Genomic DNA, 144,179 nt, shown 5'->3' on the forward strand with positions numbered 1-144,179 from the left:
CAATTTATGTTGCTTTATTCTCAACATTAGTGCTACTCCTTCTTGCATCTTCTGTAATTCTCTGATCTCCCTCCTTTTCTCCCACGACGATGGACCAGAGCTTTTACATTGCCTTTCAAAGTAATCCAACCCAAAGGTCAGTCTAAATAAATATAAAACATCAGTGGACTACTCTTGGAGACAGAAAAGATAAACTGATAAAGATGGTGCTTCTCTCAGATCTGAGGGGTAAGATACAAGTTTGCAATTCAGTGATTGTAGGTTTTAACTAATGGTACTGATCTGAGGCAAACAGTAACATGAACTGTTTATCTTATATACATGAATATGACCTGGCTTTTCACTCCAATAAAAGAAATGTTCTATCTTCTGACTGACTCCTACAGGGAATAGTAGACAGAAAGCAATTTTTGGAGTCAAATCTCACATCTGGTAATTTCCACCTATATGATCTTGGATACATAATTTAACTTCTTCTGGCCTCAGCTTCCTAATTTGTAAAATGAGTGGGATGGATCAGCCCTCTAAAAGTTTTATCTAACACTAAATCTCTGATCCATTGATTTTTAATTTCATTAAAAGTAAACACTGAACAATTATTATTTATTTTGCTCATATTTGGATTGGGAAGTAGAGTCACACTGTTAGATTATTTTAATGATTTTGGGGAATTATTAACCTTTTTGATATCACTTACAGTAAAGGGTAAGAAATGGATATGTTTAGAGTTAGGTAGTGAGTACTAGGATGGATAAGAAACAAAGCATCCTCCTGAATTGCTTCTTTTTGGCATACCTAGAACTGATTTATTTATGCAGGATTCAATTTAAAGTTGGTTTCTTCAGTTCCCTCTACTATTCTCATGATTCCTGACAGCATGGAACTGAACCTGAATTTTTTAGTAATACCTCAACCTGAACCCTAGCCTATCCTACCAAACTAGAATATATCATCAAATCACAGATTTGTGGGGGAAATAATCTAAGTGACCAACTAGTCTAATCCTCCCATTTTACAAATGGGGAAATTTATGTCAGAGAGGTTAAGTAACTTTGAAAAGATCACACAATCAAAAAGTGTCTGTAGCAGGATCTGAACACAGATTTTCCTAACTACAAGTCCAGTGCTCTAGTCATTGTGTTGTCTAGCTTGGTACAATTCTCTAAGATGATTAATAGTATTAATTACTAATAAGAATATTTTTAATTTTATTTAATTAGTTAATTTAGAATATTTTTCCATGGTTACAAGTTTCATGTCCTTTCTCTCCACTCACACTAATCTCCTCCCCTAACTGACATTCAATTCCACTGGGTTTTACATATGTCATTGATCAAGACCTATTTCCATATTATTTATATTTGAATGAGGGTGATCTTTTAGAGTCTACATCCCCATTCAGATCCCCATCAACCCATGTAATCAAGCAGTTGTTTTACTTCTGTGTTATATTCACATAGTTCTTCCTCTGAATGGGAATAGTGTTCTTTCTCGTACGTCTCTCAGAATTGTCCTGGATCATTGCATTGTTGTTAGTAGAGAAGTTCATTATGTTCGATTGTGCCACAGTGTATCCTTCTCTGTGTATAATGTTCTCCTGGGTCTGTTCCTTTCACTCTGCATCAATTCCTAGAGGTCATTCCAGTTCACATGGAATTCCTCCAGTTTATTATTTCTTTGAGCAAAATAGTATTCCATAATGAACATATACCACAATTTGTTTAGCAATTCCCTAATTGGAGGGCATCCCCTCATTTTCCAATTTTTTGCGCAGCTATGAATATTCTTGCACAAGTCTTTTTGTCCATTATCTCTTTGGGGTACAGACCCAGCAGTGCTATGGCTGGATCAAAGGGTAGATATTCTTTTGTTGCCCTTTGGGCCTAGTTCCAAATTGCCCTCCAGAATGGCTGGATCAATTCACAACTCCACCAGCAATGAATTAGTGTCCCCACTTTACCACATCCCTTCCAGCATTCATTACTTTTCCTTGCTGTCATGTTAGCTAATCTGCTAGTTGTGAGGTGATACCTCAGAGTTGTTTTGATTTGCATCTCTCTGATTCTAGATTTGATTTCTTTATCTGAAAATTGCCTATTCATGTCCTTTGCCCATTTGTCAATTGGGGAATGGCTTGATTTTTTTGTACAATTGATTTAGCTCATTGTAAATTTGAATGATTAGACCTTTGTCAGAGGTTTTGTTATAAAGATTTTTTCCCCAATTTATTGTTTCCCTTCTAAATTTGGTTGCATTGGTTCTGTTTGTATTTAATATAATCAAAATTATTCATTTTACCTTTTGTAATTTTTTCTAACTCTTTCTTGGTCTTAAAATCTTTTCTTTCCCAAAGATTGGACATGTATATTATTCTATATTCACCTAATTTACTTAGAGTTTCATTCTTTATATTCAAGTCATTCACCCATTTTGAGTTTATCTTGGTGTAGGATATGAGATGTTGATCTAAACCTAATCTCTCCCATACTGTCTTCCAATTTTCCCAGCAGTTTATGTAAAATAGTGGATTTTTCCCCCCAAAAGCTGGGGTCTTTGGGCTTTTCATAGACTGTCTTGTTGAGGTCACTTCCCCAAGTCTATTCCACTGATCCTCCTTTTTGTCTCTTAGCCAGTACTGCTTTATAGTATAGTTTGAGATCTGGGACTGCAAGGCCACCTTCCTTTGTATTTTGTTTTCATTATTTCCCTGGATATCCTTGATCCTTTGTTCTTCCAAATGAACTTTGTTATGTTTTATTTTTAATTCAATAAAAAAAGTTTCTTGGTCATTTGATGAGTTTCACACTAAATAAGTAAAATAGTTTGAGTAGGATTGTCATTTTTATCATGTTAGCTTGTCCTACCCATGAGCAATTATTGTTTTTCTTGTTTTAATTTTGTGGAAAGTGGTTTGTAGTTATGTTCATATAGTTCCTATGATTCTCTTGGCAGATAGATTCCTAAATATTTTATATTGTCTAGGGTGGTTTTGAATAGAATTTCTCTTTCTAACTCTTGCTGCTGAGATGTGTTGGAAAAATATAGAAAAGCTGATGATATATGTGAATTTATTTTGTATACTGCAACTTTGCTAAAGTTGTTGATTATTTCCACTAGATATTTAGTTGATTATCTAGGATTCTTTAAGTAGACCATTATGTCATCTGCAAAGAGTGATAGTTGGTCTCCTCTTTACCTGTTTTAATACCTTCAATTTCTTTTTCTCCTCTAATTGCTACTGCTACTGTTTCTAGTAAAATGTTAAATAATAGAGGTGATAATGGGGAATCCTTGTTTCACTCATGATCTTATCGGGAAGGCTTTTAATTTATCCCCATTGTAGACAATGCTTGCTGATGGTTTTAGATATATAGTGTTTATTATTTTTAGGAAAGGTCCTTCTATTCCTATACTTTCTGGTGTTTTCAATAGGAATGAAAGTTATATTTTGTCAAAGGCTTTTTCTGCATCTACTGAGATAATCATGTGATTTTTGTTGGTTTGCTTATTGATATGGTCAATTAGCGGATGGTTTTCCTAATATGGAATCATCCTTGCATTACTGGTATAAATCCCACCTGATCATAATGAATAACCCTCATGATCACTTGCTGGAGTCTTTTTGCTAGTATTCTATTTAAGATTTTTACATTTATGCTCATTAAGGAGATTGGTCTATAGTTTTCTTTTTCTCTTTTTGACTTGCCTGGCTTTGGAATTATTACCATATTTGTGTCATAAAGGAATTTGGTAGAATTCCTTCTTTGCTTATTCTGTCAAATAGTTTGTATAGTATTGGAATTAGTGGTTCTTTGGATGTTTGATAGAATTCATTTGTGAATCTATCAGGTGCTGGGAATTTTTTCTTAGGGAGTTCTTTGATGGCTTTTTTGATTTCTTTTTATGATATTGGATTATTTAAATATCCTATTTCTTCTTCTGTTAATCTAGAGAATTTATATTTTTTGTAAATATTCATCCATATCACCTAGATTGCCCTACTGATTGCCATATAATCAGGCAAAATTGTTTTTAATGATTACTTTAACTTCCTATTAATTAAAGGTGATGTCTCCCTTTTCATCTTGGATACAGTTAATTTCCTTTTTTATTAGATTGACCAGTACTTTGTCTATTTTATTATTTTTTAACACTAGCTTCTAGTCTTATTTATTAATTCAAAAGTTTTTTTTTTCTTTTACTTTCAATTTTATTAATTTCTCCTTTAATTTTTAGGACCTCTAATTTAGTTTTCATCTGGGGCTTTTTAATTTGTTTATTTTCAAGTTTTTTTTTTAATTTGCATTCCCAGTTCATTGACCTCTGTCCTCCCTAATTTGTTAATATATGAACTCAAAGATATAAATTTCCCCCTGAGTCTTTCTTTTGCTGAATCCCATAGATTTTGAAAGTATGTCTCATCATTGGCATTTTTTCAATGAAATTTTTAATGTTTCTATGATTTGTTCTTTAACTAATCAGTTTGGGAGAATCATATTATTTAATGTTCAATTAATTTTTTATTTTCCTCTCCATGTATCCTTATTAATTATTATTTTCTTTGCATTATGATTTGAAAAGTTTGAATGTATTATTTCTGCTTTTTTGAACTTGTTTGCCATGTTTTTTATGCCCTATTACATTATCAATCTTTGTGAATGTACCATGTGTTTTTGAGAAGGTGTATTATTTTTTCTCCCTATTTATTTTTCTCCACATATCTATGAACTGTAATTTTTCTAAAAATTCATTTACATCTCTTACCTCTATCTTATTTATTTTTTGTTTTGAATTATCTAGATATGATAAAGAAAGTTTCATGTCTCCCACTAGTATAGTTTTACAATTTATTTTTCCTTCAACTCCACGAGTTTCTACTTTAGAAATTTGGATGCTATACAGTTTGGTGCAGATATGTTGGTTACTGATATTTCCTCATTATCTATACTGCTTTTTATCAGGATGTAATTATCTTTCCTATCTAATAAGACTATTGCAGAAATGGTGCTAACATGTATTGATAGAGTGAATTTTTCATCAAGAGCTTCCATCAATGCAACCACAGGTCTTATCCTTATCTCCTACCCTTCTTGATATCATCATTCATGATCTTTAGATATTCACTACTACCCCATTTCTTTTTGTTTTTAATAATAAAGTTTAAGATTTTTTGTAGGGCAGCTAGATGGCACAATTGATATAACACCATTTTCCTAGTTCAAATCTGCCCTCAAAATTTTACTAATTGTTTGGCATAGGCATGTAACTTAATCCTATTTGCCTCAGTTTCCTCATATGCAAAATGAGATGAAGAAAGAAATGGCAAACCACTCTAGTATCTTTGCCAAGAAAACCCAAAAAATGGAGTCACAGTTCCAGACCTTACTAAAAACAATCGAACAAGATTTTTCCCTGCCCTTTATTGTTTCCCCCTCATTCAGATTTTATGAAAATCAATATATTGATGCCTCTGTCTTTTTGAGGCTCCTCTAGTATGAACCTCCTCTTACTTTATAGGATCCAATTGCTTTTTCTTATTTTGTTCTTTTCTAAAACCAAAGACTGTGATGTTAGATTTCAAAAATTTTTTTCTTAAAAATCTTCTGTCTGAGACTTCCGGTTAAGATGGCGGCTTAGAGAAAGCTGAAGTTCAGATCTCCGGAAAACCCTTCCCGACCGATCTCAAACTAGAAGCTCCTAAGGCGCCGAAATTCAAAACGATCAACAGCACAGACCCTGGGAACCCTCCTCCTGGACCTGGACCCGGTTCAAAAGGTACGGCTCCCCTTAAAAGCCAGAACCCGAGATCCCTCGGACCTCAGGGGTAGGAGCGCAGAGTCCAAGGCTCCCAGAAGCGGCAGCGGCGCCGGGCTCAGAGAGCAGGGTCTGAGGAACAACAACCCTCAGGGTCTTCTACCCAAGTCCCAGTCCGGGTGAAAGTTACTGCCTGGGGCCTCCGCTGCAGAGAGCTGGTCAAAACAACAGCAACCCTCAGGGCGGGCAAGACAGCCTCAGGGGCTGGATCCTGCTATCCAAGTCTCAGTGAAAGTCTATGCTCTCGGAGCTTGGGGAAGTGGCAGCCCATCCCCCCGCAGGCCGACGAAACAGACTCACGGCCAGGGATTCTGAAGGCAACTTCCGGAAATCGAGCCAGGGGGAGAGTGTGGCCTCGTGGTCCGACCCTTCCATTCCAGTTCCAGTGAGGCATATTCAGTTTAACCCAGGGAACGCTCATAGAACCAACATCTGCCCAGGAGTAAAGCCTCTGATCACCAGACAAAGACAAGAAAAGCCAATCCTCCACGTTCAGAGATGACAAACTCCACAGAAGCACAGAAGCCCCAAAATACCAAGAAAAATAAGAAGAAAGGGGCGACTCTGGACACATTCTATGGAGCCAAAATACAAAATACAGAGCAGATAGAAGAAGATATACAAGAAAATTCTCCAAAATCTTCCAAAGGAAATAGAAACTCTCCACAAACCCATGAAGAATTTGAATCAGAAAGGACCAAAAAGATGGAAGCCCTCTGGGAGGAAAAGTGGGAAATGATGCAAAAGAAATTCACGCATCTACAAAACCAGTTTGACCAAACTGTAAAAGAAAACCAGGCTTTAAAGCAAGAACTAATAAAGCAAAGCCAAAACACCAAGAAATTAGAAGAGAACATAAAATATCTCACCGACAAGGTGATAGATCTGGAAAACAGGGGGAGAAGAGAAAATTTAAGAATAATTGGACTCCCAGAAAAGCCAGAAATAAACACCAAACTGGACATGGTGATACAAGATATAATCAAAGAAAATTGCCCAGAGATTCTAGAACAAGGGGGCAATACATCCACTGACAGAGCTCACAGAACACCTTCTACACTAAACCCCAAAAAGACAACTCCCAGGAATGTAATTGCCAAATTCCAAAGCTATCAAACAAAAGAAAAAATCCTACAGGAAGCCAGAAAAAGACAATTTAGATATAAAGGAATGCCAATCAGGGTCACACAAGACCTTGCAAGTTCTACGCTGAATGATCGTAAGGCATGGAACATGATCTTCAGAAAGGCAAGAGAGCTGGGTCTCCAACCAAGAATCAGCTACCCAGCAAAACTGACTATATACTTCCAAGGGAAAGTATGGGCATTCAACAAAATAGAAGACTTCCAACTTTTTGCAAAGAAAAGACCAGAGCTCTGTGGAAAGTTTGATACCGAAAATCAAAGAGCAAGGAATACCTGAAAAGGTAAATATTAAGGAAAGGGGAAAAATGTTATCTTCTTTTACTCAAACTCTCTTCTATAAGGACTACATTTATATCAACCTATGTATACTAATATGTGGGGAAAATGTAATGTATAAATAGGGGGTAAAGAAAGACCAAATAGAATAATGGTTCTCACACAAAGATTCACAGGGGAAGGGGAGGGGAAGAAAACTCCTATAAGAAGGAGAGGAAGAGGGGGGGGGGTTTACTTAAACCTCAATCTCAGGGAAATCAACTCTGAGAGGGAAAAACATCCAGATCCATTGGGATCTTGAATTCTATCTTACCCAACAAGGGTAAGGAGAAGGGAAAACCAAGGGGGGGAGGGGGAGAGGGAGAACAAAAAGGGAGGGAAAGAGAGGGGGGAGGGGGAGGGAACAAAAAGGGAGGGACTAAAAAGGGAAACATCAAGGGAGGGGACAAGGGGGACTGATTCAAAGTAAATCACTGGACTAAAAGGTAGAGCCGAAGAAGAAAAGGTTAGAATTAGGGAAGGCAATCAAAATGCCAGGGAGTCCACAAATGACAATCATAACTTTGAACGTGAATGGGATGAACTCACCCATAAAACGTAGACGAATAGCTGAATGGATTAGAATCCAAAACCCTACCATATGTTGTCTTCAAGAAACACACATGAGGCGGGTTGACACCCACAAGGTCAGAATTAAAGGATGGAGTAAGACCTTCTGGGCCTCAACTGATAGAAAGAAGGCAGGAGTGGTAATCATGATATCTGATAAAGCCAATGCAAAAATAGACCTGATCAAAAGGGATAGGGAAGGTAATTATATTTTGTTAAAAGGGACTCTAGACAATGAGGAAATATCATTAATCAACATGTATGCACCAAATAATATAGCACCCAAATTTCTAATGGAGAAACTAGGAGAATTGAAGGAAGAAATAGACAATAAAACCATACTAGTGGGAGACTTAAACCAACCATTATCAAATTTAGATAAATCAAATCAAAAAATAAATAAGAAAGAGGTAAAAGAAGTGAATGAAATCTTAGAAAAATTAGAATTAATAGACATATGGAGAAAAATAAATAGGGATAAAAAGGAATACACCTTCTTCTCAGCACCACATGGCACATTCACAAAAATTGACCATACATTAGGTCACAGAAACATAGCACACAAATGCAAAAAAGCAGAAATAATGAATGCAGCCTTCTCAGATCACAAGGCAATAAAAATAATGATTAGTAATGGTACATGGAAAACCAAATCTAAAACCAATTGGAAATTAAACAATATGATACTCCAAAACCGTTTAGCTAAAGAAGAAATCATAGAAACAATTAATAATTTCATCAAGGAAAATGACAATGGCGAAACATCCTTTCAAACCTTTTGGGATGCAGCCAAAGCGGTAATCAGAGGCAAATTCATATCCCTGAAAGCTCATATTAACAAACAAGGGAGAGCAGAGATCAATCAATTGGAAATGCAATTGAAAAAACTCGAAAGCGATCAAATTAAAAACCCCCAGCAGAAAACCAAATTAGAAATCCTAAAAATTAAGGGAGAAATTAATAAAATCGAAAGTGATAGAACTATTGATTTAATAAATAAGACAAGAAGCTGGTACTTCGAAAAAACAAACAAAATAGACAAAGTACTGGTCAATCTAATTAAAAAAAGGAAGGAAGAAAAGCAAATTCACAGCATTAAAGATGAAAAGGGGGACAGCACCTCCAATGAGGAGGAAATTAAGGCAATCATTAGAAATTACTTTGCCCAATTATATGGCAATAAATACACCAATTTAGGAGAAATGGATGAATATATACAAAAATACAAACTGCCTAGACTAACAGAAGAGGAAATAGAATTCTTAAATAATCCCATATCAGAAATTGAAATCCATCAAGCCATCAAAGAACTTCCTAAGAAAAAATCCCCAGGGCCTGATGGATTCACCTGTGAATTCTATCAAACATTCAGAGAACAGTTAACCCCAATACTATACAAACTATTTGACATAATAAGCAAAGAGGGAGTTCTACCAAACTCCTTTTACGACACAAACATGGTACTGATTCCAAAACCAGGCAGGTCAAAAACAGAGAAAGAAAACTATAGACCAATCTCCCTAATGAATATAGATGCAAAAATTTTAAATAGGATACTAGCAAAAAGACTCCAGCAAGTGATCAGAAGGATCATTCACCATGATCAAGTAGGATTCATACCAGGGATGCAGGGCTGGTTCAACATTAGGAAAACCATCCACATAATTGACCACATCAACAAGCAAACTAGCAAGAACCACATGATTATCTCAATAGATGCAGAAAAAGCCTTTGATAAAATACAACACCCATTCCTATTAAAAATACTAGAAAGCATAGGAATAGAAGGGTCATTCCTAAAAATAATAAACAGTATATATCTAAAACCAACAGCTAATATCATCTGCAATGGGGATAAACTAGATGCATTCCCAATAAGATCAGGAGTGAAACAAGGATGCCCATTATCACCTCTACTATTTGACATTGTACTAGAAACACTAGCAGTAGCAATTAGAGAAGATAAAGAAATTGAAGGCATCAGAATAGGCAAGGAGGAGACCAAGTTATCACTCTTTGCGGATGACATGATGGTCTACTTAAAGAATCCTAGAGATTCAACCAAAAAGCTAATTGAAATAATCAACAACTTTAGCAAAGTTGCAGGATACAAAATAAACCCACATAAATCATCAGCTTTTCTATATATCTCCAACACAGCTCAGCAGCAAGAACTAGAAAGAGAAATCCCATTCAAAATCACCTTAGACAAAATAAAATACCTAGGAATCTATCTCCCAAGACAAACACAGGAACTATATGAACACAACTACAAAACACTCGCCACACAACTAAAACTAGACTTGAACAATTGGAAAAACATTAACTGCTCATGGATAGGACGAGCCAATATAATAAAAATGACCATCCTACCCAAACTTATTTATCTATTTAGTGCCATACCCATTGAACTACCAAAATACTTCTTCACTGATTTAGAAAAAACCATAACAAAGTTCATTTGGAAGAACAAAAGATCAAGGATATCCAGGGAAATAATGAAAAAAAACACATATGATGGGGGCCTTGCAGTCCCAGACCTCAAACTATATTACAAAGCAGCAGTCATCAAAACAATTTGGTACTGGCTAAGAAACAGAAAGGAAGATCAGTGGAATAGACTGGGGGAAAACGACTTCAGCAAGACAGTATACGATAAACCCAAAGATCCCAGCTTTTGGGACAAAAATCCACTATTCGATAAAAACTGCTGGGAAAATTGGAAGACAGTGTGGGAGAGACTAGGAATAGATCAACACCTCACACCCTACACCAAGATAAATTCAAAATGGATGAGTGACTTAAACATAAAGAAGGAAACCATAAGTAAATTGGGTAAACACAGAATAGTATACATGTCAGACCTTTGGGAGGGGAAAGGCTTTAAAACCAAGCAAGATATAGAAAGAATCACAAAATGTAAAATAAATAATTTTGACTACATCAAACTAAAAAGCTTTTGTACAAACAAAACCAATATAACTAAAATCAGAAGGGAAACAACAAATTGGGAAAAAATCTTCATAGAAACCTCTGACAAAGGTTTAATTACTCATATTTATAATGAGCTAAATCAATTGTACAAAAAATCAAGCCATTCTCCAATTGATAAATGGGCAAGGGACATGGATAGGCAGTTCTCAGATAAAGAAATCAAAACTATTAACAAGCACATGAAGAAGTGTTCTACATCTCTTATAATCAGAGAGATGCAAATCAAAACAACTCTGAGGTATCACCTCACACCTAGCAGATTGGCTAACATAACAGCAAAGGAAAGTAATGAATGCTGGAGGGGATGTGGCAAAGTAGGGACATTAATTCATTGCTGGTGGAGTTGTGAACTGATCCAACCATTCTGGAGGGCAATTTGGAACTATGCCCAAAGGGCGACAAAAGAATATCTACCCTTTGACCCAGCCATAGCACTGCTGGGTCTGTACCCCAAAGAGATAATGGACACAAAGACTTGTACAAAAATATTCATAGCTGCGCTCTTTGTGGTGGCCCAAAACTGGAAAACGAGGGGATGCCCATCAATTGGGGAATGGCTGAACAAACTGTGGTATATGTTGGTGATGGAATACTATTGTGCTCAAAGGAATAATAAAGTGGAGAAGTTCCATGGAGACTGGAACAACCTCCGGGAAGTGATGCAGAGCGAGAGGAGCAGAACCAGGAGAACATTGTACACAGAGACTAATACACTGTGGTATAATCGAACGTAATGGACTTCTACATTAGGGGCGGTGTAATGTCCCTGAACAACTTTCAGGGATCCAGGAGAAAAAAAACACCATTCATAAGCAAAGGATAAACTATGGGAGTGGAAACACCGAGAAAAAGCAACTGCCTGAATACAGAGGTTGAGGGGACATGACAGAGGATAGACTTTAAATGAACACTCTAATGCAAAGACTATCAACAAAGCAATGGGTTCAAATCAAGAAAACATCTAATGCCCAGTGGACTTACGCGTCGGCTATGGGGGGTGGGGGGGAGGAAAAGAAAATGATCTATGTCTTTAACGAATAATGCTTGGAAATGATCAAATAAAATATATTTAAAAAAAAAATCTTCTGTCTATGTCTTGCTGCCTTTCGAATTACTGCCTTGACATATTTGAATTTCTCCCCTTCAGCCTAGCCCAGTTTTTGGTGTACAGCTGCTCTAAATAAATATTGAAAGAATGAATTAATTATTGCCAAAATCTACCAACTTCCCCAAAGATCTAGGAATGAAAATCTGAGTCACTAGAAGATCTACAGGGTATAGTTCTTTATAATATTCAGGTAGATTTTTCCTTTCATATATTATATAGTAAGTTCAGCTGTCTTTGTACTTTTCGATTTTAAAATGATTATGCTAAAGGAGGTCATTCAGCCATATGGGGAGAATGAGACAAAAAGATAGACAATCAATATGAGTTGTGAAGAGATGTGATTTTTTCCTTCTTTTCATATTAACCTTTCTACCTATTAGATCATTCTTTTTATCCCTTCTTCAAAAGACCCATAGAACCATAGATTATTAAAAAGACAATAGGAATGTAGTTTAAAAGGTGTAGAGGGATAAATTCTCACATACAGTTATCCTTTGCAATTTTTAAATTATTTAACAACTGACATTGTTACTTTTTAGTTATTTAGAATTGGAATAAGATAGGTATGGGTATGAGTATGTGTATAGGCAGAGGAGATGCGCAGGTCCATAATACCTTAGTTTTCCCTCCAGATTTCATCTAGAATAACAGGTTTCAGGAAAGAATGATTCCCAATAGTTCAAGTTAACCAGATAGAATAGTTACTTCTTGTTCTTAGAAGGTCAGAGACTTCCTTGATTCGAAACTGCCTCAATTCTTGGAGAAGGGGGTCACACCTGTACTTATTAGGGCAAAACTTGGAATGGAGAAGATAATAATACCTCCACTTCTCAATAAAGTAGTTTTTTTAATTTATTTTTTTAATTTTTATTTGGTCATTTCCAAACACTATTCATTGGAAACAAAGATCATTTTCTTTTCTTCCCTCCCCCCTCCCACCACCTCTCCCATAGCCCATGCACAATTCCATTGGGTATCACATGTGTTCTTGATTCAAACCCATTTCCATGTTGTTGGTATTTGCATTAGTGTTCATTTAGAGTCACTCCTCAGTCATATCACCTCCACCCCTGTAGTCAAGCAGTTGCTTTTCATTGGTGTTTTTACTCCCACAGTTTATCCTCTGCTTGTGGATAGTGTTTTTTAGATCCCTGCAGATTGTTCAGGGACATTGCATCACCACTAATGGAGAAGTCCATTACCTTTGATTGTACCATAGTGTATCAGTCTCGGTGTACAATGTTTTCCTGGTTCTGCTCCTTTCGCTCTGCATCACTTCCTGGAGGTTGTTCCAGTCTCTATGGAATACCTCCACTTTATTATTCCTTTTAGCACAATAGTATTCCATCACCAACATATACCACAATTTGTTCAGCCATTCCCCAATTGAAGGGCATCCCCTCATTTTCCAATTTATGGCCACCACAAAGAGGGCAGCTATGAATATTCTTGTACAAGTCTTTTTCCTTATTATCTCTTTGGGGTACAAGCCCAGCAGTGCTATGGCTGGATCAAAGGGCAGACATTCTTTTATCACCCTTTGGGCATAATGCCAAATTGCCCTCCAGAATGGTTGGATCAATTCACAACTACACCAGCAATGAATTAGTGTCCCCACTTCGCCACATCACCTACAGCATTCATTACTTTCCATAGCTGTCATGTTAGCCACTCTGCTAGGTGTGAGGTGATACCTCAGAGTTGTTTTGATTTGCATCTCTCTGATTATAAGAGATGTAGAACACTTTTTCATGTGCTTATTAATAGTTTTGATTTCTTTGGTTGAGAACTGCCTGTTCATGTCCCTTGCCCATTTATCAATTTGAGAATGGCTTGATTTTTTTGTACAATTGATTTAGCTCTTTGTAAATTTGAATAATTAAACTGTTGTCAGAGGTTTTTATGAAGATTGTTTACCAATTTGTTGCTTCCCTTCTGATTTTAGTTACATTGGTTTTGTTTGTACAAAAGCTTTTTAATTTGATGTAGTCAAAATTATTTATTTTACATTTTGTGACTCTTTCTAAGTCTTGCTTGGTTTTAAAATCTTTCCCTTCCCAAAGGTCTGACATGTATACTATTCTGTGCTCATCTAATTTACTTATAGTTTCCTTCTTTATGTTCAAGTCATTCACCCATTCTGAATTTATCTTGGTGTAGGGTGTGAGGTGTTGATCCAAACCTAATCTCTCCCACACTGTCTTCCAATTTTCTCAGCAGTTTTTATCAAATAATGGATTTTTGTCCCAAAAGCTGGGGTCTTTGGGTTTGTCATAAACTGTCTTGCTGAGATCATTTACGCCAAGTCTATTCCACTGATCCTCCTTTCTGTCTCTTAGCCAGTACCAAATTGTTTGGATAACCACCTCTTTATAGTATAGTTTGAGATCTGGGACTGCAAGTCCTCCCCTTCCTTTGCATTCTTTTTCATGATTTCCCTGGATATCCCTAATCTTTTGTTCTTCCAAATGAACTTTGTTATGTTTTTTTCTAATTCAGTAAAGAAGTTTTTTGGTAGTTCAATGGGTATGGCACTAAATAAGTAAATTAATTTGGGTAGGATTGTCATTTTTATTATGTCAGCTCATCCTACCCATGAGCAATCAATGTTTTTCCAATTGTTCAGATCTAGTTTTAGCTGTGTGGAAAGTGTTTTGTAGTTGTGTTCATATAGTTCTTGTGTTTGTCTCGGCAGATAGATTCCTAAGATTCCTATATTGTCTAGGGTGATTTTAAATGGAATTTCTCTCTCTATTTCTTGCTGCTGAGATGTGTTGGAAATATATAGAAATGCTGATGACTAGTGAGGGTTTATTTTGTATCCTGCAACTTTGCTAAAGTTGTTGATTATTTTGAGTAACTTTTTGGTTGATTCTCTAGGATTCCTTAAGTAAACCATCATATCATCTGCAAAGAGTGATAGCTTGGTCTCCTCATTGTCAATTTTAATACCTTCAATTTCTTTTTCTGCTCTAATTTCTACTGCTTGTGTTTCTTGTACAATATTAAATAATAGAGGTGATAATGGGCATTCTTGTTTTACTCCTGATCTTATTGGGAATGCATCTAGTTTATCCCCATTGCAGATGATGTTTGCTGATGGTTTTAGATATATACTGTTTGTTATTTTTAGGAAAGGCCCTTCTTTTCCTATACTTTCTAGTGTTTTCAATAGGAATGGGTGTTGTATTTTATCAAAGGCTTTTTCTGCATCTATTGAGATAATCATGTGATTTTTGTCAGTTTGCTTGTTAATATGGTCAATTATGTGGATGGTTTTCCTAATATTGAACCATCCTTGCATTCCTGTATGAATCCTGCCTGGTCATAGTGGATGACCCTTGTGATAACTTGCTGGAATCTTTTTGCTAGTATCCTATTTAAGATTTTTGCATCTATATTCATTAGGGAGATTGGTCTATAGTTTTCTTTCTCTGTTTTTGACCTGCCTGGCTTTGGGATCAGTACCATGTTTGTGTCATAGAATGAATTTGGTAGAACTCCTTCTTGGCCTATTCTGTCAAATAGTTTGTTTAATATTGGGATTAGTTGTTCTTTGAATGTTTGATAGAATTCATTTGTGAATCCATCTGGACCTGGGGATTTTTTCTTAGGGAGTTCTTTGATGGCTTGTTCAATTTATTTTTCTGAAATGGGGTTGTTAAGATAATTTATTTCTTCCTCTTTTAGTCTAGGCAATTTATATTTTTGTAAGTATTCATCCATATCAGCTAGATTGCCATATTTGTTGCCATATAATTGGGCAGAGTAGTTTTTAATGATTGCCTGAATTTCCTCTTCATTAGAGGTGAGGTCTCCTTTTTCATCTTGGATACTGTCAATTTGGTTTATTTCTTTCCTTTTTTTAATTAGACTGACTAGTACTTTGTCTATTTTATTTGTTTTTTCAAAGTACCAGCTTCTAGTCTTATTTATTAAATCAATAGTTCTTTGACTTTCAATTTTATTAATTTCTCCTTTGAGTTTTAGGATCTCTAATTTAGTCTTCATCTGAGGATTTTTAATTTGTTCACTTTCTAATTTTTTAATTTGCATGCCCAATTCATTGATCTCTGCCCTTCTTAATTTGTTAATATATGAACTCAAGGATATAAATTTCCCCCTGACTACAGCTTTGGCTGCATCCCATAGGTTTTGAAAGGATGTCTCATCATTGTCATTTTCTTCAATGAAGTTATTAATCGTTTCTATGATTTGTTCTTTAACTAACTGGTTTTGGAGAATCATATTGTTTAATTTCCAATTAATTTTCGATTTACCTCTCCATGTTCCCTTACTAATTATTATTTTCATTGCATTGTGATCTGAGAAAGTTGCATTTATTATTTCTGCTCTTTTGCACTTGTTTGCAATGTTTTTATGCCCTAATACGTGGTCAATTTTTGTGAATGTGCCATGTGCTGCAGAAAAGAAGGTATATTCCTTTTTGTCCCTATTTATTTTTCTCCACATGTCTACTAACTCTAATTTTTCTAAGATTTCATTCACTTCTCTTACTTCTTTCTTATTTATTTTTTGGTTTGACTTATCTACTTTGGATAGAGGAAGGTTCAGATCTTCCACTAGTATAGTTTTTCTATCTATTTCGTCCTTGAGTTCCTCTAGTTTCTCCTTTAGAAATTTGGATGCTATGCCATTTGGTGTATACATGTTGAGTACAGAGATTTCCTCACTGTCTATACTGCCTTTTATCAGGATGTAATTACCTTCCCTATCTCTTTTAACTAGATTTATTTTTACTTTGACTTTGTCGGATATCATGATGGCGACTCCTGCCTTCTTTTTGTCAGTTGATGCCCAATAGATTTGGCTCCACCCTCTTACTTTCACCCTATGTGTGTCTACCTTTCTCATATGTGGTTCTTGTAGACAGCATATGGTAGGGTTTTGGACTCTAATCCACTCTGCTATTTGCTTGCGTTTTATGGGTGAGTTCATTACATTCACATTCAGAGTTATGATTACTAGCTGTGTATTTCCCAGCATTTTGATTTCTGCTCCTTTTCCTACCTTTTGTTCTTTCACTATTTCCTTCTACACCAATGTTTGCTTTTGAACAGTCCCCCTTGTTCCCACCCTTATTTTACTTCCCTTTCTACCCCCCTCCCTATTTATGCCCCCACTTATTTTCCCTATGGTCTAAAATTAACCCCCTGCTCCTTCCCTCTCTTGTACTGCTTCCCTCCCCACCAGACCATTTGTTACCCTTCTACTCCCCTATAGGGTGCAAATCTATTCTCTGCCCTCAGTGTATTGGATTGTTTTTCCCTCTTTGAGTCACTTTCAAATCACGTAAAAGTTGAGTATTTCCTGTCTCCGACCTATTTACTCTTCCAGTGTATTGATGTTCTCCCCCCTCCCACCATGAGCTTCTTTATGACATACAAATTTACCCCCATTTGTTTCTTTTCCCATTTCTTTTAATATTAACCTATTTTTAAGCTCTAGTTATATATATATATATGCATACTTATGCATATATATTTTTGCATGCGTATGTCTATATACCTATTTATGTTTTGTCCTTTCATCCTATACAGCTTGTTGCTGTTCCCTCTAAGTATACTTCTTTTTGCTGCCCAGGTAATAACAACAGTTTTTTAAGAGTTACCAATGACCTCTTTTCTTATAGGGATACATATCATTTTAACTTATTGAGTCTCTTAAAAATTTTTTTTGTTTTTCTTTTTTCTTCTCTTTTTTAATTACCTTTTGATGATTCTCTTGAGTTCTGTGCTTGGACATCAAATTTTCTGTTCAGGTCTGGTCTTTTCTTTATGAATTCTTGGAATTCTTCTATTTTGTTGAATGACCATACTTTCCCCTGTAAGAATATAGTCAGTTTTGCTGGGTAGTGGATTCTTGGTTGTAGACCTAGTTCCCTTGCTTTCCGGAATATCATATTCCATGCCTTTCTCTTTTTCAGTGTAGATGCAGCCAGATCCTGAGTTATCCTCACTGTGGTTCCTTGGTATCTGAATGACTTCTTCTTGGCAGCTTGTAATATCTTTTCTTTGGTCTGATAGTTCTTGAATTTTGCTATAACATTCCTGGGTGTTGTCAGTTGGGGATTAAATACAGGAGGTGATCTGTGGATTCTATCAATCTCCACTTTTCCCTCTTGTTCAAGGATTTCGGGGCAGTTTTCTTTAATAATTTCCTGTAATATAATGTCCAGGCTTTTTCTTTTGTCATGGTCTTCTGGTAGGCCAATAATTCTTAAATTGTCTCTCCTTGAACGATTTTCTAAATCCTCTGTTTTGTGAATGAGATGCTTCATATTTTCCTCAATTTTTTCATTCTTTTGGTTTTGTTTTATAGAGTTGCTCGATTCTAATTGTTGTATTCTGGTTCTTAAAGACTGGATTTCATCCTTAGTTTTTTGGTCGTCCTTTTCCTTCTGGTCGGATTTTCTTTGGAGGTCATCTTTCATCTTCTTCACCTCATCTTTCATCTGCTTTGCCTCATCTTTCATCTCCTTTGCCTCATTTTCAAGCTGGTTGATTTTGGCTTTCAAGACACTATTTTCTGTTTCTAGATGACTTATCTTAGTTTTTAAGTTCTTTTCCCAATTGTCTTCAGCATCTCTTAATTGTGTTTTGAATTGCATTTTGAGTTCTTCCAAAGCCTGTATCCAATTCGCTGGGATTTCTGATTTTTCCTTTGCTGATCCCTCCCCCTCTGTTTCATTCGCTCTTTGCTCATTACCTGTGCAGAAGCTGTCTATTGTAATTTCTTTCCTCTTTTTCTGTTGTTTGCTCGAGTTTATCCCTTCTTTGCTCCCTGCATTTGGCTGTGCTCTTGCTCTTCTCATTTTGTTTTGCTTTTGGGGTTGTCAGTCTCCCCTCTTGGAGCTTTGTCAGATCTCTTGGTACAGTCTCTGGGGAAGGAATGTTAGTTAGTTCCCTGTCCTCTGGAGGCTTTTGATAGGATTGAGTTCAACTGGGTTGGGCTGTATGTGGTATGAAGCTCTGAGGCTCTGAAGACTCCTGGAAGGCTGGGCTGCCCAGGCTCTCTCCAGTTCTCTCCAACTGCTTCTCCACTGTCCCCAAGTGCCTTTGCCCGCCTCCCTAAACTCTGAGGAGTTCTGATGGGATTAATTCAACTGGATTGGTCTGGTTGTGCCCCGAGGCAAAGGTGAGGCTGCAGCCCTATGGAGGGACCCAGCCATGGCCCTTCTCTCCCTGGCTTCCTCCCCACTGTCCAAGCTGGATGCTCTGAGCCCGGCACCCCGCTGCTCACAAGGTAGACCCTCCAAACCAGCACCTTTGCCTGCTCAGAGGTTCCCGCTGCTGCCAGGGGCTCAGTGCTCTGGGGTGTGGGGGAGGGGTCCCGGGATCTACCCTCTGCCTTGCCCTTAGCCCTGAGTATTCTTGGATTCTGGCTTTTGGGGGGCGTACCTTTTGATTTGAGTCCAGAAGGAGGGTTCCCCGCTTCTGTCCTGTTGTTCAGCTTGGATTTCAGTGCCCTAGGAGCATTCAGTCTGTATCGGTAAGGAAGGGTCTTCCACGAGGTCTGAACTTTTGCTGCTTGCTAAGCCACCATCTTGACTCCACCCTCAATAAAGTAGTTTTAAGAAGACTCTCATAAGAAACATGATCAGGAACAGATGTCCTGGCTGCAATGAAAATCTAAACTGGGTGCCCAGAGCAGGTTTTCTGGAATCTTTCTTTTGACTTTACATTTTCCTTTCTTAAAACAGAAGAGCAAAAGGCTGTCTCTGCTGTTTGCTCCTTCTCTTCTCTACTCTGATGACAAAATAATGGGCAGCCTCTCTGTATCTCTTCTGCCTTGCCTTTTCTCCTTAAGGAAAACAAACTAAAAAGTTTCATGGAAATTCTCTAGAAAGCATAGGTCACTCTTCTCATAACAAAGGAGAGACCAGCAGCATTCTTCTTACTTTTTAAAAAATTCTCTATTCTTTCCTTTCCATGCAAGGATTTGGAAAGTTCACAAGTCCTCAATGGGAGCCAGGTTCAACTGTGACTAAAAGAGTTTTCTATTGTCATCCTCCTTTCAGAAATTAGTGTGTACCTCCTATTTAATTGGGATTACACTCTTATTATAAAGAAGTTATTTTTAAAATTTATATTTATGTATTTATTTATAGCATTAAAATACATAAAAATGTCTCTCCATTAGAAAAGGTATCATTTGACAAAAAAGATATTTATCTTTATATATGTTTATTTTCTTTATTTTTCTTCATCACTTCTTTCTGTGGAGATGTATATACACAAGTCATTCTTCAAACAATATTTTTGTTGCTATATATAATATTCTCTTGGTTCCACTCATTTCATTCTTCATAATTTCATGTAGGTCTTTCCAAGTCTTTTTTTTTACATTAACATGTTCATCATTTCTCATAGTTCAGTAATATTCTATTACAAATATGTGCCAACTTGTTTTGCCATTTCTCAATTAATGGGAATCTCTACAATTTCCAGTTCTTTGCTACCACAAATAGAGCTGTTATAAAGATAACAGGATACATGGGTTATTTTCCTGGGTCAATAGGTGTGTGTATATATATATATATATATATATATATATATATATATATATATATATATATATATATTATAACTATTTGGGTAAAATTCCAGATTGTCCTCCAAAATGACTCATAGGAGTCATTTTTAATAGACTTTAATTTTTCAATCAATCAATTAACAGGTGTTTGTTATGGACTATATGTGTTAGGCACTGTATTAAGTACTATAAAAATGGTAAAAATACAAAGAAATGTAAAACAGGGATTTTCCTCCAACAGATCAATGTGCTTAACAGTTTGCATTATCAAGGGATCATAGAGTTAATAGTTAGAAGAAACCTCAGAGGTCATATAATTCAACCCGTTTACAGATGGGGAAAGTGAGTTACAGAGAGTATGAATAACATGTTCATGGTGAAAATATTTCCCTCTCTCTAAAGAAAATTTGGTTTTTATTATTTAGTGGGCTACAGATGAGCAGGAGTTCTAGTGTCCATAGTTGGCAAAGATTCCAAAGTAAAAAGAATATTGGGTAATGCTTCATGAGTAGTCCCGAGACATTTAAGGGAAAAATAGCAGGCCACTAACAAGTTAGATATAGGTATTTTATGTAGAATGTGTAAAAAAAGACATGGTCAAGTTATTATGTAGAATAAAAAGGTAAAAAAAAGATTATAATCTATCTGAGTGTATTGAATATAAATCATACTATAAATCATGCAGAAAATGTCAAAATATCAAATATTTTGAATTCATGATCTTTTGATTATTTAGTTGTTTGTTACTCTGAAAATTAAAATTATTTTCTGATATTGAATTCCTTTTCAAAACTTATTGATTTGCAAGTAAAATTTTATTATGTTAGATCCAAAGTTTTTTTCCTCCTCTGTGTGACACATTTCCCATTTTTTTAAAGGATTTAGAGCTAGAAGGAAAATTACAGAGTTAAAATCAATTCATTCACTTTCCAAATGGAAAAAAAAAAGAGCCTAGAGATGTTAAGTGAATTGCTCAGGGTCAACCAGGTAGCCAGTAGCAGAAAGATACTTTGAATTCAAGACTCATGACATGAAATCTAGTGGTCTTGTCACTTTGTAAGAGAAGCATTTGTCAGTAGTTATTCATATAAAGGATAAAACAAACAAAAAAAGCTTTTCCTTTAACTTTTCAGGAATAGTTCTATTTTAAAGGATTTAGAGCAAAAACACGCATTAATTTGTGCTCTAAGGCAGAATAATAGAATTTACTTTTTTGCTCAAACATGATTTAGTTTGGGGCCAGACAGAAGTTTGAATCTGGAAGCACTTACATTACTCCTTTCCAGGGACAACAGGATACCTCATGCATAGTCTTTTAATGAAATAGGAGGCTGATTCTAACAGAGAACTCATTTAATCATCCATAGGTTTCTTTGATCATTAGAACTCCACAGAAACAGCATGGCCCTTTGGGCTCCCGCAGATACTGCTCACCTGGGCCTTTCTCTTCTCCTCTTTCCTTCCAAATCCCAGAGGGATTTTGAAAAAGAGGGTATTTTATGGCTTGACAATTTGACCATGCGGGCCATCCATCTAATGAGTATCCTCTCCAACAGGATATAAGCCCCAAACTTGAAATTCAGAGCCAGAGTCTGAGTGAACCTTGCCTCCATTACCTACCGTTCCTTTTAACAAAAAATGGCAGGACAAAACCCTGGGTAATGAGGTTCTGGATTGCCATTACTCCCTAAGTATAAAGGACACGGTCATTGTCGTTCAGCAGCAGTGTGTTAAATATGTGCTAAGAATTGATAAGACCTAAATACGAAACCAGCTGCCAGGACGAATTGAATGAGAACAATCAGACACAAGGCAGGGAAGAGAAATGGTTTAAGAATACGTGGTTGCACAATTTAGACCAAGGTGACCTGAACATCAATAATGGGGAAAATCAGAGGGCCAGCACTGGAGGCTCACAATGCAATCAGACCCGAGAGGGCTCATTTGGAGTCAAAACTCTGCTCCAGATGAGGCGAAGATGCAGAGACTAAACAGTAAAAGCTTCAGAAATTGAGAGTGCCCAGAATGAGTAGCTCTTGGGTAAAGGGGAAAAAATAAACCTTATCATTAGAGAGAACCGTTGGAACTGCAGAAGACAAGGTTTCTGGGTGTGTGATTTTTTTTTTTTTGTAAACTTCACAACACCCCAGGGAGCAAGATAAGTATAATTTTACAGATGGATAAACTCAAACTCAGCTGTATAAACTAACCATCTTAATGCTTAGGGTGAGTCACTGGTAGAATTGAGGATAAAACTCTGGGCAGAGAGCTGAGAGCTCATTTACACTTTGCAGCTTCATCTGCCAAGCAGTGGTCCTCTTCTTCCTCTGATTGCCCCAGATTTCAAATAGGGAGGCATTTTCTGAGAAGATTAGAGATCCAGGAAAAATCTCTCTAATCTTGCTTCGAGGTTGTGTTCATAGACCTTTTCCTGATAAAAGAGGGACACTGTGAAATTGTCCCACTTGTCCCTGAGGTCAAATATTATTCTGTAATCCTTCTTCATCCATTTTTTGAGCCTAAGTTTTTTAGAAGGATTAGGCCTGTTGTTCTATTACTCTCCCTATCGTGACATCTGAATTGGGATTTGTTAATCCCTTTAAATGAATTTGTCATATTCTCTTTTTTGTCTTCTGAAACCTCTAATGCAGTTATTGATGTTTATTCGTTTCCAGTGTAAATGCTATATCCCTAAGGTAAAAAGCCCCTTAGCAAATAAGAGCCAGAACACACAGTAGTAAACCAAAGAGCAGATTTTTACCCATTTTTCAGTTTTCTCTTCTAGCAGAGCTAGTTTCACACCAGCTAGGGACAGATCTTACTATTCCTACATGAAATGGACCTGTGATTTTATCAATAGAGAGACTATCTAAACAAACTTCCTCTACTGATATTAGTCAGCATTTCTCTATAATTATAGACTTAGAGAGTGGCCTATAGCTCAGAGAGGTTATATCACTTGCCCAGGATCACTCAGACAGTATGTGTTAGAAGTGAGCCTTGAATACAGATTTTTTTTTTTAATCTCAGTTGTGACCCTGAGCAAGTCACTTAAACACCGCTTTAATCTACTAGAGAAGGAAATGGCAAAACCATTCCAGTATCTTTGCCAGGAAACCCCCATAATGAAGTCACAAAGAGTCAGACACAACTGAACAACAACAAATATTTATTATATAAATATACACTAATTTAGTATGTGTGCATATGTGCATAGTGTATAGACACATGTTTATATTATGTACATAAATATTATATAAGTATTATGTACATATGTAATTGTATGTATATTATATTATATACTATACTGTTACATCATGTTATATATTCCATTATTATATGTTACTTATGATTTTGTGAGTTCATCAGTGCTAGTAACTCTTTCCACCAGTATAGATCAGCAAAAATCTATAAATATGTGAAGATGGGATTGACTCTCCCCTTGCTTACTTTCAAATTTAATCAAACAAAAGCATAGACACCCCTACTTAACACAAAGTAGGGGAGGTTCATTAGTACGTACTAAAGTGGGTAACTACTCAGAAACGACTGACCACGCCCTGAGCAGGGCTAAGCAAATTTAAAGACTGTAATTGATCACCGTAAAGTGGAGGAAGGGACAGGAAGGAATATAAAAATATGACTATAAAAGATGATGAACTTCCTGTCCAAGAGGTCTTTGTCCTGAATTTTTGGGTTGAAGGAGCTTGGACTGGGACTATAGTTCTTGGAATGATTGTGGTAAGACTGTTCCTGGATCTTCTCCCTTTGGATCTTCTGCTGGTGAGTGAAAAGCTGACCTTCCTTTCCTGGCTTCCAGAAAGATTAGTTCCAGAAAGGCCTTCCCTTCTTGGAGGAGGCCATATGGGTTGAACCCTTGCTTAATTCACCACCAAGTCATCTGGCTGAGGGATTAATGAACCCTGTGTGGGATGAGCGCAGGACCATAGCAACATTTAGGGTCATAAGCTAGACTTCTTACTCTACCTTCTTTTATATTTCTCTATTTTCACTCTCTCTACCTCTTTGTAAATAAAATTATTGCAAGTCATTTGGGGCTATATTAATTTTAAAATTGGCAACCACAGTATTATCTTAAATTTATCATATATTTAGTCCAACCATAAAATTTAATTCCTTACAACTAGTAGTTTAAGATAGTTCTGTGGGGGCACCAAAAATGGAAATAGTCTTTCTTTTGGACACAGAGCTAATATGTGTCAGAGGCAGGACATGAACTCTTCTCTTCCTAACCCCAACACAAGACTCCATCTACTATATTACATTGTCTTGCTAGTTTCCCTCTCAAGTTATTTTTATTACTCCAAGAGTTATTTAAAGTCACTTTTAGGGATTTGTTTTTGAATGACATTTTTTTCATAGCATTGAAGATGGAATTTGAAGATGGATGGTCTAATTGGCCTGTAATTCTTGCCCTTTATAATCCCTTCCAGGTCTACCATCTTTCTCATTCAAACAGAAAAAAAAGTGTCCTTATTTGAGTATTGTCCATCATTTTCATGCTTATTTTTAAAACAGATAAACAAAGGAAACTTTATTTTAACCCATGATTTAAATGAATGATTCAATTACTTAAGCAACTAGACATTCAAATTTCAGAAATGGAGGTTAAAATAGATTAGTTTAGTATTTAAATATGCAGATCACTGGTCTGGAAATAACACCCACTACATTTTAGAAAGCTATGGTTAAATGCCCAATAAACATTTTAAATGTCCAAGAACTGAAATAATAGACCCAAACACATTTATTAGAAGCCAAGTTGCTGTTAGGTTGCTTAAATCACTACAGACGGAAATGTCTTTGTGTATTTGTTCCTTTATTATTTGATTTTATAAACACTTATTAATCACCTACTATGTAGGCAGCACTATTTTGATTGCTGGAGATACATGAATATTACTCTGAAGTAAATGAGGAAATTTATTTTAATACCATATCATTTGAATTCTAATATTAATCAGTAATACTACTTTTGTGTCCAAACCTCCCCTCACTCTAACCAAACTCAGAAAGAATTTTCCATGACAACCTAGGAATGTCCTTGCATTTCTTGCCCAAAAACATTTTCTAAAAACAAAAAACTTCTAAATTCTACTCAAATTAAGAATTAGAGTTTTGTTTTCTCTGACCTGAGCCACATACTCCTTGAGTACAATGGGATTATGTCCTTGGTCCCCCCAATTGAAATAGGGAGCCTTTGCTGTAGCATGGTGAAAGATTAACCAGAGCAAATTCCATCTTCCTGCTTAGGTCTTCAAGGCTACTAAAATCTCATTATCATACCTTCTTCCTCATATGAATCTTCCCACTACCATGAAGTAATTGGGGAGGAGTTAGAGAATATTAGTCTACTTCCTCATCAGGTGTAAATTAGACGTTGAAGAATGGAAAGAAATCCATGATTTTTTTTTTTTTAGTGTAAGCAATATGTCTTATTTCACATCCTGATGAACTTAGAGAATATGCATTACATGATAACATATACAATCCTATATCATGTTAACTGCCTTCTTGGGAAAAAGGGAGGGATGGGAAAAGGGGAGGGATGGGAAGAAAGAACATGGATTGTAAAATGACAGGAAATAATTATTTGAAATTGAATTGATACATATTTTTTAAAATAAAAAGACTTTAATAGACTAATGAGAAAATAATGTATTTTAGGCAAAGGCGATAATCTGCACAAATGCATCAATATAGAAGGCCAAAGAAAGCAGAACCAAGTTGCAGAATAGCTAGTTAAACAGTCTAATTTGGCTGAAATGTGGTATTGGAAAAGGAAAAATATAAAATAAGACCTGAAAGGCAGATGGGAAACAGACTAAAAAAATGCTTAAATGGCAAGCTAAGTCAAATGTATTTGATCTTTTTATAAAAAGGGGGGAGGAAAGAGGTTCTGGAGTTTTGTGGGGGTGGCATGTATTCATGCATGCATATATTGTGTCAGAAGGGCAGGAACATGAGCTTTGTAATTATATTGGCAATTATGCAAAAGACAGAATAGAGACAAATGAAGCTAGAGGTGGAAAACTCACTTATGAGACACTTAAAATAGTTTAGGCACATTATCTGTTGATAATGAGAACCTGTGCTGGAACGCAAACAATGCTAGTGAAGAAGAAGGGATATAGGAATAGGAATTTCCTAGATATAGGAAATGTGCCCATGTAGGGGAAATGGAATTTCAAAATTAATTGGATGTGGAGGGAAATGGATAGAAGAGTCAAAGATGACCAAAATTTCAAAATTGGGTGACTGGGAGGACAAATAACATTTGTGGAAGAGATAAATTCTGTTTGAGATAGACTTTTCTCCATCTCAGCAGATGACCTTATCTCATTATTTACTGGAAAAAAATGAGGCAATGTATTATGAGTTCCTTCTTTTCCCCAGCTGTATAACTAGAATCTTCTCAACATCTTCACTTTCTATTTTAGCACCTTTAGCTCCAAGCTCAGAAGAAATAACCTTATTCCTCACAAAGATTAAACCTTCTACTTCTTTTTATCTGATTTCCTCTTCTATTAAATGGGAATTTTCTCTTTAGATTATCCCTTCTCTCCCAACTTTTAAATTTCTCTTTACCAAGTAGGCCTTTCACTGGCTAACAAACATGTCCAGATCTCTTTGAAACTAAAAAACAAACAAACAGAAAAACCTCACATGGTTCCATCATCCCCTTAAGCTATCATCCAAGGAGGAGGGGATGTTTTTTTTTTTAATATCCATTGATTTGAAAACAGATATTTAATAAATTCTTGTTGAATTACATACAGAGTTCAGCCTCCTGGTGGGATATGCATAAGATGCTATAAAACAAATAGGAAAAAGGAGGAACTAGAATTCCTAAGAAGAGATCAGAACTCAATATAAGCTGGTTGGGTCATTTACATAGAATAATATAAAACTGAGGCAGATAAGTGGCTCAGTGGTTAGAATGCTGGGTCTGGAGTCAGGAAGATTCAACTTCTTGATTTTAAATCTGGCCTCAAATACTTAATTAGCTGTATGACCCTGGAGTTAAATTCATTTAACTCTATGAACCTAAGTTTCTTCAACTGTAAAGTGAGTTAGAGAAGAAAATAATGAACCACTCCAGTATCTTTGCCATGAAAACTCCAAATGGGGTCACAGAGAGTTAGACAGACTAAAATAACTAAACAACTACAACAGAATTATTGATTGAGTGATTTAATGAAGACAGCAAATATCTGGTATATATTTTCATTGTAATAGGCATTGTGTTAAAGCAAAAAAAAAAAAGATAATTCAGGCTTCTCAAGTAGATAAGATTATTCCTCCACTCCCCAAAAAGGTATAAGGAGATGAAACAAAAAGCAATATGTCTGAAATTATTTTGGCCACTGTGCAGGTATGGATGAGAGACAAGTGAAACTAGAGGTGGAGAGCTCACTTATGAGACTGTTTTTCTAAATCTGACTATTCCACCATTCCCAATCTAATTAGTTTCCAAGTGCCCACCTACATGGGGATATCTATTCCCTCTTCTTCACTAGCACTGCTACCACTCCTGTCTATGGAAGATCAGTTGACTTAATAAGGATAGTCCCTAAGAGGAAGATGAATGAGAGTGGGACTGTGAGTTCAGATATTATGAAGCAATTTGCATAAAACAATGGTCACTGATTATTATTATTAATAATATGTCAAGGTCATAGGCATAAAAAACACAAAAGTATAATATAAACAATAAAAGAAAATAAAGAATTTTGAACCCCTGGCTGGCATGTCCTTAGAGTTCTTGTCTTCTTTTATGCCAGCTCATCCCTGTGACAAAATTCCTTAGTAAATAGTGTTTCCAGCTAACAAAGACTTTGGTTGCTAGGTGAATGCTGCTTTTTGAAGTTTTGCCATGGCTTTATGTGTATGTCTAATAACCTTTCCAACATGATTTAAACTCCAAGAACAAGCAGGAAGAGAAATTGATAAGTTGTTTTCTGGTATATGAATAAGAGCCAAGAATTCCCCCTTAAAAAGACTTTAAATGGTAACTTCTATTTATAGTCCATATCTGTAGTGATGCCACATTTTATAGGCTGGCCACAAAAATTAATTTCCTTGAGTAAGTTAACCTGAATCCAAGTGAAGTGAGGTAAACTAAATCATTGACCAGGAAAATCTGTTTTTCCCTGAGAAAGTAGAATTCAGAAATGAGCTTTCCTGTGAAGGTCAGTCAGCTCAGAATAGTTAGAATCCATGAGAAAATAACTCCCTTAGTGCCGGCAGCTGGGAGAAGATATACAAGGAATGCCTTGTACCCCACACCACTGACCAATTTAGCTTCTAGACAATAAGGCTGCTCGCTCCATCAAGGTTATGTCTCATAATGAACAATCCTTCCTTTGTATCTTGCACCCTCTAAAAACTGCATTGTAATTTCAGTGCAGTGCAACTTTAACTAGGAAGATTGCCTTGGCCGATTGATATTATTAATCAAGAGATTAATAAATGAATATTGGTTCCATTAATTGAACTTCTGGGTGTCTGGATTCCCTTTATGAAGTACATCACTTCAGATGGAGGCCCCAGCAAGATCTCAAGGCCCAGGACTGGGAGGTATAAACCCCAGAGAGGGCTTCTGTAAGAGTGTGAGAGTGTGTGTGTGTGTGTGTGTGTGCGCGCACTTGCGCAAGTGTTGAGTAGGGAGAGATCTCTAGGCTCACGGCATAAGGCTAAACAGCTGGGGTTGTAACCCAAATCATACCTGGGCATCTTTTGCTAAGGCGGAGCCTGTGAAGGAGTCTCTAGCCCTTATCCCTTTTGGGGGTATTTCTGAGTGCCGACTTGGAGAGTTTGCATTTTCCAACTCCCAAGAGGGATTGGATCAAAAAATCCAAGGACGCGATCTGTGCCTTCTCTGTGTCCCGCCCCTGGTTCTGATATTTGAGATCCCAGACAAATTGTGATAGGTATTAAAACCATCTGTTCTGGTAATTTGTCATGTTCAAGAGTTATGGTCTGGTTTACTTTAAAGTTCAGTTAATCTGGAGTGCTGGTATTGCCCTAAGAGATCTGTTTTCGCTTCAGTGGTCTGTTCTATTCTGGAAATCTTGATCCAATCAAGGCTGGTGGGCCACCAGACGTGGCATTAAGCCCATAGCCTGGTTTCAAGTTGAGATATCACTTGGAACTTCAGGTCATCGTCAGGCTCAGGTGTATAAGTGTGAAATTAAATGTGTGTCTCGTGGATTTCTGTGTAGTATGTTAAAATGGGTCAGTCCTCATCATTGAACTCTCAGACCCCACTAGCATGCATTCTTAAGAATTTTCAGCTGTTTTAGAAGGTAGCACTTGATTATGGAATTTGAGTTTCCCCTGCTACACTCTGCACCTTGTGTCAGTTGGAGTGGCCCACATTCAAGGTTAAATAACCTCCAGAGGGGACTGCAAATCTCTCCATGGCCTACATGGTCCGGAGAAAGGTATATGGAACACCAGGCCACTCTGATCAGATCCCCTACATAGATGCTTGGATTGATTTGCTTACTGACCCCTGCCCCCCACCAAAGAAATTAAAAAGTTGCCTTTTGGGGCCAAATTACTCTGTTAAAACAGAGACTTCTCTGCTAGCAAACCTCTCCAATGGAGATAAAAGCAGGCCTCCCTAAGGAGAAAAAAGCAAGCCTCTTCTTCCTGTACTCCAAGAAGACCCTAAGGACCTCCCCCCATGTCAATAGGAAACCCATACCCCTGCACTCTCTCCACCTTTCCCTGCACACTTCCCAGCCTCCTCATCATCTTCTCCACTGTCTTCACCATTGGTGCCTCCATCAAGTCCTCTGTACCCCATTCTCCCAACAGGGGCCCCTCCCACAACTAGACCCCTTATCATTATACTCAGGATTTAAGTCAGGCTGAAGGAAAAATAGCCATGACCTCCCAACTGCCCTTATGTAAGGCAGGGCCTGAATGGGTGAGGATTTACAGCCACTCCTGGTCTATGCCCCTTTTTTCTTCCATAGACCTTTATAATTGGAAATATTAGAATCCCTTGTTGTTTTTGTGTGTCTAGCTGTAAGATTATATGGAAGGTGCGAAAAGAGTTTAAGATGCAGTTTCACAAAGAGGAATTTCTTCATAGTGGCAGTTGGCCATTCCCTCCACCTACATTCCAAACCTTCCAAACTCCAGTATGGAAGACTACATGGGGGAAGCTGTGCCTGCGCCATCAGCAAGCTTCCAAGCAATACCTGTTCAATTATTTTTTCCTCTTTCTTCCTTGGATGGGCCCCCAAGGGAGAAAAAAGGAGAAAAAAAAATCCAGAGCAGAAAAGGGAAATTTTACTCCAGAATTTGAGGTAATTTTTCACTTAATTATTTTTTAAATTAAGGGTTGATGTATGCAACATGCTAATGATTTTGAACTGGTTGTCAGTTAAATGTGAAATGTTAGCCGTATTTTATTGAGCACAAAAACTCATGATTAGAGGTTGGTTTTGTTAAACTTGCAATGCATAATGGTTTCATTGAATTTGAGAATTGTCTAAAGGTGATTAATAGCCAGCCTGATATAGAGAGGGAATGTACTGGCTATCTTGTAGATGCAAAAGTCATTCAGAAAAAGTTGTAATATTGTTGAGAACTTACTCTAGAATTAAACTTGGGATTTTTCAAATGAGATGTTATTTTTAATGTATGTACTGTCAGAACAAGCAACAAGTGCTCATATAGCACACAAGAAGTTTTTAAAGTGGTTAATCTGTGCATGAGATTTTATATAGGTACTAAGAATTTGATATATTGCAAAAGAAGGGATTTTTTTTAAACACTTGTATTTGACTAAGAATATCTGAAGGAATTCGTGATCTAGAGATCAACATGTATTCAGACACATTTTGCTAGGAAGTAATGATGAGTGAATACAAAACATGTATGAATTTATACTATAAAGTGAATTATTACGTTTTCCACCTGAATAGGTTAAGGTTATATGGTATGCAAACTGTCTGCCCTTAACAAGGAAAATTTGACCAGCCATGAAATTAAGAAGTTTTTTTAAAGTATGGGACCTTTCCTCTCCTTGCAATTTCAGTAAAGATGAGAAGCCAGAAGACATAAGAGTAATTGATAAAGACATACTAGGTGTGGATTCTAGTGTGAAACATACAATAAAAGGAAAATAGAAATAATGTTGTTGGAATTTAACCAGGTATGTAGCAATGTTTTGAGGTAAAAGGAAACTAAATTGGAGATTTTATTCTGCTTTAAACAGAGGGTTGAAAGGAGTCAGTATAAATACTTTGGACTTCAGTTTGTTTAACTAATGAAAGATTGCTAAAGGACTTAATCAAAGTTATTTGGAAATGTGGAGTTCAAACTAAACTCCACTGAGAGTAAATTATTATGGAGGGTTTGACACATTCAAAATTTTAAATTGAGGTAAACCCATTTGTTAATGAGGAATAAGTAACAAGGTTGTTAAGTAACAATTGAGTTACCACAATTAAAGTTTGGATTTTGTCCTTGGAAAAGAAATAACCCAAACCTTTCTGGATTTCTTCAGGATCTAAGGTAAAGAAATTCATCTTTGAAATCAGGTGGTTATCCCTGCTATGTAAATGTGGGTTTTGCAAAGGAATACTCTTTAACAAGAACACACATCAATTCTGCAAATGAAACTTAGGAATCAGCTCCTGTCAGAAGATGTTTTCTAGAGATGAAGTCTGTTGGCTACGATACCTAAATGTTAATGTTTAATATCAATTTCTATCAAACAAATGAGTGCAGGCAAGGCACCCGGTAAAGACGGGATCCCAACCAAGGTGTACAGGCCTTAAATGGAAAGGCTCTCCAGGCATTCCACATAGTGCTGACCAGCATATGGGAAGAGGAAGATATGCCCCCAGAACTCAGAGATGCCTCCTTCGTAGCCCTATACAAGAACAAAGGCTCACGAGCAGCCTGTGACAACTACAGAGGCATCTCACTACTCTCCACTGCTGGAAAGATCCTCGCCCGTGTTATACTCAACAGACTCCTGTCATCTGTTTCAGAGCAGAACCTGTCTGAATCACAATGTGGCTTCCAACCAGATCGCAGCACCATCAACATGGTCTTCACGGTGAGGCAAATGCAGGAAAAATGCCTTGAGCAGAACCTGAGTCTCTACATTGTCTTCATAGACCTGACAAAGGTGTTCAACACAGTGAACAGGGACACATTGTGGGTGATCCTTAGCAAGCTCAGTTGCCCAGTAAAATTCATCAAACTGATCCAGCTCTTTCATGTCAACATGACAGGGGAAGTCCTATCTGGTGGAGAGACTTCTGATTGCTTCAACATCTCCAATGGCGTGAAACAAGGCTGTGTCCTCGCTCCAGTACTATTCAATCTATTTTTCACCCAAGTATTACGACATGCTGTGATGAATCTAGACCTAGGCGTCTACATCAAATACCAACTGGATGGCTCACTATTCGACCTTCTCCATGTGACTGCAAAAACAAAGACAACAGAGAGACTCATCCTGGAAGCTCTCTTTGCAGATGACTGTGCTCTCATGGCCTACCAAGAAAATCATCTCCAAACCATTGTGGACAGGTTCTCCACCGCAACAAAACTGTTTGGCCTGACCATCAGCCTCAGCAAAACAGAGGTGCTGTTCCAACCTGCACCAGGGAGGCCAACGAACCAGCCATGCATTACAATCGACGGCACGCAGCTTTCTAAGGTCAACACTTTCAAGTACCTGGGCAGCACCATCGCCAACGACGGGTCCCTAGACCACGAGATTAATGCCAGGATCCAAAAGGCCAGCCAGGCAATCGGGCAGCTGCTCTCCAAAGTCCTCCAACACAGAGGTGTAAGCACTGCGACGAAGCTCAAAGTGTACAACGCAGTGGTCCTCAGCTCGCTCCTGTACGGTTGTGAGACATGGACACTGTACCGGAAGCCCATGAAACAGCTGGAGCAATTCCACCAACGCTCCCTCTGGTCAATCATGAGGATCCGATGGCAGGACCTAATCACCAACCAGGAAGTCCTCGACAGAGCCAACTCCACCAGCATTGAAGTCATGGTCCTCAGAACCCAGCTATGATGGTCTGGACACGTCATCCGCATGGACCCTCAGCGAATACCAAGATGGGTATTCTATGGTGAACTGTCAGCTGGACTCAGAAAACAAGGCCGACCAAAGAGAAGATTCAAGGATCAGCTAAAGTCCAACTTGAAGTGGGCTGGCATGACACCAAAGCAACTAGAACTCACTGCCTCTGTCAGAAGCAGCTGGTGAACCCACATTAACCATGCCGCCAACACCTTTGAAGATGAGCGACGTCGATGTCTTGCCGCTGCGTGTGAATGCCGACACCAGGCCATAGCCGCACCTCCTGTAACAACTGGCGTCCCAGGCCCCATGTGCCACAGACTCTGCGCCTCAGTCTTTGGACTCCAAAGCCACATGAGGGTACACCGTAGATGATAATGCACAAAGACAATAGTCATTCTCGATCACCCAAAGACTACTATATATATATATATATATATATATATATATATATATAATATATATATATATATATATTGTACTAATTCTCTCTGTCTATATCTGTTGCTTTGGGTCAGATCCTGGTTTCTATAGGTCTGCTTTTAGGGACTGACTCTCCCCCTCATGAGCTGTCTGCCGGTCAAGGGTATCAATCACTTGCATGCATCCTTCAGGTCTCCAAGCCTTCAGGACCTGAGCACTCGCTGCAGACACGCCCCTGGAGACCCTGTGCCCCTCCCCCCTCCTCCCAGGGATTCTATGCCCCTTATCAGCTCCGAAGAACCTACGGAAGACTGGAACCCTCGCCCCTGTTCCCTTAGATATTTGGAGGAGGACAGCATGAGACATTGTATCCCCAGAGTGTAGAAGTTTTTCAGGCAGATGCTCTCACTATATACCCTTACCTGCCACCGAGTCAAAGGTTTGACCCCATTACCAGTAGAGGGGGAATGAGACAATGAAGCCTCCTGGAATGCGTGGGAGGATCCTGCAGGCTCAGCTCTTAAGGGGTCTGGGTGGGGAACTGATGTTGGTTAAAGATCACGTATATGTTTGTCTATCAGCAGGACCCACTCCCTGCAACGTGCCTGGTAACTCACTGTATAGCCTGGGGATGGGAGACCCCTGCCCTGTGGAGCCAGACAATCCCCGAGGTCACGCTGCAGAGAAGGGGGGCCGGAGGCTTCCCTCATAGACCTCTCAGTGGCTCATGAAGTCCAGGGAATGGCATACGGGAAACCAGGGCACCCTGATGAAGCTTGTTTTACAGGACAAAACTGCTTGGCCTCAAAGAGGGCTGCATTGGCAGCGCAGCTACTGCTCCAAGCTTCTCCCCCTTGCCCTGCGCTCACGATCTCCCGCGGATCCCCCAGAGGCCTGGTATTGGCTCATGCTTAATTGCCTCATGCCCTATGTCCATTGGCACCTAGAGGCAGTCAAACATTTGGCCTTGTGGTCTCACCACCTCCACCGAAAATGAGTCAAGGGTTTAACTCACACACACACACAAGAAAAGGAAGGATTAAAGTGAGGTAAACTAAATCATTGACCAGAAAATTCTGTTTTTCCCTGGGAAAGTAGAATTCAGAAATGAGCTTTCCTGTGAAGGTTAGTCAGCTCAGAATAATTAGAATCCATGAGAAAATAACTCCCTTAGTGCCAGCAGCTGGGATTAGATACAAGGAATGCCCTGTACCCCACACCACTGACCAATTTAGCTTCTAGACTTTGATAAGGCTGCTCACTCCATCAATGTTATGTCTCATAATGAACAATCCTTGCTTTGTATCTGCATCCTATAAAAACTGCATTGTAATTTCAGTCTGGTGCAATTTTCACTAGGAAGGTTGCCCTGGCCAGTTAGGTATGTATTATTAATCAAGAGATTAATAAATGAATATTGGTTCCATTAATTGAACATCTAGGTGTCTGGACTCACTTTATGAAGTACCCCACTTCACTACAGAATCAAAGACATGATATAAGTTTGTGGGAACTGGTCTCTGACTAAATCTAATAGAGATAAAACAGCAAAACTTGAAAAACTATCTAAAATAAGGCCATTAATGAGAGTGACCCCTCAAACAATGGAATTCATTCTCAGAAAATGTTTTACCTCGTTCATTCTCAGCTCCTCAGAGAAAGAGAATCTTTGCTTGTCCCATAATTTTCCAGCTACATTTTTTCACTTTTCACTTTTTTCTTTTGTTAGGAACTTTGTTATTATGAACATGATTTTCAATATACAAAGAACAGGAAACAAGATTGTATGAAATGTTGAACTTTTGTTGCAAACATCTTTTTAAAATGTAAATTAAATTTAATACTATGAGAAAACTACCCTGCTTATCTTTCCCCTTGTGAACAAGAAAGGGCTCTAGTTATTATTCTGATAAAGAGGAACATTTTACACAGTGTATTTATGTGTAGTTTGACCTTTTTTCTAAGTAAACTCATATTCAAAAGTTGACATTACAACATTATTAAGTATAAATATATAAATTTGTTATCCTTTACTTCATCATCAAAGTGATAGGTTTCACTGGTTTTAATACCAATTTGCCTGAAGTGCCAATTAAAAACAAGCTTAAGAATTCTTTTTTTTTTAAAGCAGATGGAATATTTCCAAATATAATGTTAGAGGAATAATGACACTTTCAAATATAGTTAGAGTATAGATTCAACTGAACACCATCTTAACAACATCTAAATTTTTCAGCAATTTTAAGAGATAGGGGAAAGATGTCTTTTTTCCCACATAGAAGCCCATCAGCTCCTTTTTAAATCTAGTATTTAAATTTTTGGTTTACAATCACCTTTAAAAATAAACTATCTCTTGACCTATTCATGGATGCTTGAAATTATCAAGACAACCACTTTCCATCCAACTTCATATCAAAAGTCTTTAATAATAATTATACTATCCTCAGGTTGCCTTCAGTATTCTTACCTAATGCAAGGAATGAAAAAATATAATACCCAACTAATTATTCTTTTATAGAAGTGAAAGAAGGGAAAAAATAAAGCTTGAAGCAAACTCTAAATTAGAGGCAATTTGGAATTTAAAAAATTCATCATAAAATGTATCAAAAGATAAAAGACAAAAAAATTCACAACCAAGAATAACTTACCCTGAGTAATTGTATTACAGGGGAGGGAAAAAATCTACTTTTTAATAAGACAGAAGACTTTCAAACATCTTTGATGAAAAGAAGAACTGGATAGAATGTCTGAAATTTAAACACAAGAGAAGAGAAACCTAGAAATGCAAATCCATTTGAGCAATTCGAAGGGGCTATGTAATGAAGTGCTTAACTTTTAATAAAAGCAAAAGCAAAACATAGCTGTCTCTTCAGAATCCTCTTTGGCTTTAGGGTCATAAAGGGAATAAAGAAAGACAAACAGAACCTATAGATTCCAAACAGCACTCCTCATATTATGGGGGGTTTTGTCTGTTTTTCAGAAGAAAATATAAAACTAAAAGAGAATACATTCAGTTGCTGCTAAGTGAATGAAAAAGGATAAAAGAAGTAGACTAGGGAAAAAATTAAGACGAGAGAGGGACTTATTTTTTTCCTTACCATTATTGGAATCCATTGCAGTAAGAGTACAAAACATGAAAGATTTTGCAATGTAGGCACTCATAACCCTTGCTCTTATGAACAAGCAAGAAGACTGAGTTTATACACTTGAAAAGTCTGGTGGAGAATATATTAAATTCAACAGGTAAATGGGCAAGTTTAGTAGATATCTGGCTGCTGAGTTTGTGAAGCCAATTAGAATTATAATGCTCATTTCAATCACATGTCAATCTTCCAGTAGCCTGAGACAAAATAAGGCTAAGGTAGATCACTTCCACCTTAGCCATTCCCAAGTCCAGCTTTTATTTAATAGTGCAATAAAAATATCAAATGTTTTGGCATGCCATTATTATTTAACAATAGCTATCCCTTGTCTCATCTGGATATAGACGATCCTGGGTCCTTCAAGGATGGACCACTAGAGCATGAACATCGTAGGTCTCGCCTGGACAGAAAATCTTCAAGTGTAAATCCAGAAAGGGATTCTGTTGTTATGTTTGAGGGCCAATTCTGGTAAGGTCAGAAAAGACCTTACCAGACCTGGATTGAATAAAGCCATCAATTTTTTTAAAAAGCAATATCTTGTGGAATGGAAGTAACATGTTATTGTCATCATTTCTCTTATCCTATTTGGGTTACTAAGGAGAAAACAATGAAAAAGTGGAACAAAAAATAATGCCAACTTTAATAATTTTGATATTCTCATTCAACATTTAACATCTATATTAGCTAGCTTTTATATAGCATTTACAAACACTTGGTGAAGCATTTTCCAGTTTTTATCTCCTATGAGCTTCACAACAACTCTGGAAGGTAGGTACTCTTATGATCCCCATTTTAGAGATGAAGAAACTAAGGTAGGCAGCTTTTTAGTGACTTGCCTAAGGTCAAGTAGTTAGGAAGTATCTGAGTCCAGCCTTACATTCAGGTCTTCCTGACTGTATGCCTAGTGCTCTATTTATTGCACCACATTTGAAGTTTATCCACATATATTTAGAATGACTTGGTAGTTTCTTAGAATGAACTTCACTTGTTGAGTTATTTCTGGAGGTTAATTGGAAGGAGAACTTTCCAATTGATTTGGTCTAATGGAAAAAGAAATGCTGGAGGAAGTTCAATTTTTAAATGATTGAAAAAGAAATAATGCTAAGAAACAAACAAATAATACCCAGTTTTAAGACAAGGTTGATCTGGTGGGCAGGAAAAAGGATAAACTGAGGTAAAATATAACTAATATAAATGTGAACAAAAATTTAATTATACTATTAAGATGGAAGATAAATGTTTATGGAAAAAACGAACTCAGAACATGATTGTTGAGTGGTTGCTTGAGTAACTGAAATATGTGAAAGTTAATGAGAAATCAATGTGTGTAATTCTTGACAAGACTTTTGGAGGGGAAATGAAAACAGTGCTCTAGTCTTTTGGGGATTTTTAGTTACAATTCTTCACTTCAGCAGAAGTATAAACTGAAAGATTCTTTTCCTATGATCAAATTCCCCACTTCATCCTCCTCCCCCCCTCCCCAGCTTTTACTCATAGTAAAGAAAACAGAACATTTTATCTCTGGAGTAGGAAAAAAGAATCTGATTCCAGTAACTGTGAAAAGAGTACAAACTCTCTTCCTTACTGAAAATATCTATAGTTAATCAATAAATTCAGAGCTCACCTCTGCTTTTGAAATGATGTTTTTGAACTATCCTTGAGTTCAGAACTAAACTAAACTAACATAAAACTAATTGTGTTACCATGGAAAAATTAAAGGAGAAAGAGAATCAAATGGGATGTCTATGTGGCAAAGCAGGACTGTTCTGTGGAATCTTCCTGACCTTGGTTAGGAAGGCTCTTTTCTCTTTATGTATGTGTTTCTTTATGTTATCTATTTCCCTGGTGAGTCTTGGGTAGTGATGACACTATCTCTAGTTTAGCAGTGGACTCTCTCCTTGAAAACACAATCTGTGGGGGCAGCTGGGTAGCCCAGTGGATTGAGAGCCAGGCCTAGAGATGGGAGGTCCTAGGTTCAAATATGGCCTCAGACACTTCCCAGCTGTGTGACCCTGGGCAAGTCACTTGACCCCTATTGCCTAGCCCTTACCTCTCTTCTGCCTTGGAACCAATACCCAGTATTGATTCCAAGATGGAAGGTAAGGGTTAAAAAAAAAAAGAAAAGACCATCTGCATCCTTTCTTAGTCTCTAGAAAATACTTAAGTTAGAGAATCTTAGGTCAAAGAATCCTCACAATTTTCATCAATCCTTCTCTCCCTTCATCTTATAAAATCTCATAAGCTTGATGAGGAAAAAGAATATGTTCAAGGATGAGAAAGACGTGGTTGGCCCTATTCCAGTTTTATGGATTTTTCATTATCTCTCTAAATATTGACAGGATTCTGAAAGGTTCAAAATGACCCATAACTCTGCTCAGGATCATGTGATGAGTAGGTACTATCACACTGGCATACTAATACAATATTTTTCATCTTTGACCTCTGTACATAATGAATAGATAGAATATAAGGTCTTAATAGAAAATGCATGTGAGAGAATGATAGAAATCAAACTACATAACTTTTGTTAACCATGTTAACTATGACTCTAAACACCTATCTGTGACTGAAGTGAAATATAATATTCTGAATTCATAGTCCCTGTAGAGAACAGTTAATTTAATACACAGGGTAATGGATTTTGTGTTTAGCTCATTGTTTTAAAATTCTAATTCTGCCACTTATCACCTGTGCAAGGATGGGCAACTGATTTGCCTTGATGATTTCATCTGAAAAATGAGAGGGTTGAACTGAATGACTTCCAAGGTCCTTTCCTTCTCTAAATCTATCATAAATATTTAATTCTGAATTATATAATAATAATAGTATAGCATGTATATTATGAAGCATCGTATTAGAGCCAAATACCATTACTCATTAGAGAATGCTCTAAAAAGTCAAGGAATCTGATATTGTGTTCACTGTCCATGAAGTGTGGCATCTGATAGACCAGTTCAACAAATAATTACACAGGGAAGTGGTAATGTCTAATTGCTAGGTTTGTTTTCAAAAGATGAATTTTGCTTTTCATAACTGTAGGGGAAAAATAATAGAACTCATTCCTTGATTTGTTTTTGTTTTTTTTTTCATTCCATTTGTCAAACCTGATTGGCTTAATTAGAACATTCCTAATTATACACATCAACATCTGTCTACCTTTCCCCTTTCCCCAGTTTCCCATGCCAGTTTAAAAGACTACATAAGTAAGGATTAATTAGGCTAGGGATTGATTAGATTTTGGATGAAGTACATTTGTTGCTTAATGATGATGAGAAAGTAATGAGGCATCAAAAAAAAAAAAACAACAAGGGAGTCCACACAGATCATTTGGTGTTTATTATCATGGAACATTTGTGGTAGTTTTGATTCATTTTCCAGTAAAGCCTAGCCTTTGGAATAGTATGGCTTTTCCTTTGTTCTTGATAAGTTCTCAAAGTTAGAAAAATTTACATTAGAAGATCAGTGAGCCAATCAAAGTTCATAATACTCTTAATCTAATTTATTTCAACAAACAATTATAATGCTAAATCATCCGTATAAGCACCATTGTTAAGCATTAAACCATCATACAAATATATTGCAGCCTAGACCTGACCAATATACTTCTGTTCAGCACTGTGTACCCAGAATACTGCTTCTGATTAGAGTCAATTTGTAGAATTCTAGATTTTGAACTGGAATGCCATCTACTACATGCCCTTCATTTTACACAGGAGGAACCTGAATCCTGTGATAAAAAGTGCCTCCAAAGTCACACAAATAGTGTAAAGGTAGGATTTGAACCCAGGCCTTCTGATTCTAAACCCAGTGTTGTTTCCACTGTACTGGATAGCCTCTACTTCAATTGAACCAAACCTGGGCTATAGCTTTACACCAAAAACTACATCCTAGAGCAAAGGTGTTAAACTCAAGGGAGGCTATAAGCTTATGAACTAAAGTGGAATTGAGAAATACATAACAAAAAACTTGAAAATATAATACAACAATGTTAATTTTACATTTTATTAGTTTATAGGCAGCTACAGGGATTTTTTCTATTTGATCTGAACTTGATGCCACTGCCTTAGAGGAATCAACTCTTTCAGTTCTAGACTTCTGGACCTGGAACCCACAATGTCCAAATCAGTGAATTCCTCAAGAGCTCCCTTCTATCTGAGCATCTTCCGCCATGTTTTACTCTGCTACTCATTCACAGTCTCTCCTACCACTTTGCCACATCCCCCATTCATTCTCAAAACCCTATTTTCACTTCTTGAAGCTTAATCACATTAGTACACCTAGGGCTTTTCAAGTACTATTAGAAAAGATATATGAATATGTTTCCTTTGGCTCTACACACTATCATTGGAAATTACCAAACCAAAATCCTTCTCATCTGCCACTATTCCCTTACTACACATTTCTCACTTTAGAGCATAAGGTCATTGGAGTAAGAGGCTGTCTCTGCTTTTGTATTTGTACCCTGTGTTCCTTAGCATATAGACTAGTATATAATAAACATTTGTTATTTTTTCATTCACTCATGTTCTGTACAAGGCACTCTGCAAGAACTGGGGTTACAAAGACAAAAATCAAATAGGCTCTGCCTTCAAGGAGCTTATAGTGTACCTTATTTCCTTGATAAAAATGCATTTCCTGATAGACCTTTAGCAGGACAAGAATGTGAGATTATTTCCCTAGCAGCTTTGATCTCTATTTGTGAGTCACTTCCTCTTGTCACCCCTTAAAGACTAAATTATAATTCTTGTTTAGGGTTATAATAACATCTGATATCCTTTCTAACTCAGATTTTGAGCTTCTCTAATATTCCAGGAAAACCCCAAATGTGGTCAGGGATAGTCAGATGCAATGAAAACATTAAATAAAAATACAGTAAGGCAGAGACCAAGGCAAGGGTAAGCATTTGGAAAATATGGAGCAAGACTAAAAAAGCAGATTTTCTTTACTGCTTATAAAAGTATATACCTATCAAGACTGAATGTAATTTTTAAGTGCTTTGAATATAAACTGTTTTGTTGTTTATGAAATATTCATTGATTAAACTTTCTTTATAATTCTCTGCTATGTTTATAATCTTTTCTTTATTACTCCAAAAACTATAATTAAAAGTAGCTCAGAGTAAACCAGCAAAGATTTTCTTTTAGTTTACTCAGAACCATAGTATCTATAAAGACAATCTCTAAAGCCTAGGAATCATTTGGGGGAACTGCTGACATTCCTTTTGAGTTCTAGAAAACATCTTATTGGTTATTCCAAATGAGCAAAAATGGGGAATGAAAATTCCATACTTGAAGAATTTCTTACATTATCACTTCACTCCCTGCTCCTAAATTTCATATATCAGATTTTAAAAGCAGTTTTCTTTATTTACTGGGCTAGAATTAAATAACCTACCCTACTACCTTTACCTTTCTGATGAGTAAAGTCAACAGGTATTTACCAAGTGCCTTCAAATCATTAGACTATGCAAAGAGTGAGAGATAGATAAAAAGGAAAAAGAAAATAATCTTTGTACATAACAATTTTTAATTTAATACTGTATCTATTGCACTGTAGTTGTCACATTCAGTTCAAATGACCTCTGATGCCAAGTATGATTTTTAGTTTCCAGAGTTTCTGAATAATCCCAAGATCTTGCATTATAACTTTGTGGGTTCTAGTCCTTTATCTTTGTGGAGATATAGATAATAACATGAGATGTGATGGACATCACACATATATGATTACATCAAGATGTAGAGCAACAATATTTTGCAAATGGGAAATATTGTGGTACACAATGGAGAGAGTACTAGTTTTGGAGTCAGAGGTTCTAGGTTCAAATTCTACTTCTTGTGCTTATGTTAATTTACAGATCAGAAGCCTCAGTTTCTTTACCTGTATAATAAAAAGAATTGGACTAGATGGCCTCTGAGTTTTTTCTAGCTTTTAGATTTGTAATCCAAATTTTTAAAATGGACTTTTTAAAGAGACTATTCCATATATTTCATTGATAAAAGTATACTTTATTTTCTTGAAGTCAGTACCACCCTGAAGAATGAAAGGATTTCTATGCCCCAAATGCTTTGCCATTACCTTTTCATTATTTTATCTGTTCAATTAGCCTTGGAAATATTAAAACTATCAGCACTATCAAGAGCCAAGGAATGTTGGACTATGTTGGAAAGGTCCTCAGTGGCTATTTAAAAAAAAAAAACACTTTCTTATAAAATACCATATAAGACTAGGAGGGAAGGGAGGACCATTATCTCCTGCTGAGACAGCCAACTGAACTTTTGTATAGAATTAAGAAGCATCAAGAACTTGTTTTGATGTGTTTTTCTGTGTGTGTATGTGTTTTCTTGTGAAATCAAGCTAGAATTTGTTTCTTTTCAATTTCAAATAATTGTTTCTAGTTGTCCTCTTTGGGGTCAAACAAAATGATACTAATATCTCTTTTGAATTATGACTCTTCAATTGGAAAATGAGGTGATGTCTTCTATTAGGGAATGGCTAAACAAATTGTGGTATCTGTTGGTGATGGAATAGTATTGTGCTCAAAGGAACAGTGAACTGGAGGTATTCCATGGAGACTGAAACAACCTCCAGGAATTGATGCAGAGTGAGAGGAGCAGAACCAGGAAAACATTGTACACAGAAACTGATACACTGTGGTACAATCGAATGTAATGGACTTCTCTACTAGCAGCAATGCAATGATCCAGGACAGTTCAGAGGGATATATGAGAAAGAACACCATACACATTCAGAGGAAGAAACTTTTTGATCACATGGGTCAATGGGGATATGATTGGGGATGTACACTCTAATTGATCACCCTAGTGCAAACATCAATAATATGGAAATAGGTCTTGATCAATGACACATGTAAAACCTAGTGGAATTGTGTCTCAGCTATGGGAAGGGGTAGAAGGAGGGGAGAGAAAGAACATGAATCATGTAACCAGGCAAATTTTTTCTTAATTAATCAAATAAAAATTTTAAAATAAATAAATAAAAATGGTCCTTCAAATATTTGAAGACAGCTATTATGTGTCTCCCAAGCCGTCTCCTTCAACCAGTCACTCTAAATAATGAAGTCAAACTCCTTCTTGGTCACACAATCTACTCTGTAACTCTGTCACACAAGCTTATCAATGTCCTAAAATAAATATTAAGAGTGGGGACCCCAATAATGTGGCCATGCAAATATATACAAGTATATTCATTCATTCATTCATTCATTCATTCATTCATTCATTCATTCATTTTCTCTCACAAACATGCACACACACCCTTTGATAGATGTCATCTCATGAAAAGCATTAATCCTTCCAATAGTGAAAAAAGATAACCCAGGCTCATTTTCTCATACTATGTGACTCATTTGTATTTATGAATTTATATATGTGTCTATAAATACAAATATATATATATATACATATATATATATTATAATACATACATTCTGGGGCAGTTAAGTGCATAGTGAATAGAGTACTAGTCAGGAGACCTGAATTCAAACTGGGCCTCAGATATGTATTGATTGTATGACTCTGGCAAAGTCACTCAACCTTGTTGACCTCAATTGATGCTTCTGTAAAGTGAGGTGATGAAGGAAATGGTAAACCATTCCAGTTTCTTTACCAAGAAAACTCCAAATGAGATCATGAAGAATTGGACATGATGAAAATACCTGAAAAAGAAAAACAGAATATATAGCCTCTATAGATTATTTACCCAAACAGGATGAGATTTACCCTTTAGATCATAGATTTAGAACAGGAGAAAATGTCAGTGGCCTCAGGAATTTAAGGAAGTTAAGTAACTTGCATAGGTAGTAAAATAAGTAGAAAAAGTTTAACCTATCTTCTGACACCAGTATTGCTCCTTCCAATGCATTGAGTTCATCTTAACCTTGCGCATAAAATAGAGGAATTGTTCTCAATAAGTGACTATTCTGGACTGGTGTCACATCTTTCTGATAATATCTCTTATGATACTTTTCCAGCAAAGTTCATTGTTGGTTATATGTTTCAGACCCATGAATGCTCAACATAAGCCTTCATAAAGCATTATAGAAAAACTATTGATATTTTGTTAGAATCAGAAAAAAATTTCTCTAACAGTCCTTCTTACTATCTTCCTTATATTCAATCATCATCATAGCCAGCACTTTGAGAGGGCTTTGTAGTTTACAAAGAGCTCTATCTCTCTCTGTCTGTCTATCTGTCTTACTATATGTATATATGTTTATATATACATATATGCATATATAATATTTATGTTTATACATTTATATTTAATGATATTTATTACATATTAATATATATCTTATTTGAATATCACAAAAACTCTGTGAGGTAGATGGTGTTTTATTGCCATTTCATAGAGAAGGAAACTGAATCACAGAGAAGTAAAGAGACTTGCCCAGGTTTATACAGCTAGTGAATAAAAGAGGCAGGATATGAACTATTTTCCAGACTAAAAATCCAGAATCTTGCATTCTAACCACTGTACTTAATAGCTGCAATATTTATCCAATTATGCACGCTTATGGACCCCAATAAAATAATAAAGGACCAAAACCATAGGTTGTCCATCTCAATGCAGAGCATAATCTGAATAATAAGCATCCCTCAACTAATTGGCTTTTCTTATGTTGATACTTAAATCAAAATCTTGAGTAATTATAGACCTCATTTAAAAATCTTCATAGTATTTTAGAGCTTGATCTAGTTATCACAGGGTTACCAACAAACAGTAGAATCTGGAAGGCCTCTTCATTTAGAATCCCTCTCCCATTTAGACTCATATCAAACATCCTCCGTAACAGTAGCAAACTCTTTTACCCAGTATATATTTCTTCATTTGGTTCCCATCTCACTGTGATGAAGTTTCCAATACTGAAAAGTAGAAGAGAACTAGTAACGTAAAGATGAAAACAGCAGGATGAATACATTGAGGCTATTACCATCATTTTTTACTTTGAAGATTTTATATTATCTTTATGTCTGTTCTTTTTTATTTCTTTCATTTTTCAACTTTATGAATAACAGTTCCATGCAATTATATGCTAAACCTCTGATTCAATTTTTCCTTGCTTCTAACTGTGCATCTCCTCATTTTTAAGACTTGTAGAGATGGTGGGAAATATTCAAAAGAAAAAATTAAGAAATAACTTCCCCATAGCAGAAAGATATTCATTCTTCCATAACTGCTAAATGCAGTATAAGATGGTTTGGGCAGGACTTGTGTCTTTTAATGGAGACATTTTCTGAAATTTTATCGTGGGCAGGCTGAAAATGCCACTATATTCAATTTAACAACTTTGACTTTTTCCGTATATTAATTTTAATTGTCACAGTTTCATAGGAAAGATGTACTTTTGTATTAAATGTTTTTTAAGTACCTAGAAAATTCTTTAAATAAGATCTGTATTATGATGTGGAGAAAGTCAAACTGTCTTTCAAAAACATAAATGAATTTTCCTTTTAAAAACATTCATATCTTTCTTAAATGTTAAATAGTATTACTGAAATTTTTACTTAAAAGTTCACTGATATATGTACATTTACATGTATATTTTGATGACCTAACTTGTAAAATACAACTAGGAAATTTTATAAGAGAAGATGAACTGCTAAAGGAAGTGGGGCCAGGTGGAGAGTATTTTCAATAGCATCAAAACAATGGCATAATGTTATTAAGACTGTAATCTTACATAACAAGAGTTTTCTCCTCACAACCATAGTTTAGCCTTCTTATCAACTCCCCCCTCCTTCTTTGATAGCATTTCACCCCACAATTGCCTTTTTTGGAAAAGCAATAAACATACCCTTTCCAACTTCCTTCACTCCACCTGATGGACTATCTGAGGACACATATAATAATTGTTCTGATCATGAACAATACTCCTTGGATCTCTACTGGCTCCTCACCCAGCTCTGTTGTTGTGGCTAGTAGAAGACTGTGCTATAGACACTGGCTGAGAGACCTCCAGGAGCTATTCCTATTATTTTGAAGCTCATAGAGTAGAAACCTGATCTGATCAATCTCTGATCTTCATTTCTCTCAGATATGGAAAAAGAAATACCACAAGGAAAGAGGAAACATGGCTGCCATGTGTTCACAGCAATATGGCACCCCAGGTGGGCAGATAAGGCAAGCAGCAGCTACTATTATCTTTCTCCCTACCCAGAGGCTTAGAGAAATTTTTCTTCTTCATTTGAGAGAAACCAGAGAACAGAAAGATTCCAACCTTTCTTACCTATTATATGTACATTTAGTTCTGACTTGGAAGAAAATTAAAAAGTCCTTTATCACCACCTAGTAAGCTGAGTGGAAAGTTAATGAAGGTTGGTACATACTCTGAAGGGGGAAGAAAAAGCTCCTTTCCCTTATCATACACTTACAGAGAAGCAGGTTTGCCAAACATCTATATGGTTTGGTACCAAGTAGAACATATTATGTATTTTCTTTAGTCTGGTCCTCATTAGTCCAACTCTTTAGTACATTTTTTATGTATAAGTACAGCTTTATGGATTCATTCACAAACTTTATTTTTCATTCCTGATGGTCTATTAAATATGATTAACATGTGAATAGTCAACTGTGAAATCTGCTGTTGCTGGTTAGATAAAAGACAATATTATAGACATACCTGATGAATGAAATGTGAACTCTACTTTTGGGATAGCTACATTATTTGTGTGGAGATAGTCAAATAGAGATTAGTTTTGATTTATGCACATATTATTTTACAGATGAATGACAATTGGACCCTGAATCATACATAACTCACAACTTTTCATAAAATCACTTTTGGTTGACTTCCTAAATGGAGTATGAATCTGAAAAGATGTTCTGGAGATTTCATTCATATTACATTGATGCTATAGATGGCTTAGATGAATGTCACAATGAATAATGTTAAGAGTTGAAGAGAGCAAAAAATAAATTGGGGAAATTCATGTGTTTTAATGTATTCTTTATTAAGCAAAAGGAACTGTTTTGATAAAAAGCATTAAAATTATTTCAGCCTCGGGGCATATCAAAGGGAAAAGTTTTCTTTCTCTTAAAAAAATTGAGCTTATATTAATTACTTTCATGGGTTGCCTAAATTAGTTTTCAAAGAGACATTCTACTGTGTTGTTACAAATACTGCTATTAACAGTCTTTATGTGGTCTACTCTAATCTCATAAATTACCAGCAACATAATGATATAATAAAAACAGTGTATAATTGCTTTCTCAACCTTTATAGCTGAAATCCAAGCAATTATAATTATATGATAATATAATTTAAATTGAATGATTGACTAGTGAACAACACTGTTAATTCTCTCCACCAGCTCACAATCATTCAATTGAAGTGTCATTATTCAATCATAGAACTGATAATTATCTCAATGTCTTTGTACGGTCTGTGCCCCAAACTGGAATATATCCCCTCCTCACATTTCTCTCTTGAAATCTATAGTATCCTTCCAAATCTACTTTAAGCGTCAACTTCTACACTATGATCACCACTATCTCTATCTCTGAATACTGACATCTTCCTTCTCTTCCCACCAAATTATCTTGTATTTATTATTACATTTGTAAAATTTTGTATTTATTATAGTATTTATATGTACTTATATACACATCATCTAACCAGATAGAATGGAAACACTTTTTATAGTCTGTACCTTGTGTATTTTCTGATAAATAACAGGTGTTTAATAATTTTTTTTATGAATTGATGGTTGAAAACTATAAAGGATTTGTTTTCCTCTGTCCATTCAGACAATACCAGATAAATACCAGACAATACAAGACGAATATTAGAAAATAAAATTCTAAAGAAATTATTCTCCTAAGCTCTGTTTAGAATTGGCCATAACCTTTCTTGACAACTAGTTCCAATGTTGAACAACTCTTACAATTAGGAAATATTTTTTATATCAAAATGATTTCCCCTAGGCAACAGATTATCTTTCTTTAATATTTCCATTTAAAATGTATACTCACTGGCCATCATGCCTAATGTTGAATATACTTTCCATGCTTGAGGAACACTATTATTAATATATTTGTATGTGATATTTTCTTGACTAATAAATATCCTTTCCTTTACCTTTTCTTAATTCCCAATGTATATGCCTAGTGCTAAATTGGGTACCCCTTCTATTTCCCTTTCCCAGAAGTCATTAGGAAACATACAAGTGTATATTCTGTGAGTGTGTGTGTGTGTGTGTGTGTGTCTAGTAATTAAGACTGAAGGACACAAGAGCAGTAATTAAGACTGAAGGACACAAGAGAAAAGAGCCTGGGTAGAGAAATAACAGAGAGAAGAATCAATGATATTCTATCTTGGCCCAAGGAGGTTCTAAATAGATCAAAAAACAAAGATTTGATAACCATACTACAGAGCCATGAAAAACAATAGGGAGAAGGGAAAACTAACAACAGCCACCTTCCTACTATGAGTAGAAAAGAGCAGCCTGTGAGCAGAGGCCAAATCAGAGACTGTGAGGAAGTCTTTGTTAGAGGAGTATTCATTGTGATCTAGAAGTGATAGATAGATAGATAGATAGATAGATAGATAGATAGATAGATAGATAGTGTGAAGATTGAATTTAGCTCTCCCCTGATTGTAACAATGAAGGTACTTAGCTTTTCCTTGATTGTGAAGACTAAATTGTAATCCTCTGTCTATTTGTTGATTTAATCCCCAGAAATGTAAGCACAGTACTTGAAGTTGAGTGGGAAGATCTGCCCATGTTAGATCTGATCACAAAGGGTGTAAATTCCCCACTTAATCATGAAGTGGGAGGTCTGTGACCCACATGTGCCATAGTGGTTAACAAATTAGAATCAACTAATTGCCTTCTAGGCAGTCTTAGAGCAGAGCATCTGCTGTGATTGTGAAATTTGGGGAAGGTGACACAAGAGAAAAAGATCTTTAAAAAGAGGACCAGAGGCCAGAAGAAGATATAGATACTCAATTCAGATTGGATATAAGAACTCTTACTCGGAGTTGGACTGGAGGACAGACACTTGAGGAGAGACTGGAAGAGGAACTCAACCCTGGAGGAGCTCCTGCAGGAGACCTCAGACTGCTTTCCTTTTAGACAGTCACCATTGGTGAGGGAAAGGCTGTCTTAATGACTCTGCCTTTCTGGAGGCATGAAGCCTCCAGGAAAGGCCCATAGTCTTGAGACTCTTTTCCCCTGGCTAAGAATTTCTAACTGGTAAGAGGAAGTCAGATATCTCTCTCTCTCTCTCTCTCTCTCTCTCTCTCTCTCTCTCTCTCTCTCTCTCTCTCTCTCTCTCTCTCTCTCTCTCCCTGTCTCTCTCTGTGTGTCTGTCTGTGTCTCTCTGTGTCTGTCTCTGTCTCTCTCTGTGTGTCTGTCTCTCTCTGTTTCTGTCTGTCTCTCTCTGTCTCTCTCTCTCTCTCCTTTTCTCTTTTCTTTCATATCATCCCTCTCTGTATTTTAAATAAACTACCACAAATTCCATTTACTTTAGTAATTCATTTTGGGATTTAGAAATTAAATCCCTGGTGACCACCAAATTAAATATTCAGAATCCAACCACAATTAAATTTAACATTAGATAAATAATATCTTGAGACTACTGGCTGCTCATTTTATGTATAATGGGCCAAATTCAGGTCTAGTACTCTTTCAAAGCAGCCTCACCAGAAGAGCAAAAAGTTAGATAGGACATGTAGCTTTTATTTATTTATTTTTTAATAAACCCTTACCTTCCATCTTGGAATCAATACTGTGTATTGGTTCCAAGGCAGAAGAGTTGTAAGGGCTAGGCAATGGAAGTCAAGTGACTTGCTCAGGGTCACATAGCTGGGAAGTATCTGAGGCCATATTTGAATCTAGGACCTCCCATCTCTAGGCTTGGCTCTCAATCCACTGAGCTACCCAGCTGCACCCAGGACAAGTAGCTTTTATTATTGGTGTATAGACCTGAACTTAAATTCAATTTTATATTTTTTTAATAAACAAGCATTTATTTAATTTCCTCCTCTCCTGATCCTCCTCACCATGAAAATAAAGAGAGCAAAACCTCTACAACAAAGGAAGGAAGGAAGCTTATATTTACTTTCAGATATATCAGTTCATGCAAGTCTTCCCATGATTCTCTGAAGCTAACCCCTTCATTATTTCTTATGGTATAATTGTTTTTCATTACACTATTATACCATAATTTCTTCAGCTAATATCCAAATATTGGACTTCCCTCAGTAGCTAGTTATTTGCTACCACAAAAAAAGCTGCCATTTTTTAATGTATAGGGCTCCCTCCCCCCCTTTTCTTTGTTTTCTTTGGACTATAGGCCTCCTAATTATTTTTCTAAGTCAGTATTTAAACATTTTATTACTCAAAATTGTGAACTTATATAGACATTCTAGAAGGCAATTTAGAATTATGCCATGCTGATTTTCAATATTCAACATTTACTTAGGTAAAAAGATTGTTTAAGAAAATATGACACTTCCGGGTAATCATGGCTATAATCTAGACGCCACATGCTTCCTCTCCCCAGCACGGAACGAAATACACTACATCAAAGGAGCATAAAAATCACCTTTGGAGGAACAGAAGGACGCCCCAGTACTCCCCAGTACCCCACAGAGGCGAAGGTATGTGGGGTACTATTTTCACACTATAATAAGAAGGAGGAAAAGCTTGCACAGAAATGTGAACTGAGCTGCCCTTCCCCCACACACACACCTCCCCCACCAAACCAGAGTGAGCTACCTGAGCACTCACTGGGACAGCGAGTGAGTGTGGAACATCTCTGTCGGGGGGGGGGGCACTCCAGGGTCCTTGGGATCTGGGGACTGCCAGGAAAAAACATCTCAGGGTGGTTTCACGGGAGAATCCTGTGCTGAGCACAGGGTGCCCAGGGAGTGGTACTTGGGGAGGTTGCTCTGAGCATCTGGGAGGAGCTAAACACCAGGGGCGGACCACGTGCTGATTATCTGGGTGAAGCTGAACACCTGGGCAGTTTGGCTGTGATCAGGAGCCCAGCTCTCTAAGAAACCTCGGAGGCTGGGAAGAACTAGTCTGAGGCAACCTAAATTCACAGAAAACCCGCCCATATCACCCAGACCCCAGACCAAAAAGGAAAGGGGAACAAAACCACCAAAGGGATGGCTCACATGGCCCAAAATCAAGCCTCGAGGAAGAAAGGGAAAAAGGTGACTATTGAAAACTTTTATGGTGGAAGTACCCAAGGAAAAGAAGAGAATGAGGAGGAAATCAAAAAAAAAAAAATCAGAACATGCCTCCCAAAATGGAAACTATCAACAAGCTCTGGAAGATATCAAACGGGAACTTACCCAAAAGATGGAAACCTGGAAAGAAAAAAATGGGAGAAAGAGATCAGCAGTTTGACAGATAAGACTGCTCAATTGGAAAAAGAGCTCAAAGAATCCAATAGAAGGGCAGACAAAGCTGAAAAGCAAAACCAGTCCCTAATGACCAGAATTAAGCAATTCAAAGAAAGTGAGATCATAAAACAGCAAGAATCAATAAAGCAAAGCCAAAAAATTAATGAATTAGAAGAAAACATAAACTATCTCACTGAAAAGGTCACAGACTTGGAAAACAGGAAGAAGAGACAACTTCCAAATTATCGGCCTCCCAGAAAAACCAGAGATAAACAATAAACTCGATGTTATTCTACAGGAGATTATAAAAGAAAATTGCCCACACATTCTGGAGCAAGGGGCAAAATAGAAATAGAACACCCTCTATACTAAATCCCCAAAAGACAACCCCTAGGAATGTAATTGCCAAATTCAAGAGCTTCCAAGAAAAGGAGAAAATCCTACAAGAATCCAAGAACAGGAGCTTCAGATATAGAGGGGCTCCCATAATCATCACAAATGACTTAGCAGCTACACACTAAGAGACTGCAAAGCATGGAACACGATATTTAGAAAGGCAAGAGAGCTGGGACTCCAAACAAGAATCAACTACCCAGCTAAGCTGACTATATACTTCCAAAGGAAAGTATGGGCATTCAACAAAATAGAAGATTTCCAAGCATTTGAACTGAATAATATCCTAGTTGGTTTTATACCAATTACAGATGTGTGTGTTTGTGTGTGTGTGTGTCAGTGTGTGTAACACAAAGTAACTATTCTGTTGGAGTGAGATATCCTGGATATAGAGGTAGAGAAAGAAAAGAAAGATAGTGAAAGTACTAAGTAAGTAATATTTATAAAGCACTCTAAGATCTAAAAAACTTTTTCATGCATTATTTCACAATAATCCTGTGAGGTAGACATGATTATTATCTGCTACCTAACTTTTGATCTCATCATTCAACTCACATAAGCTCTCTGAAGTTACCAATGATATCTTTATTAACAGATCTAATAACCACTTCTCAGTTCATGTCCTTCTTAACCTCTCTATAATATGACAATAATTATTACTTTCCCTTCCTGAATACTCTCCCATCTTTGGTTTTTATTGACTCTGAACTCTTGGTTCTCCTCCCCATCTAACCTCTCTTTGTATCATTTGTTACTTCGTCTGTGTTACTGCAAACAACTGGGTTTCCCACAAAGTTCTATCCAGGTCTGTCTTCTCTTTTGAAAATATACTTCATCACTCTATTATCTCATTAGCTTCCATAGGTTTGAATATCCTCTCTATACAGATCATTCCCAGATATTTATGTCTAGCCCTAACCTCTCTCCAGAGCTCCACACACACTGCCTGTTGAACATTTCAAACTAGATATTGTATTAGTGTCTTAAAGTCAACAGATCCTTTTCTTTCTCTCCCCACTATCTCTTTTTCTGAACTTGCTTATAATCAAAGGAATAATCATCTTTCCAATAACCTAATTTTTCAGGTTCATTGTCATGTCCTATCACTCTCTTGCTCATCCCACATAAGGACTCAGTTGTAAAATCTTTTCATTTTTGTCTCTATAAAATCTCTCATATATATTCCCCTTTTTCTATTCATAGGATCAACACCCACCTTCAATCCTTAATCATCTATTTTTTGGACTTCTGCCAATTCTTTTTAATTAATCTCCCTGTCTCAAAGTTTCTCCCCACTAATCTATTCTCCAACTGATTGCTAAAGTGATTGTCCTTCTAATCCCTGACTTAATAAATCCTAGTGGCTTCCTATTGCTTCCAGAAACAGTCTTTTGTTTGGCACCTAAAGCTCTTTAATATCTGACACCTTCTTACTTTTCTAATCTTCTTACATTCTACTCCCTTCTATACAATTTTGACATATTGGTATATTTGTTGTTCTTTTAAGGTAATATTTCACCTAAATACAGTTCTCTTCACTAGCTGTTTTCAGTGACTAGAATACTTTCTCTCCCAACTTCTAACTCATATAATCCATAGCTTATTTTAATAGTAGCCTCAAGAGCAACCTCCACCAGGAATACTAATACATTGAACTTCTCATGCCATCACTTATAAATTACTTTCTCTATATTCAGTATTTTTCTCATATGTTGTCTCACCTATAAGAATAAGAACCACCTGAGAACAGGGACTGTTTTATAATCTTTCCTCTTTATTCCCATACCTAAGACAATTCTTGACATGTAGAAATTGCATAATGAATATTTATTTATTATTATTTCTATTTTACATATGGAGAAACTGAGTCATAGTGTCATAGTGAGTCATAGTTAAGTGTCTTGCCCAGAATCATATGGTTAATAAGTTTTGGGGGCAGAATTTGAATTTAGGTCTTTTTAATGCAGAGTCTAATACTCTATTTTAAAAAAAAAACCACACTTATTTACCTAAGAAACTATTTGTTTTTATCTGCCATAAATAGCTATCATGGAGCTGGGCACAAAGGACTAAAAGTGATAAATTTAGGGGTTTTTGAAGGAAATATAAATTTAGTTGGTCGCCAGGGATTAATTCAAATCCCAATGAAAATACTCAAGTCAGTTTGGGAATTTTATGGTGATTTAATTAATATAGAGGGAAGGAATTAAGAAGAAGAGAGAGGGAAAAGGGTATATGGTTTCTCTGGCCTAGCCTGAGCCAAGGGGAGTTCAGAGACCTTCCAGCCACAAGGCCTCCTCCGAGATGAGGGGCCTCCTAGGAGGATGGTATTTTTAGGTAAGGTAAAGGAAAAAAAAAGGAATCAGCCTAAACTCTGAGAGAGCTCAGGGAAGACACCTCACCTGAACAACGCTACTAAGCTTCTCCCAGTATTGTATCAAGGATGCTCACCTCCAAACCCGGACAATAGCTGTAGCCACGCCAAGATGCCAAGATGCCCAGCACCACTGCCACCAGCCACCTCTCCACCAAATTAGACCTGAAAGAGGAAGTGACATGAAATATATAGACCTTTTTTTATATCACTTCCTGAGTCTCACATGTACCAATGGTAGCTTAAGCTTGACTTAAGATAGTCCAGGGGTCTGTCAGTTGTTTCTGATTTATCATTTGCTAGCACATGTCTTTCATAGACCATCCTTCTCAACACTTAATCCTTAGGTAGGGTGTAGACATTCGTGTTTTGTTAGACTAGCAGGGTGGAGTAAATCTAAAGTTCATAGTACTCAGTAAAGAATTATAGTTTTCAGAGTGGTAAAGAATATTAATGAATACTAAATACATAGCATTATGTTGAAAATATTCTGATATTGCAAAAAATGGTCATGTTTTAAAAGGTGATTCATATTTACAAAATTTATAGATTAATTTACTCCAATGGTTTTAAAGCATCAAAAGATTCTCTTAAATAGCAGCTCCCCTCCTTTATTTTAAATGATCCAATAATTCAATGGTAAAAGAATTCCATATGTTGACAAGAATAATAGTTTCTCGGTGCCTTTTATTCTTTATAGCTTTTATTCATCTTTTATACTAGATTCTCTATGGAGGGTCTAACATGCTGACTCATGACTCCTTTTGCTTGTTTTTTTTTTAATATATATCTCAAAGGTAGTCATAAAACATATAGATTGTCTACATATAATCTTTCATTTTTTTTACTATAAGCATAGTTTATCTCATTTCCAGTCACAGATGTCATCTAAGAAGTTCCTAATCTTGAATTCAAGTTTTCCTTGATACCACGCTGCATACAGACAATTTTGTTTACATGCCACCTTCTTTTGACTCTGAAAGATCTGGGATTATAATGGAAATGTAACACAATATATTTCAATCACAGAATCTCAGAGTTATGAGAGAAGAAATCAGAGATCATCTTGTCTAAACTATATGTCAACAAATTTCCACTCTATAACATACCTGGGAAAATGTCATTCATCTTTTGCTTGATGATTTCAAGTGGGGAGAAACCCACCATTGATCAAGACAGTCCATTTTCCCTTCAGACAGTTCACTTAGGAAGTTTACATTACTCCAAGCAAAAATTTGTCAGATGTCCACGCTTTGCTCCTAGTTCTGCTCTCTAAATGGAAACAGAAAAACCCAACCCTTCTTCCATATATTTGAAGATAATTCTCATGATTCCTTACCACCATTCTCTTCTGCAGGCACAAGAATGTTCAAATTCCTTCAATATGTTATCTTGTGTTATGATTTATATTATATGATATGTTATGTCTGTAGTCAATCACCATTGAGTAGAGTCTCCAGTTCCTATATGCCCTTTTGAAAATATGGCACCAAAAATGTATACATTATTCCAGATGTTGGGCCAGGTCAGAGAATAATAGTACTATTGCCTTAATACCAAACACTATTTTTTAATATACCTTAACAACATATTACCTTTCTCAGCTACCAAGTCAAACTGTTGACTCTTATTAATTTCACTAGTCACTAAAATGTCCAGATCATTTTCAGCCAAGCAGTTGTCTATGGGAAAGCATTATCCCCAGCTTCTAATAGCTGACAGATCTTCTGATTATCATTACACTATCAAATCTGTCTTAGAATCTGTATGACCTACTAAGAAACTATTTTATATTAGATTTGGTGTTTTTTTCCCCCCTGGGTTTAATTTTTTTTTTCTTATTTTGAAGGACAAGTTTTTTTTTTAATCTTGTAATTGATAAATTAATGAGATAATTCTGCCATGCCTCATTCTTTGTGGAGCCATTTTTTATTCCAGTATTTTATACCACTTCCTTTTTCTAGATTTTCACTAACTATCCCTTTAATAATGTGTTCCAGAATACGAAGTCAAAGTGAAGTTCCTGGTCCCTAGTGTGCTAACTCTTTTATCTTCTCTTTTTTGAAAATGAGGAGTATATTTATTCTTCTCTATTAATTCTGAGCTAACTCTTCAGACTTCTATGACTTTTCGGAATTCATTGACAGTGTTGAAGTTATCATAGCATGGCATTTTTTTCAGTACCCTAGGATGCATTTTGTCTATGTGTCTCTGTACTTTAAATAATCAAGAACAACTGGTTGTTCCCTTACTTATTCTTTCCTTAACTTGGGTATCAACTCCCTACTTATTATTTTATTCTGTTTTTCTTGCCTAAAGATTATACTTTTTGACAAAGAAAATAAAAACAGATATTAAGAAGCCGACTTCTCTTCTACAAGTATTAATATTTTCCCATACATCCAAGCAGTGGGTGGTACAGAAAATAAGATTGTAAATGTGGAGTCAGAATTATGTGAGTTCAAATTTAGCCTCAGATATTTAGTAGCTGTGAAACCTTAGGAAAGCCACTTATCTTTTGTCTGTCTCAGTTTCATCTGTAAGATGGAAATAAAAAAATCTACCTCCCATAAGATTGTTGTGAAAATAAATGAGATATTTGCAAACAATTTTGCAATCTTAAGGAACTTCAAAAATGTTAGTTATTTTTATCTTTGATCCTCCTCTATTCACTGATAATACTAATCAAAACTAAGTCTTTTTGGTAATATGTTGCTTTTCTTATCAGCCTCTGGGCATTAGCATTCCTGACACAATTCTTATAGGACTATCACATGCTTGTTTTCATTTTCTAGTCCCTGCCTTTCTATTTTCTATAGCCAGCTTTTTTTTTTTATTTATGTCAAAGAGCTCCCTACGTGTTCACATCCAACTATTTGTTCAATGCTCCCTAGTCCTTTTAGATAAAATAATTCTTCTTTGTGATTTCATATGTTCTTTCTTTCTTTGCCACCTCTCCGGAGTTAACATTCTACTGCAGAATTTTAGGCCATGGAAACCTATGTATCCAAAGTTCTGAAATCTTTCTCCAAATAAAAAATAAATATTAGACAATTCCTTGCTTTCTTCTCTTCCATTATGAATTCTATATGGAGCATTTTTTCCCCTCCAAAGTTCTTGACAGATATCAGGATTCCTTTCTGCCATCTTCAATTCATCTTCCTTCTTTTTTTTCAAAATAAAACCAATCTTCCTCCAGTAACCAAAGCTGGGGGTAAAGTGAAATATTTCATTTAAAATATTCAATTTACACAACTTTCATGATGCTTACCAATTCAATTCATATCTATAAAGATAGAATTTCCCTCAAATGTTACAGATTAACCTTAAACAAAATATTCCATATACCCAAGGATTCTATTTCTCCTATAGAAATATATAAATGTCAGTCATCTATAAGAAGCAACTTTTTATTTTTCTAATACAAACACTAATCACTTGAAACTTGTTTTTCCTCATGATATCAAAAATACAATTTTCTTACAATAACCTTGTTTCTGTTTTAATTTATGTTATTGTTAATCAACAGAATTAGGTCATCTATGGTTGTCCTCTCAGTCATTCTATGAATTGGTGAATCAACTCATTACAAGATTATATCTAGTTTTATGATATAATATATAATGATTTCTATAATGTAGTGGACTGACGATGTATTTATTATGTGTTGAATTTCACTATCTTTTTTAGCAAGAATAAATTTGGCAGTTCTTTTGGATATATGTTTCAATAATTTTTCTCATTTTTTTCTTGATATTTCAGTGAAATCCTCTTTTAGGGAAAGGAAACAAAGCCAGTTAGGAAAACTTAGATTAAGATAGCTTATTCCCTACTTCAACCTCTATTTTCTGGATCTTCTTCTTTAGGAAATCTTCTACTTAAATTCTATGACTACGCCCTTCATTGCATTTCCCTTTAGATGCCTGAATCTGAAATATCTATATGCCTCATGTTAATTTTGGTTAATTACTCTCTTTTCTTAATACCCCAGGGCTTATGAATTTAGGTGGCAAATCTTTGAAAGTCAGGAATCATTTTTTCCTCCTATTTCAAACAAATTACATATAATTTGCTGACTTCAGAAAGATCAATCAATGATAACATTGGTAATTAAAAATATGATTGCAGGGTATAACTGATGGTCAATGTTTCAAATATATGTTAATATGTTATTAGTATACAATACTAATACAAATAGTACAGATGTTATTATATAACCATTTGACATTTGTCTTAAGGCTTTGACCTGAAATTGAGTAATAATTTTTTTTTTTAAATTGAAAGAACTGGGAATATTTTGCCTGAAAAAGGAGAAAAGTAGAGAGGATCCTGTGAGCTATTCTTAAGTATCTGAAGGAATGACATATGGGAGAAGCAATACATATATTTTGTTTGATTCTACATGGTAATACTGGGGATAATGGAAAGATGTTGAAGTAAGGTATATTTTGGTTCAATGAAAACAAAAACTACCAACATTTAGAGTTTCTAAAAGGAAAATAATTTGGGAAAGTGGTGGATATTCTCTCACTGGAAGTCTTCCAATGTACGCTTAATGACCACTTTATAGGGAAGACAGAAAAAGGGATTCTTTTTCAATTATGGATTGGACTAGACAAATTCTGAGATCTCTTCCTGATCTGTGTTTCTTTTAACTGATCCCTTCTCCTAGATTTCTTTTCCTCCATATAAATCAATATAAATATTCTGTCAGTTTATCTAACAAGAATTTTGTAGAATTATACCTTTTCATTCCTGTTGCTTAATACTTCGTTCAAGAAGTAGATAGTTCAAGCCTGATAAATATCTTGATGTCCTTCAGTATTCCTCATTTATCCATCTTATCAAGTATAAACCGCAACCTCTTGATTATTTCAGCAGCAACCATTCCAATCTTCTAAATCTCAGGGATATCAATGATGCTAGCTTTGCTACTTTGTCTTAAAACTTCAAATATTTCAAGGACTGGCATTTGGATATTGCATAGATTTTTTCTGAGTAACTCTGGAGAACACAAAAACGTAAAATTCCAAGAAAATAAATATTGATTCAATGTAGAAATGAAATGTGCAATCTCATAGATAAATTCACATCCTTAGAATAAAGTATTTAGCCACTTGTCATGCGTGATAATTATGAATTAGATAATTTGCCTTAAAAACCCTTCAAAAGGGGGCAGCTGGGTAGCTCAGTGGATTGAGAACCAGTCCTAGGGATGGGAGGTCCTAGGTTCAAATCTGGCTTCAGCGACTTTCCAGCTGTGTGACCCTGGGCAAGTCACTTGACCCCCATTGCCTAGCCCTTACCACTCTTCTGCCTTGGAGCCAATACACAGTATTGACTCCAAGACGGAAGGTAAGGGTTTAAAAAAAAAAAAAACCTTCAAAATCCATTCAAATGCTAAAATTCTGACTTCCAATTACTTACTGCCTCAGTATATACAAAATCCTACATTCTCATTATCTTTTCACAATAGGCAGTATTTTGTCTTTACTTTACTGGGCTCTGATAGATGAGCTTACACACTGTATCTTGCCTGGAGCCAGGGATCTGCATCACCTCTTGGTCACTTTTAAATCAGATTGTTGTATAAGCACATACACCATCTTCTTCTCCATCCTTATATGCTATTTCACCTTTAGATGCTATTTGAGGATGGGGGTTGTTTGGCTTGCTCTAATTTGTATTCCTGGTACTTAATATAATGCTGTGCAAATTAGTGTTTAATTTTTTTTTCCATTCATTCATCTCCTGCTATATATGTCCACACTCACAGCTTTTCTTTTCCAGACTGCTAAACTTATTTCTTGTCCTCAAAGGGGAAGTAGGGAAAAGAATAAGCACTTACATAGTGCCTTCTATGGCACTAAGCTAAATACTTGACAAATATTATTCTAAGTACCATCCTTCCATCTTGTTGTACTTTGATCTGAAAGTACATCTTGGACTTTCTATTTAGCACTTAACGTTCTGTCTCTTCCCCTCAAACTGATTTTACTTCCTACCTAATTTGTGCCCCTCAATTTTTTTTTCTTGCTATCACTCCACTCTAAAAATTCCCTCTACAAATCCTTCCCAAATTAATCTAGCTTTATTAAATCCTTTCACTTTTGTAGAATGCTGTTGTTATATGAGCACCTCATCAGAGAAAACTGTTTTCCATCTTTTCTTGTTATCCTCATTGTCTGTCACATGGAAAATGTCTAACAAATGGTTGATGAATTATTGATAAAGAGGTAGAAACTACAACAGAGTTAAAAACAAGGTAATTCCTTTGCAAGAGAAGCATATAGTTGGGAAAAGGAAACTCAAAGGCATTGAATAGTATAAGGACATTAATAATATAATCACAAAATATGAAATTATATATAAATGAATTTTAAATGTAGGTCTCAAAGGAAAGAGTTTTTTTTTATTTTTAATACATTTTCTGTTGATTAATAAGCAATTAAACAATAAACATTTATTAAAAGTCTACTGTATGCCAGACACTGTGCTAAGTGCTATGGACAGAAAAAGAATAAAAGTTAGTCTGTTCTGCAGGAGTTTATAATCTATAGAGTAGACAATAAGTAAAAAAGTATTCACAAAGAAACTTTTATATAGAATAAATAGGAGACCAGTGACAGAAGGAAGAGGAAGGTGTGACTCAGTGGTTATGAGTCCTGGACCTGGAATCAGGAAGATCTGAATTCAAATCCAGCCTCAGATACTTCCCAGCTATATAACATTGGGGAAGTCATTTAACCTCTGATTATCTGATGAAAACATCCATTGGATTCAATGGGGAGGAAATGGCAAACTACTAAAGTACCCTTGCCAAAACAAAAACAACAACAAAAGCAAAAACATGGATAGTTCTATTTCTTCGGGTCATGAAAAGTCAGACACGACAATGACTGAACAACAAAACACATAGGGAAGGCACTGGCATTAATAGATGAGCCATACTTCATGTAAGGTTTTAGTTGAGACTTAAGGACACCAGGGAGATCACTACTCAGAGAAGAGGAGAGAGAACATTTCAGACATGGAGTACAGAAAGAGAAAATGATTGGAGCTGAAATGTCTTGTTAATAGAACAGCTAGTAGTCAAGAGCCACAAGTTCTCATCTGTTATCAGCCTTATCTCTTTATATATAATATATTTGGTTGAAACTTAGACTTTTTGAATTCACCCAAAAAACATCAGACTTTTAATCTCTGATATGTAATAATGATATATCACCAAGCAACCCCAATTTGTAGTTTTCTAAGCAATCACTTCATTTTGTTTTTTGTAACTGATAATTTCCATTTAGGAAAGCACTTGATTGGGGTTGCTCTGGGACCACGAATGTGACAAGTGTCCAAACCATTTCCTCTTTTCTGATTAACACCTAATAATAACCACATCCTTATCTTGAGTCCTTCCATGGAAAATTCTACTTGAAAATTTAACACAATTGCTTATGAAAATATTTCCTGAGGTTCCTAGAGTTGGAATGTCAATTCTACAAAGGAAAGTGGCTTAGAAAACAGGCACATGTCCAAAAGTTTTCATAAGGAAGTGGTACCTCCTTTTTTTCATTGCTAAAGGAAATTCAAGTGATTCTTTCCAGTGAAATCCCAAAGCAATATAATATTATGTATTTCTTTCTTAGGGGGATATAGACTGTCATTTATGCTTCTGGTTAGAAAACTGTCAGTGTGGTAGACATCCTGATTCCTGAGCTCTAAAAACAGTTCCTTTGAGTGAAGAGAAACACCTGAGTGTGTGGAAAATCGTGCAGCTATTCTTTTACTTACTACACCAAATCTGTTTGTTTGATGTCATGTAAATCAGTGACAAACATCTTCCTATTGTTAAAATTTACCTTTTAGTTTGTTTCAAAGGCTTCATATAGAGATCACATCTTAGAAATTCTACAAAGGAGAAAACTATCCTAAAAGAAATTTAAACCATAGTTGTAAATGCCTTTTTGTCATGGCTTGGACCCAGATTAATTAAAATGTTGTGAAGGATCTCTATGGAGGGTGTACCCTCCATGAGACTCTTCAGAAAAGACTAGGGTTGATTTCAGTAATTAACATCTTTTGGGTTCTACCTCCTTGGCTAGCACTGGAGTGTCAAAGTCAAAATGAAATGGGGACCACCAATCCTTATACAAACATTCCTGCAAGCTGCATGTTGGTTTAGTTTTAAAATAGAATAATATCCATATTTTATTGTATTTCCATATATTTGAGGGTTGGGGTTTTATGTTTTATTTTTATTTTTAATGGAATTTACTCCCATGTATGTTAGCCTCTCCCTAACCTCCCCATACCATAGAAAGCATCACCTGACAAAAAGATATTCCATTTCTTTTATTATTTCCCAATTGCATTTTAATCTTGTTCAGGTTATACTTGTAAGCATTTGGGGTCGTGTATTTAATAGCACTGACTTATCACAGCCCTGGAAAAAAGGTGCTTAATTAATATTTTAAGAATATTTAGCATTAAGCTAAAGACTTTATGGAAAAACAACAACTATAGTAAAATCTTAGTTTGTTGATTTGCTATCAAGGATATCTCCTATGAGACCCCTGCTCCTTTAGTGATCTTGTTGGTACCAAGTATAATGCAGTCTCCCTCAGTAATTGCCTCAAGTTTTGAGTGATGCCAGCTGAGCTTAGTGCAAGGCAGGAATGAGAAGTAAATATTATTTTCACCTCTATTCAGAGGGCCTCAAGTGAGATAGCAAGTAAATGTTAGACAATATTTTTAAATGGTTTTCATTAGACATGGGAATTGATATTTGTGTGGAGATCATAGAACACATGTGGTAACTTCTGAAATAACAAATACTATTGAATTGCATCTTAAAACTTCTTTAAGCTGGAGAATCAGATGATAGCAACACTGTTTAAAACCCTCTTGCTGTATAATCAGAAACCTGTGAAACAAAGAGGTTAAGGTACTACCCAAGGGCCACGCATATGTTAAATGTCATTATCAAGATGCATCTTATTAACATTTTTGGTCAATTTTCCAAACTCTTAATTTTTTCTTACTCTAAAATAACCTCAGCAAAAAATTTTATGGTTTCCTCTAAGAAGTCACACTGCAGTTTACAGTACAGTGGAGGTAAAAGCTAACTAAAACCATTGCATTAATTGTTGACTTTGTAGCTTTCTCTCTTGGTGCTATTTACAATTGTCTCCCCCTACATGCACATATCCACCCTCAGTAAAATATTCTAGGTACAGCTTTGCCAGTAGGACTACATAAAAAATTAAAAATAGCCCTGCCACATATTCGTAGATTCCCCTAATGGCTTATTATATCTATTGGCCATTAATTTCTTCTTGAAATCATCTCTATAATTCTTCTTGTGCTATCTTTTCTGAGCAAGCTTTTCTCTAAATTTCATCCATTCATTAGGGAGGTAGGAGGCTGGTGTGTCCCCCAGGGTTGTTTCTTAAACCTCTTCAGCTGTGTTCCATTGCTCAAGGTTGCTTAGGGGGATCCCTAAAGCATTTCCTCCAGATTATGATTACCCTATTTTAGTTCAGTACATAATAGTTGCTGTATTATCCATCAGTCATCCATTCTTCATCTGTGTCCACCCAAAATAGTTGCTGTAACAGAATTCAGTTTGATGCTCCCTGATTGACTGTTTCAGGACTTCACAGTTGATGATATTGTCTCTCCAGTCAATACATGATCAAATATTTATTGTACACTTATTATATGTCAGGAGCTGTGCCACTTTAGCTTTGAATTGTGGAATGCCTCTTTGATACTCTACTAAGAGCCTCAGTTTAATCAGCTTCTAAAATAACCAAGAAAGTATGGTCGATTGTTTGGGAAATAGTAAATTGTATAAATGGTGCATGCGAACCTGGATCATCTACTGAGTCACTATGATAAATATAATTGAAAGACTTGGAGACTGGAGCCTTGGAAGAGGGAAAGGAAGACTGGTGCTACCTTTTGTAATGAGTGAAGAAAATGTATTTTCAATTTTTTGCTGTTATAAGAGTATCTAAGGAGGGGAGCTAGTCATTCTATTTCCATTTAGAATGGCACAGAGTAAGAATGATTTTGGTAGACAAATGGATACAAAATACTTATAGATGTTGTCTCATTCTATAGACTGTAAGCACTTTGAGGGCAGAGACTTTTTCATTTTGCATCTCCAATTATTCTTTGTTACTGTTTTTTGCAATTTGTTTTTCAGTCATGTCCAAATCCTTCTGACCCCATTTGGAGTTTTCTTGACAAAAACAGTGGACAAGTTTGCCATTCTCTTCTCCAGCTCATTTGATAGTTCATTCTAAAACTGATATAAACAGAGTAAAGTGACTTGCCAAGGGTCGCACATGCTAGTAAGTGTCTAAGACCAGATTTGAACTCAAATCTTCCTGAACCCAGGCCTGACCCTCCATCTACTGCACCACCTAACTGCCTATATCTCTAGTGCTTGGCACACAACAAATGCCCATTTATTGATTATTTTGACAACTATGTGAAGGATAGATTAGAGAGAGGAGACATTACAGGGAGCCACCCAAGTTGATTGAGTGAGAAGTAACATGGTTAGATATGCACCTTAGGAAAATTAATTTGAGAGCTGAGTGGAAGACGACCTGGGGTGAAGAGAGATACTTGAGGGTTGAGACCAGTCAGCATACTATAGCAATACTTCAGGCATGAGATGAAGAGAGACAGCAACCAAATGGTGGCAACATCAGAGAAGGGAGCATTTGCAAGTCATTTTATGGAGGCGAAATCTATAGGACTTGGCAAAATATTGGATATGGAAGTGAGATGCTGAGGATGACACTTGGCCTTCCATCCTGAGTGCCTAGGAAGATAGTGATACCCTCCATACACAACAAAGAATTTTGAAAGAGACAATTGGGAGAGGAGGAAGAGATAACTTTGAATATTTGAACTTGAAAAATCTATAAGCATCCATTTGGGGATTTCTAATAGGGAGGTGGAGGTGTAAGTGTGGAGGTCATGAGAGGAATTAGGGCTGGTTAAGAAGATGCTAACTGAAACCACATGAACAGGTGAGATTAAGTAAAACGGTATAAAGAGAGAAGAGAAATGGGCCCAGAATAAGAGAAGGTCCAGAACTAGAGGAGAAACCCTGGGACAAGAAAAAAATGTTCAGGATAGAAAAATACAGGAAGTTGAAGATCCAGAAAAGTTTTAAGAGATAGAAATGATCTTCAGAAAGTTCATGTTAGATGGAGTCACACACACACACACACACACACACACACACACACACACACACTTCCAAAAAGGAGTTTGCATCGTATTGAATAATGGCAAACAGTGGTCCCAAAGTGACAATCAATTCATCAACCCTTCCTCCTGGATCTTTTAAGAAAGAGTGGGATTAGGAGCAACAGTCTCCATTGTGGAGGAATATAAGAGAACTGATGCTATTAGGAGACAAGTAAATTTCCACAAAGTGAAAGGAAGAAAGCAATATTCAAAGCAAAGTTGGACATTAACAGGGGGCTCATTGATAATAGAACAGAAGTCCTGGCGAACAGTGAAACAGTTTAGAAGGACAAAAAAAGAGTACACAGTGTTATAACATAATTAAACTGTATAAACTGTATAAATAGTATATACACTGTGGGCTTTGTATTCTTGGCAATTTAACTATGTGTAAACTATACATAAGAATATAGGTGGAGATAGTAAATGATTAAGTATAAGATAGTAATTGTGATACACAGTAATGAAGAAGGTAGGAGTTTGGGAGATCATCTGGGGAAGACATTAATTATTGGAAATGAGAGGATACCATGGGTAGTTTTTCATAGGCTGAGTTTGATAATCAGCGTGATATATAGAACTAATTAACCACACAAATCCAGCTTGTATTTCTTGTTCTTATGGTGTGGGTGGACTAAATACTTCTAATACCAGGTGGTATTGTTAATGAAGTAGTGATTTTTTTTTTTGCAAAAGAATAACTAGCCATTACACACATGGTTCTGATCTCTTTGACTCAGATTACCAAGCAATCAAATAATTTAAATGACCTTCAAAATCAAGTTTCCATTTTAAATTATAATTCAAGAGTGAGTGGGCTTTATATTCTTGCCAAATTATCCATATTCTCAAGGAAGGAAAGAAGCTGAAGGAAGAGTTGAGTGCAACAATTAATTCCTTGGGAGGGGGGAGGTCAAGGAAAGGGTATCGACAGTATAGTAATCATGAGAAAGAGGATGATGCCAAAGAAGCCAAGAAAACCTCTTGAGTGTGGCAGAAATAATCTAGTCATCCATCACTTAAGACCAATATCAGAAAATTATGATAATTTAGTTAGAGACAGTGAACTAAATCAGTGTATCTTCTGACCACTCAACTAGAATTATTTTGCTACTTTTTTTTTACTAAGTAAAACACTTAGGACTCTAAAAGATCTAAGGGAAAATGATTAATTAAAATCCATTAAGATAAGTGAAGAGGTGGGAAGAGGGTACTTAGCTGCCCTCAATAAGTTTTCATCAATTGGATAGAATATATTCAAAGGTAATGGCAAAATGTGATGATTTGATTATCAAGCCATTGTTGATGATGTGAGAAATTATGGATAATGAACAAAGGACACAGAATAAAGGGATATAGGGTAAAAATATTATCTCAAATAAGATAGCATTTGTAAAGAGATTAGTGCAATCCTTGGCACATAGTAGGTAGTATATAAATACTTTTTCTCTTCACCTATTGAATTTGTGGTCAGAGAATCTGAGTTCAAATCTCAACTTTCTAACTTAACACAATAAATTATTTTCAAGATGATGTTAATTATATCTATAGATTAAGGAAAAGACATAAATTTCATATACCTAGATTCTAGCTATGAATCACACCAAATATCTGATGCTATTCTTGTGGACCAGATAAAAATAATTTTCAGCAAAGCTGAAAGGAAGCAAGAGAATTAATATAGAATAGGTGAAGAGAGAAATGTTTGAAATAGTCACTATGTGGATCAACAAAGAATGAATAAAAACATTGTTTTGCAGCAGGTTAGAGTAGAGTTGGATAGAGATGATGATGATGAAGATGACTTATAGCATTGATATAGCACTTTAAGGTATATAAAATTATTTTATCTTCACAATGAAAATGGGAAGTAGATGTTTTGGTTATTCTCATTTTACTATTGAGGAAACAAACAGAAGGTTATGGTCACACAGCTAGTAAGGGTATGAGAGCAAATTTGATCTACAGTCTCCAGAAGCAATATATAGGTATGAAACTGGCTGAATGATTAAGCTAAAAGAATAATGATGAATAGATCAATATTAATTGGGAAGGACAATTCTTTTTTGAATATTTTTCTCTGGTCAATATTTTGAGCAGTGATATAGAAAAATACCTGGCATGTTTTTTTTTTAATTTATCAATTAAATTTAACAAATATTTATTAAGTATCAACTTCTTGTAAGATACTTGCTAGATACTGTATTAGGTAATTGATTTAAGGGTTATGGTGATTGAGAGATCAGAATTGCCATCCTCCTCCCTTTTCCTCCCCCCTCCATTTTCTTCCTCCCTTCTCCCTCCCCCTGGTCAGTTGGTTTCTTCAGTTGGTGACACTGGAAGACAACTGAATGAGTTTCCTAATAGTCTAATAGATAACTCTCTCTTTGGATGGTTAAAACAAAGGGGTTTATTTAGGAAAAGGGGAAGTTTGAGGGTTTAGGGTTTCCCTAATCTTAAAATACTTCTAAATTGAAGAATAATAGAATAGAGTCTTGAATTGAGGGATAGGGTTAACAGGTTGAGGATTTTTAGTCACTTTTGTCCAGGAGGTAGAAATTAAGAGAAAATCTATACTGAGTATTGGTTCCACAGTAGAAGAGTAGTAAGGGCTAAACAATTCAGGTTAACTGACTTGGCTAGCAAGCATCAGGTCAAATTTGAACCCAAGACCTCTCATCTCCAGGTCTACCCATCTAGCCACTGAGCCACCTACCTGCCCCTTCAATTACATTTTAATCTTTTTCCAGCAGCTTCTTTCCTAAAGTACTCGGAATGACACTTTTATAGTCTCCTAGACTTCTCTAGGGCACTGAATGGTGAATGATTTGACTAGTACATGTCACAAACAAAAGCTTTTCCTGTTATTCCTGGGCATGACTACTTCACCATGTACTGCACACCACATTGCCTCAGGATGATATGTACTCTTCATGTGTTCATGCAAGCTTGGGCTGCATTAACAGAAATATGGTGTGCTAGAATGAAGTGACAATTATTCTGGACTCTGATTGTTCTCAGTAAATTAATTCTAGAATATATAGTTCCAGGTTTGATGTTTTAGAAAGAACACTAAAAAAAAGAGCATATTTAGAGAGCAACCAAAATGGCAGAGGGACTGAAACCCACACCATACAAGCAGTGATTGATGTATATAGCCTGGAGCAGAGAGGATTATTAGGGGGTAATGATGCCTGACTTCAGATATTCGAAAAGGTTTATGTCAGAGAGGTTTATATTTGCTCTGACAGAGGGGGCAGCACTAATAGCAATGGATAAAAATTGTAGAGAAGATTTCAACTTAATATAAAGAAGAAAAACAAGCTTCTTGGCAATTAAAACTATCTGATCATGGAATGCATGAGCTAACTCAGTAAGGAGTGGATTCTATCTCATTGAACCTCTGCAAACACAGGCTAAATAACTCCTCATCAGGCGTGTAGTAGAGAGTAGTTAACTTCTGGTATTGTTTGAAATGCATTATCTTAAAGGTCTCTTCAGGTGGCATGGTGAATAAAAAGTGGAATCTGGAATCAAGGAGACCTAAGTTCAAATCCAGCCTCAGATACTTACTAGCTATGTGATTTTTAGATAAGTCATTTAATTTCTGACTCAATTTTCTCATCTGTAAAACAGGGATAATAACAGAATCAATCTCCCAGGGTTACATGAGGATAAATGAGATGGTATTTGTAAAGTTCTTTACAAAACTTAAAGCCCCATGTAAATGGTAAGCACTAACTATTCCAAGTGTGAGATTCTGTGATTCTGCAAATGCCATTATAATGCCTGAATCATGCTTTGACTTATTTTAGGTTTCTTGGCAGAATAGTCTCATTTAAATATAAGTTGTGTAATTTAAACAGATATAAAAGATGCTTGACTATTAGGATACTTAGAATCACACTGACAAAAAAATAAATAAATTCTGAAGTATACTCAATTATTTATTAATGAGTTAATGCAAGAGATTTAATTTGCTTGCCTCATACTGTGTTTCTTGAATTGGGAAAATGGTCCCTATTGTCAAGTGCTCCTTAATTTACTTTGCATTCTGCATGTTGCCAACTTAACTATTTAATTATGACAATACCGGTTCTCTTACATATATGAAACTTGGCTTTGGAGTGACAAATGATTGAAAGAAAACAATAAATTTAAGTCAATTGTCAATTACACTTTATAATGGAGAATGGGGTTATTATGATAGGGTTCATTAATAATATATAAAACTCATTTTGTCCCAAAATAGGAACAGAATTTGGTTATAAAAGGTCTTAGAAATGATATATTCAAGCACCATTAGTTTACAGAGGAGGGGGGATTATGGTCCATGGAATTGAAATGCCAAACTCAAACAACTAGTTACTTCATAGGTTCATAGAAGGGAAGCTGGATGTAACATTAAAAGTTATCTTGATCAACCCTCTATTTTTCTAGATGAAGAAGTTGAGACACAGAGAGGTTAAACAACTTGCTCAAAGTCATAAAAGTTAATAAGGGGCAGAGTTGAAATTTGGGAAATCCACCATTTTTCCCACTACATGAAGGATGGAGAGAACAACCCAGAACCCAGGCCTTCTGACTCACATTGCTTTCCATGAAATTACATTGCCTCTCTCCCACAGCCACCTTTCCATTAGATTTACTTCAAATTAAGTCAAATATATAGATTTTCTTTCTTCTGAAACTCTTGGCTGGAAATGCAAGGTGGCAGCAAAATGCCAAATATGGTGGAAGCAGGAATAACAAATGACTGCACCAAGGGGCAAGAAAAGTAAATGGCTGAAAAATGAACCTATGAATTATCAAGTAGTCTAACATTAGACTGAGTGAGAAAAAAATAAAGAATATGCAAAATGTTTAATTAATGAGATATTTGATAACTTTAGAAAATACATATATACTCATAATGCCAACTCACAGACAGAAAAGTGGGGAGTTTTTATTGTTAAGCATAAGTTTCAGATTACTGACTAAAACAGCAAGGAAATCTGTTTTTAAAGCTAGATCACAGAGAAAACTTGTACAATCCACAAATGATTTTCATGCCTTAAATTCCTTATCTATAAAAAAGGACATAATAATTCTTTCCCTGTCCTACTTAAACACTTCAGAAGAATTGCAGTTTCATTAGTATAGATACTTTCTTCCTTGAAAATGAAGCTTAAGACTAAGACCATAAAAGACCTACCCCTGAGAGAAGCTAAACCTCCCTAAGAAAAAATCTCCAGGGACTGATGGATTCACACGTGAATTCTATCAAACATTTAAAGAACAACTAAGTCCAATACTATACGAACTATGACAGAATAAACAAAGAAAGAATTCTACCAAATTCCTTTTATGACACAAATATGGTACTAATTCCAAAGCCAAGCAGGTCAAAAACAGAGAAAGAAAACTATAGACCAATCTTCTAAATGAAAATAGATGCAAAAAAATCTTAAATAGAATAATAGCAAAAAGACTCCAGCAAGTGATCACAAGGATTATTCATTATAATCAGGTGGATATTTATACCAGGAATGCAAGGAGAGTTCAATATTAGGAAAATCGTCCACATAATTGACAATATCAAAAAGCAAACCAACAATAATCACATAATTATCTCAATAGGTAAAGTAAAAGCCTCTCAGGAAAAAAAAAACTCATTCTGATTGAAAACACTAGAAAGTATTGAATAGAAGGGCCTTTCCTAAAAAAATAAATAGTACATATCTAAAACCATCAGCAAACATCATCTGCAATGGGGATAAACTAGATACATTCCCAAAAAGAACAGGAGTCAAACAAGGATGCCAATTATCACCTTCATTATTTAACATTGTACTAGAAACACTAGCAGTAGCAATTAGAGAAGAAAAAGAAATTGAGGTTATTAATTTAGGCAATGAGAAGACCAAGTTATCACTCTGTAGAAGATATGATGGTCTAATTATAGAATCCTAGAGAATCAACTAAAAAGCTAGTGGAAATAATCAATAACTTTAGCAAATTTGCAGGATACAAAATAAACTCACATAAGTCATTAGGATTTCTATATATTTCCAAAACATCTCAGCAGCAAGAATTAGAAAGAGAAATTCCATTTAAAATCACCCTGGACAATATAAAATATTTAGGAATTTATCTTCCAAGAGAAACACAGGAACTATTCGAACACAACTGCACAACACTTTCCACAAAATTAAAACTAGATCTAAAAAACTGGAAAAACATTGACTGCTCAGGGTAGGATGAACTAACACAATAAAAAATGACCATCCTTCCGAAACTTATTTACTTATTTACTGCCATACCCATTGAACTACCAAGAACTCTTCTACTGAATTAGAAAAAAAAATAAACAACAAAGTTGATTTGGAAGAACAAAAGATCAAGGATATTCAGGGAAATAATGAAAAACAATGTGAAGGAAGGTGGTCTAGCAGTACCAGACCTCAAATTATACTATAAAGTAATGGTCATCAAAACAATATGGTACTGGCTAAGAGACAGAAAGGAGGATTAGTGGAAAGACTTAGGGTAAGTGACCTCAGCAAGACAATCTATGATCTACCCAAAGATCCCAACTTTGGGGACAAAAATCCACTATTTGACAAAAACTGCTGGGAAAATTGGAAGACAGTATGGGAGAGAATGGGTCTGGAACAATATCTCACACCCTATACCAAGATAAACTCAGAATGAGTAAATGACTTGAATATAAAGAAAGAAACTATAAGTAAATTAGGTGAACGCAGAATAGTATATTTGTCAGATCTTTGGGAAAGGAAAGATTTGAAGACCAAGCCAGAGTTAGATAAAATTATAAAATGTAAAATAACTAATTTTGTTTACATTAAATTAAAAAGGTTTTGTAGAAACAAAACCGATGCAACCAAAATTAGAAGGGAAGCAACAAATTGGGAAACAATCTTCCTAACAAAACACTCTTTCAAAGATCTAATTATTCATATTTATAAAGAGCTAAATCAATTGTTCAAAAAATCAAGCCGTTCCCCAATTGATAAATGGGCAAAGGACATGAACAGGTAATTTTCACAATAAAGAAATCAAAACTATCAATAAGCACATGAAAAAAGTGTTCTAAATCTCTTATAATCAGAGAAATGCAAATCAAAACAACTCTGAGGTACCACGTCACACCTAGCAGATTGGTTAACATGACAGCAAAGGGAAGTAATAAATATTGGAGTTGATGTGGCAAAATTGGGACATTAATGCATTGCTGGTGGAGTTGTAAATTGATACAACCATTCTGGAGGGCAATTTGGAACTATGCCCAAAGGGCGCTAAAAGACTATCTGCTCTTTGATCCAGCCATAGCACTGCTGGGTTTATACCCCAAAAAGATAATAAGGAAAAAGACTTGTACAAGAATATTCATTGTTGCACTCTTTGTGGTGGCAAAAAAAAATTTGGAAATGAGGGGATGCCCATCAATTGGGGAATGGCTGAACAAATTGTGGTATTTATTGGTGATGGAATACTATTGTGCTCAAAGGAATAATAAAGTGGAGGAATTCCATGGCAACTGGAATGACCTGTAGGAATTGATGCAGAGCGAAAGGAGCAGAGTCGGGAGAACATTGGACACAGAGACTGATACGCTGTGGTACAATTGAATGTAATGGACTTCTCCATGATGGTCTATGCAGTGATCCAGGACAATTTGGAAGGATTTTTGAGAAAGAACACTATCCACATTCAGAGGAAAAACTGTGGGAGTAGAATCTCAGAAGAAAACAATTGTTTGATCACATGCGTTGATGGGGATATGATTGGGGATGTAAACTCTAAATGATCACCCTAGTGCAAATGTCAATAATATGGAAATATGTTTTGATCAAGGACACATGAAAAACCCAGTGGAATTGTGCAGCAGCTATGGGAAGGGACAGGGGGAGGGGAGGGAAAGAATGTGATTCTTGTAACCAAGGAAAAATATTCTAAAATAACTAATTAAATAAAAATTTAAATAAAGAAAATGAAGCTTAACTGGGGCAGCTGAGTGGCTCAGTGACTAGAAGTCAAGCCTGAATACAAGAGATCTTGTGTTCAAATTTAGCCATACATACATCCTAGCTGTTTGACCCTGGGCAAGTCATTTAAACTAAATTTCCCAGCCCTTACTGCTCTTCTGCCTTGGAACTGATACTTAATATCAATTTTAAGAAGGTAAAGGTTTATTAAAAATGAAAACAGTTTCTTTATATCTTAGTAGATGGCAAGGGTTTCAATAAACTAATGGAACAGCAATAAAACATCATCACTCAGAAGACAGCTAATGAGAGATGAACTTGTCTGAGCTTGGCTGGACAGGTGTTTGGATGACAGCTTCACTGGAACAATACTGGGAGGTGACTGTTATAGAGAGTATTGATCTTGGAACAGGAATTCTCAGGTTCTTTTCAAGCTCTGACACTTAATAGGCATATAATCTGAGCAAGAATTTAAAGTGTTCTGGATCTTTCTCCCAGATCTGCAAAATACTAATAATAATACCTGTGCAGTACTTCTTTTATAGGATACTGATTTAAGGAAAGTGCCTTGTAAAGTATAACAGTAATGGAAGTTGAGCTATGGGCTATACTTGAAGCTTTCCAATCTCAGTGGCCTTGACTCAGACACTACACTACACCACATCACGACTTTCCCCATGGTGGTTTTGATATATCATACACAAATTGACATAATAAATTAAGTGGGAATTTTTGGGGAGTTTTGCTAAAGCCTCAGATGACATACAATGTCTAGCTGATGACACAGAAAAAGTTTAGAAACTCATAAAAATGTACATATAGTATTGTGTATATCAACATGTTTTAGAAATACACACAATTTAAAAAAAAAGTTAAAATGAGTAAAATGTTAAAGTGTATGAAAAGAACAAAAAAGTCAACAGATGATATAACAAAGGCTAGAAATAACATAACATTGACCTAAATATAGCTTATGATCTAATACTTATCCCAAATTTTATGATAAGATATTATAAACACCCCATAAAAGAAAAAAATCAGACTTCTTTGGTAAGAAGGGAGGACCAAAAATTTATTATGGATTTTCCAGATCACAGGAGTGCCCTTTTCATATAGATACCAGTATTTGTGTTACTCTGGGAATGTGATTTAACCTTTCCATGCCTCAGTTTCCTGATCTCTAAAATGAGAGGAGTATGTTCAATGACTTTTAAGGTCCTTTCTACCTTTAAATGTACGATTCTATAAATAAACTGCTGGCATGAATTTCAAGAACTCAGGCTCTATCCCACAGTGGGCACCAAAAATAATGATGTAAAAGTGGAACATTCAAGTAACCAAATAAATAACATAAAAATATTGAGGAAAGTGATGCTACTACATGCTGTAAGTTTTGGTGTTTTGAATTCTTACAATAAATCTGTCAGTTCAACAAGAATTTGGAAGTTGTGCCCACTAAGTGCAAAGTGTATAATAGATAAGGATAAAAGTTCCTATATAATATCATTATTTTCACTCTTTGGTGAATCCCAATTTGCTACCAGGTTTCTATATGACATCACACAATGGTTTTACTCCCTTCAGAAAAGAAACAAATTTAAAGTGGCTAAAGCAACAATAACAGCATTCTAATATTTCAGGGCTGCATATAGAGGCCTCTAGCCTTATGGTACTAGATTAATGGCTTGAACTCTTTCACATAAGAGAAAAATGGATTTGCTAGAGAAGCTGAGCTTGACTTATGGGATCTCCACTGTCCTAATAACTCATTGCAATGTGAGAATCCAAAGTCCCAGTCATTTGATCTTGTTTCTTCTTCTGTGGGGTCACAAGTTAAAGGAAGAAAGTACCATAAAAATTGTTCCCATTTATGAGGAATTTTTAGGTTTGAAATATATTATCTCATTAAATACTGAAAGGGGTTTAATCAAAATGGTCATCTCTGGTTCTTCGATTATTGTTGATTGATTCATTCTATGCCAATCTTATTCAAAACAGTGATTATTTTGGACTCAATTCTTAGTTTATCATAACACAAATATAACTATATAATATCTTTATTAAATTGATCATTTTGGTTTGCTGAATTGTTGAGATAAAGTATTTCTGGCAAGGATTAGATCTTGTTTTGGCTCTAGTTCATTTATTCCCATTATGTTTTTTCTACTTGAGATGTAAGCAATTGGTTTTCTTACAAATATATTCTGGGTCTTCTTTAATCATTATTTATATATTCTTAACTGAACAATTTAAAGAACAAGGTTTTTTTGTAATCTTGCTTTTATAAAAATGATCCTGTTCTTTTGTACAGTCTCAAAGGAAGTTTTCTCCTTTTTTTTTAAAGAAAACACAAATTTTGTGTAATGTTCCAGGGGACCAAAAGAAATGGGCAATTAGAGCAGAGAGGACATAAAGAAAAAATGATGGGTAAGAAACAAAATTGCTCACTCCTTTTTAACCTTCAGACTATAATCATTTTCTGCACAAACTTCCAGATCTTCCCCTTATTTCAGTCAACTACATCTCTCCCTTAAATATCATCCTTCACACACACCTAATCAGATGGTGATTGCCTGCTATCAAGAGATCCAAGGAATGGCACGGCATACAGCAAACAATGTTGTCTATTTTGGTAGCCCAGCAGAAAGGGAACTGGACTTGGCATTTAAAGACATGTCAGCCTGTCTAAGGCTCAATTTCCTCATCTATAAAATGGATACACAGTATTTACCCAATATCTCTTTAAGAGGTGTTATGGGCATCAAATGAAATAATAAATGAGAAGTACATTGATGTAAAATATTATTATTGTAACATAAATACCCAGAAAATAATACATGGTCTACAGACATCAGTAGACACTGAAAGCCACTGAAGGGAGAGGGAAATGTCTTTCCTAGTTGCATCTGAAGTAGATATATTTGGAAAGGATTCAAGCATGTGTCCTAGAGGCTATCAGGGATGACCCTAGGCAAAATAATTAAACTATTTAAGCTCATCTTAGGATACTTCCATCTTCCCATCACCTCCATTTATCTCCAGCTAGGATTCTATGACAATTCACCTTAGGATCTCTTATTGTCAGACACTGATTTAGCAGCTACTTAATAAATGTTAAAGTACAGTTTAATACAAAAGGTGTTACCTTGTGAGGGGAAAAAACCCTCATATTTTTTAATCCTCCAAATTCTTCTATTTGAATCCTTCAAAAGCTTCAAAAAGGTATTGGAAAAATTATTTTTGTGCATCTTCTTTTCCCTTAGTTTTCTAGGAAATGTTACTCTGTAAATGTAAAAGCCTAAGTAACTAAGAGGAGGGGCCTGGATGTAGCCCAGGTAGTGCCTCTAATTGTGCCAGTTGGATTGGCAGAGGCTAACGGGCCAGTAATGGAAAGAATATGATTAAAGTCACCTACTTGGTGCCCTGGTCTTCAAATTAACATGCAAAACACATTATCTGAGCCTAGCAACCATATAAGATTTTCAATGAAAATGTATAAAATCATAGAGGGTGAAGGCACTCTAAAAGACCATCTAACTGACTTTCTGTCTTTTGGCAGTTGAATGTTAGAATAGTGCAGGCAGTTCTAAGGATCGTTGCACAACTGGCCAATGGGATAGATTAGAGGCTCAGGCAGATGCAATGAAATTGGCTCCAGACAAACAAACAATAAGACAAAAAGAATGAGGTATTTAATATAAATTAGTAAATGCATTGACTTTCAGAGAATTTTTATCTCAATTTAAATATGTAAAGTCAACCAAGAGTAATCCCAAATAACTCTAACACCATCGATGCATAATCATTCCTGGACATGTGGTGAAAGTAGATCATTTTTTCCTTGTATCCAGTTGAATTTTCTTACTTAACACAAGGTCACTGGCAGACTAGCTTCAGTTTGAGGAGATGGGGTGAGTGGGAGAAATAGGAACAGAGAGCGAGTACCTGTTCATCCAGGAAAGATGAGAGCTACTAAAAAATGGTCCTCAAAAGAAAGCTGTGGTCTCTTCTATGGACCCAGCAAGGAGGAAAGGAAGAGAGTAAGAAAGGGAGGATGGGAAGGTTGTTTTGTCAGCTAAAAAACGATTTTACCAGAGCAATGTGTATATGACTCTGGCCTATTAGGTTTACCAGGCAATGTTAATTAGGGGTTCCATAATAAAAATTAGATATTAGCAATATTGCCCTCCTACAAAATAGTGTCCACATTGTGTACTTATTAAAATAATAATTACACAAAGCAGCTCTCAGTATTAAAATACTGAGACATAATTTTCTCTATATTCACCCAAAATTTCCATCTATGATTCCTTTTCTCTAGGGTTCTCCATACTTCTAGATTTTTCAGGTGAGCATTTCTGGGTTCCTAATGTTTCTTCCCCTGAAAATTTTTTGCAGCTAAATTAGTTCAGAAAACATAGGTCTGTGCTATTTATTTGATAATAAATCAAATACTACCTTGTTATATTTGAAATATTACTGTCCTTACTGTTATTAGTAAATTCTACCAATATTGCACATTGTCTGCCCAATTAGAATGTGAGCTCCTTGATAGAAGGAACTACCTATAATATCTGTCACATCTGTTCTGTTCCATCTAGAAAAGCTCCTCAAGTGTAAGTCACCCCTTCATACACATAGTTTGATTAATCTTAATCAAAGAAAGGTTTATTTCCTAGAAATTCACTTCCTAAGGGCCTTTTTCCTTTGCTTTTCTGAGCTATTCTGAGGGTCTGAGTGCAGTGATTAAATAGGCAGTAAGAAGAATTTTAGTTTTCCTAGGACATAAGGGAAAGAAACCTTGAAGTATGTGGTAAATTCTTTTAAAAGAACAAATAAATATGCCATTTCTATTCCTATCCACCTACCTCTTCCCCCTTAGAAAGTTCCTAAAGTAATGCAAAGGATAAGAATCTGCTTACATAGATATTTTTCCAAAACCTTCTACAAAAAGGTGGTAGCTAAATATAACTAATGAAGTCATTCTTTTTTGTCAGAATGCATGCAGGTTTCCTACTGTACTCCCTTGTCAGGAAAAATGCCACAAAGTAATTAAATTTATCCCATATTAATTTGGATGTCAAATGATTTATAACAGAATCATTTTGATTCTCAAGAATTAACAATGGAATAGAAAAACTTGCAAAATGTGCAATCATTTCTCTGTGCATTTTCATTGATCCAATCTGAAGAGAGTTCATTTTTAGGGGGTAAGAAAGGATTTGTTAAATGGAAGGAAATAACTTTTTTGACCTTAATCACCACTTGTCTATTCTGCTCACCAGGGAAAATAAATTGCACAGTAAAATTATTTTCTTTTTATGATGGCAACAGTCATAAAAGACCCAAATTGACCATTTATAAAATTTCCTATAAAAGATATGTCGCTATGGAATGGAACGGAGTTTCATATAAGTACACCTGTGCTATGGTCTAAAGAACACAGCTACAGTGGAGTGAGGGAGGCTTAGTTCTAGGCTATATAGATTTAGAGGATGTTGAAAACATTTTTAAGTCCAATAGAAAGACTATTTTAAGTTACTAGCACCATAAACAGAACTTAATATGTAATTAGGAAGCATCAATGGTTTAAATAGAAAGTCATGATAGTTTTAGAATGCATATAGTCTATTAGAGCATAGAGTTGTTATATATATATAACCTCAAAATCTTGCACAGTACTTGGTACATAAAAAATAAATGCTTGCTTGTTTGATTGAGTGATTGATAATCTACCATACAGGTGAGTTCCCCTCGCCTGTGGAACACTCACCAGCATCATTTGAATATATGTTCTCAGGAATGCCTGTGCTACATGGTTCTGACTATAACAGAACTCACTATTCTCTACCCTCTCCCAAGCCTTTCCCTCTTTCTAACTTTCCTACTGCTGTAGAGGGCACCATCATTCTTCCAATTCTCTATGCCTGAAATTTCAATGTCATCATCAAATCCTCATTTGAACTCACCACAGAAATCTAATCTGTTGACAAATTTAGTCATTCCTCCCTTCAAAAAACATTTTTTCATATATGTTCCATTTTCTCCACTCAGTCACCACCTCAGTACCGGACATTATTATCTCTCTCCTAGACCATTGCAAGAGATACATTATTGGTCTTTCTGCCTTGCTTTTCTCCTATCCCAATCCATCACTCAGCTGCCAAAATGATTTTCCTAAATCAATAAACTTGACCAAGTCATCCCCATTCAATAAACTCCAGTTTGAAGGCAGAGGGTACTATGAAGTAGATACCACTTCATAATGGTAATTTTCCAAGGATAAAGAAGCAAAAGCATGATACTGCCTACATCAAACCATCTAGGCTGAAACATGTCTTAAGTTCGTCCTTACTTCATCCATCCTGTCACTATTACCACCAAATCTGATGTTCAAAACTTTTTCATGTTTGATTCTTCTTTATTCCTCATGTAGTTAATCAAATACTAAATTCTTGTCAATGAAACACAAACAATATATTCATTCGCCTCCTCACTGTTCTTTTGCTAATCCATCCCTTGACTGCTTCCCATACCAGGAATTCCCTCTCTGTCCTCTTTATCTCCAGGAACCCAATTATACCCATGATCAAATATAAAGTCCTGCTAGGTATTTGAAGCCTTTCATAATGTCCTAACTTTGCAGTCTTCTTCCACTTTACTATCCATCATATATTCCACTTACCTATTGGTTGCTTTTCACACATGACACAACCTCCTGGCTCTTTTGTTCTTTTGCACTGATTGAGCTCCATGCCTAAAATGCTCTATCTTTTCACCTCCAACTTTGTATATCTCTGTCTTCCTTCAAGACCCCCTTCCCAACTCAAATTTCATTTTCAAAAGGAGGCCTTTCCTTTTCTCCTTAGTTGTTGAGACTTCCCCTCTGAGATGAACTCTCAGCTATTGTGTATACATCCTATACATACAAAATTATTTACTTGTCTTCTCACTGTTGAGGGTAGAGAAAATTTTTACTTCACAGTATTCCCAATGCTTCACACAGTTTCTGACTCATAGTAAGTGCTTAATAAATTCTTTGGGTTGACTTATTATTATCAAATTACAGAAATAGAAGAGAATTCAGAAGTCATCTAATCCAACTCTAGTCTAAATAATGACTTGACTTCTATCTACAATGTTCAAAATATTTGATCATCCAGTATCAACTTAAAGATGTAGTAATGGGCTACCCATTATCCCTGAGGCAGGCCATTTCATTTTTATACAGCTTTAATTCTGTTCTCAATTTTAGACTAATACTCATGGCTCATGCTGATTTCTGATTTGAATTAGTCAAAGCATATACTCCCATAGAGCTAGAAATTAGAAATTCCCTTTTGTTTTACCATTAAGTACATTATCCTCCTGATGACAGAAATTGGTATCTTTTTTAGGAATCATAAATTAAACTACTTGACATTGGATGTTCTCTCTATAACAATTGAGTGGAGATAATAATTGACAGGGTTCAAAATCCACTATTTGATAAAAACTGCTGGAAAAAAATAGAAAACAGTATGAAAGAGATATGTATAGATATGTATAGAGATATGAAAGAGATAGGTATAGATCAACATCTCATACCCTACACCAAGATAAATTCAGAATGGGTGAATGACTTGAATATAAAGAAGGAAACCATAAGTAAATTAGGTGAACACAGAATAGTATATTTGTCAGATGTTTGGGAAAGGAAAGATTTTAAGACCAAGCAAGAGTTAGAAAAAATCACAAAATGTAAAATAAATAATTTTGATTACATTAAATTAAAGTTTTTGTACAAACAAAACCAATGCAACCAAAATTAGAAGGGAAGCAACAAATTGGGGAAAATCTTCATAACAAAAACATCTGACAAAAGTCTAATTACTCAAATTTATAAAGAGCTAATCAAAAAATCAAAACATTCCCCAATTGGCAAATGGGCAAGGGATCTGAATAGGCAATTTTCACAATAAAGAAATCAAAACTATCAATAAGCACATGAAAACAGTGTTCTAAATCTCTTATAATCAGAGAAATGCAAATCAAAACAACTCTGAGGTACCACGTCACACCTAGCAGATTGGCTAACATGACAGCAAAGGAAAGTAAAAAATGTTGGAGGGGATATGGCAAAATTGAGACATTAATACATTGCTGGTGGAGTTGTGTATTGATCCAATTATTCTGGATGGCAATTTGGAACTATGCCCAAAGGGCGCTAAAACACTGCCTGCCCTTTGATCCACCCATACCACTGCTGGGTTTATACCTGAAAGAGATCATAATGGAAAAGACTTGTACCAAAATATTTATAGCCACACTCTTTGTGGTAACAAAGAATTGGAAAATGAGGGGATGCCCTTTGATTGAGGAATGGCTGAACAAATTGTGGTATATGTTGGTGATGGAATACTATTGTGCTCAAAGGAATAATAAACTGGAGGAATTCCATGGGGACTGGAACAACCTCCAGGAAATGATGCAGAGTGAAAGGAGCAGAACTAGGAAAACATTGTACACAGAGACTGATACACTGTGGTACAATCGAATGTAATGAACTGCTTTACTAAGAGCAATACAATGATCCAAGACATTTCTGAGGGACTTATGAGAAAGAACACTATCCTCATCCAGAGGAAGAACTGCAGGAATAGAAACACAGAAGAAAAACAACTGCTTGATCACATGAGTTGATGGGGATATGATTGGGGATATAGATTCTAAATGATCTCCCTAATGCAAATATTAATAATATGAAAATAGATCTTGATCAATGCCACATGTAAAACCCAGTGGAATTGCATGTTGGCTACAGGAGGGGGATAGAAGGAGGGGGATAGAAGGAGGGGAGGGAAAGAATATGAATCATGGAACCATGGAAAAATTCTCTTAATTAATCAATTAAATAAAATTTAAAAGTAAAAAACCACAAATAATGGTAGTCTCCAATAATATTGTCTTTCCACAGTAAATACACACATGTATATACATACACCATATATTTCTTATAAATATTTAAGCTCCAAGTACTATTAAGATTTTTCAAGAAGACTATCAACTCCTCCCTCCCCAGACTGGTAATGATTTTGGCAATAGATAGAAACTTCATAGTAGAGTAGCAAAGTTCTTAAGGAGCCTTTATTAAGCACCTCCCATGTTCTAGGCACTGTGCTAAGCACTTTACAAGTATTATCTCATTTGATCCTTACAGTAGGTTCTATAGTATAGCCCCATTTTACAGTTGAGGGGACTGATGCTGTCAGAGGTATGGATTCACCCCGTCACACAGCTTGCAAGTGTGTAAGGCTAGATTTCAGTTGTGGTCTCCCAGGATTCTATCCACTGTGTCAGCTAGGTACCTCCATATCCTACTTGCCTTATAGTGCCCAAGGCAAGGTCCCCAACTTTTTACTGAGTTGATTTTGATTCATAAGAATTTTTAAAATCAATAATGAAGGGGGTTGTGTGCATATACAGATGATTTACCATTGCTATTAATTGGGAAAGAGCAAGAGGACTTGGTCCTGATGGCTGCTGCTATCTGACCTCTCTTCCATACAAGAAATCCCAGTAGTCACTCTACACACACACAGAGACACACACAAACACACACACACACACACACACACACACACAAACACAATAATATGGTAATTAGCAGTGTTTCTCCATGGACCTGGAATCCTTGTGAGGCACTGGGAAAGGATATAGTGGTCTGTTTCAACATGGATCGAGTAAAGCTCCAAAATCCACTGGTCAAAGACAACTGAGCTATCAGAAAGCCCTCTCTGAAAATCTATTGCATTTATGGCTGTTTCCCATGTGATGACCTCCCATATGTGTTCTTAAAGGGTCTTGGGACTAGAGATGCTAAAGGTCAAACTGAAATAGCCTGCAGTAAATCACAAAGAACAAGGAACAGTTCTAGCATGTCAGAGAAAGGCAATGTGTTGTCATGAGTAGAATTAGAAATGAACCTGCATTCAAACAGCATGTCAATCCCTGCCTGTTGCTTTGTGACTTAGAGAGAGAGAAACATAAGTTTTCCATTCAGAAGGAAATGTTTACATTTCATGTAGCAGTGAAAAGAGTAGACATTTAAAGAAAGCAAACCCAAGATAAAATGCCATAGAGCATCTCTTTCACATCCTAATATTTCTTAAGCCATCTGAGCTTCAGTTTCCTCATTGGAAAAATAAAAATAAAAACTCATGTCCTAACTACCTCTCAGGGTTGCTGTGAAAATCAAGAGATATTACTCATGGTTGATTTGTTATGCTAAATTTAAATTATTATCATATGAGCTACTATACACAAGGGAAAGGGGGCAGGTTCATACTAGACTCCAAAGACCCTGTAAAACCTAAAAATAGAAATAGGAACAAATCAAGAATTGTCTAAATGTCTTTACCTATCACTCAATTCATCTTCTGTTTCATCACCACACCTCAGTTTTCCACTGACTCTACTGTCCAAAGAATTACTGCCCTCCTGTCCTAAACATTTAATACCTAGAAATACAAATTTTAAAGTTCCTTTGATTTTTCAATATGACATCCTGAAATCTCTTTTTATCTTAGTTTTCAACCCTTAAAACAATAATAATAGCCATTATGTATAGAGCACTTCAACCTTTACAAGTCACTTTATAAATGTTATCTCATTGTTCTTCTAAATAGTCATTTTGATGGAGATTATCCCCATTTTTCAGTTGAAAAAACTTACACTAATGGAAGTTAAGTGGCAGAGGTGGCATTTGAATACCAACTTGGATCTTAGTGCTTCTAAGCCCAGCATTCTGTCCACTAAGCCACATGACTTCCTATCTTTGAAGTTAGCCAGACTTGCACACAGGCAGGATAGACAGTGGACCATACCACAGAGGGAGAGGTAATGTGATACAAAGAGCAATGGATTTGGAATACAGAATGAGTTCAAATTACACCTCTGCTACTCACTAATTTTATGGCCCTCAGTTATACTACCTAAATTCTAATGTTGAAGGTATGTGTCTTTATTGTTTCAAAAATGGATTTTGTTTTTGAATTTAATATTTTAATAGAGTTAGGAGCGCCATGTGTAGAGTAGAAGGTAGGGACTCAGATTGGCTCCAATATTTTGCTCAGTTTAAAGAACAGAGAATGGGATTTGCAGTTCTTGTTACTTAAAGAACTGGAACATTTTAATTAAATGATAACATCATACTTCTTTGGCCAAACAATATCTTCTCCCTGAAGTCCACCCTTAGAATCCAAATTTCTCAGGAAGAGAATTACTCTAGTAAAGAGACTGCATGTTTGGTATAATAAGAACTGCTTTAACTACTTTTCAAGATTCTGTCCCTGTTCTCCTTCAAAATTGACTTAGTGACCTTGGACGAGTTGCTTACTTAATCTGGATCCAAAAAGCATAGCTATTTCACTGGATTGTTGAGAATTAAGAGATAGAAAACAACATTACTTAATTGTAAAGAGATAAAATGAATATAATAGGGAAAGGAGTTCAGATTTTATCAGCATGGGAATTAGTTCTGAGCAACTAATTTTTTTGAGACTTACTAAATGAATGCATGAATAGATGAATCATAAAAATAATAATAATAGCTAATATATGGACAGGAAATTGTTAAGTGCTTTACAATGATCATCTCATTTCAATCTCACAACAATTCTAGGAGGTAGTTACTATTATTATTACCATTTTAAGATGAGGAAACTGAAGCAAAAAGAAGTTAAGTGTCTTGCCCAAGGTCACACAGTTAGGTGAAGTCCTTCAAAACAATGGTTTCAGGTCAGGGAGGTAAACCACTCAGTGAGAATAGCAAATTAAATGTAAAGAAGTGTGAAAGTGAACACAGAGGGTTTAAGTGATATAACCAGGGTAGCAAAGAAAATATTAGAAGAGACATAACTCAGGTAGTCTGAAGGTAAGCATCTATCTATCCATTATACTAACCTGCTGCAGAAATTATTATATTTTTTCATTCGAATAAGTTTATTTAGTCAATTTAGAACATTATTCCTTGGTTACAATAATCACATTATTTCCCTCCCTCCCCTCCACCCACTGTTCCCACAGCCAACATACAATTTCATTGGGTATTACTTGTGTCCTTGATCATAATCTATTTCCATGTTGTTGTTTACACTAGGATGTTCATTTAGAGTCTACATCCCCAACCATATCCCTTTGACCCATGTATTCAAGCAGTTGATTTTCTTCCGTGCTTTTACTCCCACAGTGTTTCCTCTGGATGTGGATAGTGGTTTTTGTTGTAGGTTCCTCCAAGTTGTTCAGGATCACTGCATTGCCACTAATGGAGAAGTCCATTACATTTGATTGTTCCTCAGTGTATCAGTCTCTGTGTACAATGTTTTCCTGGTTCTGCTCCTCTCACTCTGCATCACTTCCTGGAGGTTGTTCCAATTCCCATGGAATTCCTCCAGTTCATTATTCCTTTGAGCACAATAGTATTCCATCATGAACATATACCACAATTTGTTCAGCCATTCCCCAATTGAAGAGCATCCCCTCATTTTCCAATTTTTTGCCATCATAAAGAGTGCAACTATGAATATTCTTGTAAATGTCTTTTTTCTTATAATCCCTTTGGGGTACAAACCCAGCAGTGGTATGTATGGCTAGATCAAAGGGCAGACAGTCTTTTAGTGCCCTTTGGGCATAGTTCAAAATTGCCCTCCAGAATGGTTCGATCAATTCACAGCTCCACCCAGAAGGAATTAATGTCCCAACTTTACCACACCCCCTCCAACATTCATTATTTTCCTTTGCTGTCATGTTAGCCAATCTGCTAGGTGTGAGGTGATAACACAGAGTTGTTTTGATTTGCATTTCTCGGATTATAAGAGATTTAGAGCATTTTTTCATGTGCTTAATAATAGTTTTGATTTCTTAAACTGAAAATTGCCTATTCATGTCCCTTGCCCATTTTTCAATTGGAGAATGGTTTGATTTCTTTGTACAACTTCTTTAGATCTTTATGAATTTGAGTAATTAGACCTTTATCAGAGGTTTTTGTAATGAAGATTGTTTCCCAATTTGTTGCTTCCCTTCTAATTTTGGATGCATTCTTTTTGTTTGTACAAAAACTTTTTAATTTGATGTAATCAAATTTATTGATTTTACATTTTGTGATTTTTTCTAGCTCTTGCTTGGTTTTAAAGTCTTTCCTTTCCCAAAGATCTGACAAGTATACTATTCTGTGTTTGCCTAGTTTGCTTATAGTTTCCTAATTTATATTCAGGTAATTCACCCATTATGAGTTTATCTTGGTGTAGGGGGTGAGATGTTGATCCAAAACTAATCTCTCCCATACTGTCTTCTAATTTTCCCAGCAGTTTTTATCAAAAACTGGGTTTTGGTCCCCAAAACTGGAATCTTTGGGTTTATCATAGACTGTCCAGCTGAAAGTCATTTACCCTATGTCTATTCCACTGATCTCCTTTCTGTCTCTTAGCCAGTACAAATTGTTTTCATAATCATTGCTTTACAGTATAGTTTGAGATCTGGGACTGCAAGGCCCCCCTCATTTGTGTTTTTTTTTCATTATTTCCCTGGATATCCTTGATCCTTTGTTCTTCCAAATGTACTTTGTTATGTTTTTTTTCTAATTCAGCAAAGAAGTTATTTGGAAGTTCAATGGGTATGGCACTAAATAGATAAATGAGTTTGGGTAGGATTGTCATTTTTATTATATTGACTCATCCTACCCATGAGCAGTTAATGTTCTTCCAATTGTTCAAGTCTAGTTTTAGTTGTGTGGAGAGTGTTTAGTAGTTGTGTTCATATAGTTCCTGTGTTTGTCTTGGCAGATAAATTCCTAAGTATTTTATATTGTCTAGGGGGATTTTAAAGGGAATTTCTCTTTCTAATTTTTGCTACTGAGATGTGTTAGAGATATATAGAAATGCTGATGACTTATATTTTGTATCCTGCAACTTTGCTAAAGATGTTGATTATTTCAACTAGGTTTTTTGTTGATTCTCTAGGATTCTTTAAGTAAACCCTCATATCATCCTCAAAGAGTGATAGCTTGGTCTCCTCATTGTCAATTTTAATACTTTCAATTTATTTTTCTTCTCTAATTGCTACTGCTAGTGTTTCTAGTACAATGTTAAATAATAGGGGTGATAATGGACTTACTTGTTTGAGTCCTGATCTTATTTGGAAGGCTTCTAGTCTATCCCCATTGCAGATGATGTTTACTAATGGTTTCAGATATATACTATTTATTATTTTTAGGAAAGGCCCATCTATTCCTATACTATCTAGTGTTTTCAATAGGAATGGGTGTTGTATTTTATCAAATTCTTTTTCTGAATCTATTGAGATAATCATGTGATTTTTGTCAGTTTGCATGTTAATATGGTCAATTATGTGGATGGTTTTCCCAATATTGAACCAGCCCTGCATTCCTGGTATGAATCCTACCTGGTCATAGTGAATAACCCTTGTGATGACTTGCTGGAGCCTTTTTGCTAGTATCCTATTTAAGATTTTTGCATCTATATTCATTAAGGAGATTGGTCTATAGTTTTCTTTCTCTGTTTTTGACCTGCCTGGCTTTGGGATCAGTACCATGTTTGTTTCTTTAAAGGAATTTGGTAGAACTACTTTGCTTATTATGTTGAATACTTTGGAAAGTATTTGGATTTTGTTTGATAAAATTCATTTGTGAATCCATCTGGACCTGGGGATTTTTTTTCTTAGGGAGTTCTTTGATGGCTTGTTTGATTTCTTTTTCTGATATGGGGTTGTTTAAGTAATTTATTTCTTCCTCTGTTAATCTAGGCAATTTATATTTTTGTAAATATTCATTCATTTCACCTAGATTGCCATATTTGTTGCCACATAATTGGGCATAGTACTTTTTAATGATTGCCTTAATTTCCTCTTCATTAGAGGTGAGGTCTCTCTTTTCATCTTGGATATTGTCAATTTGGTTTTTTTCTTTACTTTTTTTTAATTAGACTGACTAGTACTTTGTCTATTTTATTTGTTATTTTCAAAGTACCAGTTTATAGTCTCATTTATTAAATCAATAGTTCTTTGACTTTCAATTTTATTAATTGCTCCTTTGATTTTTAAGATCGCTAATTTAGTCTTCACCTGAGAATTTTTAATTTGTTCACTTTCAAGTTTTTTAATTTGCATGCCTATTCATTGACCTCTGCCCTTCTTAATATGTTAATATATGTTCTCAAGGATATAAATTTCCCCCTGAGTACTGCTTTGGCTGCATCCCATAGATTTTGAAAGGATGTCTCATCATTGTCATTTTCTTCAATGAAGTTATTAATCGTTTCTATGATTTGTTCTTTAACTAACTGGTTTTGGAGAATCATATTGTTTAATTTCCTATTAATTTTTTATTTACCTCTCCATGTACCCTTACTAATTATTATTTTCATTGCATTTTGATCTGAGAAGGTTGCATTTATTATTTCTGCTCTTTTGCACTTTTTTGCAATGTTTTTATGCCGTAATACATGGTCAATTTTGTGAATGTACCATGTGCTACTGAGAAGAGGGTATATTCCTTTTTGTCCTTATTTATTTTTCTCCACGTGTCTACTTACTCTAATTTTTCTAAGATTTCATTCACTTCTCTTACCTCTTTCTTATTTATTTTTTTGGTTTCATTTATCTAGGTCAGATAGAAGAATGTTCACATCTCCCACTGCATAGTTTTTCTATCTGTATCATCCTTGAGCTCCTCTAGTTTCTCCTTTAGAAATTTGGATGCTATGCCATTTGGTGCATACATGTTGAGTTCAGATATTTTCTCATTGTCTATACTGGCTTTTTTATTAGCTTACTTTTCTTTATTTTTTTAATTTTTATTTTTAATTTCATACATTGTTCCTTGGTTACAAAAATCATTTTATTTCCCTCCCTCCCATAACCCTCCCATAGCCGATGGTCAGTTTGACTGGGTATAGCCTGTGTTCTTGATCAGAACTTCTTTCCATGTTGTTGGTATTTGCAAAAGGGTGTGCATTTGGAGTCTATTTCCCCATTTATTTCTCCTTCAAACCATGTCATGAAGCAGTAGATTTTCTTTAGTGTTTTTACTCCCACAGTTTTTCCTCTTGATGTGCATAGTGTTTTTTCTCCTGTACCCTTCTAGGTTGTTCAGTGTCATTGCATTACCAGTGGAGGAGTCCATTACCTTTGATTGTACCACAGTGTGTCAGTCTCTGTGTACAATGTTCTTCTGGTTCTGCTCCTCTCACTCTGCATCATTTCCTGGAGGTTGTTCCAGTCTCTATGAAATCCCTCCACTTTATTATTACTTTTAGCACAATAATATTCCATCACCAACATATACTACAATTTGTTCAGCCATTCCCCAATTGAAGAGAATCCCCTCATTTTCCAATTTTTGCCACCACAAAGAGCTCAACTATGAATATTCTTGTACATTTCTTTTTCCTTTTTAGCTCTTTGGGGTACAAACCCAGCAGAGCTATAGCTGGATCAAAGGGCAGACAGTCTTTTAGTGCCCTTTGGGCATAGTTCCAAATTGCCCTCCAGAATGGTTGGATTAATTCACAACTCCACCAGCAATGAATTAATGTCCCAACTTTGCAACATCCCCTCCAGCATCCATTACTTTCCTTTGCTGTCATGTTAGCCAATCTGCTAGGTGTGAGGTGATACCTCAGAGTTGTTTTGATTTGCATCTCTCTGATTATAAGAGATTTAGAGCATTTTTTCAAGTGCTTATTAATAATTTTGATTTCTTTAACTGAAAATTACCTATTCATGTCCCTTGCCCATTTATCAATTGGAGAATGGCTTGATTTTTTGTACAATTGGTATAGCTCTTTATAAATTTAAGTAATTAGACCTTTGTCAGAGTTTTTTGTTATGAAGATTGTTTCCCAGTTTGTTATTTCCTTTCTGATTTTGGTTACATTGGTTTTGCTTGTACAGGAACTTTTTAATTTGATGTAATCAAAATTGTTTATTTTACATTTTGTGACTTTTTGTATGTCTTCTTTGGTTTAAAATTATTCCCTTCCCAAAGTCGGACAAATATAATATTCCGTGTTCACCTAATTTACTTATAGTTTCCTTCTTTAAGTTCATGTCATTCACCCATTATGAGTGTATCTTAGTATAGGATGTGAGGTACTGGTCCAAGCCTAATCTCTCCCACACTGTCTTCCAATTTTCCCAGCAATTTTTATCAAATAGTAGATTTTTGTCCCAAAAGTGGTGGTCTTTAGATTTGTCATAGACTGTTTTGCTGAGATCCCTTACCCCAAGTCTATTCCACTGATCCTCCTCTCTTAGCCAGTACCAAATTGTTTTGATGACCAATACTTTATAGATAGTTTGAGATCTGGGATTGCAATGCTGACTTCCTTCACATTTTTTTCATTATTTCCCTGGATATCCTTGATCTTTTGTTCTTCCAAATCAACTTTGTTATGTTTTTTTTCTATTTCCATAAAGAAGTTTTTTGGAAGTTTGATGGGTATGGCACTAAATAAATAGATAAGTTTGGGTAGGATGTTCATTTTCATTTTGTTAGCTTTTCCCACCCATGAACATTTAATGTTTTTCCCTTTGCTCAGATCTAGTTTTAGTTGTGTGGAGAGTGTTTTATAGTTGCGTTCATATGTTTCCTGTGTTTTTCTCAGCATATAGATTCCTAAGTATTTTATATAGTCTAAGCTGATTTTTGAATGGGATTTGTCTTTCTATTTCCTGCTGCTTTGATGTGTTGGAGATCTATAGAAATTCTTATGTGGGTTTATTTTGTATCCTGTGAATTTGCTAACATTGTTGCTTATTTCCACTAGATTTTTAGTTGATTCTCTAGGATTTTTTAAGTAGACCATCATATCATCCTCAAAGAGTGAAAGCTTGGTCTACTTATTGCCAATTCTAATACCCTCAATTACTTTTTCTTCTCTTATTCCGACTGCTAGTGTTTCTAGTACAATGTTAAGCAATAGTGGTGATAATGGGCATCCTTGTTTCACTCCTGATCTTATTTGGTATGCATCTAATTTATCCCCATTGCAGATGATGTTTGCTGATGGTTTTAGATATATACTGTTTTTTATTTCTATAGTGTATTTTATCAGGACATAATTACCTCCCTATCTCTTTTAAGGAAAATTATTTTTACTTTGGCTTTGTCAGATTTCATGATTGTGACTCCTTCCTTCTTTTTATCAGTTGATGCCCAATAGATTTGGCTCCATCCTCTTACTTTCACCCCATGCGTATCTACCTTCCTCATGTGTGTTTCTTGTAGACAGCATATGGTAGGGTTTTGGATTCTAATCTACTCTGTTATTTGCTTCCATTTTATGGGTGAGTTCATTCCATTCACATTCAGAGTTATGATTACTAGCTGTGTATTTCCCAGCATTTTGATTTGTACTCCTGGTCCTGCCTTTTCTTCTTTCACTATTTCCTTCTACACCAATATTTGTTTTTAATCAGTCCCCCTAGTTCCCACCCTTATTTTACTTCCCTTTCTACCCCCTCCCTTCTTATTCCCCCCTTATTTTCCTTGTAGTCTTTCAAAAATTGTCCCCTGCACCCTTTCCCACCCTTGTACTGCTTCCCTCCCCACCAGTCAGTTTGTTAGCCTTCTACTCCTCTTTAGGGCGCAAATCTATTCTCTGCCCCAATGGATTGTATTGTTATTCCCACTTTGGGTCAATTTCAAAGCACATTAGAGTTGAGTATTTCCTATCTCCAACTCATTTATCCTTCCAGTGTTTTGATGTTCTCCCCCTTCCCACCATGATCTTCTTTGTGACATATAAATTTACCCCCATTTGTTTTTTTTCCCATTCTTTTTGTACTAACCTTTTTTATAGCTCTAGTTGTATATATATACACATACCCACACACACATGTATATGTATTTATGCATGCATATATCTATATACCTATTTATGTCTTGTCCTTTCATCCTATACAATTTGTCACTGTTCCCTCTAAGTGTAATTCTTCTAGCTGCCCAGGTGATAGCAATAGTTTTTAAGAGCTACCAATTACCTCTTTTCTCATAGGGATACATAACATTTTAACTTATTGAGTTTCTTAAACAAAATTTTTTGTTGTTTTGTTTTGTTTTTCTTTTTTCCCTCTTTTTAAATTACCTTTTGATGATTCTCTTGAGTTCTGTGCTTGGACATCAAATTTTCTGTTCAGGTCTGGTCTTTTCATTAAAAATTCTTTGAATTCTTCTATTTTGTTGAGTGACCATACTTTCCCCTGTAAGAATATAGTCAGTTTTGCTGGGTAGTTGATTCTTGGTTGTAGACCTAGTTCCCTTGCTTTCCAGAATATCATATTCCATGCTTTTTGGTCCTTCAGTGTGGATCCAGCCAGATCTTGAGTTATCCTCACTGTGGTTCCATGGTATCTGAATGATTTCTTCTTGGCAGCTTGTAATATCTTTTCTTTGGTCTGATTGTTCTTGAATTTGGCTATAACATTCCTGGGTGTTGTCAGTTGGGGATTAAGTACAGGAGGTGATCTGTGGATTCTTTCAATCTCCACTTTTCCCTATTGTTCTACGATATCAGGGCAGTTTTCTTAAATAATTTCCTGTAGTATTATGTCCAGACTTTTTCTTTTGTCATGGTTTTCTGGTAGACCAATGATTCTTAAATTGTCTCTCCTTGAACGATTTTCTAAATCCTCTGTTTTGTGAATGAGATGCTTCATATTTTCCTCAATTTTTTCATTCTTTTGGTTTTGTATTATAGTGTCCTGTTGCCTTGTGAGGTCACTTAATTCCAGTTGTTGTATTCTGGTTCTTATAGACTGGATTACATCCTTGGCTTTTTGGTCATCTTTTTCCTTCTGGTCTGATTTTATTTGAAGGTCATCTTTCATCTCCTTTGCCTCATTTACCAGATGATTGATTTTGGCTTTCAAGACACTATTTTCTGTTTCCAGATGACTTATCTTGCTGTTAAAGTTATCTTTAGTCTCTCTTAATTGTTTTTGAATTGCATTTTGAGTTCTTCCACAGCCTATACCCAATTCACTGGGATTTCAGATTTATTGTTTGCTGATGCATCCTCCTCTGTTCTGTTCTCTGTATAGAAGCTCTCTATTGTAATTTCTTTCTTCTTTTTCTGTTGTTTGCTCATATTTACCCCTTCTTTGCTCCCTGTGTTTGTCTGTGCTCTTGCTCCTCTCATTTTTTTGGTTTTGGGGGCTTCTGTCAGTTTCCAGTCTTGGATCTTTGACAGAAGTTCTCTTGATGCAATCTCTGGGAGAGGATTGTTGGGGGTTTGAGCTTCCCTGTCCTCTGAAGGCTTTTGATTGGATTAATGTCCAGCAGTCAATGAGGAGGGGTGTGGAGCCTGGCCTTCCCTGAGTTCTGAAGAATTTTGATGGAATTAAGTTCAGGTTGAGTGTTCTCTGAGTCCAAAACCTCCTGGAAGGCTAGAGAAAATATGGAGTATCTCCTCAGCTCTGGCCATGCTGCCAGGTATATGCTCCCTCTCTAGCTCCTTCCCGGCTTCTGTGTTTGACACTCTGAACTAGGCAAAGCCCTGGCCGCAAGGTACACCTTCCTGATCAGCACCTTTGCCCGCCCAGAAGTTCCCACTGCCACTGGAGTCTCAGCACTCTAGGTGTGCGGCGGGAGGAGTTCTGGGACCTTCCTTCTGCCTTCCCCTTAAACCTGAGTGTTCTCAGATTCTGGCTTTTCAGGGGGCGTATCTTTTGAATTGAGTCCAGCAGGAGGGTTCCTTCGCTCTGTCTTGTTAGGTTTGCTTTTCAGTCCCCTAGAAGCATTTAGTTTGTGATCGGGAAGGAAGGGTATTCAGAGGTCTGAACTTCTGCTCCTTCTAGGCTGCCATCTTGACTCCGCCTCTCTGAAATTATTTTAAAAAACCAAATGAAATTACATTTAATGTTATCATCTTCTACTCATATCTCACAGTAATAATACCGAAGTATGGAGATCAATTTGGCTTCTCAAACACTATGCAGATATAACAGTCTCAACCATGTTCTGGCATTCTGGAAAGATAACGCCTACCATAAAATGAAAAGACTAGCTAGATGTAAAATGGCTCATCACATAGGGACTGATCCCCATTGTCCCAGAATTTCTTAACAATAGAGATTCTCTGGGAGATTCTCACTCACCAATGCATAAGCAGGTAGAGGTCAAATAAAATGAGAGGTCATACTAAAGGGAAAAGATTTGTTAGTGCAATACAGAGTAGTAAATTACCATAGTAACCTAATGTTTGGTAAACCCATAGATCCAAGCTTTGGAAGAAAAACTCATTATTTGACAAAAATTACTGGAAAAAATGAAAAACAATATGGTGGAATCTAGGCACAGAACAACACCTAATACCATATACCCAGGTAAAATCAAAATAAATATATGATTTAGAAATAAAGGGTGAAATCATACAAATTAGAGGAGCACAAAATAGTTTATTTGTCAGATCTATGGATGAGGAAAGAATCTATGTCTAAGCAAGGCATAAAAAACATTATAAGCTATAAAATAGATAACTTTGACTACATTAAATTAAAAACTTTTTACAGCCCCCCACACAGGCAAAAACAGTACAATGAAGATTAGAAGGGAAACAACATACTGGGGGGAAGATTTATAGCAAGTATCTCTGACAAAGGCCTCATTTCTCAAATATGTAGAGAACTGGGCCAAGTTAATAAGAATATAAAGCATCCCCAATTTGACAAGTAGTCAAAGGATAAGAACAGGCAATTCTCACATGAAGAAATTACACCTATATTTAGTCATGTGAAAAATGCTTCAAATCACTATTAATTAGGAAAATGCAAATTAAAACAACTCTAAAGTATAACCTCAGACCTATCATAATGACTAATATAACAAAAAAAAAGGAAAATGATAAATATTGGCGGGGATATGGAAAAATTGGGACACTAATACACTGTTGGTGGAGCTGTGAAAAGATATAACCATCCTGGACAGCAATCTGGAAATATGTCCAAAGGATCATAAAAGTGTGCATATACTTTGACCTAGCAATACCACTACTAGGTCTTTATCCCAATGAGATCAAAGTTAGGGGTAAAAGATCTACTTGTACCAAAATATTTATAGCTGCTATTTTTGTGATGGCAAAGAACTAGAAACTGAAGGGATGTCCATCAACTGAGGAATAGCTAAATAAGTTAAAGCATATTACTGTAATGAAATATTATTGTGCAATAAGGAATTAAAAACAAGATGATTACAAAAAATCCTGGAAAGACTTATATGAAGTCAGGTAAAGTGAAGTAAGCAGAATCAGGAGAATGTTGTATACAGTAACAGTAATAAAGTACAATGATTGGCTGCGATTGACTAAACTATTATGAGAAATGCAAGGACTCAGGATGGAATTATGAAAGGGGTTATCCACTGTTATAGAAGTTGATGGAGTCTAAATGCAGATTGCAGAATGCTATTGTTCATTTTATTTCCTCCCTGAATTTTACTTTAAGGTAAGTGATAAGTGTCTTTTTTCAGAGCATGATAAACATGGAAATATGTATGTAGAATAACACATGTACAAACTATGTCATATTACCAGCCATCATAGGGAGGAAGAGAAAGAACATGGATGGCAAAATTTCAGAAAACAATTTTTGAAAACCATATTGACATATAATCTAGAAATATATATATATATATATATATATATATTTAAAAGATTTGTTATTATTCTAAGAAAGCTCCTGATAAAAGTAGCTTTAGCTTCCTTGAGAAATGCTACTCAGATTTATAGCTGCAGGACAGGTTTTAGGTTACCTAGCCAATGAGGAGCTATTCTCTCAGGCTAAAAAAGCTAATTACTAGACCTATCTTAGGTTCCTACAATATTTGTTTTATTATCAGTTGGCATAACCAGTCTGCTGGTTTTTAAGACCTAGTATGTGATTCTTGTCAATAGTCAGCTGGAAAGACCATCTCAGAGAAAAAAATAAGGATGCAATATTAGTTACATGTTTCTAAAACTAAATCTTTTTTTCCCATATCATTACCAGATAATGTTGTATTTTGACAATAATAATCTAAATACATAATCAGTGCTCAACTTTCACATGAATATCATTCCTAAAAAATGAGAAAGTCAAATATATTAATGTTGATACATTAAACCTAATGGAAATAGGAGTAAGGTTCCCCAGGTACCCAAAACTGTAATCTTTCACTATGGAATGCTGAAAAAAACTATTCTGCATATAACTCCTTATTAAAAAAAGATACTTATTCTGATAATATTCACTTTTCCTAACATAGTAACCATGAAATAAAAATGTAGCACACAAATAAAAATATTGGTAACAGACAAAATATTTTTCTTGCTAGTAATTCCCTAGAAATGTGACCATCTTGTGCTAATATCTCAATTTAAAAAGACATTGGTTTTAAACAATATTCAATTTTTATAACAAATGAATTCTGTAGTAACATAAATATTGTATTCTAAATATAAAGTTCTTAAAACAAAAAAAAATTAATTTTAATCTTGCCCCCTACTGTGTCTGAGGGCAGTGTAAGGATGTTGTACTTACTATATTGCTATAAATCTCTCTACCTTGGCCATCCTCTGAAAAGCCAGAGAGAAGTTGCTGGGATTTTGGTTGCTCCTTTTTGAAGATATAGACTGTAGAGAGGTCTTAACAACATTTTGTAGCACTAAGATTTGGGGGGAATGATTCTAAAAGAAAACTTAATGTTTAAAAGCAAATAATGAAAATATACAACAAATGCAGAGAGAGAGAGATCTTTACTACTATAGGTATAAAAACATCAGTGAAGTGCATAGGAGGATACCAGCTGCTCCATAGACTTGTAGGCATTGAGCTTCTCATATTTTTCCTCTAGGGCACAATAGCCACAACAAATGTATGTAGGTGCATCTGAGAGCAGTAACACCCAGAAAGCTGGCAGGCAAGGGAGGGCAGACCCTGGGCTTCCCTGGGAAGACAGCGCAGCTGTGGAAAACAGAGAATTTGCCTGGGGCTAAAGCCTCAATCATTAGACCCATACACTAAGAGCCAGCCCTCCTCACTCAGATTTCTGACTGGAAAGGGGAGAAAAAAACCATAGAGATGGCAAAAAGTGCTCAGGGTCAGCATCCCAACTCCAAGAAAAGCAAGAAGGGGGTGACTCTGGACACATTTCATGGAGCAAAAATACAAAATACAGAGGAAATAGAAGAGGAAACACAAACAAATGCTCCAAAACCTTCCAAAAGAAATGGAAATTCTCCACAAGTTCTTGAAGAATTTAAATGGGAAATTATCAAAAAGATGGAAGCTTTCTGGCAGGAAAAATGGGAAATAATGCAAAAGGAATTCAGCAATATGAAGGACCAAAATACGCAAATGCAAAAACAGCTCAAAGCCTCAAAAAACAGGTCAGACCAAACTGAAAAGGAAAACCAGACATTAAAGGTCAGAATCAGGCAACTGGAAGACATTGATCTTGCAAAAGAGCAAGAATTAATAAAGCAAAGACAAAAGACTACGGAATTAGAAGATAACATAAAATATCTCACTGACACAGTGACAGACCTGGAAATAGAGGAAGGAGAAACAATCTGAGAATCATTGGTCTACCAGAAAAGGGACTATAGGCAAAGAGGAAATATCACTAATCAACATGTATGCACCAAATGGTATAGCACCCAAATTTCTAATGGAGAAACTAGGAGAATTGAAGAACGAAATAGACTGTAAAACCATAATAGTGGGGGATCTGAATCAACCACTATCAAATTTAGATAAATCAAATCAAAAAATAAATAAGAAAGAGGTAAAAGAAATGAATGAAATCTTAGAAAAAATAGAGGTAATAGACATATGGAGAAAAATAAATAGTGACAAAAAGGAATACACCTTCTTCTCAGCACCACATGGCACATTCACAAAGATTAACCATACACTAGGTCACAGAAATATGGCAAACAAATGTAGAAAAGCAGAAATAATAAATACAGCCTTTTCAAATCCTAAGGCAATAAAAGTAATGGGTACATGGAGAGCCAAATCAAAAATCAATTGGAAATTAAATAATATGATGCTCCAAAATTGGTTAGTTAGAGAACAAATCATAGAAACAATTATTTCATTGAGGAAAATGACAATGGTGAGACATCTTTTCAAACCTCATGGGATGCAGCCAAAGTAGTACTCAGAGGAAAATTCATAACCCTGAGTGTTTATATTAACAAATTAGGGAGGGCAGGGATCAATGAATTGGAAATGCAAACCAAAAAACTTGAAAGCAAGCAAATTAAAACCCCCCAGAAGAAAACGAAACTAGAGATCCTAAAAACTAAGGGAGAAATTAATAAAATCAAAAGTGATAAAACTATTGAACTAATGAATAATACTAGAAGCTGGTAGTTTGAGAAAACAAACAAAATAGACAAAGTACTGGTCAATCTAATTATAAAAAGAAAAGAAGAAAAACAAATTAACAGCATCAAAGATGAAAAGGGGGAACTAACCTCCAATGAATGGGAAATTAAGGCAATTATTAAAAACTACTCTGCCCAATTATATGGCATTAAATATACCAATCTAGGAGATATGGATGACTATTTACAAAAATATAAATTACCTAGACTAACAGAAGGAGAAATAGAATTCTTAAATAATCCTATATCAGAAAAAGAAATCCAACAGTCCATCAAATAATTCCCTAAGAAAAAATCCCCAGGGCCTGATGGATTCACAAGAGAATTCTATCAAACATTCAAAGAACAGCAAATCCCAATACTATACAAACTATTTGACATAATAAGTAAAAAGCGAGTTCTATCAAATTCCTTTCATGACACAAACAGGGTACTGATTCCAAAGCCAGGTAGGTCAAAAACAGAGAAAGAACACTATAGACCAATCTCCCTTTGAATATAGATGCAAAAATATTAAATAGGATACTAGCAAAAAGACTCCAGCAAGTCAACACAAGGGTCATTCACTATGACCAGGTAGGATTTATACCAGAGATGCAGGGCTGGTTCAATATTAGGAAAACCATCCACAAAATTGACCATATCAACAAGCAAACCAACAAAAAATCACATTATTATCTCAATAAATGCAGAAAAAACCTTTGATAAAATACAACACTCATTCCTATTAAAAACACTAGAAAGCATAGGAATAGAAGGGTCATTCCTAAAAATAATAAACAGTATATATCTAAAACCATCAGCTAATATCATCTGCAATGGGGATAAACTAGATGCATTCCCATTAAGAACAGGAGTGAAACAAGGATGCCCATTATCACCTCTACTGTTTGACATTGTACTAGAAACACTAGAAGTAGCAATTAGAGAAGAAAAAGAAATTGAAGGCATCAAAAAAGGCAAGGAGGAGACCAAGTTATCACTCTTTGCAGATGACATGATGGTCTACTTAAAGAATCCTAGAGAATCCACCAAAAAGCTAGTCGAAATAATCAACAACTTTAGCAAAGTTGCAGGATACAAAATAAACCTGCATAAGTCATCAGCATTTCTAAATATTTCCAACACAGCTCAGTAGCAAGAATTAGAAAGAGAAATCCCATTCAAAATCACCTTAGACAAAATAAAATGCTTAGGAATCTATCTGCCAAGACAAACACAGGAACTATATGAACACAACTACAAAACACTCTCCACACAATTAAAACTAGATGTAAACAATTGGAAAAACATTGATTGCTCACGGGTGGGACAAGCTCACATAATATAAATGACAATCCTACCCAAATTAATCTACTTATTTTGTGCCATACCCATTTAACTACCAATAAACATTTTTACTGAATTAGAAAAAAAAAAACATAACAAAGTTCATTTGGAAGAACAAAGGATCAAGGATATCCAGGGAAATAATGAAAAAAAAAATACAAAGGAAGGTGGCCTTGCAGTCCCAGATCTCAAAATATATTACAAAGCAGTGGTCATCAAAACAATTTGGTACTGGCTAAGAGACAGAAAGGAGGATCAGTGGAATCAACTTAGTGTAAATGACCTCAGCAAGACTGTATATGACAAACCCAAGTAGCTCAGCTTTTGGGACAAAAATCCACTATTTGACAAAAACTGCTGGGAAAACTGGAAGACAGTGTGGAAGAGATTAGGTTTGGATCAACACCTCACTCTCTACACCAAGATAATCTCAGAATGGTTGAATGACTTGAACATAAAGAAGGAAACTATAAGTAAACAAGGTGAAAACAGAATAGTATACATGTCAGACCTGTGGGAAGGGAAAGACATTAAAACCAAAGAAGACATACAAAGAGTCACAAAATGTAAAATAAACAATTTTGATTACATCAAATTAAAAAGATTTTGTACAAACAAAACCAATGTAACTAAAATGAGAAGGGAAGCAACAAACTGGGAAACAATCTTCATAACAAAAACCTCAGAAAATGGTCTAATTACTCAAATTTATAAAGAGCTAAATCAATTGTACAAAAAATCAAGTCATTCTCAAATTGGTAAATGGGCAAGGGACATGAACAGGCAGTTTTCAGCCAAAGAAATCAAAACTATTAAGCACATGAAAAGTGCTCTAAATCTCTTATAATCAGAGAGATGCAAATCAAAACAACTCTGAGGTATCACCTCACACCTGGCAGATTGGCTAACATGACAGCTATGGAAAGTAATGAATGCTGGAGGGGATGTGGCAAAGTGGGGACATTCATTCATTGCTGGTGGAGTTGTGAATTGATTCAACCATTCTGGATGGCAATTTGGAACTATGCCCAAAGGGCACTAAAAGACTGTCTGCTCTTTAATCCAGCCATAGCACTGCTGGGTTTGTACCCCAAAGAGCTAAAAAGGAAAAAGACTTGTACAAGAATATTCATACCTGTGCTCTTTGTGGTGGCCAAAAATTGGAACATGAGGGGATGCCCTTCAATTGGGGAATGGCTGAACAAATTGTGGTATATGTTGGTGATGGAATAATATTGTGCTAAAAGGAATAATAAAGTGGAGGAATTCCAGGGAGACTGGAACAACCTCCAGGAAGTGATGCAGAGTGAAAGGAGGGGAACCAGGAGAACATTGCACACGGAGACTGATACACTGTGGTACAATCGAACATAATGGACTTCTCCATTAATGTCAATACAAAGTCCTTGAATATTCTGCAGGGATCTAGAAGAAAAAACACTTCCAGAAGCAGAGGGCAAACTATGGGAGTAAAAACACTGACGAAAAGCAACTGCTTGACTACAGGGGTTGAGGGGACATGACTGAGGAGAGACTCTAAATGAACAGCCTAATGCAAATACCAACAACATGAAAATGGGTTCAAATCAAGGACATGTGTGATACTCAGTGGAATGGTGCATCAGCTATGGGAGGGGTGTTGGGAGGGGTGGAGGAAAAGAAAATTTTCTTTGCTTCCAATGAATAATGTGTGAAAATGACCAAATAAAATAATGTTTAAAATGTTAAAAAAAAAAGTTAGAGACCTGATTGTTGACTATAACTGTTGTCTTCCATATCTAAACTCTTGCCAAGTCCTATCAATTTATCTTCCCACCATATTTTATACAGGCCCTCCTTTTTCCTCTATCATTTTCACTAGCCTAAAGAAAGCTTCTTCACCATTGCTAATCTGGAAGAGTCTAAGAGCCTGATGGTTAGTCTCCCTGCCACTCCAGTCAATCTTAAGTGATCTTCCCAAAATGTAAATCTAGTCCTTTTCCCCCCAATTTGAAAAACCCCAGCATTTCCTTATTGCCTCAACATCAAACATAAAATCTTTTGTTTAGAATTCAAAGACCTCCATAACATGCCCTCTGTTCATCTTTCCACTTTTTAAATACATTACTCAGCTTAATTTACTCTGACATCCAATGATCCAGGCTTCTTGCTGTTCCTCACATGACATCCTCCATCTCTCTACTCTTGACATTTTCCATATTTTTATGCTTGGAATACTATCCCCTCCTCTCTCCAAATCCTGGTTTGGCTATTTTACTTCATATCCCAGAAAAAAAAATCTCATCTTCTCTAATAAGCCTTTCCTGATCCAAATTAATACTAATATCTTTCCTCTGTTGATTATCTCTAATGCATACTTTATGTCCAATATAACCTCTAGGTAGTTTATATTCATTGTTTGTATTTTGTCTCCCTCATTAAACTGTGAGGTTCTTAAGTCCAAGTACTGTCTTTTGCTTTTCTTTGTATTTCTAGCACTTAGCATAGTGCCTGGCACATAGGTTTAATAAACATTAATGACCTGATTGAATGGCTTGTTGACCAACCTCTTAGGTTGTGCCCCCTCTCCCCCTTCAAGGTACAGAGAAATTAGGCTATACATCCTTACATCCTTGGAGAGAGTGTCCACTTCCTCTGAAATAACAGAATACTAAAAGCTAAAATCAAGGAACTTATTGCATAAGGAAGACAGCTACATGTAGATATATGTATGGGTAGAGATACTATTTCATATAGTGTTAACCCTGACAATCTTTCTACAGTAAAGAAAATGTAAATGCAGCATCATATTGGTTATTTGAGAAATCCCTTTAACTGAAATGACAAGAATGTCTTAAAGGAGTCCACAACCAAATTCCCATCCCATTGTGGGGTATGGGCCATGTGGCCTATATAAGATGCACTTCTCAATGCATGGCCCAAATCCTGCTGATCAAAGCATAGCCCATGGATGAAGTGATACTGGGAGCAGCCTACAGTAGGTCAAGAACAAGTCTTCTCAGAGTCTGTTGTCTGAAAACTTATATTCAACTAAAATAATATATAACTTCTCTGCTTTCAAAAGTTTGTAGTGAAAGTTAAGATATTTCCCCTTTCCTTACTCTCACTTAAAAAAAAAAGACTTGAGAGAATGAATGGTACCTTCCAGAAAGCACAACTGGCTAATGAGATTGGTAACTGGTAGAGTTTAAGAGAGAGGGAAAAAATAGAAAAGGAAAGAGCCAGAGAGAATGAAGAGAGGACACCAAGACAGAAGAATAATTCTACAGGTTTTGCCCTCATCTTGCTCTGGGAATAATTATATTAAACTATAAAGAATATTAGAGATGCTTTCAGGATTACACAAAAGACATGTGGGGAAAAATGCATTGTGAAACTGCAGCCAGGAACAGCAAGAAGCTAAAAAGATAGGATGAGAAAAAGAAAAAACAAAGCCACCTCACCTTCCACCCTGAGAAATTAGCAGACAAAGGCAGGTCTATAAGTTTCCCCTAGAAAGAAGGAAGAAGAAGCCAAAGGTGTTCTCTTATTTAGGAATAGAAGTGACTAAGAATTTTCATTGATTTTTGGCAATAGTATTTTTTTGCTCAATATCATTACATATAATATTACTCATATAACATTATTACTCATAATTCATTCTCTCTATTGTTTTGCTTTATTTAATAAAACTTCTTTTCGGGGGAGTTGGAGTAAGACTAAGTTCCATGGTCAGTTAGGGAGTTACTGTGTGCATAGAGCTTCCATTTCTCCTGTGTGGGCTATTCACCAAAGATATAAGAAAATGTCCAAAATGTATTGGTGGATTTAAGAGGATCTGGTTTCAAATCCCAGCTATGCTGCCTACAAACCTGGGCAAGTTACTGAATCTCTCTGGGCTTCCATTTCCCCTTCCGTAAAATAAGGGGGAAAGAGAGGCAGTTGATCTATATGACCTCTAGAGTCACATCAGCTTAAAAGCTATGATATTAAATATTTTACATAGTATATTTTATAACAGATAGACTGATTACTTTTGTACTAAGAGGGGCTATGCTTACCAAGGTTCAGAAAATAAGAGTGTAGTAATTTCACTATTTTTAGACACAAGTATAATATTTTAATTAAATAGTAGCCTCCAGCTTTCCATGTGATTCTCTAACTTGAGAACTAATATTCTAATTTTAGAAGACAATTTATAAATTAGAATATTGGTACTTCTTCTATATAACAATGAATTATTAAAAAGCTCTTAATGTAATTCTTATTTCAAAAATTAGAAAGGGGTGATTTGGAAGAAATTAATAAATGAAGGAGTTCTCTAATTTTGGTTTAGGTGACTACATCATGAAGCTTCTGGTTATTCATTCTGCAAATTCTGAATCAGAAACAGGACATGAAATAATTTCTTATAAGTTGTCCAACCCTTCTGGTCGGACCTCCAAATTGCCATTAGAACTTCTCAAACTGCTCAAAAGTCACTGAAAACATTTGGTGGTGGGACATCTTGACACTCAAGCAGTATCATTTGAACAAATATCCTTGAACAGACAAGATGGCCCAGAAAACAAATATACAACTTCCAGGAGGCACCAATTACAGAGCACCCTCTCACTCCTTATGGTAATGAATCCACAAAGAAGCAAAAAGCCAATGAGGATTTTCTATGGCTTACTCAAAAACAAAGATGCTATAAAAAACATTGAAATGCCATGATAACCTGAGAAAAGGGAGTGGGGAGTATTGGCTAATCCCTTTACATTACACACCAGTGAGAAAATAAAATATGTTGCTTGAAAATGCAATAGATTAGACAATACAATGATTTGACATATATGGCTAAGTAAATGATATGGATAACATAGACCGTTTGTTTTATTTGTTGTTGCTGTTTTCACTCTAAGCATTTTTTTTTATTTTGTAGGTAGCCTGGAGTCTCCTTTTAGCTTTTTTACCTCAATTCTATGACTCCAAGTGGAGGACTGACAGAACTATTTCTCATAACTTTGGACTGAGTGAAGCATTAGGTATTCCAAGCTCATCCAGGGTGATGATAAACCTCTTAATGTTTTGCACTAGGAACAGGATAAAGCTATGAGGTCTATGCTCTTCACTCTCTTCCTTCCTTCCATTCAAATTACTGACCCCAGGAGAGATGAGAGTGGTCATTGGAAGTAGAAACAATATGAAGAGGTAGATATCACTTCCAGTGCCATCCAGAAACAAAGTCTGTCAGCTAACATTTCCTATGCACTTGTGGAGACCATAAGCCCCAAGGTGATAATTTGGTACAAGTCTAGCCAAAATGTTCCTCCAGACAAAAAACAAGATAGAATTTAGAATCTATGATGACTATGGTAGCTAGAATACTGTTCATCTGGTGGGAGCAAAAAAGCTAGTGCCCTTTTTGGTCCATGAAATAGAGATGGAAAATGAAAGCTCTTACTCTTTTTGTGATATTTTGAAGAGTAGACCTCAACAAGAAGTGTTAAGCCTAATCTCCATTTCACTATATTCTATGTAATCAAAGTATGCTAAGTCTTTACATCCTTCTGGGAAGTAATCTGAAAGAATGAAATGTTTCATAGGGTAGGAGATCACTCAAATTTTATAAAATAAATTTCACATTTTCAACTTTGAGGGAATTAAATTTTGAACAATCTTCCATTTCATTCATCAGATTAAATTGGAACTCAAAAAAAAAAGTTTAAAAGCATCATTTTCACACTAAACTATGATATGACAAATGGCTATTTTGTGGGAGCAAACTTGACTTTTAAATTCTGGAAGCTCTCTAATAGCCATCAGAAATACTACAATCTATCATAAGTGGTCATTCCCTTGATCAAGAATGTGCCAGAGAGAATAACTAACAGAAATATGGCTGGTAGCTCAATTAGGTCCCACCATTGGTAAACAATTCATATCATCTACTCATCTAATTAAACTCCCAAGGTGACTGAATAGGATCATTGACCTAGACCTCAAAAAGTCTTCAGGAGATATCAAATCCAACCCCTTCATTGACATACTGTCTTGTCAGAGACTTAAAGAAGGAAGCATTCAAGCTAGAATTAAACTGTAACATAAACACTTAATGATTAGCTCAACAAAAAATGAACAAAAGATAGGAAATTAACCCCACCTTAAAACAACCATGCAATTAGAATTATTTTTAGTAAAAAGATAATTTTGTTTGTTGGTTTCAGTTGTGCCCAACTCTTTGTGACCCAATTTGGGGTTTTCCTGGCAAAGATACTGGAGTGGTTTTTCCTTTCTTCTCCAGCTCATTTTACAGATTAAGAAACTGAAGAAAATAGGGATAAGTGACTTGTCTAGGGTAATATGGCTAGTTAGTGTATGAGGTCAGATTAGAACTCAGAAAGATGGATCTTCATGATTTCAGGCCCAGAACTCTATCCATTGTATCACCTTCCTGTTCAGGAGTCAGAGGGAGTCAAATTAAAGCCTAGTAGTGATGCATGTTTGCAAATGTTGGTTCTATCCAGACCATGAAGATCTTTATGAACTTCTCATTGCCTCCAAGATTAAATAGATATAAGTTCCTCTGTTTAGCACTTAACTTATCATCCTGACCCCAAGCTATCTTTTGAGATTGACTTTATATTACTTCCTCCTCATATATATTGGCACAGAGAGAGAGGAACTAGAAATTGTGATGAAGGGGGAAATTGATGTCATTGTTGTTGATTCTCAAAAGGGGGAAAAATAGTTCTAGAAGTGGATGAAGAGATAAAAAAATAAGAACATATTAACAGAGAGGAGAATTTCAGGGTTCAGGATCATGGAGGTAGCCTAGCTTACAGAGATGGTAATATATTCAAGACTATGTGTGGGTGAGATAGAGACAAGATAGAAATCATGGGTTGAAATTTTTAAATTTGGAGACTATGTTCCAGGAGATAGCATATATAATGCTATATTTAAAAATGAGGATAGAAATCAGGATAGGGATCTAGAGGAAGATTTTGATCCAGTGGATCAATCAATAAACATTTATTAAGTACCTACTGTATGTTAGGCACTGTTGTAAACTGAACAGTTAGGTTGTACAACTCAAAATTATCAAAACTGCGTTCAATATTGCCTCAGACTCTAGTTGTGATCCCTCAGTAAATCACCTAAGCTATCTCAGGATTGGTTTCTTCATTTGTAAAATGATAAGAATATCTATTTACAAGGTTATTGGAAAAATCAAATAAGACAATATATGTAGAGTGCTCTATAAACCTTAAAGCACAAAATAAATGTGAGCTATTTTCACTGTTACCCTTGGAAAAGAGTAGAATATAGCAACAAGAGTCTAAGCTTGGTCACAGAAGGAGTGGCCCTCAAAAGAAGAAAAATGTTGAGTGGGACAGCAGAAGGTAGGACTAGCAGTGGTTGGAGAAATACATAGTTAGGTCTGCTCTTCTTGGCCTTGTGGACTAGGGTTCATGAAAAAAGGAATGTCCACTATTGACTAAGGACATCAGGGAAGCATCGGGTTTCTGTGAGTACATCCAGATGGAAAGTATATGAGAGGAATAGCTATAGGTCCAATAAAGGAGTATTAGTTCATGAGATGGTTCTTGATGACCATAAAATCATATTTATATTAGTATATACCAAGGTAAAGGGAAACTGAGGTCCTTCACTCTGGGGCTTAGTTTTGTTTCTATGCCTTTTTTTTCTTACTTGGAGGAGAAATGTGCTTCTCGGAAACCTATACTCATTCTTCCTAGTTTTTGTACTTTAGGGAAATGGAGAACAAATGGAATCCATTTTCAATGCAGTAATCTTCAAACACTTAAAATCAACTTTTATCCCCTCCTCTCCATATAGCCTTCCATGAATCTTGACTAAATATTCCCTTTTCTTCTAATATGAAGTGATGATATAATTTCCAGTCCTATTACCTTCTGGTCACCTTCCAAGTTGTCAATGTCCTTCCTATATGGGCCTAAAAATTAATAGAACTGGTTTCTTAAGCTACAAGAACTTCCACTAATGCTATCATTTTTTATATTTCCATATTTGTCAAAAAGAAAAGGTTCAAAATAATAACAAATGTCTAGCAAAAAAAAAAAAGATCAGATAAACACTTTAATTATCTCATTTGATCTTCACAAGAAACCTAAGTGGTCAATGCTGTTGTTTTCCCCATGTTATAGAGGAAATTGAACCTCAGGAAGGTTAGGTGATTTATTTGTCCAGTCATCCAGCAAATGAGTGTCTGAGGCAGGAGAAAATCAGCTCTTCCTCATCTAACTCTATTGTAGCACCCACTGGAATAATCTGAATATTTTTCCCTACCCACAGTAATTCCCATATTCTACTAGCTGTCTTTATTGTCTCCTTTCCCTTTGTTATCTTTTCCTTGTCTCTTGGTTTCTGCCCTTTTCTACCCCAGGCTAAATAAAGGTTGGAATCCTAATAAATTGGCTCATCTGTTCTCTTAATTTGAATAGCATTCATTTGGACTACCCCTTTCCAAGAAAGTTAATTTCATTTATTCTCTTCTTTGCTCCTCCTTCCTTCTGGAACATTTTAAAATCTAATCACCTCTTTTTAGGCATTATACATATGCATAGATAAATTAATTATTTTTTTATCCTTATACAAGTAGATTGTCTATTTTCTCAAAAACAATGGAAACCTGACATACCCACATATGTTTAAGTGCATTCATATATATGCACATGTATATTGTATATATACATCCACATCATATATGATGCTTCATATAATTAAATTTGAACCTCACAGCAACACTTTGAATTATGTTATACAAGAATTAGCCCCATTTTACAGATGAGGAAATTGAAACTCTGAAAGGGTCATTATTTTGAAAATGATCTCACAGAGGGTAAATTGTAGAAACAAGATCTGAATCCGGATACCTACAATAGGACTTGTTAGCCCTCTATCTGCTTTTCTTTCTAATCTAGTTGAATAATTAATGACTTGTTATAGTTCTTCCCCATGCTTCCCTCCACATTTTTTTTTGTTTGATGGGCCCTCTGAGAAACACATTACCCAAAATATTAAATCAATGTGGTGCTGTGTAAAGAGTTCACCTCCTGAACTGGCAAGAACTGGGAAGACTAGGTCGAATTCCCAGCCTTTCCACTTACCACCCATCTATCCTAGAGCCTGCACACATTATCTTTCTGGACCTATATCCCTGTCTACTTTCCATCTGTCCAGAACTTCCCAAGGTCCAAGACTTCCCCTTCCATAGGGAGGAATTGATCTGGATAACATCTTCTGCCAAGAGAAGAGGGACACCTGAGGTCCCAATACCCTCTTTCCACTCCCATCAGAACCCACATCCATTTTGAGAATTCTTGGGCATAGCCTCAACTCTGGAAAAATGTGACAGGACACTCCCACAGTATTTCCCCTGATTGGGCAGGAACCCCAGCCACTTGTCAACCTTGAGTAGCCACTAATGCTTTCTTGCTCTCCCTAAGTCCCCAAATTAAGACGAGATCTATAAAAGATGACATAAACCCACTCTTTTCAGATACCTAGACCAGCCAAGAGTAAGTTTCCAGATCTTCATATCCAACCCTCCCCCTAAAGAAAACAAAAACAAACAAAAAAAAACCCACAAAACCTTTCCTTCTGTGCTTTCCCACTCCCCAAAATGTCGATTCACCAATAAAGCAACAGATTCAAGTCCAAGAAATATTAATTGAACTTTCTACCCTGTTTTTGCTTGTATGAGTCACTCTGAGATTCCCTTTCAATGTCAGTGGATGTAGCAGATATGGAATCATCCTCAAAGATCTTTATAAGTGCCTGTACATTCCTTGCTTGTTGAAGAGATTTCACTGATGAAGGAGCATTTTTATTTCGCGATGTAAGCCTCAGAGGATGACATGTTGGGAAACTCATATTCTGGATTCTACAGTGGTCCCCAGAACTTTCTTTCTTCCTTGCCATCAGATCATTCAGCATCTCAAGTGCATTTGTACACAAGTCATTATCTTTAAGGCATTTTAAAATGTTTAGCATACTTCTTCTGCTGTGGCTTACATTGGGCACAGAATATTCAGGAAAGGAAGACTTAGGCCAGTTGAATTTATGGAACAAAGATGGATGTGCCTCTTGTTGCTTCTCATTCACAGTGAATCCCAAGGAAATAAAGTCTGTCCTAAACATGAATATGGTGAAAGAAGCTACAGTCATATAGATGGAAACAGCACAAAGAATAGCCAACATAGTGACCTCCAATGGAAGAGGCAACCGTTCACAAGTAATCAAAAAGAAACTGATACTCAGTATTTCCATGCAAAGAGTCAATAGCACCAGGATTATATTTACATCAGAATCTAATATGAGGAAGAAGACATTGATTATCAGGAAGATCAAAGTCCCTAGTGAGATGCCCTTAGTGCTTTCAGAATCATTGAAAGACCTTGAAAATTGAAGCCAAGTCCAGGTTGCCCAGGTAGCAGCATAACAGAATGGCAGGAGTGTTGAAAACCTTCCCCCTTTTTGGGCCTGGGTATTGCACACATATATCTGAAACACGGCTCCTGGAGTCATGACAGAAGGGATTCTGCCAGAATGGTTAGAGGAATTAATCAACGTGCCCTGGATAGCTGAGAGGGCAGTCAGGCCATTGCAGACATACAATAAGGTATTCAAAATAAGGGAGCTGTTGATTTCTGGGAATCCATTTGATCGAATAAGCTGAATGAGGTTTTTAAAAGGACAAAGGATCTCCAGAAATTTGTATTTTGAAATGACGTAGGCCCCAGTGGGCATCATTTTTTTTTTCTCTTCTGAATTCACTACACTAGCACAAGTAGCATACAGGGAAATAAGAGCATAAAGGAAACAGATACTCCCAAAGCAAAAGTTATTTTTTTCATCTTCCTTAGTAGATAATTGATGAATGGTGTGGATAGTAAGAAGAGCAAAGAAAACATTCTGAATCAATTCTAAGAGGCTTATACTGAGGGACGTCAGGACCAAAATACTGGCAATAATACAGCAAAAGAAATCCCCAATAATTCCTTCCCTGGTCTCATCCACATTTTTTGACCTGATGATTACTGTTATCATGAATTGTTCCCAAGCTTGTTTCTGCCAAAAGAGACTATGGAAGCCAAATTTGGTGGTACGATAAGCATCATTGTTCAAATAGTGATGATAAGAGAAGAGGAGCTGGCCAACGGAGGTAGTTACGACCCATAAAGCCCCCCAATAGAACACATCCATGTATCCAAAGGCATAGCAGGCCATAACCATAGAAGAAATGGTGTCAAACAAATTGGCCAGATCCATTGGTTCAGCATACTTTATTTCTTCATCCCTTTTATTTAGCTTCTTAGAAGAGTTGTTGTTTCTACATCTAAACACTAAGTTATTTAAAAGGGGGTTTCTGAAGCCTGAATGCAATATTCTTCAATATGACAATGTGTCAGGCTGAAAACTGCCCAGCTCAGGATCTCAAATATAACCATGACAACAAAGACCAACCAATCCCAAAGCTGTCCAACACAATGGGAATTGTGATGGTAACAAGCACAACAGGGATGATGCAATTCACAAAGGCTAGACACAAGGTCAATATTACTCAGATGAATATGTGGGCCACCAAGGTTATATTTTATTCCTCCCATTATGAATGGGAGGAATCATAGAAGGAATAAACTGAAGAAAACAAACAAATCTGTGTCCCCATTGTCATTGGTGAAAGTAGATTCTTGAAATCACGAGGTATCTCCATAGTTACTTCACAGAGTAGCAAAAGCTCAAAAAGCCACCCCTCCTGGGCAATCATACTTCTAAAATGACATAAGCTTTGCCATGCTTTGGTTAGAATGAAGTGAACCCTTCCTTGTTACTTTAAACATCTGGTTATTTCCTCTATCTCCACAGCAGCTGCTCCTCCAAATGTTATACCTTCATAGGTGACCAGAACTCTGTCTCTCTGCATACTCTATCCCAGCAGACCCTGGGACATTCAGGATCCTGAAAGAAACCACTGTAGGATCTACCCCCTCACACATATCCCTGAGCTTGTTTTTTTTTCTACCTCAGATGACATTATTCTTTGATCCTTGTTCTACTTCTTAGTGTTATTTGCAGGTAGTGCAGTAGATAGATTGTCAGGTGTTCAGTCAAGAAGAATCTTCCTAATTTCAAATTTGGCTTCAGGCACTTAACAACTGGATGACCCAATGCACTTAACCCTATTTGCCTCAATTTCTTCATCTATAAAATAAGCTGGCAAAGGAAATGGCAAAAAAAAAAATACACAACTGAAATAACTGAACAAATTTTTTTTCATTTTTTCCTCCTTATTCTTTCCCACAAGTTTCTTGTATTTAGCTATTCCTTTAGTTCCTCTCTTGAATTTTTCATCAAATTCATTTTCTTTCATTTGAAATTTTAAACCTTCACTATTTTGGATGAATTTAGATTATTTTAAAAATCTTTGTGGGAGTCACTTATGTGATCAAATGCTTCCCCTCAGGATTTCTTGCATTGCTTCCAGCAGTGCTTCTAAGGTTGCTTTTACTATTTGCTTTTCAGAGGCAGACTCACAGTATAGTAGATATAGTTTAAAAGACCTGAGTTCAGAGCTGACCTCAGAGACTTACTCACTATATGAACCTGGGAAAGTCATTTAACCTCTCTCAGTTTCCTTAACAGTAAAAATATCGCCTACTTCATCAGAGTTAGAGTTAAGGAGATTCAAATTGAAATCATGCTTCATATATTTACTTAGTCATATGACCCTGCACAAGGCACTAAACCTCTATTTGCCTCAGATTCAAGGAAGGCAAAATAAGAATTATAATTACATTTGATTCTGAAGGATACTCTAAGATTCCAAGGAGCTCATGAAGTCCTTAGCACCGTGCTTTTGTACATTGTATAGGTGCTATATGAATGTTAACTATTTTATCATTATTATTATTATCATTTAACAGAACACTACCTAGCATATACTAAGCACATAAAAGCTTGTAGCCTGTGCTGCTCTTCATTTCTCCTGCTTTTCGCCCTTTGTTTACTTTAAACCATATTTCTTTTTTCAAAATTATGCTTGGTGTGTTTGATCTGCTCATTGGCTTTGGGCTGAATTGTATTTTTGTTGTTTCATTTTCTATATTACTTGTTTCTTTTTGGCATTTTTGTTGCTCTTTTGAAAGGAGCCAGTGGAAGAATATTCAGACCCCTACAAAGTCCTGGCCTTCCATCTTCCTCAAAGTTTGCACTAGCATTTATTTAGTGGTACTTTCTTTGTTCCTAGCCTTCCTAATATGAATGGCCGGAGACAAGCTACTAAATTGCTTCATAGCTATTATTTCTTGATTCATTTGAAAACCACAATAAAGTGCTATGTATTCATTCAACTCAACAAACATAGTGTTTGCTATGTGTAAAACTAAGGGGAAAGGTAACAAGCAAATATTAAAGCTTATTTTAAGTGCTTACTATGTTAGGCACTGTATTAAGAGTTTTACAATTATTTATCTCTATTGATCTTCACAACAACCCTGGGAGGAGGGTACTCTTATGATCCCCATTTTACAACTAAGGAAACTGAGGCAAACAGGTTATGTGATATCTTCAAGGTCATGCAACTAGTGTCTGAGGATCATTTTGAATAATCAGGTCTGACTCTAGACTCAGTGCTTTAGCCACTGAGTCATCTACCACTGTTCTAAGTGGCTTCAGATAGGAAGAGAAAAAAAAATCCAATTAGTTCCTATTCTCAACGAACTTATATTCTACAAGAAAATATAAAATGGACACATGTAGGGGCAGCATGGGGACTCAAGGGATAAAGAAACAGGCCTAGAGACAGGAATGTAATACAGGAGGTCCTAGATTAAGTCTGGTCTCAGACATGTCCTAGCTCTGTGACCTTGGATGAGTCACTTCACCCCCATTGCCTGGACCTTACCCCTCCTCTGCCTTAGAACTAATACTTAGCATTGATTCTAAGTCAGAAGAAAATGTTGTTGTTTTTAATGGACATTCACAAGTAAATACAAAGCATATACAGAATAATACAAAGTAATTTTAAGAGTTAGAAGTTAGGGAATTCAGAGAAGTTCTTAAACTGCAAGTAGTATCTAAACTTTGAGGGAAGCTAAAGGGTTCTTTGTGATGAACTTGAGGAGGAGTACATTCCAGAGGTGGAGAATGACTATAAAACTGGAAATAGGAGACAGGCTGTCACTTACAAGGAAAGATAGCAGGCTAATTTTAATAAAGAAAATGCATGAAGGGGAGTAACAACACAAAACTGAAGGTCAGTCACAATAGAAGCTAGTAGCATAATTGGGACTCAGTGAAATTCCTATAATCCTCAAAAAAATCCACAAACAATAAAACAGATACATAGTTCTTAACAGTGTGGTGAGAATAGAAGAAAAGAGGAAATATTTAAATGTTACATAAAACCCTCTGAAATAACAGAACCGGTCAGAATGAAATCCACAACAGATCCATGTCTTCTAATGAGCAATATGGAAATACGTATTGCATGAAAGCCCTGGTATAACCTTAATCTGACTATTTACTGTCTTGGGGTGGAGGGAAGGTTAGGAAGAAGACAATCTAAATTGTAAAATGTCAGAAAACAATTGTCAAAAATTGTTTCTCTGTGTAACCAAAAAAAAAAGGATAAAAAAATTAAGTCAACAACAGCATTCCCAGTCTTACTTTTTACTCTATTAATTAGAACTGTTCAAATCAACATTTGTCTCCATTTGGAAATTTAATATCAGTTGTTGTTCAATCATTTCAGTAGTGTCTGATTCTTCATGACTCCCTTTGAGATTTTCCTGGCAAAGATACTAGTTTGCCATTTCCTTCTCTGGCTCATTTTACAAATGAGGAAACTGAGGCAAGCAGGGTTAAGTAACTTGCTCAGGGACACACAGATACTAAATGCCTGAGACTGGATTTGAATTGAAGTCTTTCTGACTCCATGCCTGGGCTCTCTATTGACTGTATCAAAATACTGCCCTGTGCCTCCTGGCTGACTAGAATGACTAGTCAAGCCCAATCTGATCTTCCTTTCCAAATCTCTAACACAAACACACATTCATAAGAGAAAGAGTAGCATAACACTCACTTAAGCCAGTGGCTGCAGAGGAAAAACAGAAGTCCCAACAGTCCAGAGCCAATACACAGAGAGAGATGGAAAGCCTAGATATAAACTCAGCAATAGTCATGAACCCTAAGAGAGTAATAATAATGTGGCAATCAGAGACTTTACTACCAACTGTAAATCCTAAACTCAAGGAAAGCTCTAAAAGCTTACAACTTTGCTGTTCTAGACAAAAGAAAATTCAAAGCTCGTGACTGGGTGAGGGACCAAGACATTATGAATTCTTAATAAATTCTTTTAAGAAAGTAAGGGATGGAGGACAAGAAAACCAACCGAGGAAGTATGAGGACAAAATGAGATCACAAACAAATTCATAAAGGAAAAAATGAGCATGGAAATAAGGAAAGGTCAAAAGACATCAAAGTCATAGACAAATTTATTTTTTTTCAGTAAGAGGAAATGAATTGAAAATGCTTAATGAAAAAATAAGCAAGCAAGCACATTCTACAAAGCAAGAAAAAAGGGAATAATTCCAAAAGGGAAAAAAAGAAAATTAAAAAAGAAAATAATGATGAAAATTTGAACTGAAAATAGAGGAAAAATCAGAGCTCTCTAAAGAAAAACTACAACAAGCAAGAGTAAGTGATTAAGTCCTGGGTAAATCATTTAAATTCTTAGTGTACTCGGTTTCTATTTTTAAAATGTATAAATACTTGAAGAACCTTATTGTAAGATTATTGTAAGCAAAAGAGGAATCTTCAGTGAGACTATGTAGCAAAAGCTGAATATCTACAATGAGTCAGTAAGTGCCTACTATGTGTCAGATACTGTGCAAAGAGCAGGGGGGGGGGGGTAAAAATAAGGGGCAAAAATAAAATCCTTGTCTTTAATAAGCTCCCATTCTAATAGTGTAGATATGCAGAATAGACATCCCTTTTCTTACAAAGCAGGGGAGGTACAAATACTTTAATTAAATTGTTGTTATTCATCCATTGTTTTTCAATGACATAATGATGTTGGGGTAAAATAATGACAACTGGGTAATTTATTGACTTGCTTGTGAAAATGGATGTGAGGCAGAGTTTCATGAAGTCTTCATATTCTTTCTCTCTTCCAGTTGTCCAAGTCCAGTAAAAAGAAAAAAGTCAGAATAAATGGTGATGGCCTTGCATGCAGAGGATAATGTTAGCATCTTCTCTGTTTGACCAAGCTCTAAACACTCCATAGCATCTTCTTTTGCCACCCTCCCTGCTGTTGAAAAGAATTGTTCTCCCTCCATTCCTGCTCTAACTGAAATGTTTTGGTAGCACTCCAGGTGAGGAGAGCACAGTATGCCCTACCCAGTCCAGCGCATGGCTGAAGGTAAAAAAGAATAAACTACTCATTCAATTGCAAACTCAATAGACAAGTGGATCAATTGGTCCAGTAGTAGGTCAACTAGAAAGGTATTAAGTACCTAGTATATGTGAGGTATGTGCTAAGTGCTGGAAATACAAAGAAAGAGGGGGGGGGTGGGAATCAACAAATCTATTAAGCACCTACCATGTGTCAGCATCACTGGGGATAAAATACAAAAAAAAAATTGTCTCTGCTCTCAAGGAGCTTGGTTGCGAGGGTCCTTGACTAAGTAAGACACATGGAAAAATAAGAGAAGTCTCACAGCAGTACAGCCAGATAAGTAAAGCAATAATATGAACTGACCTCCCTTCTTAACTAAAAACTGTGGAACTGGTGACTTTACCTTCCAATCAGAGGGACTGCAAATGGTAATGAAGTACAACATCAAGGCTGAAATGTTAAACAAATAAATATGTGTGTGTGTGTGTGTGTGTGTGTGTGTGTGTGTGTGTATCCTCCTTAAAGGAGGATGATATGTTTTTTCCCAATAAGCTCCCTGAGATAGCACAGCCTGGTGAGAAATGAGCTGTATGAGATAAACAATGTCCTTAAATGGAGTCCTGGTGCTTATGGTCACCTTGAAAGCATACCCTGGAAAGAGCTATGGCTGCCCAGTTGCAGAGACCTCCAGCCTGATCCTATTTAGCAGTCCAGTCTTTGCAGCAGAATAGTCCAGCAGTCCTGTTCGGCAGCCACTGGGCAGCCTGGCCAGCCTGTTACTGTCTGGCAGCAGCTGCCCAACCTACATTCACAATAGTGGAAGCTGGTATGGAGCCAATAGAAGTACTGAGACCTACTCAGTCCAGACCAGCAAAGATTTGCCCTTCTCCCCGAGACCAGAGTCTAGGATAAAATGCCCTGTTGAGCCACAAGTCCAGGCCAGCAAAGAGACTATGCCTTTCAAAGAAAAAACTTGGTGAAGAATCAGACCAATGGAACAGAGTAACTCAGAGTGAACTTTGTAAAAACCATCTCAAGAGAAGAAAGGATCTTGAGGATGTATAGTTAGACAATTGTGAGATCCCTTGGCTATATATGTTCCTTATATGTTCTTCATTTCCATTTTACTTTCAGTTCTTCACTACACTCCTGGACTCTGTGTGTTTGGTGAGAATGTGACCCCAGATTTGGAGAAATATATTTTCTAATTAATGTCCTTGCTATGACTTTTGAGTGTTTTCTAAAAGATTGAATTTATTATTTGATTAAAGGGAAGGACATCAACAGGGGCTTATGAATTAGTGTTAAGGAATATAGCCACCCACAGAATTAGTTCTAGATAACAGCCCCTCCCACCCAGGAACCCAATCTACCAGTGGTGGTATGATTTGGGCAAGAGATCCTTGGTGGACATTACAAAAATATTACACGAGATTATGTGTTTTAGGCACCATATAAGTGGCAGTTAATATCTAACTCTAACTTTCATAATGCAATACTGACAGATTCTAGAAAATCATCACAGATCAGATGCCTATCTTAGAACTAGAAACATTTGTTATATTTTAAAGTTTCTAGCTATATTATTGGGTGTATTTTGCAGCAAGACAAGGCAAAACAGAGAGTGAGTCAGAGCGATCATAAGAAGGAATGGTAGAAATCTTGGAATGTATAACACTCAGATCATATTCAATTTGAGTTTATCAGATTGCCAGAAAAGCATATAGAAATAGTTGTTTTCACCCTATAAAAAGTCAATCCATGTGAAAGAGGAAAAACTAAACACCAAAAAAGCAACTTAACTCTGACATTGAGTGAATTTCTATTCTAGATTCCAGTGTCATATCCTGAATGTTATCTTTGACAGGACTGAAACTCTTTAGCTGCACCAACATCATTATGCTGCACTTCCACATCAACTCTTAACTACCACCTTTTCAAATGCTCTGAATCACAAAGTCAATGCTCTATTCACTTTCTTCTTGTTGTATTGTCTCATAGCTAAAGTATCTCCCTGTGACCAGATATGCAGATGACATAAACATTCAGACCCAAATTTGTTTTGTAATTAAAAAAAAAAAAACCCTTAACAAATGGATACCATGGAATATTGATAGTTATTTCAAGATAGACCACTTCTAAATAACATGGGCTTTATCTTATTCACCAGGTGCCAAGCCAAACTGCTCAAGTGAATACAAATGATTTTTCACTGTATTAGTAATGTTTCCCTTTCAAATGAAAGAATGGCAAAAGGAAAGAAAATCAATGCCTGCTAGAAAAATATAAGTGCAACTAGAATGTAAAGCATACTGCCATTTTGTCATTACAGTGGTTACGTAACTATTATTGCCTAATGCTGCAGTCAGGGTCCAGCCTCACTCACAACTCCAGGGTTCCCGACAGGTGGCGAATGATCAGTCAAAATAAATAAAATAAAATAAATAACAAACGGAAGACAGCTTAATCATAATGGCCATGGGATTGCTTTGCATCTCAGCTGCTCCACTGTCCCAATGTCTGATCTTTATTTTTATACCCATTTTCTTGGCATGCAGATTATGTTACCTAACACACATGTTCAAAGAGAGATAACTGGAAAAGTGATACATTAACTTTTAACAAGTAACTTGATTAACATTCTATATTTTTGTATTGTGATTACAGAAAGAATACAAGATAAATGATTTCATCATAGGTGACTTACTAGGGAGTTTGAGTTACTGATTTGTGTAATTGAGTCACTGAGGTATATTGAAGCTTAGTGTACCTGTACTGTACCTGTACCTATTGTATGGGCCTCTATGATTGATTTGTGTGCTGGCTTCATGAGAACGTTTTGGGCTTGGCCTGTAGCTGCGGTTTTGCTGGGAATTATGTACCTAAGTAAAAGTTAACCCATCATAGTCTTTTTGGGATTGGGTTTATGGGTCTGATCTTTTGGTGATGTTTTAGGGAATAAGGGTACATGTGTTTTGCTCTTGCATTATTTCTTCTAAGACTAGGGGGAATAATAATCATGTCAATTCTTAGGTAAGGGACATTGATGAAATAAGTCATGCAAGGGAGATAGAGTGGGCAGTCACATCTCGCCAAGGACCACTCTGTGGTCTCCCCAGCTATCACGCATGAATCTGTCAAGGCGTTGTGAACTGATGGCCCCCAGCAGCCCAATTCATTGAAAATCACCATAAAGAAATGTATATTTATTTATATTTCAACTGTTCTGTCATTAATTCTTTGTTCTAACATAAACTTATGCCAACCAAAAGATTCTAGGAAATCAGCACATCTTAGTCAACTACAGGATGTAGTTATTCTCAAGATTGGTCTAGGTGACTCCTGGGAATGATCAAAGATTACCAGAATCACTCTATTGCACAGCTATTGTTTTCTTCAAAATGCTAAATTTCTGTGTAGAACCAGGATAATATTGTACACAATAACAGTAATATTATGTGCTGAACATTTACTAATGACATCTATTCTTAGCAACACAGTGATCCTAGACAATCTCCAAGGACTCAGAGAAATAACTGATTGAGTCTGAATTTGGACTAAGGTCTACTATATTTCATTTTATTTCTTCACTTTTGTTCAAGTTCTCTTTTACAAAATGACTGATATAAAAAGATATTTTTCACTATATACATGATATAAAATCTATATCAGATTGCTTTCCATCTCAAGGAGTGGAGGAGGGTGGGTGAAAATTTGATACGCACATGTGAAAAAAGGTTAAAAATTGTTTTTCCAGGTAATTGAGAAGAAAATAAATATTATTTTAAAACCAAATAAAAACAAAAAATGCTAACTTTCAGCTTATTCAGACTGTTGCTATGAAACCCCCCCCCATTTTCCCATTGAGGCAACCTAGAACATGAAAACTGAAGACACAGAAGAAGGAAACTTCTTAATTGAAGTTAAATGATAGGAGAGAGGGGTGGGAAGAGCAGAAAAGTGCTGATTTTTCATCCATGGATTATGTTGCCTTCCTTAATCTGCAGGCAGGTAGATGGGACAGTAGATAGATGGATGGGCTTAGAGTCAGACCTGAATTTAAATTCTTCCTCAAATATTTACTAGATATAAAATTCTGGGCAAGCCATTTAATCTGTGTTTGCCTCAATGAAACTGTAAATTTAGGATAATGATAACATCTCATCGGTTGTGGTGAGGGTCAAATGAGGTAACTTTTATAAAGTATTAATATCATAATGCTCTTAGCACAATAGTAGACGCTCCAAAATACTTATTCCCTTCCCTTCCCCTAAGTTCCCTGTCTGAACAGAAGGCTCATGGCTAAGAATTAAAGATGTTCCACTTTCATCCCCTTTGCCTTACTATAAAAGATACTCATAGCTAGGATGATGAGCCTATTTTCTAGAGGAAGGTCTTTATTTTTTTTAAGAGAGATGATATTTCCCATTGCCCCCTGGAAAGAAAAGAGGATAAAATGATTGTTATCCTCAGAGGCTTTATAAATCTGCTTCCTGATTCTCAGGATCCATGAGCTTTCATTTTCCTTCTAATTACTCAATCCTCCCATCTCCCAATATTCTCATTTGTCAAGGGGTCCCATCCTTCAAAATTACATTGGTCCCTCAATCAAAATATCCTTTCTCTCAGAGTATGTAAGGATGCAGAGTATTCCCTACTACCTAGGAGGCACAGGTGGGACCTCACAATCACAATTTCCAGGCACAAATTAAAAAAGACTAGCTTGGGGCCAGTTCTTAGCAGTGGATAAATTGACCAGCTGTGGCCCTACTCCTACATTCAGACTGGGAATTCACTTCTCAAAGTCTGAGAGATCACACACTAAATGATATTTGGATTGTGGTCCTTAACTATACTTCCTTAAGTAGAAGAGTCAATTAGCATTTGAATACTCATGAAGGACATGATATTTTGGTAAGTATCTTATCTTAGAGGGAAGAAAACTTATCTTAGAGGGAAGAAAAAATTAAGGAGGAAATAAAACACATTATAAAATACAAATAGTTCACTGGTTCCTTAGCCATGGAAAGTCATGCCTTCATCTTCTTGATATCACCTAGTCTGCATAAATCCTTTGAACACATTATCTGATGATTTTCAGGGACCTTGAGGATAGAGTTCAGTCTAATTTTTTATGTATGAATATAGCATCTTGCATAGTAATTCTTAATAATAATAACAAAGCTATCATTTATATAGCTAGCTTTAAAGTTGCAAGTATTATGTTATTTCAACCTTAATACAACTCAATAAGATAGATGCTTTTTGTTATCCCCATTTTAGAAATAAGGAAACTGAAGACGGTAGTGGTTAAGTGATTTTCCCAGAGAATACAGTTAGAATAAGTGTCTAAACTCAGGTCTTCCTTATTCCAAGTCTAGTGCTCTATCCATTGTTCCACTTAGCCATTTCTTTGAATGAGATGAATATTTTTCAAATTAATCCTATTTTTGTACATATAACCAGGACACTCCCACCAGGGACCTTTGCTCTTTATTAGACAAATTATGATAAATGGTCAATTTCTAAAGTGTTGCCATAGAAGAAAATACACTATACAAAGGAGGATCTAACTAATCATTGGCCATAAAGGTTCAGAATCCTTCAGTACAACATCTATGATGTGTGCTCATTAGTATGATTTTCTTAGAGATACTGCTCTATGATTCACTGGAGAGGAAGCATGGTATTGTGGGAAAAGTGCTGTATTTAGAGTCAAGAAGATCTGAATGAAAATCCAACCTTAGATATTTACTAGGTGAATCACTTAATCTGTGTCTGACTCAGTTCTTCATCTGTAAATTGAGAGGGTTGGACTTAATGGCCTCTGAGATTCCTTCCAGCTCTAAGCTCATGACCCTACAATAATTCCCTGCAAAGCTAAGTAAATGGTCAAGTCAAGAATCTTTACAGAGGAAAAAAGTCTGCTAAATTTTACAGCCAGGTGGCATAGCTAATTCTGGATGAGAAGAGTAGCTACTGTTAACCGGGGATTGAAAATGGCTCATGAACTTTAATTCTTTGATCTAGAATATGAGTTTTCATACCACTGGACTATCCACCTGACACTGTGGCATTTCCACATCACTCTCAGTGTAGTTACCATCCCTTTTGGATTACAAGGAAAGTAAGACATGATTATAATTCTTTTCATTGAAGAATAACTCTTGATGCACCCCTGGCTTCTGCTTTGAAGAGATGAATTTCTGAAGTAGATAGAGAAAGGAGGGACCAAAGAAGGAGAGAAAGAATTTTTAAATATTCTAGTTTAAGGGAACATCTAGCCTAATCCTTTAATTTTACTATGAGTGTATGTGTGTAGTATGAGTATATGTATATATATGGGAGAGGTGGGTACAGTTTGTGTCAGCACTACTTCCTTCTCCTGAAAAATATTATAATAGAATGAGCAAACTAGGCAGTTTGGGTGCTTGCTGAGGCAGTTGCATCTTCTTTAAGTCTCCTCATTTGGCCACCTGTTTTATAAGATTAAATGTCTCATCCCCATCTTCCCTCCTGTATGGAATAAGAATTTCCCTTTTTTTCCCTCCCCAGATCAACCCTGCACTCAGAATTATGCAATTCTTCACTGTGGAAAGTAGCCTTTTCCTCTTCTTTCCCATCCTGGTGCTGGAGCCTGTCAGGGAGAACAGGATTCCTCAAAAATTTCTTATCAGGTCAAAAGCTCTAAGTTTCCTCTTTTATTATTCAGGAAATTGAAAGAAAAACCATAACAACAAAAATATTATGTATAAGAATAATATTATCAGAATTACAACAGCCCTGTGAAATAGATCATGAATTTGGCTTGCTCATACATAGTATGGTTTCTCACTCTTTAGAGTATAATCTTCTAACAGGCAGTGACTTTTACTTCTCTCTTTATATTCTCAGTGCATAATTTATCTAGTACACAGTGGTGCTGAAGGAATGTTTGTTCACTGATTTGTAGTTACATCTATTAAAAAGACAAATGAAAATGAGACCCAGAGAGCTTGTTATTTGTCCAAGACCTCAAAGGTAGTAATATCCAAGCAATGATTGAAGAAGCTATACAGTGTGTAGGAATGGCTGCTGGACATGGAGTTAGGAAAACCTGGGTTTGAATCTTGCATTAGCTGTGTGATGTTTGGCACAGGAATATTTTTCTGGATCTCAGTTTCCTTACTCATTAGGTTCAATGACTGCCAAGGTCCATTGCACCACTAAATCTATAATACTAGTTTCTTTTCATTGCAAGATCATTGTTCATCCCTTTGCCCAACTCTTAAGGTAAAAAGATCATCTGTTCACAAGCTAATTATGATAGTATCAGTGGAAGTAATAGTAGTAGTAACAGCAGTAATAATATTGATTAGAGAAAAAGCATCATACCTTTATCTTTTAGGATATTGCCTTCAATTTAGAAAGCTTTGATTCATTGAGTTACTTTGAAACAGATCAAAATAACCCTGCTGTAAAGATTGAAGGAAGAAAATCATTCCATAGTATCAGTCCCCTCCTTAATGATGGGCTTAAAACAGGTTTCCATCATGATATTCTTTTTTGTTAAATGATTATTGTCACTGCTACAATGGGAAACCAGGTCTCTTGCCTAAAATGCTGTGATTTCTTAGAGATATTATTTAATATCTCTAAGAATTCTCTTCATATGAAGAGAATTCAAAAAATCAAAATGACTAATTTTCTGTATTTCAAAATGTCATATTATTATTATCTGTTTGTGATTAGAATACTTCTTGACTTAGGTGAGTAAGATCTTAATGGATGAGTATTAAGCCTAAGCTTTCTTTCCTTGTCTTGTTTTATTGTTCACCTACTAGAAAAAGAATCCTATTTGGAAAATAAAAAGTGATAGGCCTAAATGCAGCTAGGTGGCTCAGTAGATAGAGAGCCAGGCCTTGAGACCAGAAGTCTTGGGTTGAAATTTGACCTCAGATACTTAGCTATGTGACCGTGGGAAAGTCACTTAATCCAAATTGACTAGCCCTTACCTTTCTGCTGCCTTATATACTTAGTATTGATTTTTGAAAGAAGGTAAACGTTAATAAAAAAAAGTTTAGACCTAATCAGTATCACAGCTGGTCCAACTAGGAGGATGGTTTTTAAGAGGAAATGATAATGTAAAAGGGTAGAGGTAAGGAGGAATTAAGAAAAATGATCTATTAAATATGGGACTGTGGTCTATGTTCTATATCTCCTGTCATTCCATGGGTGCCCATTATTAATTGGATATTAATACTGGAAACACTAGAGAAAGAATAATCTAGCATTTATAGACTAGTCTGAGTTCTATTCCCCAGGATCATGTTTATAACTATTTAATGAGACATGTTAGCCAGGCCTTTATCTTGTGACTGAATCAGAATGATATCATGGCAAAAGAATCTCTGCCCTGGGCATTTGGAGAAGTAGGGAGGCTAAGCTCAGATCAACCATGTGGTTCCCTTGCTCAGTAGTCACCAATGGTTCTCTATTATGTTTAGGGCAAAATAAATCCCCCTGATATTTAAAGATCTTTACAACTTTGACTCTATAGTATGGCTTTCTTGTTGCTCACAATAACCCTTTGTCTCCCATTTCTGTCTTTTTTATAAGTCTTTCCCTAAGTCTGAAAGGTACTTCCTCTTCAAATTCCACCTTCTACATGAAGCCTTTCTTGAAAAAATTTCCCATCATTTCCATATCGAGTGATTAAATGTGATCTCTTATGACTGCATGATAGCTTTTCTCCCCATTCCAAGGTGGGGTTGAAGCAAGTTAGTCTGAAGATTTCCTGGTAGGAAGATAATATATCACCTGGCTTATCTGTCAAGAATACTAGTTTAAGGATCAATTTCTTTCTTTTTTGTTTCCTTTTTATGCTTGTTTTTGAGATTCTCCCAGTCTTGTCAGAGGGAAAATACAACATGCACTAACATATATGATCTCATTGTTGATTGCCACAGGAGCTTTAATCTACTCTATTTTTCTGTCCTAAGCTGATTTATCCCTCCCTAGAGAACCTGGGCCCCTTCCTCCCATTTCCCTTTTGAGTGAAAACATTGGAATGGGCATGGCCTACCAGTGTTTAGAATTCCTCAGCTTGTGTTCTAGCACCTTTATCTACTCCCAGTAGAAAAAATCATAGATGTGCCTCACCATGCTTAGGTAGAGTGAAGTTTCAAGGAGTAAATATAGAAGTCTATAGATACTACTCCATTGGAATATGGTGCCATATGTCTGGAGACTTCATTTCCAGTCATGGAATTGTATTGTGTAGATTAAATTCTCTCACCAAGGCTGGTAGGATCCAGTTCGTCTTACCCAGCATCCCATTTGCCTGCTTAGGCTGCATGAATGGATGTCAACTCACTTCCCTGGGGGGACCGGGGAATAACAGTTTTAGTGTGGGACCGCCCTCTCGATTATTAACAAACTTTATGAAAAATAATACTTGGGGTTATTGTTATTAAGTTTTTAAAAAGGTAGAAAAGCAGAGAAAATTAAAAAAAGATAGACGTATAAACCCTAATCTAACCTAACTGACCACCACCTGGCTCTCAGTCAGGCTCACCAACTGTACTCTGGGAAGAGGAGAGAGAGGGCGGTCCCTCACCAAAACTATGATCCTTTGTCCCCCCACGCACATGAGTTGACGTCCAATCGCAGTCTAAGCACGCAAATGGGATACTGGGTAAGATAAACTGGGTCCAACAAGCCTTGGCGAGAGAATTCTATCTGTACAGTATCACCCAATTTTTGTAATGTAAGCTATAGTGCTTCTATTTCGTGACTATGAAATGATTTAATAGCCAGCATAGCTCTTTTTGGAATTACTATCACTGTAACAGTTAAAATTTAGGGGAGACTGAGGCAGGTAGAAATTAGTTTCTCTCTGCAAGGAGTATTATATTTTTTAGAGGTTTATTAAGGATTAAGGATTAAAGAATATACAAATAAGAAACATGTCCCTAGGCCAGAGGCCTAGACAAAATAACCTCACATCATGGAAGAGATGCCTCTGCTCCAAAACAGAAATCCAAAAGAGAGAAGAGAGACCCAAAAACCTTTGCCACCAGCTTAAATCCTTCCTTGATCTCAGCCCACCTCAGAATTCCCGTGAGATTACAAAGCATTTTGGGGAAGTAGAGCAAAGGCTTGTGGGGATTGTAGTCCTGTATTCGAGTCTATTTTTTACACACTTAAGAAAACTGCATTTTAAAAAAGAAGCAATATAAGTATAAGGTAACAATCCTCCTACTAAAGTAGGAGTAGATGTCATTAAAATATCCCCCATAGTTAACTATTTTTATTGAAAATCAATGTCTTAATTACTGTCTTAAAGAATTTGGAATAGTTAAATTTTTAAATATACTTTCATATTTTTAGTCAAGTATAAAAGGCTAATTTTTCTTTGAGTAGAAACTGATAATTCTCTGGGTGGGCTCTAATTATTTACATTTAATAGTAATGTAGTAGACCTATTGTGGGAAAGCAAGTTTGACACAGTGGGAGAGGGAATGGTAGTTCTCACCCAAAGAATTGTAGCTCAGACCCCTTCATCTTAATGCATGAAAATGTTTATTCAAGGATGTTACACATAGTATAGCCAGGGCAATAGAAAAAAAAAATGACTGTGGAATGGTACTGTATCTGGGATAGAATTATAGCCTCTGCAGGGGACTCAGATTGCTAGATTTTATTGAAGGTCTGGGGGATTTCCCTCCAGAGGGTGGACTTCTCTATCCTCTCCTAGATTATTCTTCCCTTGGGCATTCCAGGCACAAGAAGAGAAGAGGGTAGGATGGGGTGCAAAGATTCCCAATGTGCCTATGTTGATGTTCCCTCCCATGCACTGTTTGTTGGACTTTCAAGGCATTTGAATGTATTTTCTCAGCCTTGAAAACTCTCATCAAAGGGGATAAAGTCATAACAGCCTTCAAGTTAGCTTAGGTGCTCATTCATCTCTTCAAGATTGAAATGTCAGGCCAATTCTTATAAACTGGGAATAGCTTGGAAAGCACAGTTTAGGTCTATATTCTAATTGGCATTAGCTGCTAACTAATAAAAAGCATAAGATCTGAAAGCATCATTTAAAAAAAGAAAAGACTTAAAAGCATATCTAAAGCTCCACCCGCACACCCTCATCATTATGTTGTTTCTTTTGGGGAAAAAAAGATTCAATCTTCTACCTCAGTGAAAAAGCATAGTGAATTAGCTCCAGATATTTTGACCTGAATCTATACTCACTTTCAACATTAATCTTGTCTTCCAGCCATAAAGGACAAGGTTAAGGAAGAGAAGTTCAATGAATAAATAAAATTGTGAGATTATATGCTTCGCTTGTGAGGTCTCAGTGCCACTGAATTCCCAGTTGTGATATGTCAAGAAAAAGGATATGTATTCCCCTCTTTTCCCCCAAAAGCTTCTTATGTTGACAATAAGGTAATATCTCAAACTTCTCAGGGTCACATGGAAAAATGGATGATTATAATAGCCAAAGCCTCCAAGGAAATAAAGCTGATCATATTTCATCAAGGTCATTGGAAACTTAAAGAGTAAAATAAAAACTTGTCGACTTCTAGGAGATCTTATTTTAAAATTAGGTATCCTTATCCAGCATGCTATTAGTCTAGGGAATTCACTTTGATATAAACATACCACTGAGTTCATTCAACAGGTAATTCAAACACTGATGCAATCAAAGGGTTTTTGTTGTTGTTACTGTTTGTTTGTTGGTTTTTTCCCCTAAAACAAACTTTGATTTCATCCCTGTAGGGAGCTCTGGGTGAGGGATCTAAGGTAACAATACCTTCACTGGGGCTTAAGAGTCTTAGGGACTTTGGATACAGAAAAGGATTAAATGACTTGCATTGGGTAACATGGTCAGCCTATATCAAAGGTGGGACTTGAACAGAACCTATTCTATTTCTACTTCTCTGTGGTCCCTGTCAAAATTAAAAGTATCAAAAATTGTTCAACTGCTGATGGATAAGATGAAGGATATTAAACTTAATACACTAACCAGGACAGGTCCTAGGAGTTCCTTTCTATACCTAATTTGACTCTTAAAAGTCAAGAGTAATAACAAAATTCATTTCAAATAATATAAGCTCTAGAATTTCAAGGTAAATAATGAAGAAAAGTAAGAACAAAAGTGCCCAAACTTAACTAGGTCTCAATTCTATTTTAAAGTTTTGGATCTTTTTAAAAAATTATTTTAAATTTAATATTAATTTAAAATTATTTTAAATCTATTTTAAAGTAGTAATCACTGAATCTCCTTGGCACTAGTTTTATTCTTTTTAAACCACAAGAGAAAAGTAACTCTGGACTAGATATACAAGATATAGAACAATAGAAAGCAGTTGCTTCATGTTTGATAAAGACAAGTTCAAAAATTACTAAGGGAAACACTTCATTTCACAAGAATTTGAGGAGATATAGAAGTACCATTTGGCAGAAATCAGATTTAAACCAATATCTATACTTATACCACAATAAACTCAAAATGTTTATGTAAACTAGATAATAAAGGTTGCATCATTTACAAAAAAAAATAGTGGAAAAGGTACCTTCAAAATTATGACTGAAGAGATAATTCTTTTTTATTTTAAAATTTTTATTTTACTTTTTAAAACTATTTTTCCATGTTTACATGATTCATTTTCTTTCCCTCTCCTCTTCACTCCTCCCTCCAAGAGCTGATAAGCATTTCCACTGGGATGTACAAATGCTATCACTTGATACCTATTTCCACATTATTCATTTTTACCATAGAGCCGAAATCCCGAATCATATATCCATATAAATAAATAAGTCATAAATTGTAAGTTTTTCTTTTTCATTTTTACTCCCATAGTTCTTTAGAGAGATAATTCTTAACCAAGCAGGAAGCAGAGAATAATATGAAATCCAAAAGAACAATTTTGATTACATCAAATGTTAAAGCTTTTTCAATAAAACAGAAGAGAAACTGAGTGGGGAAAATGTATGTATTAAACACCACTGATCAACATGTGATACATAAGAAATATATAACTAATATACATGACCAGGATAATGAGGTATAACAACAAATAATTACCAAAAGAAGAGATGTAAACTTCAAATTGCCGTTTGAAATGTACTAAATTATCAAAAGCAAGAGAAACACAAGTTAAAATAGCCCTGAGGTTTTACTTCACACTCTGCAAATTGGCAAAGATGACAAAAAGTGGAAGCTGTACATGTTGGACAGACACTGAGATGTCAGACATACATTAGAGAGGGACAACATATACATACTAAGATACTCTATATAGTGTATATACATTTATATACTATATATTAAAATATTCATATTGTATGCATGCAAACTAGAATATATATGAAGAAAGCATAAAATAAATTTTATGCTTGTGGGGAGAACACTAACAATGGATATAGGTCGGGGTGAGGAGGTGAGTTGAAGCAAGTCAGGAATACAAAGAGAAAGCAACAAGATCATTTTGAAAGCAGTAAGAATCAATTTATTCATTTATTTTTGTCAGACAAAATCCACAGTTTTCGCTGATTGATTAATCTCTTATAAACTTTTTTTCAGAATTAAAAGTGTTATGGGACATAGTTCTGTGTCTTTCTACTGCACCCTTATCTAGTCATTCATGCTCAAGATCTTGGTGTTACCTATGGACCTGTGACAACTTTTTAGACTTAATTTCACATTCTCAGAGGGTTAAAGGGGTGGATTCTCAGACTTCTAAAGTTGCTTTAAATGGGTTAAAATACAGGTCAACAACCAAGACATTACCATCACTGATTTCTTTTGGGTCCTAGTGGACCCTCCCAAAGCTGCTTTTATGTCTCACCAGCCCTATATAGAGATGGATACCAACAAAATAGTTTGGGAGTACAGAGAATTTATGGATGACTACAATGAATAGGACAAACACACATACACACGGACATCACACACACCAAGTCACGTGTGTGTCTCATGAAGTTATCAAACCAAGCCTGACCACATTAAGAGCTTGATTGTAATTAAGATGCTTAGAATCTTCCCTAAGAAACTTATTAAGATGAATGAGTAGAATTCCCTGATTCTCACAGATTTTCATAGCACTGGATGCATTAGGTACCTTCTGTAATGTAGCCTCAATTAATTAACTTCAAATATAAAGTTCCTGTCTGCAGTGCCTATGTGATTTCAGTTCCTGGAAAGCACCTTCTGTTTCCTGATGAATTTCCAGACTGTTTTCCCTGTCTACATTCTCTCCTATTACTCTTCTGCTAGAATCTTTCTACTAATTAATGAATTAAATTCCAAAATTTTAGGATCCCATTCAAATATCTATATAAACTAGCACTTCCTACCTTTACAGTCCTATCTCACAGGAGCACATTTCCAGATGTGAACTATACTTGAGAATTAGCAGTTGGCTAGAGACAGCAACAAAAAAGGGCATATTGTTGACAGCTCATGCCTCTCTCCCTATAACTACCTTTTGTTGGTGAATTGCCACGTCCTTACCACAATGATCCCCCCTCCTCCAGCTTAAATGTAAGGAGAAAAATGGTGTCATCAACCAAATGAAACAAAGGAAGCCACTTAAATAGATGAGTGTTCTGACAGATCCAGCTATCCAAAAAGATATGCTCAGCTACTGCTTAGGAAGTAAGTTACCAATCAGGTAATATGAGAAGTTTATCAAGGAGACCCAAATAATATTTTGATTTTAATTTTTAAATTGCTTTCCAAACAATGTGATTGTAAATCTTTGGTCTACCCTTGGAAAAACCATATCCCTTTCTTACTAAACCTGCTCGCAAAGCTATAATTTAATAATTTTATTTCTAAAATAAATTTATTTTATGTACACATGCATGGTAAAGGCTAGAATTTGTTTTCTTACATAATTAGTATGGGGTATGGAAAGCTTTACTGAAAGTCAAGGAGTTCAAGAATCAAAGGTAGATGGAAACATCTAGCTTAAGAAGAAAAATAAATGCAAATGTGTACTTGGGCCCTTTTAAATATGTGAGCATCCAACAAACAAAGCAGAAGGGTGACAGAGACAGGAGGCAGGAAGAATTCTGGTTGCTTAGTTGCAATAGTAACAGATCTGTCTATCTCTGTGTGTATCACAATGCTCTGTTGATATTATGACCTACCTAGAAAGATCAGGAAAGTAAATAATTCTAAAGAATTCATAACCATTTTGTACATCCAGATTAAACAAAAATTACTTACCAATGGAGTTACAGTATGGAGGCTAGATAATCAGAGACCCTGGACTTAAATCTTAGCATTACTTCCTAGTACTTGTGTAACCTGGGTAAAATGCAGGCTCTCTGCATTGTTCTCATCTGTAAAATAAGAGGGCTGGGCAACTATAATTGAATTCTACAGTAAATTCTCACTCCCTTAATCTCCTGATGACTATATTCCTGTCCAGACCAATGGAATCTGGGGACTGAAAAGACAGAATATATGCAAGTTCAAGAAATAAATTAGATCAATTGATATCTCTCAGAATGATCTATTCTGAGTTATTCAAAGTATGTAGATTTAATTACAATGTGGAACTAGTTCTAGTGTCTTTCTCTACCTTTCATGACATTAAACCAAATTTTACAATATCTGAAGTCTATTCATTTAATTGTTGTTGCCATTTTGAAATATACTTAGGGCAAGAGACTGCTTGGGATAGAAGAGAGAGGGTTGGACTAATGGTTAGGAAACCCTGTTTCCCAATTCATTGACAGATTACATAATGTTTCATACTATACTGATGAAATCACAAGTACTTCATGAATAGATGTATGATTAGGGTAGTAGATCCTTATTTTTATATTACAAATAGTCCTCTCTCAGAGTATGTTGACATTTTCTGAATGGCTCTAAATTTTACATCATTTTCATAATCTGAGTAGGACCAATTTTACCATTCACACATCTCTGTTTGCAAACACAGATTTCTATATGGTGCCCAAAACTACTATACCAAAAATGTTTTTAATTAAACTTTTTATTTCTTACTAGTTGCTTTGGAATTCCAAAGAAATAGCCTACACTTATCTCAATTAAACCTTATTAACTTCATGCCCCCTTTCTCTAATAAATACTTCTTTTAAAACAAAACCCAAAAGGTTAGTCTCTTATCTTAGGGCCATCAATGAATAGAATTGAATAGTGTATAATTAGAATCTACTCCCCAGGACTCTAAATCCAAGCATCCCATTTTCATTCCACATTACATCCTTATGTTTTGGAGATAAAGTTTTGTGTAGCTCTGCCCCTCTCTCTCTCTTTTCCCATGGAGGTAGCTGGGAAAGCTTTCTTTACTTAGGCTTTTACTTTTGTCCTTATATTTCTTCTACTACAAGTGATAATTAATACATTTTATGAAATATAATACTTGGAGTTATTAGATATTAATTTTAATCTTACAGTAGACACACAATTCTTTACTTCAGATTGTCAATAAAAATTTATATGGAAATGGATTTAGAAAATGATAGCTGTAGAACACCACTTGCTCTTGCTTTGTAAGGGCGACAACATATAATTCAGAATGTCAGAAGCATTCCCTAAATTTGGATATTTAGTCTTTCCTGGAACTTTCAATGATAAACTTAGTTGCAAACAAAATATATATTTATATGGGGTATATATACCTATCCAACTAGTAAGAGGTATTCAACTAGAACAAAGGAAAACCAAAGAGATATTATGTCTTTTATTCCTGTATGTGTTTTGAGTATAGAAGTGAATCATACCCACTGTCTGACCTAAAGAAAAGGATATAGTTATAGAAAAATATTGCTCTATATCTCTCCAGATTTCCAAAGGACAGGTTACTATTAGGATTTATTTTAACACTGGTTTTGTTGTTAGTATTTGATGACTCTAAAAGTGACTGTCATGCAAGACTCAGTTCACTGGACATTCTCCAAGGAAACAATCAATGACAGGTCTCCAATCTAGCTTCCAAATTCTCATGACGAGTAGAAATAGATCAATGAACAATGCAAGTAAATAAGAGCTTTTCATTTCTTTAAATTTAGAAGTGACAATTTTATATAGCAGAAAGAAAATATTAGGGGGAGCCTCATTCTCCTGGGAGACTATGTTCAGCCCCATCCAGCTCATATGTATGACAAGATGATTGCATATCAATTGAAATGATAATTTTCCATAATGTTCTCAAGAGTTTTCATTGTATAGAAAATTGATCTCTTTCCATTCACCACAAAATTCTATTTTTAACAGGGAGAAAAATGTAAGCATTATCACATGTTACAGCCATCATAAATTTCAGTTGCAAGAAGTTGCCCTAAGATATATTTACAAGAATTCTTTGCTTTATAAATAGTGTTGATTATTCTGTCACTCATCATATAACTGCTCGAAATTGGGAGGTTGGAGATTTAATGGTTATTTGCACTATGTCTGTGATACTGAGATATTCCTAATGAAAAGACCATGTTTTCATGGAATTCAAAGATAAGCAATAAATATTCATTGAACAAAAGCAAATCACCCTTTAAATAGGAATAAAAGCTGAACAGAAAATTCTTTCATTTTTGTCCTCATCAAAAAGTTTAGCTATTTTGAATACAAAAATCAGAAGTTGGTTACAAAAGTTGGAATAAGACCCCAGCTAGAAAATATCTAGGTATTCCTCAGATTAAACAATTAATTTGAACACCAACAAGCACCTCCTATGGGCAAAACAAAATAAACAAGGACATACAATTTTCATTACTAAAAATTAACCTCTCCTGCCTTTAAAAGAAAAAAAAGTATAGATAAAAAATGATGAAAAATCTTTTTTGTTGTTGTTTTTGAAAATTTTATTTAATTAGTCAATTTAGAATATTTTTCCTAGATTACAAAAATCATGTTCTTTCCCTCTCCTACTCCCACACCCTCCAATAGCCTAAATGCAATTCCACTGATTTTACATGTGTCCATGATCAAAGCCTATTTCCATGTTATTGATGTTTAACACTAGGGAGATCATTATAGTCTATATCCCCAATCATATCCCATCAACCAATGTGATCAAGAAGTTGTTTTTCTTCTCTGTTTCTGCTCCCACAATTTTTCCTCTGACTGTGGATAGTATTCTTTCTCATAAATCCCTCCAAATTGTTCTGGATCACAGCATTGTTATTAATAGAGAAGTCCATTATATTGGATTATACCACAATCTTTGTGTATAATGTTCTGTTGGTTCTGTTCCTTTCACTGTGCATCAATTCCTGGAGGTTGTTCCAGGTCACATGGAATTCCTCCAGTTAATTATTCCTTTGAGCACAATAGTATTCCATTACCAACATATACCATAATTTGTTCAGCTATACCCCTATTGGAGGGTACCCTCTCATTTTCTAATTTTTTGCTACCACAAAGAGCTCAGCTATGAATATTCTTGTACAAGTCTTTTTCCTTATTATCTCTTTGGGGTATAAACCAAGCAGGGCTATGGCTTGATCAAAGGGCAGAAAGTCTTTTAGCACCTTTTGGGCATAGTTCCAAATTGCTCTCCAGAATGGTTGGATCAATTCACAACTCCGCCAGCAATGCATTAATGTCTCAGTTTTGCCACATTCCCTCCAACATTCATTACTTTCCTTTACTGTCATGTTACCAATGTGCAGGGACTGAGGTGATACCTCAGCATTGTTTTGTTTTGCATCTCTCTGATTATAAGGGATTTAGAATACTTTTTCATATACTTATTAATAGTTTTGATTTATTTATCTGAAAAGTGCCTATTCATGTCCCTTGCCCATTTATCAAATGGAGATTGGCTTGAATTTTTGTACAATTGATTTAGCTCCTAATGAATTTGAATTATTATACATTTGTCAGAGGTTTTTGTTATAAAGATTTTCCCCAATTTGTTGCTTCCCTTCTAATATTGGTTGTATTGTTTTTGTTTGTACAAAACCTTTTTAATTTAATGTAATCAAAATTATTTATTTTACATTTTGTGATTTTTTCTAACTCTTGGTCTTAAAAACTTCCCTTTTCCAAAGATCTGAAAAGTAAAGTATTTTGTGTTAACCTAATTAATTTACTTATAGTTTCCTTCTTTATATTCAAGTCATTCACTCATTCTGAGTTTATCTTGGTATAGGATGTAAGATGTTGATCCAAACCCAATCTCTCCCATACTGTCTTCCAATTTTCCCAGCAGTTTTTGTCAAATAGTGGATTTTTGTCCCAAAAGCTGGGATCTTTGTGTTTGTCATAGACTGTCTTGCTGAGGTCCCTTACCCCAAGTCTATTCCACTGATTCTCCTTTCTGTCTCTTAGCCAGTACTATACTGTTTTGATGACCACTGTTTTATAATATGGTTTGAGATCTGGTACTGCTAGGCCACCTTCCTTCACATTGTTTTTTCATAATTTCCCTTGATATCCTTGATCTTTTGTTCTTCCAAATGAACTTTGTTATTGGCATTTTCAAATTCAGTAAAAAAGTTTCTTGGAAGTTTGATAAGTATGGGACTAAATAAGTAAATAAGTTTGGATAGGATTGTCATTTTTATTACGTTAGCTCATCCTACTCATTAGCAATTAATGTTTTTCCAATTATTTAGGTCTAGCTTTAATTTCCAATTTTTGCCACCAGAAAAAGCACAGCTATAAAAAAAAATTTCACATATATAGCCTTTCCCATTTTTTAATTTGGGATACAAACCCAGTAGTTGTATTGCCTGATCAAGGGGGAAGCAGTTGACTTCCAAAATGGTTAGATCAAGTCACAACTCCTTGAGCAGTGTATTAGTGTCCGAATTTTGCCACATTTCCTCCAACATTTATCACTTTCCTTTCCTGTCATATTAACCAATGTGCTAAGTGTGAGGTGGTACCTCAGCTTTGTTTTGATTTGCAATTCTCTAATTATGAGAGATTTTGAACACTTTTTCAAGTGCTTATTGATAGTTTTGATTTCTTTATCTAAAAACTGCCTATTCATGTCCCTTGACCATTTGTCAGTTTAGAATGGTTGATTATTCGTAAAACTGTCTTCTTAGCTCCTTATAAATTTGAATAATTAGATCTTTGTTAGAGGTTTTTTGTTTTGTTTTTTCCCCAAATTTGTTGCTTCCCTTCTAATTTTGGTTGTATTGGTTTTGTTTGTACAAAAACTTTTTCATTTAATGTAATAAAAATAACTTAATTTACATTTTATATTCTCTATCTCTTGCTTGGTCTTAAATTCATCCTTTCCCACAGATCTAACAGGTATACTATTCTATGTTCACCTAATTTACTGAAATTTCTCTATTTACATTTAAGTCATTTACCCATTCAGAATTTATCTTGTTATAGGGTATGAGATATTGATCTAAACATAATCTTTCCCATACTGTTTTATAATTTTCCCAGCAGTTTTAGTCAAATAATGAGTTCTTGTCCCCAAAGCTGGGCTCTTTGGATTTATCAAACACTAACTTGCTGAGATCATTTACCCCAAGATCTACCTTTCTCTTAGCCATTTCCATATTGTTTAGATGACCACTCCTTTATAGTACAGTTTAAGATCTGGTACTGGTCGGCCTCTATCATTCACATTTTTTTATTAGTTCCCTTGCTATTCTTGATCTTTTGTTCTTCCTTTTTTTTCTCTAATTGCTACTGCTATTTCTAGTACAAAGTCAAATAATAGAGGTGATAATGGGCATCATCTTTGCTTCACTCCTGTTCTTATTGGGAAGGCTTCTACCTTTTCCCTATTGAAGTTGATACTTGCTGATGGTTTTAGATATGTACTGTTCATTATTTTTAGGACAGGCCCATTTATTCCTATTCTTTCTAGTGTTTTCAATAGGAATGAGTGTGGTATTTTGTCAAAGGCTTTTTCTACAACTATTGAGACAATCGTGATTTTTGTTGGTTTGGTTATTAATATGGTCATAATTAGGTGAATGGCTTTCCTAATATTAAACCATCCTTGCATTCCTGGTATAAATCCCACATGGTCATAGTGAATAATCCTCATGATAACTTGTTGAAGTCTTTTTGCTAGTATTCTATTAAGATTTTTGCATCTATTTTCATTAAGGAGATTGGTCTGCAGTTTTCTTTCTTGGTTTTTAGTCTGCCTGGCTTTGGAATCAGTACCATATTTGTGTAATAAAAAGGAATTTGGTAAAACTCCTTTGCTTATTTTATCAAATAGTTTATATAGTAATGGGATTAGTTGTTCTTTGAATGTTTGATAGAATTCACTTGTGAATCCATCTGGCTCTGGGGATTTTTTCTTATGGAGTTCTTTGATGACATTTTCAATTTCTTTTTCTGAGATAGGATTATTTAAGAATTCTATTTCCTCTTTTGTTAATCTAGGCAATTTATATTTTTTTATATATTCATCCATTTTACCTAGGTTGTCATATTTATTGCCATATAATTGATAAAAAGCTCTTAATTTCTTCTTCATTAGAGTAATTGTGGTCCTTCTAGTTTTTTTAAGTTGCCCGGCAAATTCATTGACCTCTTCTCTCTCTGATTTGTTGATATATGCACTTAAGGCTATATATTTTCCCTGAGTACTGGTTTGGTTGCATTCTAGAGATTTTGACATGTTGTTTCCTCATTGTCATTCTCTTCAATGAAATCAGTAATTGTTTCTTTGATTTTTTCTTTAATCAACCAGTTTAGAAGAATTAGGTTACTTAGTTTCTAATTAATTTTAAATTTGACTTTCCATAAGTCCTTATTAATTTTTTGCATTATCATCTTAAAATGCATTCATTATTTTTGCTTTCCTAAATTTGTTTGCAATGTTTTTATACTGGAATGCATGGTCAATTTTATATGTGTGCCATGTGCTGCTGAAAAGAAGGTACATTCCTTTTTATCACTATTTATTTTTCTCCAGATATCTATTAGCTCTAATTTTTCTAAAATTTCATTAACTTCCTTTACTTCTTTATTATTTATTTTTGTTTCAATTTTTTCTAATTCTAATAAGGGAAGGTTGAGGTCCCCCACTAGTATGGCTATACTATCTATTTCCTTCCTAAGATCCTTTAGTTTCTCTTTTAGAAATATGAATGCTATACTATTTGCCCCATATATGTTGAGTTCTGATATTTCCTCATGATTTATACTGCCTTTCATCAAGATTTAATTACATTCCTTATCTCTTTTAATAAAATCTATTTTTACTTTAACTTTGTCTGAGGTCATAATTGCTACATCTATCTTCGTTGTCTCAGTTGCAGCACTGTAAATTCACTCCATCCTCTTACCTTTACTTCATGTATATCTAACTTCCTCAAGTGTGTTTCTTGTAGACAGCATATGGCAGGATTATGATTTTTAATTCATTCTGCTATCTATTTTCTTTTTATGGGTGAGTTTATCCCATTCACATTCACAGTTATGATTACTATCTGGATATTCCTCTTCTTTAATTCTTCCTTTTATCTTATCTCTCTTCCCCTCCCCTCCAGCATTTCACTTTTAGTCAATCTTCTTTCTTTCCCCTCCCTAATGTTACTCTTCTTCCCACTCCCTGCCCTTCCTGCCCCATCCCTTCTTATTATTCCCCTCTTATTGTAGTGCCTTTTAAATGAACCCCCAATCTCTCCATCCTTGGTATGCCCCCCCACCAGCCCACTTATTACCCTGATACTTCTCTATAGGGCAAGATACAATTCTCTGCCCCAATGCATCTGATCATCCTTCCCTCTCTGAGCCAATTCCAATGAGTGTAAAGTTTAAGTATTACATGTTGCCAACCTCTTCTTCTCTTCCATTGTATTGATCAACTCCCCCTGCCCTCCTGACCCCCACCCCTAGTGTGCTTGTGATATATATATAATATATATATATATATATATATTCCCCATTTTATCTCTTTTCTCATTTTTCTAAGAATTATCTTCTTTTTACCTAGTTTTTATACCTTTTTTGACATATTATCCTATATAGTTTACCACCATGCCCTCTAAATATAAATGTTCTAGGTACTCTGATGATAACAATTTTTAAGAGCTACCAATATCATATTTTGATATAGGAACACAAATAATTTGACCTTATTGAATCCCTAATTTTTTTCCTTTCTAATTATTTTTTGTGATAGATTATTCCCTTCAGTTCTGTATCTAGTCATCAAATTTTCCAAATCTGGTCTTTTCTTCAGAAATGCTTGTAAATCTTCCATTTTATTAAATGACCATACTTTCCCCTCCAAGAATATAGTCAATATTCTAGGTAGTTGATTCTTGGTTGTAGACCCAGTTCCCTTGCTTTCTGGAATAACATATTCCATGCCTTTTGGTACTTCATTGTAGATATAGTCAGGTCCTGTATAATCTTTACTGTGCCTCCATGATATCTGAATTGTTCCTTTTTTAGTAATTTGTATTATCTTCTCCTTGGTCTGGAAGTTCTTAAGCTTGGCTATAACATTCCTGAACACTGTCATTTGAATATTCAGTGCAGGAGGGGATCAATAGATTCTTTCAATCTCTATTTTACAATCTAGTTCAAGAATATCAGACTATATTTCTTGATAATTTCTTATACAATGATGTCTATGCTTTTTCTTTGGTAATGTTTTTCACATACTTCCATAATTCATACAATGTCTCTCCTGGATCTATTTTCCAGGTCAGTTGTTTTATCAAATGGGTGTTTAATTTTTTTAATTTTTTATTCTTTTAATTTTGTTTTATAGATACTTTATAAACTAGCTTGTGAAGTCATTCACTTCTAGTTGTTCAATTCTAATTTTTAAAAACTGAATCTCATCATTGACTTTTTCATCCTCCTTTTCCTTTTGTTCTATATATTTATTTTTTGATCTATCCTTTGAAGCTCATTGTTTTTATCTTTTGCTTTCTTTGGGCCATTTTCAAACTGGTCAATTCTAGCTTATAATTTCTTGTTTTAGATCATGTGGCTCTGTTTCCAGATAACCTATTTTGCTTTTTATGTTCTTTTCCCAATGTTCTTCAACCTTTCTTAATTATTTTTTATTGTATTTTGAACTCTTCTGGAGCCCGAGTCCAATTCCCTGCAGTTTCTGAGGTTTTGCTTGCTGTTCCTTTGTCTTCCTCTGTTCCATTTGTTCTTTGTTCATTACCTGAATAGAAACTGTTGGTCATAATTTCTTTTTTTCTTCTGTTGTTTACTAATATTTTTTCCTTCTTTCCACCTCTTTATGGGCTGTATTCTTGCTCCTCTGTTTGTTTGCTGGATTTATGTGTTTGAGCTTTTCTGCCCTGAAGGGGCTTCCTATCTATTCTGCTGATAAGCAGGATTAGATTATTGTGTTGACCTATTGTATCAATGTGCCCTGATTTTCCTCAGCTATAGGCACAGGCTGAAGGTGAAGGTGAAAGTGTGGAGGCTAATGGTAATTATCCTGGGTCATTCTCTCTGCTCCCCTCTGCCAGCTACCTCCCTGCCAGCCACCCAGTCAACATCCTGAGCTTCCCCTGGTGGTATCATGGTTGCAGCCTTTGCCCTGGGATCCCAGTCAGCCTGAGCCCTATCTTGGGTAGGTTGGAGATGAATTTGGATCTTTCCCTTATAACTGAAAATTCAACTTTCTCTTCATACCTTTCATGTTGAATTAGTTCAGAGGCAAAATACCTAAGTTCCAATCCTGGCTCTGTTATATTCTACCTGGGTGACCTGGGGCAAGTCCTTTAATCTCTCTGGGTCTTGGCTTCTTCAATTAAGAGGGGGCTGACCTAGAGAATCTCTAGGATTCCTTCTAGTTCTAAGTCCATTATCTTATTTAAAAAGAAAAGAACATTACTTAAATAGTTAGAAAGAAAATAAATATATGAAAAAACTTTGACCATTTATAATCTGCAAATCTGAACATTTTAAAACAAAAATAAATTTTTTGTTTTCAAAAAAATATTTTGGCATTTTTTCCTTAGCTTTTTAAATCTCAAAAGTTTAGAATCCTATACCCTATATAAAAATATGCTAAATATCCAAATAAAATCTTCAGAAGAAATTCATTCATTTTGACATTCAGAAACAATGAGTTTTTCTCTCCATATAGATGTCTGGTAGGGGTAGTTATCCCTCTTCCTTTTTTTCCCCCACAATAATCTACATCAGACTTTGAAAACTACAATAGGACAATTCAATCAACTAGTCAGCAAGCATTCATTAAGCACCAGATATGGAGCTAGATGCTGGATGTTCAAGGATGAAAATAAAACACTTCCTGACCTTCACAAGATTACATTCTCTTGAAGCATATAAAGAAATCAAGTATCTTGGAATGGTACTGAAGCTTAGGGTGTTTTTTGCTGATCTCTTGAGAAAGAAGTAGCTGTGCAAGTAGACTGCTTCCTCTACTAAAACCTTTTCAAGGACACTCATTCAGTGTTCATTTTTGTCCCATTTACATTGCCAAGGGTGAAAATGGGGATTTTCTCTTACAATTAATAAACAGTCTCTGTCTTATAGCCCTATGAAGTGGTGGGGAAAAAATGATTCCCTGTACTGATAAATATTTGACATTCATCACCAGAAAGAAAAAAATATATTTTTTAAGTTTTATTTGTGTTATTGACATTTTAAGTCTAGAAAATCTACAGAAAAAATAAATCAGTGAATGAAGTTCTGATTTGATGTGTTTGATGATTTGGGGGGTACTACAGCTTAAAAAAGAAAATTGAACAATTGACACTCAAGATTTATTAGATTTGGCTCAAGCACACCTCTGCTGTTACCCAAATAAATTTTCTACTTAACTCAATTAATCTTAAATCTCCCCAGACCCTCACAAATGGTTTCTTAAAGAACTTATCAACCCATATTTTGAAGAATCTAACTTTTTCTTCCTTTCTTAAAAAAAGAAAATAAAAAGTAGTTCAGAAAAGCTAACCTATATGTCAAACCTGCCATTAAATGTCATCTTACACCCTCATAGTCTCCCAACACTATAAAGAAGGGTGAGAGGTGAATTTTTTCACCTCTTCTTCAAAGTCAAGCTTAGTAAATGTGGAAGATTAATATTGAATTTTGAAATAATTTTTCTCCTTTTCCCCTTCAGAATGTCTAAAATAGCCTGATTCTAAGGTCAGGCTGAAACAGTTAGTTCCCCAGGCTATAAAACTAGATTGAATTCTCCATTTTTTTAGTTTAGATCTTAAAGAATGAAAAGATTAAGAATAGGATAAATCCTGTCCTCCAGAGACATTACTTGAAGTCAACAAGCTCTAGTCACCATGTTGAAAATTATGGTGGCCCAAGCAGGGAGGAAAGGGCATGTTGGTGTCCTCAAGAATTACTTCTTCCAATGATGAAGTTGCAAGGGAGACGTTGAGGCCTCTAAGCCCAGCTGCTCAGTGGTTATTTGCCAATCAGAGATGTTTTAGGATGTGCTGGGGAAGGACTGAGAGATGAAATCATAAGGGATATTTATTTAATGTGTCAGAAGAATTCTTGCTCTTTCATTTCATTCTCTTTGGTCCTGATCTTTTG

General features: G+C 35.8%; 1 long non-coding RNA gene across 1 annotated transcript; it reads right to left on the reverse strand.

The window, feature by feature from the left end:
* Positions 1-44,514: 44,514 nt before the first annotated feature.
* On the reverse strand, positions 44,515-78,127 carry LOC103105178 (uncharacterized). The gene is made up of 6 exons (XR_461802.3): positions 77,709-78,127; positions 60,053-60,311; positions 56,417-58,515; positions 55,385-55,472; positions 45,993-46,046; positions 44,515-44,836 (listed from the first exon to the last, which is right to left on the reverse strand). It is a non-coding gene; the product is annotated as an uncharacterized LOC103105178 (long non-coding RNA).
* Positions 78,128-144,179: the final 66,052 nt, after the last annotated feature.

Source organism: Monodelphis domestica, chromosome 2 (genome assembly GCF_027887165.1).
Source record: "Monodelphis domestica isolate mMonDom1 chromosome 2, mMonDom1.pri, whole genome shotgun sequence".
Lineage (NCBI taxonomy): Eukaryota > Metazoa > Chordata > Mammalia > Didelphimorphia > Didelphidae > Monodelphis > Monodelphis domestica.